The sequence below is a fragment of the Phyllostomus discolor genome, chromosome 12 (genome assembly GCF_004126475.2).
Source record: "Phyllostomus discolor isolate MPI-MPIP mPhyDis1 chromosome 12, mPhyDis1.pri.v3, whole genome shotgun sequence".
NCBI lineage: Eukaryota > Metazoa > Chordata > Mammalia > Chiroptera > Phyllostomidae > Phyllostomus > Phyllostomus discolor.
In genome coordinates, this window is record NC_040914.2 from 45651354 (window position 1) to 45790492 (window position 139139).

The 139139-nt window shown below is 56.4% G+C and overlaps 2 protein-coding genes across 4 annotated transcripts; both read right to left on the reverse strand.

The window, feature by feature from the left end:
• Positions 1-1393: 1393 nt before the first annotated feature.
• On the reverse strand, positions 1394-13945 carry CTSH (cathepsin H). The gene is made up of 12 exons (XM_028502313.2): positions 13765-13945; positions 9984-10015; positions 8858-8963; positions 7783-7853; positions 7173-7277; positions 5478-5564; positions 5269-5324; positions 4932-5013; positions 4359-4427; positions 3619-3725; positions 2350-2475; positions 1394-1806 (listed from the first exon to the last, which is right to left on the reverse strand). The coding sequence occupies exons 1-12, from the start codon at positions 13853-13855 to the stop codon at positions 1731-1733; spliced, it is 1008 nt and encodes a 335-aa protein (XP_028358114.1). The 5' UTR covers positions 13856-13945; the 3' UTR covers positions 1394-1730.
• Positions 13946-21925: 7980 nt separating this feature from the next.
• On the reverse strand, positions 21926-76025 carry RASGRF1 (Ras protein specific guanine nucleotide releasing factor 1). Of its 3 annotated transcripts, none has more exons than XM_028502413.2 (27): positions 75096-76021; positions 63080-63186; positions 61711-61858; positions 54608-54700; positions 52441-52694; positions 51774-51853; positions 50249-50442; positions 49954-50063; positions 45723-45841; positions 44280-44440; positions 42178-42241; positions 41700-41836; positions 41234-41316; positions 39904-40152; positions 39262-39635; positions 37821-37946; positions 36439-36609; positions 35926-36032; positions 35429-35541; positions 34385-34445; positions 32754-32857; positions 32543-32627; positions 30066-30263; positions 28987-29066; positions 24253-24370; positions 23648-23716; positions 21926-23216 (listed from the first exon to the last, which is right to left on the reverse strand). In XM_028502413.2, exons 1-27 carry the CDS (start codon positions 75369-75371, stop codon positions 23124-23126), a joined length of 3774 nt encoding a protein of 1257 aa, XP_028358214.1. In that variant the 5' UTR covers positions 75372-76021; the 3' UTR covers positions 21926-23123. The 3 variants fall into 3 exon arrangements, with proteins under 3 accessions (XP_028358214.1, XP_035869178.1, XP_028358215.2); XM_036013285.1 differs by having other exon boundaries at positions 35926-36035; XM_028502414.2 differs by lacking the exons at positions 21926-23216; positions 23648-23716 and adding an exon at positions 27794-28024 and having other exon boundaries at positions 24284-24370; positions 35926-36035; positions 75096-76025.
• Between the last annotated feature and the right edge of the window lie 63114 nt (positions 76026-139139).

Sequence of the window (139139 nt, forward strand, 5' to 3'; positions counted from 1 at the left end):
ACACGCAGGACGCTGCACGGCCTGGTGCCAGTGCCCTGGAAGTTCATGCATTGGGCCTGCTCGCCTCACCCGTCCGCAGGGCCCCTGGCTTCCCGGGACCGAGGGTGGCCCCTGCTCCCAGCCCCCTGCTTTCCTCTGCACGCAGGCTGCCGTTCCGCTCCCCATGGGGAGCGTTCCTCTGTCCCCAAATCTTGGCTCCGCCCTGCTCCCTGCCCCAGGGGCTCCAGACGGGCAAGCCCCAGCTCCAGCAGTCCTGGTGGGCAGCTGCTGCCAAGTGGCCCACTCCCTCGGGCCGTTCTGGGGAGGAAAGTTGTCTCTCCCCACCTTGCCAATGGCACACGGTGACTCGATTCGTTTAAGATGGCAAGAAGGTCCTGGCTTGCACTGGCTTTGGCCCTCTGAACACGCCTGTCGGGGCCCGGGCAGGGGCCAGGCGCCCCTTTCCCGCCTGTCTCCTGGCCCTGGGTCTGCAGGGGTGGCCCTCGGGGGTGGCCTTCTGGGTCCCCATGCAGTGGGCGCCCTTGGCCGTGAGGTCCTGCACTAAAGCAGACACCCTGTTTGCACTCCTGTGCCCGAGAACCCTAGTTAACGAAAGCTGTGTGTGCTGTGTGGGAAGAAAGTCAGCCTGGAGCACAAGGGTTCTTCCTCCTCGCACCCAGTCCAAGTCCAGCGCCGTTCTCGGCTCAGCACAGGTCCTCCCGACCCAGCCTTTGGGGGCCTGCAGGGCTGGGGGCCGCAGTGGCCGTGCTGGGGGTGGGTGGACAATCGAGGGCCCTGCTCTTACTGAGAAGCCCTGACTGTCAGGCAGGGGGGCTGCCAGGCTGCGCCGGGCCCCCTGCCCTTTGGGGAGAGTCTGGTTGGGGAAAGTAAAAGATGTCTTTGTGTTGCTTGCTTGAATTTTGATATCTAGCATATTCAGGCTAATCTTAGAAAAACAGGAATTGAAGATGAGGAAGAAGAAATGAGAGCTGAAGTGGAGGTTTCAGAAGCACAGCCTTGTGGGAGACGGGGCAGCTGAACCCGGGGTGTGGTTCCTGCTCCGGGGCAGGGGCTGGACAGCCGTGGGGACACACGATGTGGGGGTGCCTGGCAGTGACAGGGGTTGGACCTGCTGCTGAGGCTGCATGTGTAAGGAGCGGGGGGCGGTGTTGGGAGACTACACCCGGACCCGGTCCCCTGGCAGGTGCTCCATTATCCCATCAGAAAACCGTTTGTCCTCCTGCATCCCCCCCACCTGGCAGAGGTGACACCAGCACCCACGTCGTCCATCCTCCCGGCAGACCCCCGGGCAACCCCCTTGCCACCCCCCACCCCACCCCAGGAGGCCCAAGCCCTGAGGGCAGGCCCAACCTGGGTCACCTTTGGTCCCCAGCACACAGCACAGGCCTGGAAGTGCCCGGGGCAGTGCTCCTTGGAAGTTTATTGAGTCAAGGCCACACAGAAGACGGTCCCCAGAGCTCTCCGGAGGTGAGCAGCAGCCCCGCCCAGGGGATAAAGAAGGTTCTTGGTCAGTGCTAGTCTGTCAGGCACGTCTGGTCAGGAGATGGGTGGACTTGGGGCCTGCTGGGACCCTCGCTCAGGCGGTGAGGGTGCGAGGGGGGGCCCTGGGCAGCTCCCCCACTGCTCCCTCCACAGCAGGACGCCCCCCATCGGCCCGGGCGGCCTGGTGTTCCTCTCCCTCTGCCTGCCGGCGGGTCGCAGCTGGCGGGTCGCAGCCGCCGCATCCGAGCTCACACCTGCGGGATGGGGTAGGAGGCGCAGGCGGCCAGCCCGCACATGTTCTTCCCACGCTCGATGAGGAAGTACCTGGGCAGAGAGTGAGGGCTGAGGCCTGGCGGGCGGCTGCCCTTCCTGCAGCACTTGGCTGCCCACCGAGATCTGACTCCAGGGAGGAGCCGCCTGAACTTATTCATAAAGAGTTAGTGGCTCGGTCATCGCCAGGAAACCAGCGGCCTGACTTCGTGAATGGGATTCCATTTCTCACCCCTCAGAATTCCCGGAGGGCCCTCACATGGTTCAATAATCATCCCTGGGTCCCCGGGGAAAGGGGTGGCCTTGGGACAGACTGGCTGCCCCAATTTCCCGTTTCCCACAAACAGACCATCCCCGAGGCGGGCTGGGCCTGGGTTCCCAGCAGAGGTCTGCTATAGGGTGGAGCCGGACAGACTCCTGGTTCGACTGAGCTGGTAAGAGCCGAGGCCCAGGGCTGGAGAGGGGGCTGCGAGAGGGGTTTTGTGCTCACATGTGTCTCTCACCCCCCAGGGCTCAACCGACCAGCTCGTTTTGGGGAAGCTACACGTCTGTTTGCAGGGCCATCCTGCCCTCCCCGAGAACAGGGCCTGGGCTTACCCGTTCATCCCCCAGCTGGGGCCCCAGGAGTTCTTCACGATCCAGTAGGGCTTCCCGTTTTGTTCTCCGTACCCGACAGCAAGGACGGCGTGGTTGACTTTGTCTGGGGTTTTATGACAGGAAGTACTGGAAAACAAAAATAAACCGGCTTTGACAGTCTGGGGAGACCAACGTGAAGAGCAGCCAGCGTCTGTGAGTGCCTCTTGCAGGTGCCGGGAAGGGAGTGAGGCCCTTTGCTCTTAGCCGTGCGCACACAGTGGAGAGAAGGTGCCACCCAGCAGGGGGCGCACGTGCAGTGGCTCTGCTGCTCCGTCCTTATTTTTAAGACTACCTGTGTTTAGGGCAAGTAACAGGTGTTCCATTGGCAAAGGGTCCACGAGGAAATTCTGAGAGGTTGCAGAGAACAGACTGAGGGGCTGTGTGGTAACCCAGCGGACGTGCATCGTGTGCGGGGCTTGCGCCAAGGTGCCGGTCGTGAGCGGCGTTGGCGCTCTGGGGGCTGGGACGGTGGGAGACGGAGGGAGCCCCAGGGACACAGTCTGGCCCAACAAGGACCAGGTGGATGGGCGGGTCAGGAGGCCTCCCTGAGACGGGAACTGTAAACCCGTGGGGTGAGTCCAGGGCAAGGCACAGGGCAGGATGGGACGATGGGTGGTTCTGATGGAGGACAAGCTTGGAGGAAGAAGGGCCAGCCGAGCGCAGACACCAGACAGCGGGGCAGGGGGGGGGGGGGGGCGGGTGAGAGGCTGACTGGGCTCTCAGCGGAGGGTGGACCAGTGGGGTGGGGGGGCCCCGGGACAGACCCGGGGAGGAGGCGGTGAGGACTGGCCATGGTGGGCCAGGACAGCAGCACGGGGAGGGAAGGTTTCCACAGGCGGGAGATGGCAGGTGGGTCCACCACCTGGCGCATCTGAGCCACGCGGGTTCTCAGCAGAGGGCAGTGAGGGGCGGGGAGAGGGCGGAGCAGAGAGCTGGGGTCACCAGCATTTTGGGAGCAGTGGGAGGAGGAGGAGCCACTGCGGGACGCAGCGGGGTGGGCGGAGCCTCCAGCTGAAGGTTCTGCCTGAGAGCAGCCGTGCGTGCGTTTCTCCGTTTCACAGCTTCGGGCTTTTCGACCTGTGGGTCCTCTTAATGGGAGGCCGCTTTTCCCGCAGGAAGACACAGCTCAAGCTCTGCGCCTGACCTCCGGCCTGCGTGGACCGTGCAGGGCGTGGTGGTGGGGATGCAGCAGTGCCAGCACAGGTGAGGGGGTCCGGGGGCGGGTCTCACCTGGAGTAGATGCCCTTCCTGTACAGCATGAAGTCGCTCGTCACCTCGAAGGCGAAGCTCACGGGGTTGTACAGGGCTACCGCCTCCACCATGGCCGCCTCGTCGTTCTGTGGACGGACAGGAGGACTGAGAGACGGACACATGTGACCGCTGTCCCCTCCCCACCCACCTTCAAAATGTGGCCCTTTGCACCCCAGGCCGGGGACAGGCCCAGAGCACGGTGCACGGCCAGGGGGAAGGAAGAGAAGGCTGTTTGTTTTGGACAAAAACACAGCTCCAAGGGGCTCCCTCACAGCAGGTGTTGGTGACTGAGGTCCCTCACTGCCCTATGCCCAAATGGCCAGGACCCTCTGGGTTTTCTTTTTTTTTTTTTAAGAATGTATTTATTTATTTTAGAAAGAGGGGAAGGGAGGGAGAAAGAGAGGGTAAGAGAAACATCAGTGTGTGGTTGCCTCTCACGTGCCCCCTACTGGGGACCTGGCCCCCAACCCAAGCATGCGCCCTGACTGGGACTTGAACCAGCGACCCTTTGGTTCGAAGGCTGGTGCTGCATCCACTGAGCCACCCCAGCCAGGGCTGGGTTTTCTCCTTGGCTTACAAGTCCCTCCTCCCAGACCTGGCCCTGGCCCCCTGTGGCCTCCCTCCCTTGACTGTCCTTTCCTGCCTCTCCTCCCACGCTGTTCCTTGGGAACCCTACACCCAGGCGGGGCCTCTGTGTGTGGGGAGGGGTCGGTACTCACGAGGGTGATGTTGGCCACGTCCTTGACGAAAGCGATGGCCTTCCCGGGCTGGAACTTGCAGTTGCCGTCCTGTTAGGGTGGCAGAGGGCGGGGCATGCAAGTGAGGAGGCCCGGCTGAGCCTTCAGGCCTCAGGCCTGCCCCACGCAGTCTGATAACATTTGCGAGGCAGAAGCCCCGTGTCCAGGGCCTGGTGACAGGGTCACAGCAGGGAGCATGAGACACATCTCTTTCTCATAGCGGTAAGATGGTGCAGTGCTGGCAGATGACCGGGCTCCGGCCGTGGACCGGCCGGGGTAGGGTGATGGCGGGGGCCGCTGGCATGGTCAGCAGGCCTTGGGCGCCGTGGGCATGGGACTAGGGGCGCGTCCTGCACGTGAGTCTGTGTGGTCACAGTCCTGATGGGCCACAGGGTGGGAGGAGGGAGAGCAGCAGGGCCGGGTGAGGGGCAGTGGAGGCGTGGCCGAGGAGAGGCCGGGGACTCTGAAGGTTGCGAGGGGCGGTCCTGCGGCTGAGGGGGCCGGCAAGGGGCGTGGTCTGACGCGGGGCAGGCGCGGGAAGTTGGAGGGAGTTACCTTGCCCTCGTAGGGGTAGCTGTCCTCGCCCATGATGCCTTTGTTGTAGCGGATGTACTCGAAGGCCTGGCTGGGGAGGCCCCTGCGGGGAGCACAGAGGTGCTGCCAGGGCTGGGCCGTTTCCCAGGGGCAGAGGGCGCGGCTGGGGTTACAGCCCCGCCCTGCTCCACCTGAGGGCGCTCGGACTTGCCAGGTGACCTTCCCTCCAACACACAGGGACGCTTTTGCTCCCCCCGCCACCCCTGGGGTGGTGGGCAGGGCCGTGTCTGTGGCAGCGCCCGGCAGGCACCCTGGGTCCCAGGCTAGCGATCAGCAGGCCCTCAGAGCGCGGACGTACCCTTGGCAGCCATGGTTGTTGAAGTTCTGGGCGCAGTCCACCAGCTGCTGCTCCGACTGCAGGTGGGAACGAACACACACCCGTGAGCCCGCGCCTGGGCCGCAACTGTGCTTCCCTCTCCGCGGGGGCCTGGCCCGCTGCCCCGCCAGCCCTCAGGGCAAAGCCGTGGCCGGCAGGAAGTGTCCCCATCCTTGCGGCCAGCTGCTTACCAAAGAGAGCATCTTCCCCGTCTTGATGGCGATCGCAGACTCCAGGGCCCCCGTGGTGGAGAAGGTCCAGCAACTGCCACAGCCGCCCTGGAGGGTGGGTGGGGCCGTGACTGGGCGCCGTGGCTGGACCCGTGTCGGCCACTCAGTGCCGGCCCCTCCCGTGGCCTGCGGCTCCCCTGCTTCCAGATCCTCTGCTGACTCTTCTTCCCACTGTTTCCCAGCAGGATTCAACAAAGCCCTGCTTCTGGAACCTTCTCTCTCCCTTTCCACCTCCCATCTCGTCCCACCCACCACCCTAACTTCCGACTGTAACAAGCCCCCCACCCGTCCCCCTTAGGCTGACCCTCTCCCAGGCACCTGGCTCTGCCCGTCCAGCCCCATCGTCCATCCCAGCAGCTTCTGCCACTGCCCAGCCTCCATGCTCCGGCCTCCAGTGACCGGCCTGCCACCCCCCGCTGTGGGCCCCCCGGGCGGCATGTCCCCGGTCTCACCCTGTTTCATCACATGTGGGACGGAAGGACAGAGCTTGCCTCACGGGGCTGTTAGGAGGGCGATAAGGCCCTGCCTGCCCCACCATTGCCCCATGGCCACCCCTGTTTCTCTCTGCCCTCGGGGTTCAGCCCCTTCCTGTTGCGCATGGCATTGCCATGTTCTGGTCTCACGGCTCCTGTGCATGTGGGTCCCCCATCCCCTCTGCTCCCAGTCTCCCCTCAGCTAAGAGGGGTGCCTGTCACAGGGTCCCCGTGCCCTCCCCCAAAGGGGACAGGGCAGGGCCTCACCGCAAGCACTGGACCTGGAACTCAGACCCGACCAGAGAGAGTGGCCCGTGCCACCTGCTTACATCAGGCCCTGAGAGCAAGCTGCTGACCCGAATGGTGGGCGGGTCAGGCCCCCACACCGAGTCCTTGTTGCTCTAAACTGTGGTGGGTTCTCGGATGGGTCACGGCCAGTGGGGAGGGGGGCTCGTTTGCTCCTGGGGGCTGTTTACCTGTCCCGGTCTCTAGGCAGGCTCTGCACCCCGGGGGGCCGGGGAGGATGTTAAGCTGCGCCCAGGCTTCCAGGAAAGGGGAGAATGTATTTCACGGAGAGTTAACGTGGGAAGCCACGTGTGTCCAGGGAAGCCTGGATTTCCTGGGGTTGAGGGGTCAGCACGGTTCTGAAGCCACCGCAGTGTCACTTCTAGGGGACTGACTACGGTCGGACTGGGGACAGCAGGGGGTGGGGTCTCACTCTCCAGCCCATAGCAGGGCCCTGCTCTGCGTGCAGGAAGGCACGGCGCCCTGCAGGGGGCGCCTTTCCCCCACTGAGGGCAGCCCCCTGTGGAGCCAGAGGGTCCTGAGGTGCTGGGTGCCATTCTGCTGATGGCCCACTGGCAACCACCTGGAGGGAAGCTGCCAAGGAGAGGCTGGGCTCTGGGGCCCCGCAGGGTAGGAATGGAGCCCTCGCGTCCAATATCTGTGGTGTTTGGGGGGGTTTTAGGAGAGACCTGGGACCAGTAGGGGCCCTGCAGTGGGGTGGGGGTGGGGGGAACTTCTGCCCATTGTAATAGGACCTTCGGCCTCTCCAAAGAGAGACGAGGAAAAGTAAAGTTGGGGGTTTGCCTGCCGAGGTTTGGGGTCCTTGTGAGGTTTTCCTCCTGGTAAGCTGCAGGAGAGTGTGGGTGCTTTCAGGGAGAGGATGGGGTTGTCGGCGTACCTGGTTTTTCACTGGCGAGACAAAGCGCCCTTTCTTCCGCCAGTCCACGGAGGTGGGGTAGGGACCCGTACCCCGAAGGTAGTTGCTTTTGGTGGCCGAGCAGTTCTGGAACAACAGATAGAATTTTTTTCAGTGGCAAAGAAAACCATGTAAAACAACAACAACAACAACAACAACAAAACAGGTGTGTAATGGAAATGGAGTCACTAAGAGAGGATGAGAAAGGCGGCAGCTGTCAGAACCACCTGCCCCCAGGCGCTGGCTCCCCTGGGGGAGAGCCGGGCCAGCGGGTGCAGGCAGTGCGGGCTCCGCTCTGCAGTTCCGACCGAGGGGCAGGTGCGGGGCGAACGAGGCTGCGCTATAATGGAAGTCTGTCCCATGCAGTGTTTATGCTAAAATGTTGTTGTTGTTGGTCTGAAATTGGATTTTCACTGGGCATCTGTATGTTGCAGGGCAACCCCGAGTTCAGCATCCTCGGCGCTGAGGCTGCGAGGGCCGAGGGGGCCCTGACCTCCGGCCCCCCGGAGAGCCTGGGGCCCCAGCGGCGGCTGTGTCTGGTGTGAACCTGCCTGGGGGCGTGGGGTTGTCCCCAAGGTCCGGTGACACCTACCTGAGGCTCCGACCAAAGAAACCTGCGTTTAAACTCAGCAAACGTCATGTCTGAGAAGGGGTTTATTCCCACTGAAAAAAAAAGGAGGAAAAAGAAAAACCAAAGTGAAAAAAAGAAAGGAAAGAGCTCCTCTGTAAGTCGCTACGAAAGAGACAGAAAAGTGTGAAACCCCCACGTTTGTTTGTGTCCCCCCCCCAAGGCCGCCACAGCCCGGCCGCTGCATGTTTTTAAATGCCACGTGATCCCGTCCCCGAGCTCAGCCCTGGGCTGGGCCTCAGAGATCCCGGGGGAGCTTGTTGGCAGGGCATCTGGAGTCTGTCCAGAGAGTGTCCCGCCATGTACTATGAGAAAGAGACTTTTATGGAAAAAGATACTCCTTATTAATTGTTGGGCCTGGAGGGGCGGCAGCTTCCCAATCAGAAAACACGGTCAGCACGACCTTGATCTTGCCATAGCTTTGCTGCGCCTTCTTCATGAGTGGAGGACCTGGCTAGGTGTATTTTCTGGACAGACCTGGTACTTGCTGGCTGCTGCCCAGGGGCTGTGGGTCTGGGGTCCGGGCCTGGGCACTCACAGCTTCAGATGCCCCACTGGTGAGCCTTTTAGACACCCAGGCACAGTACCCGAGCCAGGTGTCTATGCACCTGCCACCTCATTCAGTGTCATCTCCACTTCCTAGCCAAGTCGCTTTCAGAGACTGTGACCCCAGCCGGGTCGCACAGCAAGTACTGGGCAGAAATGACATCCCACCCAGGCCTCCCTGCAGCTCGAGCCTGAGGGCCCTGTCCCCGGCGTAGCCGACAGTGCCATCATTTGGACACCCTGAGTGCCCCAGAGGGAAGGCGGATGTCCCTGGAGGCGGATGTCCCCCTCACCCAGCCAGGGCTCAGCCTCTGGGCAGCAGCCCCAGCGTGGTGGTCCTGAGTCTGCGGCCCCTTGGGTCTCAGGGAGGGTAAAAGCACAGTGGGTCTGAGCCGGCCCCTCCGCCCCTCGCCCCAGGAATTTCTCTGCAGCAATGAGCTGCGCCCTCCTCCCGAGGACTGAGAAGCCCTCAGCAAAGCCATCCCCAGGGTACTTTTAAACGTGTGGTTCCTGGCGTTGTGTTCTTTTATCTTCCTCTGGTTGCTGGCAAAGGTCTGCAGCCGGTGCCGGTACTCCTCTGTGCTGTATGTCTTCTGGTGCTAAAAGAAAACAAAGCAGCCTGAGGTCCTGGGACCTTCATGCAGTTTTCTTCTCTACCAGGATGGATGGAGCCTTTTTTTTTAAAAAAAAAAAAACAAAAAATTCTTATTTATTTTTAGACAGAGGGGAAGGGAAGGAGAAAGAGTGGGAGAGACACATCAATGTGTGGTTGCATCTTGTGCGCCCCCTACTGGGGAACCAGCCCACAACCCAGGCATGTGCCCTGACTGGGAATCGAACCAGTGACCCTTTGGTTCACGGGTGGGCACTCAATTCACTGATCCACACCAGCCAGGGCAGATGGAGCCTTTTTTGCTGCTAATGATTCTCAGGCCAAATCTATGGCAGTGAGTGTGACACTGTCCTGGGGCTCAGGAAATTATAAAGTCAACCCCCTGCGTCCAGGGACTTGTGGCTGGAATGGAGCCCCTGCATGTCCACCAATAGCCCCAGAGGCCCGGTGAGGAGACCTGCCAAGGTCAGGTCACCCCTGGACACCATAGCTGGTGTTGGGCCAAGTTTATGGCCAAATTCACCATTTTTCAAAAGCACATGCACTAGTGTTCTCTGACTGACTGACAGAGCAGCCAGCATGCAGTGTGATTTAAATACAAAGTAAGGACTGAACACTAGCCCGTGAACCAAAGGGTTGCCGGTTCAATTCCCAGTCAGGGCACATGCCTGGGTTGTGGGCCAGGTCCCCAGTAGGGGGCGTTTGAGAGGCAACCACACATTGATGTTTTTCTCCCTCTCCTTCTCCCTCCTTTTCCCTCTCTCTAAAAATAAATTAATCAACATCTTTAAATAAAGACAAAACAGGGACTGAACCCCAGGGCTGGGGATCCCCTCCAGTACTGGGCACCTCTGGAGGGTGCCTGCGAACCTTTCCATGGGCTGGGAAAAGCCCAGGAGGGTGCGGTTGGAAAGCCCCACCCCATTGTCTTGAATCTGGCACGGCGACCAGGAAACTGAGAGGGAGAGGAATGAAGAGCTTCAGAAAGAAGAAGTTGGGCACTGACCTGCTGCATCCATGACTTAAAGCGAAACGTCTCTGCAGAAAGAAAGAAAGAAAAAAAATCAGGCGTGGGCGCCTTGCCCAGGGAGGCACTTGAGAACTGATTTGCATTTCAGGAAACTGGGTTAAACATACAGCCCCAAGAATGGTGTTGACACCAGAATGGCCACCGCACCAGAAGGAAGCACAGTCTGATGGCTGTGGTATCCAAACTGGCTTTGCACAGCTCCTTGACCTGCGGGGTCAAAGCCCGGAGAGCACCTCCTAGGGGGCTTTGGGGGCACTGCTGATGCCACCACTAGATTGTGGAAATTCATTGAAATGTGTGTTTGACGATTCATGGGCTTTTCTGCATGATACTATGTATCAATAAGAAGTTAATGGAATGGTCCACACATAGTCAGCAGTTTTTTCATGAAAATAAAAGCACAGAGAGTAATTATCTTAGCTGTCCCAGTCCCCACGGTCTTGGTCACAGCCTCTCTGCCCTTGTACTGGGGCAGCAAATGGGTGTGACTCTCCCAATAAACCTGTATTTGCAGTGACCGCCTGGCCACTTGTCTGAGGACCCTGGCTTTGCTCCCCCGGGTCCATGTTTAAGTCACCTCAGAGCGCTGAGCACCATGGACAGCAGTTGGCCACCCAGTGCGAGTCGCTGGTCACCAGGGTGGCAGAACTGGGAAAATAACCACCCCTTCTCTCCTGGAGACGACACCCAGGCCTCGGTGGTGCTCCAGCTCCAGGCCCAGAAAAGCAGCAGAGCCAGGTGGCAACTCCAGAGCCAACTGCAGGGGACTAGGACCCCCTGCCCGGGCACGGACCCCTCAGAGGAGACCGGGACCCTGCCAGGGCGCCCCTGGAGAACCGATGAATACTCTGCTGAGCCCTCCCCCCCCATGAGATCCCTGCCCACCCACGGGAAAAGGAAAAAGATAAAAACTCAGGCATCCCCTCTCCCTTCTTCTTCTGCAGCTTCTTCCCCCACTGGCCCGTGTCTCCTAACTTTGAGGGCAATGGGCAGTGGCAGTGTGTCCCAGGCTAATGCCCCGACCTGTCCCCACGGCCCCCTCTTCTCTGACTTCCCAGTGAGCAAAGGCAACCCAGCCCGGGCTCTCCTGCTGCTTCTGTGCTAAACCCTTCCTGGTCTCACTGTCCGCAGCTTGAATAAACGTGCCCTCGTAGCCCCCTGCACCCCTGTTGGCCCCAGGCAGCCCCGCTCGGGGCCAGACCCCGTCCGGGAACGGAATCCACGTACCATGATTTAATGTGCACCGTCGTCAACACGAACCTCCTCTTCCAGAAGAGTCGGACATGTCACATAGTTTCTATTTCCCCTGAACCCACGTTTCCGCCCACACCCCACTTGTTCATACTTGATCGCCCAAACGCCGTTTTGTGAGACAAGATCAAAAAGTATTCATGCTTTTCACTCCCTGTGACCCACACCTCTCTGAATATTACACACACTTTTTTTTTTCTGGATCGAGGAATCATCATTGTTATTATTCATACCCGATGGGTTAAAACATTTTAGGTACGTTATCCAGTATGAAAAGCAATTTGTAAACAGAGAAAGTAAACTTATATTAAAAAAAATGCATCTCTTAATTTGATAAATAGGACTTTCCTAACCACCCCCGCACCTGGATTTTTATCTTCGTGGGTGAACATGGTCTGTTTTTTAATGGGTCAGCATAACTTCTGGTCTCTGCTCTTCTATAGGTCAAAGGGCTGAGAAATGCTACTCAAAAAAGCGTATTGCTTACTTAATAATAAGCAATACAAATATTTACTGGTTATTGCTTCTGGGACCATGAAGTCCATTTTTAATTTTTTTTAAATATTGATTTTAGAGAGGGAGCAGAATGGAGAGGGAGCAAGAGAAATGTTGGTCTCTCGTCTCACTTATTGCTTCTCGTGCGTGGTCCCTGACCCGAGACCAAACCCGCAGCCTTGGTGTCCTGGGGCCACGCTCTCACCAACTGAGCCACCCGGCTGGGGTGGGAAGGCCGTTCTTAAACCGATGCCACTCAGTTCCTTGCACTCCTCACCACGCCCGAGTCACATGCTGCCTGATCACTCCACGCTGTTTCTGAGACCCCATCAGCTGACAGACACCCGGCATGGCCCGTCAGACGCTCTTTCAAGCTCACTCTCCGTGGAGAATCCACGGCCTTGAAGCGTCTGCCACCACAAGCCTCTGCATTGGCTGCCTCCAGTCCCAGGGCTCAGATTTAGGATGAAGGAAAGGAAAGGCCCCCTGAAAACTGATTCCCGGTCTGTGCCGGAGTCCCCTGGGATTTCTTTGTGTTCCCTGCGGTCCCCCCCCCCACCCCGTCCCCACTCCCCCCCCCCAGTGTGAAGATCTCTGCTGTACGGAATTTGGATCTCTCCTTGTGGGTCACAGACCTGTTCCAGAAACCTGGGGGAAATGCACGTTCTCCAGGCATCTGCCCTGTGGGGCACTTGGGTTTGAAGCAGATGGAATTGGGGACAACTGACTGGGGTTTGCCCCCCAGGCAGGTAACAACAGCAACACGCAGCGGTGGAAATACTGGACTACTGGAGGTCCGTGGAAGAAGCAGCTGGGGGTGACTCCGGCAGGGCCCAACCTGGGCTAGATCCATGTCAGCCCACTGTGACTCCAGGAGGAAGTACCCTCTCATCCCGTGAGCCCCGCCTGTGAGGCTGTGTGGGGGGTGTCTACAACGGGGCTCCCCAATCGTGCTGCTGCCTGTTTTTGTCCTGCCCACAAACTAAAGATGGCCTTTCTAGCTTTGAACTGTTGGGAAAAAATGACCGAATACAGTACCTGAAAATCACTTGAATTCAAAGGTCACTTCTCATAAATTGGAGGGATTTATGGGAACAGCACCACACTGGTCCTTTTGCATCTGGTCTATGGCCACTCTCCCTGTACCCGGCAGAGTTAAGTGGTTGCCAGGGAGACCGTGTGGCCCACAAATCTTGGAATATTTACTGTCTGGCCTTTTAGAGAAAGTTTGCCCAGCCCTGCCCTGAAGTGAGGAGGGCCCTGCCACAGCGCCCGGTGCAGGTCTCAGCTCCCGGGTGAGTCAGAGCCCTCGCCTGGGGCAGCTGGGTCACCCTCAGGGTGGGACTGACCTGGGCCTAGGCGCCCTTCAGGTTTGCAAGACGGGGGTCTCTCTTGTACAAGTGGGGGTTGGAAGAAGACAAGATTCAGAGTAGACGAAATTGAGCCTCAGTCCCCCACCCGAGGCTGCTTTTTCTGTCCCCAGTGTGAGGGGCCAGGGGGACTGGCGAGCTCAGAGCCGGTGGGTGGCGGGCAGCGGCGGGGAAGGAGGGAGGGAGCGCCCTCTGTGTTCAGGGGCTGAAGGTGCTGCTGCTCTAGGCGGCTCCAGACCGCTGTCCCGCTCATTCTGCGAGGGGCACGAGCATGTCTGGGGATCCCCGCCTGCAGGTCAGGGAAAGCTGCCGAGAGAGGCTGGGAAGGCCCCGCGCTCGTCCCGCAGGCGCAGATCCAAGCGCTGCGTGTCCTAGGGTGGGGGGAGGCCACAGGGCCGCTGCGCGCTCCTTTGGGACCCTAGCCTCTGCATCCAACTGCGCAGCGGGCCCGGGACACTTGTCCACCGGTCCTCCGGCCGTGCATACCCCTTCTTTCAAGCCCCCTTTCGTAACGCAGCGCACCCCTCCGGGTCCCGACTCCAGAGTCCTGGGCCGCAGTTCCTCCCGACGCGGAGCGCCCCCGCCAAGTTCTCTGAGTCTGGAGCTCGGATCCCGGACCCCCAAAACTGCCGCCCACATACCTGGGGAGCCCAAAGACAGGCTTGCAGCGCCACGGGCCAGAGGTCCCAGCAGCCAGGCCCCTGCGCAGAGCAGCGGCAGCACGGCCCACATCGCGGCGAAGTCGGCGGCGGACTCTGCTCCCGGAGCGCAGAGGTGGCGCGTGCGGAGCTCTCCTGCTTAGTCCCGCTGGGCGGGGCTGGGGCTGTGGGCGGGGCTGGAGTGCGGAGGAAGGGTTGGAATTGGGGGCGGGACCTCGATGGGGCGGGGCTGTGGCTTGGAGGCGGGGCTGGAATGGGGCGGGGCTTCGTAGGACTTTCAGGGCCTACCCTCCAACCCTCCGACCCTCCAGGCCTCTGCCACCTCCTTCCTCGCCCCTCTCAAAGCCCACGGTCCCCCTGAGCCCCAGCCTTTCTCTGCAAGGAGGACGAGCTGGACCGCCCGTCTTCAGGTCCTACATCCGCTCGGGCTGGCTTGACCGCGGGGGTGGGGGATTGACAATTGGCCTCTCCCTCTCGCCCCAGAGCCCCCAACTCAGGTGCTCACTAACCACGTGGCAGGGTAGAAGGATGTCCCTAGGGTAGGGGTGACAGCTGTCTTTGTGAGTTTCGCCCCCCCCCCCCAAACCAAACAAGCAAGCAAACAAACATTTTAGTCTTAATGCTGAGAAAGTAGTTTTATTTTCCAATCTGAACAAAGGAGGAATATTGAGAGGGGGACTCAAGCATTAAAGATGCTGTATTATAGAGGCTGTAGTTATAGTCGATGGGCTTAAGCGATCAATGCCTGTGGAAAGCTAGTATTCCAGGAACTGGAGTTCATGACCTGCAGCGGTGGGTAAGCCATTCAATCTTTGTGCCTCAGGGAGGCTGCGAGCAACTGATGGGGGTGGTCGGAGAAGCAGATAAAGAAATAGTAGGAAGCCCTGGCTGGTGTGGCTCAGTGGGTGGAGTGTGAACTGGCCTGTGAACCAAAGGGTCACCACTTCGATTCCCAGTCAGGGCACATGCCCGGGTTGCAGGCCAGGTCCCCAGTGAGGGGTGCATGAGAGGCAACCACACATTGGTCTTTCTCTCCCTCTCTCCCTCCCTTCTCCTTTCTCTAAAAATAAATAAATAAAATCTTTTTTTAAAAAGGAAAATCTCCAGACTGCAACTGTGACCTGATTAACCTTTATTCCAAAGACAATTTTTAGGCTACAAAACCCGCTGTCTTCTCAGACCACCGCTGAACAAAGCACCCATGAAGATTCAGTCCTTGCCCCCACTTTTTGGTTCTGGTGGTGACAGGCAGCAGGACGGCCTGCTTTGCTGGTTTCGGTGTGCTCTGTAAGATGCCGGGTGTGAGACAACACACACACGACAGGGACCATTTCAAGTGAAGGAAGCATGCCCGGCCAGCCATGGCTTTGCAGGGAGGAGGGAGACTCAGGCCCACCGGCTTTGAGTCAGCTCCCGGCGGGGCCGGCCCTTCACTTACATCGCCCTGCAAGGCTGTGTGTGGTTGAGCTCAGGTGGGCAGCTTTCCCGGTCAGTGTGCAGGGGAGTCTGAGCCCTGGTTGACCTACTGCCAGTCGGTCATCTGCCCTTTTGCTGGTCAGAGCCCACGGGACTGGCCAGTCGAACCTGTGCTGGGTGTGCTTGGAGGCCAATGTCTCAGGAACGACCCTGCATGGTTGCTATTCGGGAAGTTAAGTCACCAGCCTTGGGATAAAGGTGCACCGCTGTGCAGGTGTCCTGTCCTTCAGGTGTGTGGCGGCCACCCCACCTGCTGCCAATTCTGGCGGCCTGGGGAGTGACAGATGGAAGAAGGCCCCACTGGGAAGGGATTTTGCAGACGAAATTAAAGCTTCGGATCTGCTCGCTTTAATGAATTATCTAGAGTGTCCGAGGGGCCCGATGCAGTCAGTCATCCCGGGGTGGGGGCCCCTTCAGAGCAGAAGAGGAAAGGTGAAGAGTGAGGTGAGGCAGAAGGGAGGTCAGAGAGCTTTGAACCCTGAGAAGAGCGCCACCCAGTGGTGCCGGCGTTGACAGGGCCATGAGCCAAGGCACGCAGGTGACCCCAGATTCTGAGAGTGACCTCGGTCAACAGCCGGCCAGGACACGGAGACCTCAGTCCCACGACTGTGTGGAGCTGAGTTCCACCAGCAACCTGTACAAGCTTGGAAGCAGATCGGTCCTACAGCCTTCAGAGTGGGATCTGGACCGAGGACCCAGCTGCACCCACGTGGACTTCTGACCTCCAGGACCGTGAGATAAGAGATTCATGTGGTTTTAAGTCTCTACATTTGTAATGATTGATTTGTTATGCAGCCATAGTTGTGGGTGCCTCTGGAGACCCAGGGCTGCCTGCGCTCTCAGGCTGCAGCGCATGGGGAGACTGGGACATTTCTGTGCCTCTGGAGTCGGTGCTTCTGGGGTCTGGGGGACTGAGGAGGGAGAGCAGTTCTTATCCTCACACTCAGGAGACCTCACCTCCTTTAGGGATGTCTTAGATTCAGCCCCCAGTGCATGGTGCCTTGCATGAACAGACTCTCTCTCTTTAAGATTTTTACTTATTTTTAGAGAGAGGGGAAGAGAGGGGTAAAGAGAGGGAGAGAAACATCAATGTGTGGTTGCTTCTCATGCCCCCCTACTGGGGACCTGGCCTGCAGCCCAGGCATGTGTCCTGACTGGGAATCGAACCAGCAGCCCTTTGGTTCGCAGGGTGGTGCTCAGTCCACTGAGCCACACCAGCCAGGGCACATATAGACTCTCTTAATTCTCACGGTTTATCCTCATTATATAGATGAAATGACTGAGGCACTTCAGTGATGAGGGCTGGGCTTTGAACCCCTGGCCAGTAGAGTCCCAAGTTATCTGCAGAAGCAGGCCCCAGCCCCAGAAGAGCAGGTGGATGAAGGTGAACTTGAGGCCTGCCCACCTTCCCGACCTCCAGGCCCTGGGCTCCCTGGTGTCTAGAGGGGTCAGGTGCCCAGCCAGCCACGGCTCCCAGGCTCTGCGGCGGCTGCTGTACCACTGCTGCCTGCCTCACCCCCACCGATCCTTTTCCTTTAGGCTACATGTGCCCGCCCCCCAAAAAAATTGTACCCCACCCCAGCTGACGCCTACAGGCTTAACTGGCTTTCCACATCACCTGTCAGAGTCCACATCTGAGCAGATAAGCTGGGGCCCTCAGAGCTCCATTTCTGGACTCCTCCCCTAGCATCCTGCAATAACAACAACAACAACAATAACAATAACAGCAACGTGATATAATAACTACCATTAATTGTCATTCAATGCCCACAGCAGCCCTGCGAAGGTCCTTCGAGTACCCACCAGCCGTTTTCTAGATGAAGAAGCTGAGACTTGGGAAGTTAGGTCAGCCCGCTGGTTAGTGATGGGGCTCGGTCCACACCTGGATGCTGGTTCTCCGTAGCAGGCGGTCAGAGGACGGGTTGAGTGTTTTGTTGATGACTGTCTGTAGGGGCACATGTGGGTGGATGGGCACGAGGAGCAGTCGGCGGGTATGTGGGCAAAGGCTTTGTGGCTGAACGAGTACATGGGAGACTGGATGGGTGGGTGGGGAGATCTATAGATCAATGGAAAAAAATATATCGGTGGTTGGATGGAAGGATGGATTGGATGGACAGGTGGATGGATGGACAGATGGACAGATGGATGAATAGGTGGATGGATGGGTGGATGGACAGTTGGATAGATGGGTAAATAAACAGGTGGATGATGGGCAGGTGGACAGAGAGATGATTGACCAGAGACTTTGGAGAGTCAGAAACATAGTGAATGCAGGAGGTGTTTCAGCCGGTCACTTAAGACCTTCTGTGACATGCCCCTGTCCTACATGCCATGCCCACCACCACCTCACCCCTCATCGGCCCACAGGTGCGCTCCCCATCCCGGGCGCAGCTCCACCTCCACACCTGTCCTGCTGCCGCGTCCTCGCTCTCCTTCCTGCCCCTCCGAGTTCACCCCCTGCACCGCCCCGTGTCATGCTTTGTCCCGGGCTGAGTAGGAGGGGCTGTGTGCTGCAGGGCTGCCTCTTTCCAGCCGGTGTGTGCCCCGTGGGCCCTCGGTCCGGGTGCTCAGCTGATGCAGACTCTGGCCTGCCGGGGTCCGTGTGTTGTGGATGCGGCACACAAACTCACACAGACTACCGAGTCCCGTGGGGAAACAGGGACGGCACGGCCACTCTCCCAAGGGGAGAGCGCCCCGACCCTTGCCTGGACAGGCTTTTACTGCTTTCTAGTTGCATTACATCACAGAAGGTTCTCATTATTTCTAGATTTAGTTAGGTGATTACTTCTTACAGATAACAAAAAAAGAAAAAGAAAAAAATGTTGCACATGCAAAGGAATGATAAAAATGATTGATTTGGTTGCATTTGGTCCTTGGGACGTCTTTGCACAGACCTTAGGGAGTTGCTTCAGAGACACATTGAACATCTGCAGCCTCAAGTTGGGGCGAGGGAGTTTTAGAAAAGCAAGTCTCGTAGCAGCCTGGGTACAACGCAGGCCTGACTCCCCACGGGAACGCCCATCTGCACGCCTGGCTCCTGTGTGCCGCCTCACATTGATCGGCTTTCTGGATCAATCCTGGGCTACATTTGCCGCTGCCTTGCTGATCGGTTCCCTATTCTCAGTGCCCAGGCCGTCCTGGTGGCCGGGTATTTTGAAGACCAGGTTTCCTAGCAGTCCTCGGAAGGTCTCTACCGCTGGTTACCCCGGGTCCGATGCGGACAGGCCTGCGGGATGGAAGGTGGTGGTGCTGGATGGGAACCGTGCGGAGGTGCTGTGTCTCCTCCTGAGGAGGCCTGTGGGTGCCAGGAGGGGACTCTGGAAGGGCACATGAGTGGGTGTACGTGGCTTGTGGGTGAGCGGGAGGCTTCCAGGCGATGCAGGCCGAGTGGGCGGCAGTGGGACCACAGGCGGGGGGGGGGGGGGGGGCCCAGAAGAGGCAGAGTCTGCGGAGGTCTGCAGGTGAGCCCACACCCTGCCCCAGGTGAGCAGAGTCCTGACCTCCCTTCCGCCCTCAGAAATGGGCCTGCTGTTTCTGGGTCATGAGTCACTTGGCCCGAGTGTGGGTCGTAATTGCCCGGTAAACAGATCAGGGCACGTGAGGCGATAAGGGCTGATAAGGGGCTGGCTGGCAGAAGGCGCCCTGGAGGTTTCGCCATCAGGCCGTGTCTTGGCACCGCTGAGTGGCTCCTGCGAAGCCACGGGGCCGTCCTGTCCCTGCTCCCAGTGGGGAGCCTGGGCTTTGCCTCCTCCTCATTCTGGACTCCCCTCCCCCTCCTCTCAGACCGCAGCCCTGGCTGCCGCCCACTTTGAGGCACTTCCTCTGGCCAGCCCCCCTTTTATGACTGTTTATTTAAAAACTGGAGTAAGTCTGCATAACACACAAGTAAGCACTTTGAAGTGTACGATTCAGAACTCCCCCATCCACGGCAGCACGTCTCAGTGAGCGCACACTTACCTTCGGTTCCTTCCGTTTTTTGTTTTTTGTTTTTAGGTGCATTTCACATGACGTGTGATGAACCATTTTAGAGTGTGTGGTTCTGGGGCACTGAGTACATTCCCAGTGTTGGGCAACCCCACCTCCGCTTACTGTCCAACATGAGTCACCCCCAAACAGCACCCCGCCCTCGTGAAGTTGGTCACCACTCCCCTACTAATTTGCTGTTCTTGGACTTCTCATTTAAAAGGATCATATTTATTTATTTTTTGAAAGATTTTATTTATTTATTTTTAGAGAGAAAGAAGGGAGGGAGAGAAGGGGAGAAACATCCATGTGTGGTTGCCTGTCATGCGCCCCCTACTGGGGACCTGGCTCAGCACACCAGGCATGTGCTCTGACTGGGGATCAAACTGGTGACTCTTCAGTTTGCAATGCACCGAGCTACGCCAGCCATGTGATTTGTAGTCCTTAATGACCACTAATGTTGCACATCTTCTCACGTGCTTATAGGCCATGTGTACCTATATCTTGGGAGAAATGTCTATTAAGTCCTTTGTCTGTAATTAAAATTGATTTGTTGTGTTTTTGTTATTGAGTTGTAAGAATTTACAAATATCTTTGGATATTAAACTCTCTTCAGATACATGATTTTTGAAGACTTCCCCCGCCATTCTGTACATTGTCTTTTAACCTCATATACCCCAAAGAGGGATCGCTGGTGTCACTGTGATTTTTCAATGAATTAGTAGTCATTTGAAAAGTTTCCCTCAGTTTTAATTTTGAACACACAAATCAGTAATACAATTGTATGGACCGATACAGCCCATGTACCTGGGTTTTTCTGTGAGTTTTTCTGTTGGGTTCTTAATCATTTTTAAGAGCACAGGTAGAGGGGTCCTGTCAGCCCAAAGGTTGGAGGCCTGTGGGTGCAGGGTGGGGGCAGAGCCAGTGAGGCATGGTCACTTGGTTGCAAAGGTAATCAGGACGATGACCCGATGGACCTGGTGACCCTCCGGCAGCAGAGTCAGGGTGACCTCTGGGTTCCGGACTTGAGCAGTGGGTCAGGACGCTGGCTGTGCGGGTGAGGCTGGGACCTGAGGAGGTCAGCGTGCTGCAGCCGAGGGCAGTGTGGGCTGCATCCCGGAGGGCACTGCTGGGTGGGAGTCTATCCCCCACCCCCTCCCCTCTGGGGCTCCAGCTCCCAGCAGCCGGGAGCTCGGGAACCGGGCTGGTGCGGGTTGCCCAGCTTTGCACACGCAGCCTCACACACACCTGGGTGGCACCTTCAAACTGCCGTGACAGCAACAGCCTGGCCCTCCTGCCCCTGCAGCCATCAAGTTCTCCTCGGGGCCACTGTTAGGAAAGAGGCCTCGGCCAGTAAACACAGGGTGTGAGCCAGAAGCCGGAGAGGGGGCGGTCAGATGCCAATAGGCGGCACCGCTTGCCACCGTGAACCCACTTACTCCGGAGGACGCTGCGGGCCTGGGGCCGTCTCCTCTTGCGGGCAAGAGACAGCCCCGACAGCCAGCCAGCCAGAGCAAACGAGCCTAGAGGCCAGCCTCGCCGACCCCCTCTGCCCACGAATCGGCTCTTTCCTCTCTCTGAGCCGCAGCCGCTGGTTCCCGCCGAAGAGGCAGGAGGCCGGTGCCGACACCGCAGGAAAAATCGGGAGCCCCGGGCCTGTCTTTAGTGAAAATTTTGACAATTTGTTCATGGTAGATTTTACATTAATTTTGAATTTATAAAAATCATTGCATTAGGCCCTGGACCGAGTGGCTCAGTTGGTTGGAGCGCCGTCTTGTACACCAAGGGTTTCGGGATTGGGGGGCGTGTACTGGAGGCAACCAATCAATGATGTTTCTCTCCCTCTCCCCCCCCCCCCCCACTTCCTCTCTCTTTAAAGTGAAAAAATGTGGCCCCGGGTGAGGATTTAAAAAGATTAACGCCCTAGAAGGTTATTGTCATTAATACCGTGGGAGTGATGTTCTGGGAATTCTGAGGACTTGCAGCTTCCGCCTGAGCCTCTGGTCGGGCCACCCCTGGGGGAGGCGCTAATGCCGAGGCGAGCACGCAACTGTTCTGGGTCCACAGGCCCAGCTCCGCCCACCCGACAGCAACTTCCGTCCACGTGGAGCTCCAGCTTGGGCACCCGGTCCAGTTGGGCTTCAGATGACCCCAGCTCCAGCCGCTGTGTGACCAAAACTCATGGGAGACCCCAACCAAGATCTGGCAGCTGGGGCCCGTCGACACAACAAACTGTGAGAGGTAATCGTCATCATTTTTCAAAAAAAAACAAAACCAAAACCCAACTTAATTATTTTTAGAGAGAGGGGAAGGTAGGGAGAAAGAAGAGAGAAACATCAGTGTGTGGTTGCCTCTTGTGCGCCCCCTACTGGGGACCTGGCCCGCAACCCAGGCACATGCTCTGACTGGGAATGGAAGTGGTGACCCTTTGGTTCACAGGCTGGCGCTCAATCCACTGAGCTACACCTGCCAGGGCTAGTAGTTAGTAGTCATCCTCTGAAGCTGTTAGGTTCTGGTGTGATTCTTCCCTGCTATGACAGATAAGCGCCACCCGCCAGCTCCCTCATGAGACTGTGCATCCCCACAAAGCAGGAATGGTGTGCTTATCACTCTGGATCTCCAGCCCCAACCCAGGCCCGGACAGGGACCAAGTGCTCATTCCGTGTCCCTCGAGCGAAGGAATGAAATCCATCAAAACCCACTGTTCACCCTGAGATAGAATAGATTTATTAGCAAGAGGTAATCAGGAAACATATATTGTTACAAAAATGGAAACTCCTTTTTTTTTTTTTCTCCAAACAAGCTGTAAGTGGAAATAGTCTGGGACTGGAAATAGAATTCTCATACCACTAGGTATTGCTGACGGCGGAAAGGTCCACGTGGGGGTGGAGCATGCCTGCCACCCCGGAGCTAACCTGCGTCGCCGGGGCTGTACAGTGTAAAAAATAGGCATGGTATTCACAGAGTAAGCACTACCGTACTACCTTCCCGCGGGGGGGCGTGTGGACAGGACTACAGTGAGTGCAGTACAAACACGCGGCGGTGGGTGTCCTAAGCTCTACAGTGTGGCGCTGTGTTCACGAGGCGTAGCATCTCAACGTAAGCTGGGAGGGGCCGTCAGGCGTCGGAAAGAGGGGACGTGACCTCCGTTTGTGTTCCCGACTTGCAGTGGACGCAGGGCGGCGGTCGGCAGGGGTCGACTTGGTGTGGCGATTCCGTTGTCCTTGGCGCCTTCCCGGAGCCTCGTCGGGTGCGGTGGACGGAGATGCTGCTGCTGGTGCAGCCGATGTGCTGTCGGTCACGCAGCGAGAAGGGCGTGGTGTCCCGACGCCCGCCCCCAGGCCGGGGCTGGGGGCGCAGCATTAGCGCGGTTGTCTGAGGAGAGGGATCCCTTCCGGCCCGGTGGGTGCCCGGGGGACGGGGGAGCTCTGAGACCTGCGACCTTGGCTGGCAAAGCTGCTTTGGGAACTGGCAGGACGTCAGGGTGTGTGGCTCCCCCTCCCGCCTCCCCCACCCCCCACCCAGTTTTAACGACTAATGGGACATGCTGGGAGGGAGGCCACTCAGCCCAGGGCCTGGGCTGGGGGAGGACAGAAGCAGGACTTTTCCTAAGAGTCATGGATGCACGGTTCTGCGTGCCCTTCAGGAAGAGCAAGGGGCGGGCGGAGAGACCAGGAGACAGTGTCAGGAAACAGGAGCAGAGGGAGATGGGGGAGTGTTTGCACGACGTCAGGACCGGCTCGGAGAGTCCTAGTCTGGCTCTATGGGAGTCTAAGAACAAGAGTGGGTTTGTGTTCTTGGAGAAGCAGGTACTAGAGATGGAAATCCAGAGAAACCAAACGACTATGTACAGAATCCTACAGCGGGTCTCTGGGGAGCATTGGGTTCTGGGCGGGGCGGCTTCAGGTGGGCAGCTTGGGTTCTAGCCGGAGAGAAGACTCGTAGAGGCTTTCCTCGTCCATCACAAAAGACTGGTCCAGTAAATACTGGGTCACCTGAGAGAGCAGGACAGAGAAGGGAAGGGCGGGGTCACAGGACCCCCTCCCCCCCGGCTCTGACTGCAGACACGGGGGTCTCCCCGGAACCTGGCATGCTTGGGGGGGTGTGTGTGGTAACAGTAGAGAAAGCAGTGTTTTGCCAACACAGCGATAGCTGTCCTGTGTGCATGACTCAAAATGATACCTATTTTTTGGGTCAGATTGGCCAAGAATGCAATATATTTTGTGGTGTGCTGCAGAATCCCAGTAATGAGTTTGTGGCAGTGAGACGGAAGAGGTTGGGAATCGCTGGGTTAGGCCACGGCATTTTCTTCTCTCCCGTGGCTCTCAGATGTGAACCAGGTTCCGGTCACAGCTCGGGGGTGGGGGGCGCCTCTGGTGGGGCGGTTGTGCAAAGGCACTGTGACCCTGCAGTCCCACCGGCTTACCTTTGCTTGGTGCTCTATTTTGTAGGCAGTTTGTTGAAACTGGCGAATCTCCCGGATAATGTGGGATATCTGTGGGGAGGAAGGGAGTTCTGGGTAAAGACAGGTTCCTCTCGGCGCCAGCAGCCCACTCTGCAGGACACAAGGGCGGCGGCCTGCTTCTCGGAGGCCCCCAGGCCCCCACAGAGGTGAAAGGCAGCCGTGCGCCCCAGGTGCCTGCTGGGGCCAGCAGGGGGCTCCCACCCTGTGTCTGCCGCAGAAGTGCCATCTGTTACAGAAGACAGGTGGGAAGTCGGGACAAGCAGAGGCTCCGCAGCTGAAGGGAGGAGGGCCGGGGCGGCGAGAAGCCAGGCTTGCAGTGGGCGTGAACAGAAGTCTGGGCTTCGGAGGCAGCCAGGTGGGGCTCTGAGGGGTGATGGGGTGGGGGTGGGGGTGGCCCTGGCCTTCCAGCCTGCCCCTCAGATAGATAGCGGGCATCACAGGAGAAGGAGCAGCAAGGCTGGCCCTGGGGGCCACCGTTCTCCCCTGAGAGGCTGGATTCCAACTCCCACATGGGCGCGCCCCTTCCGGTCTGCGGCCCCCACCCTGCCCTGCCGTGGGAAACGCACCATTCTCATCTTGGAGAAGTTGACCAGGCCATCCTCCGTGTAGTTGGGCGTCCCCTCCTCGATGAAGGCCAGGTCGGTGAGGTACATGCCCAGGTAAGGGACGCAGGGCGGGTCGCAGCTTGGGAGCAAACGGCAGTAACGACAGTTTCCGCTGAAAACCGGGAGCCTGTCCCAGCACACCACACCCGTCCCCTCTCCTCTCTGTCCTGCCATGGACGCTGTCCACCCAGACCTGCCCTGGACTCGTGTGCCCGAGGGCTCTGCAGTGCCCACTTGGTTCCTGCCGTCTCCTTCTGCCCTGTGGGCATCGCCTGCCAAGCCGGAGCCCCTGCCCTCTGAGATCACCTGCCTTGACGTGGCTGCTGGGTGGCAGCTCCTTTGACTGGCAACCCTGGGGGACCCCGTTTCTGGGAGATGGAACTGCGGAGCCAGACGGCCATGCCTCTCCCATTGGGGCTCCATCGAGACCTTTCTCTGGTGTGCCTCTGGCTGGGGAGCTGCTACGGGGCTGACTCTGGGGTGGGTGTGTACAGCCCCCTGGGGGACTCCTAACACAGTGCTCTGCAGCCTCCTCGCGGGCGTACAGTGTCGCCACGTTGCTAGCTCGTCTCACCTGGGTCTCCTGTGGCCGCCGGCCCTCACCTGCTCTCTGTGTGACCCCAGGCCTGTCCTTGCCCTCTCTGGTCCTCATTTCCCCTTTGTACGCTAGAACTGAGGCTCAGACAATATTTGGAGGTCTGACACTGGATTTTAGGGGGTACCCAGACACGGCATTAAATAACCTCGATTCCTACAGTGGAAACACTGGGTCTCAACCTGCCCTGTGCTAAGGACTCCGCAAGGCAGCCTGGCTTTGCCGCTTCCCAGACCTCGGCATTCTCGGCCCTGCACGTTCTCCTTTCTGAACAAATACCAACAGGTCTCAGGACCGGAATGTTGCCCACGGCAGGGTCCGGCCAGAACTGAACGTTCTGTTTCCACTGTATTTTTCTATGGTAATGCTGTATCTGCAGACCATAGGCTCGTTTCCCGTTGAAACAGGAAGCGTTCTTTCCTGTTGAAGTTTATTTTGGGGAAAGAGCGAGTCCGTGTAAAGGAAGCTGCTAAGTCAACCCCGGTGCTATCGGCTCTGTCCCGGTTGTGAGGGGCAGCCTCGCAGTTTGGGGAGCGGCGGCGGCAACCCTGGTGACTTTTCTGAACAGCACCATTTATGGGTGTCGAACTATGGTAGCGGGTGTTGACCAGGTTAAAAACACTTTTTTTTCTTAAAGAGGTAGAATCGAAGAGAAACTATCCGAGGTCATTGCGGCGTGGACAGGAGGCATGGGCTGCTTTGTGAGATTTCTGTTCCCGTCGCGCACCTGTGCATTTTTATACAGGGTCACGCTGTTGAATAGAATTATTTAACTGTGGATTTTGACAAAAAAATTAAAAAGCAAGGGTCACACAGGTCGTGGGCAGGCCTGGCTTTCACTTCCTGTCTTACTGTGCTGGGACCCACAGACGTGTGTGTCCGACAGAGACACAGCTCACGGACCGGGGAGGGAGCCGTGGGGGGAGGGCGGGCTACAGCAGGAGTGACTCTGCCCCCCACCCCGCTATGTCTGTGGGGGGCAGCCCTAACCAGCCCCCTGGAGGGCTCCCGGGACCCCTTACCCCCGGGGGACCGAGCGTGACTGAAGGCTCCAGGGTCCCTCACCGCCCAGACCAGGGGAAACCTCGGGGGTCGTCTGGTTTTCGTGACTGTTTCTTCCTGTCCAGCCGCTAACTCGGTCCCTGCTGGCCACCTTCAGAGCGAGGGGCCTCCTGAGGGGCCTAGGAAACAGCATACCTGGTGCGCGCACACACACCTGCCCAATCGAACCCAAAGCCACGCCGGTGCGTGGGGTTGCCATGGCAGCAGCCAGCCCTGGCACGGGGTGGTGTGGGGCAGAGAGGGCTGGCCGATGGCCCCTAAGGCTGCCACGGCAGGGGACTGACCGACCTACACTGAGCCCCTGCAGGGAAGGGTTGCAGAGGGAGGGCTCCTGTGGGCACAGCGCCCTCTGCTTGGCGCCTCCGTGTGGGTCTCAGGGGTGGGGTGGGGCGGGCAGGCAGCCCGGGGTGAGCCCTGATACGGGGTGGCTTCCTCCTCTGGCAGACCCCTCGCATGCCCGGACCCAACATTTCAGGGAGCAGAGAAGTGCCCACCCCATTCTAGAGGGTGCTCTGGTTTTGGGGGGCCTTGCCCATGCTGTTCGGAGCCCCTACATGTCAAGTTTCTCTCTGCTGAGAAGTTCCTGGTGAGGCATGAGCAGCGCCCACCCTTGCGAACCCCAGGAACCGGGACAGCAGGCAGGGCCTGTCCTCTCTCTCTCTCTCCATGCCTTCCCTTGGTTCTGCCCCAGCTGCCAGGTGGGCCACTGTCCTCCACCCCAAATCCCTGGAGCGGGTGGGGGTCTCCTCTCCCTCTCAGGGGGCACTGGGGCTGGGCAGTGGTGGCCGAAACCCCTGCTGCCAGGCCCCAAGGTTCTGGTGCTTGTGGCAGGAAAATTAGGTGCTCAGGTTTTGAGGAAAAAAAAAAAAAAGACTGCGAGTCCACAGTGGAGAGGGGCTCAGGGCCCTGTCTTGCTTTCACCACCCGGACACTAACTGACCAACCGGCTGTCTCATTGGCAGAGGACTGGCGGGGGTGTGGGGGGAGGGCCTGTGGCCCACAGAGTCTCCTCCCTGGCTGTTCCCCATTCTGAATTCGGGGGACAAAGGGGCGTGGCTTCCCTCGCCGCAGCCGCAGCCTGCCTCCCTGGCCTCTCAGCCAACCATTTCTTACTCATACTGAAAAAAGTGCAGATAAAAAAATTAAAAAAAAATTTTTAAAAGTGCAGATACGCAAATATGCGCTGGGTTGAACTGGAGATGCAGGCACACCTGGAACCAGCCCCAAAAGGGCCGGCGACCGACTTTTACGGCCAAATGTAGCTCTCAGCCAGACTTTGTGGCACGGGCTCGTGGGAAGGTTCTGATCACCCGCAGGCAGAGGGGAGGGGACAGCGTCATGGGGAGTGAGGAGGGAAGATGAGGTGCCTCTTGGGCTCCCGGGCGGGGGCTGCGGGAGATATTTAAAAGAGGGGGTAGGGGAGAGAGGGAGGGAAGACGTGGGGGTGCCGCCTTGGCTGGTAAAGGCAGTAGGACTGTTCTGCAGCCCGGGTGCAGCTGCAAGGCTGACGGTTGTAGGACGACCGACAAGGGGCTGGGACAGAGGAACGGGGCACGGGAGCCCCTGTCTGGGCGGGGCGCAGCCGTGCCACGCCCCCTGTGCCCGCGGTGCTCCGCCTGCTGAGCCACGCCAGTGCCCACAGCGCACGTTCTCCGCGATAATGCCTCGGGTGCCGGAGCGCTGGCCCCAAGTGCCCCCGCCTCTCTCTCCCTCCTCTGCTCGGCTGGGCCGAGGTCTCTGGGAGGCGGGGACCCTCGGCTCGCGGTCTCAGCCCCCAGGGCGAGCGCCCGCAGGCCTCGTCCGTCCCGCGCGGCAGGGACAGCGGCGTCAGGGAGAGGCACTTACACGGGCCCGCGGGTGCCCTGAGGGAGGGAGGACAGTCAGGATGGGGACTCAGACAGAATGGGGCCACGGAGGCCGTGGCGGCGGTGGTGGTGGCGGCGGCGCGGACGAGGAAGCAGATGGAGGCGCCCGGGGGCGGACGGACAGGTGGTGAATGCACAAGCACAGTCCGCGGGGCTGCGGCAGCCCGGGCAGGGGAGAGACGCCGACAGCACAGATGGGTGCAACATCTGTCTGAGGACACAAACAGAGTGGAGGTGGTCAAGGCCATGGACACGGAGCCGGCAGGGGGCAGACCAGGCGCGCGGGAGGGCGCGGGAGGGGCGCAGGAGGCTGGCAGGGGCGTGGTGCGTCAGCGCCGCCGTGCGGGCGAGCGGGAGGGCGGGCGGAGCGCGGACGGGTCCCTCTCCAGGCCCTGTATGGGCAGGGGTCCCTAGAGAGACAGGATCCAAGGTCCCCCGTGTCTGCGTGGCCAGAGGGGCAGGGACCGTGGGGCGCGTGTTGACGTGCCCCACACACTTGGAAATGTTTGGAGACTTTTCTGGTCCTCATCACGGAGGGCGGGGACACTCTTGTGGGTGGAGTCTGGGGATCGACTCCACATCCTACAGGGCACAGGATGGTTCCCCCCACAAGGAGCGGCCTGGTCTGAGCGCCTAGGGCCGGGGGTCGGAGGAGCAGCGGTGCAGGCAGGCTGCACGCTGGGGCTGGGCTCGGGGAGGGGACCTCTCTGTGGGCTGCGAGGGGCAGTGACGGGTAAAAAGCCTCCTTCCTTTGATTCTAAAAGGCCATTGTCTGTGAAGACACTTTTGTTTTGATGATTGATTCCCAAGGAAAAGTAAACACAACCCCATTAAATAGACACGTTGACCTTAAACAGCTATCCCCCCGTGTCAGAAATAGTAGAACGCCCACAAATGTGCGTTTTAGAATCAAGGAACCGGGTGCTCGCGGTCCATCAGCACAGCTGCTGGGCCTGCGGGGGCTCCCGAGTGGTTCCCGCGCCCATCCCGGGAGGGAGACGACTGAGCACAGAGCTGCCCCGCCCTGGGGGGGGGGGGTCCAGGCGTCTAGGGGGAGCCTTGGGGGGAGACAGACGGACACACACACAGACAGACCTCCTGCTCCAGCCAGATGGGGGTGTGGATGCGGTTCTTACAAGGTGAAAACGGACGGCGACAGAACGACACACTTACTTTTTCAGAGCCTCTCTCAGATTCTTAAATCTGCCCTCCGAGGACACAAGCTTTTGGAGCTTATCAATCAGAGCTTTGGTCTGGAAGGAATGAGAAGCGTTTACTAGCACACGGCCCTCGCACCACGGGGTCCTCTGGCTGGGCGGGTGGTTCAGGCCACTTCCTGGGTGTGGAGCCTTGACCCCAGACTCCCAAGGGTCGTGGCTTTGACCGACCACACTCACTCACTTGTGCTCCTTAGACACAGGAGGGAGGAGTGGGGGCCTGCGTTTGGGGGTTCCTGAGACCTGGTGACCTAGGAGGATGTGATGGGTCCGCCCCTGGGAGCCGTGCCCAGACCAGAGAGTGGTGGGGGATTCATGGTCACGGTCCTGCTCAGGAAATGCGCCCAGAGGGCGCCACGGTCTTCTTCCACCGGCACCGACCTATGTCAGGACTCCGCCCACATTTAGGAGTCCAGAGAAGAGATGCCGACAAAAGTCGTTGCTGCCTTTGGAGGCCACCTCGTCCAGCCCCCCGGCAGACATGCAGGCTGGGACACCCACCAAGTGATCCAAGTCTCCTACTGGGCCCTCCTTTCAGAGGAACTGCGCCCTAGGGCCCCCTGTGCAGGGAACTTCCTTCCCCAGGCAGAATGCTCCTGCCGGTTTTCAGAATCGCGTTGTCAATGAATGAAGATCGAGCTGCTGTTTGGGATCCCCAGCCACCCAATGGGGAGCGGGGACCGGCTGATGCTCTTGGTGGACAGAGGTCTGGGGAGATCAGAGTCCAGGGGAGGGACTGGCAGGGTCCCCTGACCACCGTCTCAGCCGCCTGCAGGTCCGGGAGGGGTGCCAAGGCCAAGAGCAGAGTGTTGGGACCAGCACCCTTCCCACTCCGGACTGTTAATCATCCAAGTGGGAATCACAGACCCATGGGTCCCAGGCGCTATAGGGAGAAGAGGAGTCCCACTGCGCCTGGGCAAGCCAGGCCTCACCCTGTCCTCTGCCTGACTGTGACTGCTCAGGGCCCCAGCGCGCCGGACTCCCTGCCCCGCTGCCCAGCCGCAGCAGAAGGCCCCGCCGGCGTCCTGCCCACACCTGCTTAGAGACTTTGAGCCACGTCTTTTTCAGCCGGAAGATGGCGCTGCGGTTCATGGAGGACGTGATCTCCAGCACCGCGTTGTAGTTGTGCAGGCAGCGGCAGATGTCGGCCACCGCCACCCACTTCTCGATGGCGCTCACCCTCGCGCCGATGTCCTCGCTGCGGATGATTTCCGAAGCGATCAGGTTACTGATCTTTGAGCCCAGGTGATGAGACAAGAGAAAGATAAGAGGAGTTAAGTATTGCAAAAGTGACTGGTCGCCTTTATTTGCAGGTGAGCAGATCCCGTGTTTGAAAATCCCCAAAGAGCCCCGGCTGGTGTGGCTCAGTGGACCGAACACTGGCCTGCGAACCAAAGGGGCGCCGGTGGGCCAGGTGCCCAGTAGGGGGCACGCGAGAGGCAACCACACACTGATGTTTCCTCTCCTTCCCTTTCCCTCTGCCTAAAAATAAATACAATCTTTTAAAAATCGTCTTAAAAAAAGAAAATTCTGGAAGAATGCTTAGGAAAAACTAACTGAGCTTGTCAGGGTGTCCAGTTAAGGACTCAGCGCACAAAAATAAAAAGCTTGTCTCTGTATTAGGCATACCATTTAGAAAATACCATGAGAAATATTATCTTCAAAATGCCAGCAGGAATCTGTAAATTACTGAGGATTTATGTAGGATGGTATATGAAAAAGAAAAAACCCCAAAAAATCAGTTACCCAAAGTTATCAAAAGCTTGAATAATGAGGAAAACGATCACACTCCCAAAGGGAAATGGAGAGATGCCATTTTTCCACAGCAGTGCATGACAAGCAGCACCCTAAACGGGGAAGCAGTGGACGCGTCCTCTCTAAACCGGGAACCAGATTCGCTGTCGCCCCTTCCCAGTGAACGCTGTCTCAGGGGCCCGGACTCTAGGGGCCCAGACTCAAGGGGCCCGCGGGCAGGAGCCGGCCCCGAGAGGGGCGGCTCCTTAGCCTCTGCGCGCTGGGCGCCTGCTTGCCTCGCCCCAGTTCTGACCCTGACACTGGAGGTCCCCGCCGACCCATTCGGGAAGACAAAGAGCTGAGAGCCGACGGGGTGGGGAAATGGGCAGAAGCACCGCGCGGGACGATGAGGGAGCGCGGTTCCCGGAGAGAAGCGGAGGGATTCTGCAGAGACAGCGCAGCGCCTGCGCGTGGAGGGCGCCCCCGCTGGGGATGAAGGCGAACCCCCTGCACCGCAGCTTCTTCACCCACAGGGGCGCGCACACTCCGGGAGCAAATGCCGGGCTGCCCGGTGGCGCGGCGTGAGCCTTCAACAAACGCTCACTCCCTGCTCTTGTCTTTACTGACTGGAGTCCTGCGCACACCGTGGGCCGTGGGACGGGCAGGGAGAACCGGCCTGCGGCTGCCTGGGACTGTTGCTGCGCCTATCGTCTGGACGTCGCGAGACTCGGGCCTCCTGCCTGTGTCCTGGGGACTTGCCCACCGTCGCTGGCTCCTGCTAGTCAGGGGTGCTGGGTCTTCCTTGTTCCCTCCCAGGACCGGTGCGTTTGGAAGCGGGAAGGGGCGTCCCGGGGTTCGGGGTCAGGACAGGTGGGTCCTGTGCTCCCATCGGAGGCTAAGAGGAATGGAGGGGCGGGCGCCCTCTAGCGGTCAGGGGGCCTGAGTGTGTTTTTATAGCCCGGGCTGTGCAGCCGTGGGGGTGCCCTCTGCTCCCGGACAGGGGCGAGGACCTGTGCCCCTTGGGACCCTGGTTTCCTACAACATGGTACCTGCCCCCTCTTTCGGGACTGGGAGGTTTGAACGAGCTACATGTACAGCCCGGTGCTGGGCCACAGGCGGACTAAGTGAAGGGGCCCTTCTTACTGGTGCCAGAGACCAAACAGGGAGTGGGTGTGATCACCCCTCAGAAGACTGGCTCCCTGTTCTCTGCTGTCCCTGTTTCCGGAGGCAGGTTCTGGGAGCAGGGTGTGGGGGACGCACCCAGTCCTACTGCCCCCTCACCAGTGAGTCCTGCCTTCCTGGTGGGGGTCCAGGAGGAGGCAGACCCTAGGCCATGTGGACCCCCTCGAGCCCTGGGCTCAAACCTAGCCTCATCTCCCTCCCCAACAGGCAAGGGCAGGAAAGGGGGGTCGGAACTTCACTTCCAGGCACAGGGGCCAAAACTTCAGGAACTTGAGGGGCTTCTGCGTTGTGCAGTGTTAAGAGGGAAGGGTGACATTTTGCAGCCTAGTGTGCTTGCCTCTGATAACACGATGAGGTTGAAAATGAGGAGCACAGTGTGGGGTACCCCTTCCTGTCTCCCCAGTTCCTTCCTTCGGACTCTCCAGGAGGCTGCTCTGAGGAGCACCCCCTCCCCCAAGAATCCCAGCACCCTCCTGGGGCCAGCCCCCTCGATAGGGGGAGAAACTGAGGCTGAGACGAAGCCGGACAAAGCCACAGCCCAAGACCCCCGGCGAGGGCCTCAGGGCTCTGCCGAAGAAACCGTGGCGGCCACTCACGTCGTTGAAGTGCTTGGTGGTTTTCATGATGTAAGGGGTCCGCTCGTTCTTCTCCAGCTTCATCCAGCCTTGCCCGAAGAACTCCCTGGAGGAAGGGGGGGGCACCCGGGCAGGCACCGTGAGGTGGCTTCGCCTCAGAGGGTGTCATTTCTGGGGGCGGGACTTCCTGCAGGGTGGGAGTGGGGAGGACCGGGCACCCACGCCCACTCACTCGTAAGGGATCTTCCGGAAGACCAGGTGGTCCAGCAGCGTCAGCTGCTCCGCGATCTCCAGCGCCGAGTGGTTTTCAAAGGGCTCGGCCTTCACGCCCGCGGCCTGGGGGCAGCAGAGTCTGCGTTAGGGCCACCTCCCAGAGTTCTGGCCACTTTGGGTGGGGGGGGCAGGTGGACAGGTATGACCAGGTGAGCCAGGGCCCCTCCTGGCAGACCCAGTGGGAGATGAGCACAGGGCACAGAGGCTGCTGGAGCCACTGTGGCCTGGCCCCTCTCGGGCTGCAGGCCTGTGCCTGGCGAGGACCCATCTGGTCATTGCTCGTCCTGCCAGGAAGCTGCCGTCACCCCCAGCACATGAGTGTGACAACAGGTGCCCGGAGGTGAGTGACGGCCACATGTTGGTAGGCCCTGTCTGTGCCCGAAGCAGGCTCTGCAAACTTCGACAGCCGATGTGGACTCACAGGTGTGACTGCCCCCAGGACAGCCGACTGGCCAGTGTCCCAGGGTCACCGTGTGCCTGGTCACTGGGCTGCCTGTGGGAGGACAGGACCTGAGTTCCGTGACAGGGGGAAATCTTCAGGAAACACTAGTCAGGGCCCCGAGGTCCCTGCACCAGGTGAGCACAGGGAGACCGGGGTCCCTGGCTCAGAGACCTTGGGAGGGGTCACAGGGAGCTGGAGAAAAGGGGGACAGGGACGACTGTGCCGGTCTGGGAGGGGTCCGCATCCACTGGGGACACGTCAGGAACAAGTATGGGTGTGGGGATTCGATGCTGCGGGGCGGGGGGTGCAGAGGCTAGTGGACAGCTTCCTCCGCCTTTTGTGAGGCTTTCTTTCCTTTTTTTTTAAAGCTTTTATTTATTTAGAGAGAGGGGGAGGGAGGGAGAAAGAGAGGGAGGGAAACATCAATGTGTGGTTGCCTTTTGCACACCCCCTACTGGGGACCTGGCCCACAACCCAGGCACGTGCCCTGACTGGGAATCGAACCTGTGACCTTTTGGTCCACAGGCTGGTGCTCAATCCACGGAGCCACACCAGCCAGGGCTTTTGAGGGGCTTTCGAAACTCCTGCCAGCAAGCACTGCTTTGAGGCCCCTGGGGCTTCCTCTGCACTGGATGTCCCCCACCCAGGCTCTTGGCCGGCAGCCCAGTGGCACTTTGTGGGGAAGAGTGTCTGGCTGTTGTGGAGCCAGAGGCCCAGGTGCTGGTGCCAGGTAAGCATGTCAGCCAGGCCCTGCTGGGGACCTGTGGGGCTGCGCCCCTGAGGGAGGCTGGTGGATAGACTTCTCCTGCCTGGGCTCTGCCCCAGAGGGTCAGCCTGCAGGAAGTGGTACCTGCACAACCTCCATCCTGTCCAGAGTGGAGGTGGGAGGGGACAAGGGTGGAAAGAAGGGGAAGGGACTAGACAAAGAACACATATGAGTGGCCCGTGGACATGGACAATGGTGTGGGGATTGACTGTGGGAGCTGATAGGGGGTGGGGTGGGTGCAGGTGGGCTCTGGGTGCCAGCCCTGCAGAGCTGCCCCTGGGGCAGGGCCTGGCAGGGGTGAGTGTGTTCTCTGAGGGTGTCTGGGGCAGGGGCAGGAGTCCTGGGAGCCAGCGGTGGGGAGGGGAGGACCGGCTTGGCTCACCATCTGCATGACCTCCTCCAGCGTGATCTGATTGTCCCCCGGGTCCTCCTGCGTCAGAGTCCTGGGGACAGGAAGCACAGTGAGACCATGCACCCTGTATCCCCCCTCCCCTCCTGACTGGCTAAGGTCCTCTCCTGAGCTCCCCATGCCTGCATCTGGCTCCCCCTGACAGCAGGGTGACAGGAACAGTGGAAGCTGGGAGTCAGGCAGAGTGGGGGGGACAGGCGGGAGAACCCCGTGGCCTGCTCCACCCTGCACCCCGGAGGGTGAGGAGGGACCCTGGGGGCCAGGCTGACTGTGTGTGGAAGTGCGTGCTGTGGGGTGAGTGCCGAAGAGGTCGGAAGCCTGGAAGAGGTTCCAGGACCCTGAACTTGGAGCACAGACAGGGCTGAGGCCTGTCTTCGGGGAGCTGGAGGAAGGCTGGCAAGTTTGGCCAAGGATCTGAGTCCGAGACGGCCACTCTGGGCCCAAGAGGGGCAGCTGGGGCCCGGCCAGACCCTGAGCCCCGGCCCCTGTACCTGAGCCAGCCCTGGGCAGATGGTGGGCTGGTGCCTGGCTCCCACTGAGCCCCACAAAGAGGTGGCAGCTGATCCCCGCCCCCCCCCCACCTCCCTGCAGCCCGGGAATTCGAACTGTTTGCTGTATGTGGAGGAAGGTCCACTCAGACGCAGCTGCCTGACCCCTGACCTGCGCCCAGGGGGGCTGTCAGGGAAGGAGGAGGAGTGCAGATTTGGGGACAGTTCCATTGAATTCAGCTCAATGGGCATCCCCCAAGCCCCCGCACACGGGCCAGCCAGTGCCACCTGGGAACCCGCCACCGTGACAGAGTTCTTCACCTGTGCGCCCCGTGTGGAGCCGCCAGCCACGTGGGGCTGTTGCGGCTGAGGACCTGAGAGCTGCACTTGACTGAGCTTTGGCGGGTTAAGACTTCATGGCCCTACTGTCTGTTCAAGCTCATGGAGGGGGCAGCTGGGGGCTGCCGTTAGGACAGCCGGACAGATGGGGGTTAGCCTCCCTGGGCGAGGACGGCAGGATCTGCCCCACCTGACGATGTTGCCGGCAGCCTTCCGCTCCTGCGACAGGAGCTCCGGGTCGCGCATGACCTCTTCCAGGAAACTAATCACCTTGCGCTTGAGCTTCTTGTTGCTCTCAAAGTCCTGCGGGAGGAGGGGATGGTGGCCGTGCACAGGACACCCTGTTCGAGCTGCCCCAAGGCGGCCCGACTCAGGCCAGGGGAGGGAGCTGCGGTTCCCAGATTTGCCCATGGAGACCGTCCCCTCATTTTCTTTCCTCCGGCTCCCGGCAGGGCCCCCGTGGGACCCTGAGGCCTCCCGGTGATAGGTACGCTGCTCTGCTGGCCGTGCCTGAGAGCCAGGGCCTCACCCGGGGCCCTGGGGGTTGCGAACCTACCTCGTACCCCGACAGACAGAAGCCCCCGTCCCCCGAATGTCCTTGGTCCCCTCCCAGGGGGTGTGAGGCTCTTCGCCGCCCCGCCCCTTCCTCCCGCCGCCCCTCCCCCACGCCTGCCTGCCGGCACCCACCTGCGAGTGCTTGGACACCCAGTGCCGGAGCACATTCAGGACTCGGTTGGTGGCCGCTCTGCGGATCACGAACTCCTTGTCTCCGTGCCTCTGGTCGGAGGGAAACCCTGCTGGCAGAGGAGACAGAGGGGGCAGAGGGTCATGAAGACAAGGAGCAGAGCTGGACCCACCTCCATTCAAACCCCAGACCCGGGGGTGGGGGGGGCTGGGCTGTCATCCTGGAGGACAGAGTCCACCCTCCCAGCCCCAGGCCCCTTGGGCACCCTGCTTGTCTCTGCTGACAGATCGGGGCTGCCCCCCAGACTGGCGGCCCCTGGGGTCCTCACTCCGGGACCTGTGTGTGCAGGTGGGAGGTGGGGGCGACCCGGGCTCCGTGGGCAGCGGATTCCATCCGGGCACAAGCAGGAAGGGGCCTCCGGGCAGCAGGGGGCAGCGTCCAAGGCCTCACGGGACCCCGGCGCCCTGGCGGCCGGGCCGACCTCCAGGAGGCCCTGAGCGAAGCCCCCCTCGCACCTGCGGTGGCCAAGGACATCCTCCGGTACTTTTCCTTGCTGGGGGTGCCCTCGTTGGCGCCCGCGGTCGCGATGGCGAAGGCGGAGGCTGCGGACAGGCTGCTGCGGCTGTTCTCCAGCTCGCGACAGGACGTCTTGACGACCCCGTTGTTGTAGGAGAAGAGCGGGAACTCTGCGGAGGAAGGGGAGCCCGCGTCCCAGGGCGCGCGAACGCGAACCGGCTGCGCTGCCGGAGGGGGCGTGTCCCCCGCGCGCCGGCGCGCCCCCCAGCGCCGCCTCCATCTGCCTTCTCCCGCGGCACGCACACAGTCCTGCCGCCCTCCTGCCTCGGGGGCGGGGGGGGGCTGTCTCCAGCCACCCCTGCGTCGCTCTGTTGTCCCAAACCCTGTCACCTCTCGGGCCCAGAGAGCAGGGAGCTTGTGACCCTTGCCCATTCGGGGAGAACCTGCAACGCGCCCAGCGTCTGACTATCTGCAAGGGAAGCCGACAGGCTCAGGGGCGGGGCGGGCACCGAGCCCTTCACGCGGGGTCCTCCGCCTACTCGCTGTGTGGCCTGGGGTGGTTACCTAACCTCTCTGAGCCTCCGTGGGCGAGCGACGAGGTGGATGTGAGCACCCGCCTCAAAGGGTGGAAGTATACAGGTGGAAGGAGCTTTGGTGTCCCGGGAAAGACCCCGTGTCTGCCGTGGGATATCAGCGCTATTCGTAATCGCGTTCAGTGGAGTCAGTGGCGGACGCTGACTCTGGAGACCTGCAGCTCCGTCTTGGAGGTGCGGGGAGCGGCCTGCACTCAGGGCAGCGGCCGGGCCGCGAGGAGCACCCGCTGAGCTGGGGTCTGGGGTTTCGCGTTGGGTGAGATCTGCCTCGTGCGTCTGAGCCGCTGCGTGTGCCTGCAGCTAGGGGGCCCCTGGGGGACTGGGGTTCGGGCTGCACTCTGTGTGCAGGGGAGCGGGGGTCCTCACCTTCAGGCCTCAGCCCCGTGTGCAGACCCGACCTCCCGACGGGTCCTCAGACCCGTAAGGACAGGACTCTGAGACCACCTCTCGGAGTCTCTCCCATTAACTGAAGAATGGGAGTAACCTGGCCCCTGGACAGGGCTGCGGGGTGATTAAGGGCCCTGAGGCAGAGCCGCAGCTCAGGAGGCGCCCCGGAACCTGGGTCTCCCGTGGGTGGGCCAGGGTGCTGGCCCCTCTGCCCGCCAGGGCCTGGAGTGTCGTGCACCCTGTCCAGGCTGGAACTGACTTTGCCAGGGTAAGAGCAGGGGGCCACCCCCAACTCCCGCAGCCGGAGTTTTGGCCCCACGGTTACCATGGGTTACCGAGCGGCCCCGCCCTGCGCGGATGCTCCGCCCCTCGGGGGGTCTGTCTGCAGCTTCTGGCTGTACCTGAGGAATTTTTGCTCTTCACCGATTTTGGCGTCGTGGGAGATTTGCTGGGTGAGGTCTCCGTGTCGGCGTCGTCGCTCTGGTTTGGGTCGGTGTCGGACTCTTCCCTCACGGAGACATCCGAGCCTGGGAGGCGAGAAGGGGGTGATTTGGTGTTTCTCAGAGGGTCTCCGGTTTTGACACGCGGGCCTGTAGTTCACTGGTGCAAACGGGGGAGGCTGGGATATACCCGTGGGAGAACGTTTAGTGGCTCGGTTCGGCCCCATCAGCCCTTCCACGAGCTGACGCGCGCTCTGGGTGGGCAGGAAGGCTCTGCTGGCTCTGCCTGGGCTTCTGGGACCTGCCCTCCTTTGCCCAGGGATGCCTGTGGTCCCGTGCACCTGAGTCTGGGCAATCGCTGAACGTCTCCCTCAACTGGGGAGACTCGTAGCTGATGCACTCGGGGGAAAGGTGAAGGACGATATGGCAAGATCAGCCCTGGCCGGGGGAGAGCTTGGTCGGCGGAAATGAGGTGCGCCTGATCCCTGGTTTCTCCGACTAACTTGGCTCTTTTGAGAGCTCAAAGGAGGATGGGTCTTCTCTTCAGGAAAGAGCATCCACATGTGTGTGCACACACTTGGGTGCACGGGCAGGCCAGCGCAGGGGCCCCGAGTGTGAGGACCTTGCAGGGTTGTGCGTGTCGCACTGATAACGGGACAGCCTGAGCTGCGACAGGTCCCCAAGGGTGGAACTCGGGGCCCTCATGGCCCCTCCTATTCTCTGCCCTGACAGCTGGCCTTTGGGGCTCCTCCCTGCAGGCTGTCACTTTGGCTGCTGACTTTCCGCCGTGTGCACCCCCATGTGCTGTGTGGGGCCTGCCGGTGTCTCCTAGCTGGACCATCTGCAGAGGGGGGATCCTGCCTCCCCTCTTCTCAGCTCCAAGGGAGGAATCCCCACCCTGCTCACGGTCTTTGCAGAGTCCCCCTCCCCGGTGGACTGTGCTGGGGCCCCCAGGTGTGGGCCAGCCTGACCAGAGTCACAGCCGGACTCGCAGCGCAGACACAGGCCCAGAACGCTCAGGGGGGGCTCCAGAGGGTGGGCGGTCTGAGGTGGGTCACCCCCTGCACCACCCTCACCTGCGTCCCGAACACACACGGCCTGACTCCCAGGGCCTCAGGCTCGCCCGCTCCACCCCTCTGTCTAGGACGTTGTCTCCTCTCTCTCCTCATGACAACCTACACTGCCCACCTCCTCCGGGAAGCCTGCCCTGACTCTCCATGGCCCTGGGCAACCCGCCAACACAACGTGTCCAGTCTCCACGTCAGGCCCTGCTCCTCAGCCAGACTGTGACTGTGGGGGGTGGGGCACCAGACCCGACGAGGACCATGGCCTGGCCTGGGTTGTGTCCACGGCAGCGATGGACATCCCCGGGGCCCTGGGGCCTCCCCTCCCGTTCACTCACTCTGCTTGCTGAGTGCCGAGGGCTCCTCCGGCTTCTCGGTGGCCGTATCTCCCTCGTCTGCAATCTTGTTGGCAAAGCCACTGGACACGTACAGCTTGCTGGTGTCCAGCGCGGCCTTGCTGAAGGGCGACATGGCCGAGTACACGCCGGTGTAGCCGTTGGAGCTGCAGCCGAGCGCGGCCAGGTCCAGGGCCTTGCCGCCCGTGATGATGGGGATGTTCAGGGACAGCTTGCGCTGGCGGCTGGGTGAGGACTTCTTGGTGAGGGACAGCGGTGGCGGCGAGGAGAACTTGCGGGTGGCGCGGGGGGATTTGGGGGGCTCCCCGTACAGGAGCTTGGTGTTCTGGCCACTGGCGAACAGGAGCTCCAGCGACCTGAGGGAGGGCAGGGTGGGGGAGGAAGGGTCAGCCTGGCCTGGCCTGGGGTCCTCTGGGTTTGGGGGGGGTCCCCGGAAGGGTCTGGATGGTCCATCCCGGATGGGGGTCTGTCCTGCTTTCTCACGGCTCCCGGGAAGCTGCTGCCTGCTGAAGACCTGACAGCAGAGGTATGGGGCTCGCACCCCCAGGCCCCCCGCCCCTCCTCACGCTCCCCGAGGCCCCGGGAGGGAGGGCGAGCTTCAGGGAGCAGGTGGCAGGCGCCCACCTGGCGGGGATGGCGCTGATGGGCTTCTTGTAGATGGTGATGAGCTTGTCCAGCACCACCAGGGCCGAGGTGAAGACGCGGTAGGAGTGCAGGAAGGTGTTGAGGAAGTCGATGCTCAGGAAGCGCAGGTCCGTCAGCCGCTCCAGCAGCCGCTCCACGCTGGCGTAGCGGATCTGCAGCACTTTGCAGGAGTTCATGGTCTTGCTGAAGCGGATGTCCACATCGTCGCAGTACAGGGAGGCGTCGGACCTGCGGGGCGGGGGCGGGGCGGCCCGAGGTCTGAGCCCGGGGCTGGCCAGCTGACCTGGCCTCGCCTCCCCATGGGCCGACAGCCAGGATGGACGGACGGATGCCGAGGGGCTGGCTGGCTCATGAGGGAACTCGGAAAGCATCGGGAGAGCGGGACTGGGGGAGAATGGGCTGCAGCTTCTTTTTTTTTTTGGCCAACCATCTCCTAAACACCAGCCATCATCAAACCCCTGGGACCACTGGATAAAACAGAACAAGCCTGACCAAATGACGTGTCCCGGAGCTCACAAAATAGAAGGGAAGCCTGTCCACGCACACGTGTGGTCACAGATGCTCCTGGCAGCGTCATTCGTAATTGCAAAGGCGTGGAAACCACGTTAAGAGACGGTGGCCTGTGCACACTTGGGAAAGTGCTCGGTGAGGGGACGGGGTGAGGTGCTGAACGGGGCGCCGAGAGAATGCCCCTCGGACACGCTGTGTGGTTCTGTCGACGTGAAATGTGCAGAATGGGAATCGGCAAAGCCACGGACAGGAAGGGGGCCGGTGGTCGCCAGAGGTGGGGAGAGGGCAAGGTTGGAACTGACTGGAAGGCCTGTGGGTTTTTTTTTTGGGGGGGGGTGATGGAAATATTCTGGATTTAGATGGTGGCACAGCACAGTGAATGTACTAAAATCCACCGGTGGATGCAGGTGGTGGGGCCCCTGGGCAGGGCGGGCAGAGGGTGAGGGGTGCGGGGGCTGGAGGAGGGGGCCAGGTGCAGATGTGCAGGCTCAGCTGTGTCAGGGACCGCCCCACCAAGCCTGTGATCCTCAACCACGCTCACTGTGTAACTTGGAAAAGGAAACCAGGCATCGAAAACAAGAAAGTGCCTAACACGTCATTCCTCAGGTCACATTTTAAACAGCTTAACGCAAAAACCCACCGAGCCAAAGCCACCGCCCAAGTGGACAGGAGCCCACAGCAGACAGCGACCGCCCAGTAGGCGTGAGCCCGCGGGTGTGAGCCCCAGCGCCTACCAGCGGTCACCCCCCCCCCCCCCACTGTGGCCCCCAGCGGCCGGGACGGCCTCCGAGGCACTCACTTGATCATCTGCGGCACCGTGACCTTGGAGTTCTCCTCAAAGGCGTTCATCATGAGGCCGTTGCACCGGATGTTGTCCACACACTGGAATCAGAGTGGGGGCGCCTGTGTCTCAGCTTCCGGCTCCGGCCGGGGTCCCAGGCCCCGCAGGGACTCTGCCCGGCGAGCGGGGACATCCCCGCACACCCCAAGTGCCTTTGCTGAGAGGCAGACTCGCAGGCGCACTTCCAGGAAGTCTGCAGGGGTGCGGGCGGCTCGGGAGTCGGGAACGTTAGGGGTCGCCGTAGCGTATGCTCCCGAGGAAGGGGTTCCCTGAGCCGACTCTGGGGCGGCCCAAGCACGGAGCAGCTGGGCTCGCTGGGCTCGCTGGGCTCGCCTGGCTCGGGGAGGAGCCCCGCGCACCCGAGCCAGCTCAGGCATGGGGGGCGCGTGGGGCCCGGGCTTTCAGACACAGGGACGGCGCTCACCTGGCTGATGTCGCTGGTCCACGCCGCCTTCTCCTGGCGGGATGAGGCCACGAGGATGACCGTGAAGGACGGGGAGTCCTTCGGCTCCACCCCGATCTTAAAGTCCAGGCGGTCCATGTCCTGGCCGGACCCTTTGGCTTCCAGTCACAAAACGTGGGGTTAGCGGAATGCGCGCGGGCCCATTTTGAGCTGAAACCGTTTTCAAGGCTCACACGCCGGCGAGGGCGGCGCGCTGGTGGGTCCCGGGCCCCAGGCGGCGGTCAGAGCCTTTCCTTTCTCACAGGGTGAGGCGCCCTCCCTTCAAAGGCGGGAGAACCAGGGCCCCAGCGCAGTGCCCCAGGCCCGGCCCCTCCTGATGGGGAGAAGGGGCCCCCTCGCTCAGCACCCTCCCCTCCTCCCTACGCAAACCTCGCGTGGGCCCGTCTTTCAGGGGGAGAGCGTGTGTGTGCGCGTCTGTGCGAGCAACTTGCACACCTACCTTCTTCCTCGGTGCTTTCCGGGTCTTCCAGCAGGGTGCAGTCGATGAGGGATATGACCCCGTTCTGGAAAACAGCAGCCGGGAGGGGGGCGTGTCAGGAGGGGGCTTGGGCGGGAGCTTCCACGCACACACAGCCATTCCCGAGTGGGGACTGGTTTTGTTGTTGTTTTTTGTTCTTGTTCAATAGTGCTGTGTCTTTTATGTGGAAGAGCTTTATCCTCACACAAGAAAACAAATAGGCCCTGGCTGGGAAGTTCAGTGGGTTAAAGAGCTCTCCCTTCAATACTCCAAGGTTGCAGGTTCGAGTCCTGATCAGGACGCATACAAGAATCAACTGATGAAGACATCCATCAGTGGATCAGCAAATCAATGTCTGTCTTTGTCTGTCTGTCTCTGTCTTGCTCTCCCTCCCTCTTTCTCTCTAAAATCAATTTAAAAAAGAAACCCAGTGAAGTGCATTGTACAGATTGTCTCAGAGAGGCCTTCCTGAATGAAGGTCAAGGTCGGCTGGGGGTGGGGTCATGGGGCCCGGGCGTGGCCTCTTCTGGCCCCAGCAGCGGCTCCGAGGTGCCCCCTAAATCCATGGAGGGTTGCAGTCCCCACGCCCCTCCTGCTCCCCGCAGAGAAGCAGGCCAGTGTCTCAGACTTTCCTCAGGTTTTGTCACTCGGGTTTTGCAGACCCAGTGATGACGTCACGGGGTTCTGTGTCCTCCCCGAGGTTGCCCAGGTGCTCTGCTCCGCGCCGGAGCCTGGAGAGCCCCAGCCAGCCTCTCTCTGCATGCCAGTTTTGAGGAAACTCTGGAAAGATGCCTGTCGTGCCCAGGTGTCTGTGCCTCTCTCGGTCCCTTGGTGCTGTGGTGAGAAGTGAGAGTGCCCACAGCCGCGGCCAGATGGCCGGCGACCTGCCTCTCGCTGGAGAATAAAGCGGAAGTGGGGGCCGGGGCTGTGCCTGCTGCTGCTCACGCCTGTCACCGTCGCTGGTGCCGGGGTGGGGGGTGGGGGGCGGCCGCTGCATCTCCTCTGGGGCCCTGGCCTCGTGCGTCCTCGTTTCCACAGAAGCTGAGGCAACAAATGTTTGCTTCTAGCCGCTACATTTGGGGCTGCTTTGCTGCACAGCGACAGGTAAGCAATACAGCAACTGATGACCGGGGACCCGGCCACCGGCTGGTCTGTGTTTGAAAACACGCACTGGGCAGGCTGCTCTCCGGGGGTCGGGGAGCCCCAGATCCTGCTTCTGCTTCTCGTTTGCCCCTTGGTGGCCTTGAGTGACCTCCAGGCCTTGCTGGGCTTTAACTGCCCAGTGATGTCTCTGGGTTTGATAACCTTGAAAGTCCTGTCTAGTTCAAAAAAATTCTTAAAAATCTTGAGGATTTGCAGCGTGCCTTCTCCAGGCCTCCTCGTGCCCAGATTTGAAGTCCACGGTGGCGAGCTGCTGGGGAGACTGCGGCTTATCAAGTGCTTCCTACCGACAGAACAGGTCTGCGCCCACCTGCCTGCACCCCCAGGCGCAGCCAGGGGCTTTCCTGGGGCCATCCACCTGTGAGAGATGGAGCTGGGAGGAGATGCACGGCTCAGAGCAGTGGACAGCTGAGGCCCTTCTCAGGGAGCAAGCCGTGAGGGACAAGGGAGGTCAGCCAGGGGGACAGAGGCCTAGCCACGGGGGGATGGTGGGAGCCAAAGCTCTGGGGTCAATGAGGAGCAGGAGGGGTGGGAGGTGCTCAGTCTCCCGCCTTTTGGGAGAGGCCAGGTAGCTGAGGGTGGCATCTCCTGTAGGGTGAGGGCCCGAGGGCCAGCCCCAAGTGTGAGCACCCCGCAGCCCATGGGCAGCACTGGGCCAGGCCAGTGCTCTCGAGACAGACAGGGTGCTGACAGGGCCCTTGGGTGGGAGATGAGAGGCTGTGGACCCCAGGCAGGTGCCACCCGACCCTGCTCCTTACACACACACACGTATGTACACACACATATGCATGCTCGCACACACACACACATACACACACACACAGTTCAGGGGCTTGCCTAGTCCCCAGGCTCCTCTGGGGGGCCATGACGCCCCCCTTCCCATTTCCTGGGAGCTCTCAGCGGAGAGCGGCCTGCCCACCTACCTTGGTGAGGTGCAGCTTCCCGCCCGAGCCCCGGGTGCAGATGATGAGGTGCTTGGAGAAGAGGAAGCACTGCCGCTCACCTTCCTTCTTCAGGGACAGCGAGCCCAGGCGCCCCCTGGTGATCTTGCCCTTCTCTGACATGGGCACCTGGATGAGGGACCCTGGGTGTGGGGGGGAGAGGGCCCCTCAGCGACCTGACCCTGTGAATCCCTGCCTTGGGGCACCTGCAGAGTCCAATGTGGGGCCGGACAGGGAGCCAGGTGGTCCCTGTCCGAGCAGCAAGCCTGGACCTGGGACCTGCTCTGCGGCCCCTCCTTGGGTCCATGGAGGGACAGGATGGGGGATGACCAGAGAGTCTCCTTGCAAGACTCCTCGACCTCCCGGCCAGGGCTGGGCAGGGACAATGCAGGCTGGGGGATCTTGGGGTGGCAGGAGGAGGGACGAGCTGGGGATGGGCTTTCAGTGGGAGCAGGGAGGGGGCGTGGGTAAACAAGAAACAAGGGCAGCTGCTGCCACACCAGGCCAGGACAACGGCTCTGGCCAAGGGGGCTTTGCTGCAGGGCCTCCGCCCTCCACACAGCAGCAGGGTGCCCCCGCTCAGGGCAGGGGCCTGTGGCAGGCCTGCTGCTGCTCCTACTCTGCTCTCACCTCTGAGGCCCCTACCTGGGAGCTCCTCCTACTCATCCTTCACAGCTTCACTCAGGCACCCCCTTCTCAGGGGGCTTCCCCCACCCCCAGTTCTGCTTGGGGCCACCCTGCTGCCTCCTGCCTGCACCTGTCACTACCCTGAGCCCAGTCCTGGATTTGTTTCCTTGTGAGTCTCCCTTGCACAGAGCACTTCTGGGCTGGGGGTCCACTCTCTGTGTCCCTGCACCCCTTGTTGGCCTGGCAGGGACCAGGCAGGCGTCAGGGTAGGCTGTGAGACTGAGAAGCAGGAAAGCACTGCCAGGCCCCCTGTCTGGTCTCCAGGTCCAGCCCCACCCCTCACAGGGCAGGCTCCTGGGCGCAGGGTCCCCACCCTGGAGGCGTCATTCTTTGGGACACTCCCCACATAGTCCAGAGTAGCTCGGGGAGATGGGAGACAGGCAAGTTAAGGGTCAGGTCATGGAAGGGCTCAGAAGAAACTCCAGGGAAGTGATCCCCTTGCAAAGGGCAGCTGCACGCAGGCTGGAGGGAGGTGCTTGTGACCTGTGGGGCCAGCTGGTATCTGCCCTCGCTGTTCCCTCCTACATCCTTCCAAAAGGGACAGGGGACTGTTTACTACAGTGAGCAGTGCACAGCCAGGGCCATCAGAAAGAAGTGTGTTTGCCTCTGGAGAGAAGGAACCTGAAAACCGGCACCATCTGCATCTCGATGAAGAGATGCTCCCGAGGCCCCAGGTTCCGCTGTCACATTGGGAGGGGCCGGAGTGACCCCACCACCCAGCGCCCAGCTGGCCTGTACCTTGTCTCACGAAGGTCTGGCTGGTGTCCAGCAGGATCTCACAGCCCTCGATAATCATGCGCTCGATGGCCAAGTTTTTCCGGATGTTCTCCGTCTCGCTGACCTCGTCATGCATTATCCTGTGGGAATGGGAAGTGGCGCCATCAGAGATCGGTGGCCACAACGCCGAGGGGGGCCGCCGAGGGCCAGCCAGGTCTGGGAGAAAGACTGGTGCCCAAGGAGGCAGGGGCGTCCCATGTCAGAGAAAACGAATCGGAGGTTAACCACTGAGAAGCAGGTCTCTGGGTTACAAGCACAGACCGTGGGGCAGAGGCCGTGGTGTAGGGAGGAAGACGAGGCTGCAGGGGGCATCCTTAGTGTGGGCTAACGCCTACCCTCACCGACCCCGGCCTCACCCGCCGGCCGAAAAAAACGAAGGCCTTTGTATTTCCCAATCAGTGCCCCGAACGCTCTATATACAGATGTTTTCTTATTTTAAAAACTTTTGTTTATTGATTCTAGAGCGAGAGAGACATCGATCTCCTGTTCTGTCCATCCGCGCTTTCATTGCTTGACTCCTTCCCCGCCCAGGGATCGAACCCTCAACCTTGGAGTATCAGCAAGATGGTCCAATCAACCAACTGACCTACCCAGCCAAGGTTTGGTTTCCCGATCATGGCCCTGAAACAGCTTGGTTTCAGAGGACAGGGCAATGCCGCTGGCTCAGGGAACACGGACTTCTGTTATTTCTGCGAATTCTGGCCCAGCTGGGAGGAAAGCAGGGTGCACGTAGCCCCCTCCCCACCTCCCATCTGAGAACACACAAACTGTCCTACTAGTTCCTGTTGGGCCGGCTGCAACTCCACTCATGTCCACGAGGTGGCACCACTTACCTGCTTAAAAAAAAAAAAAAATACTGTCCGTGGGAAAATGGACAAGAGTGTTGTTCCCTTTGCAAAGAGCCTTCCCAGGTTTCCAGGAATCTCGGATGGTAGTGGGTAATTTATGCGTGGGGGGGTGGTATGGAAAAGCATCCCACCTACTCCAGCTCAGGGCCTTTGCACCTGCTGGTTTTTCCCCCGGGACTGCTCACACACAGCTATTTACTTGCTATCCGCTGAAGAATGGTTTGTGTCCCAGGGACCTGAATGGAAAAATTCCTTGCCTGTTCCTCCTCAGGACTTTTGTACTTGTGTTTTTTAAGCCCCCTGAATTCTCTTATTTGTTAACTCTTGCTGCAGAATGTGCTGATTTTAGAGAGCGGAGAAGGGAGGGAGAAAAAAGGGACAGAAAGATCCATGTGAGAGACAAACATCGATCGGTTGCCTCCGGAATGCACCCCGACGGGACCCGCAACCTAGGCATGTGCCCTGACCAAGGAATAGAACCCGTGAGCTTTGGGTGTGCTGGATGCTGCTCCAAACAACCGAGTCACACCAGCCAGGGCCGCTTATTCGGCTATTCCAAAATCCTGGCTCTGGACTGGCTTAAGACCTGGCAATGCAGCTGGCTCGGGGGAGAACAGCTTCAGTTAGTTTCCTAAATTCTGGCAAGTCTGGGAGGATAGTTTGACACCATCTACCCCCAATCTAAAATGAAGAGACTTGTCCCTATTGTTTTTTTCTTGCCGCCTGCAATATCCCTCATGTCCACAGGGTGGCAGCATCGACTTACTTTTTAAAAACTACTCTTGCCAAGTGATGTGTCAACTCTGCTAAGAACCTTCACTGGTCTCAAGGACACGTCAGGGAATAGGCTATTTTGTTGTTTTGTTGTTTTAGTGATGTTCTGAAAATATTTCCTGCCTGTTTCCTCAGGGCTTGGTAGTTGTTTCACCCCCCCCCCCCCCGGAACCTTCTTTTACCTTGGTTTTATTTATTTTAGATTTTATTTACATTTATCTTTAGAGAGAGGGTAAGGGAGGGATAAAGCACTGACAAAAGGAGACGTGAGTGGTTCACTAGGAACAGTGAACGTTTCCAGGCGTCTGCCCAGGTAGTCCGTTATTTTTCAGGGGGTATCTGCGAAAATTGCCTACCTTCTTCTCAGGCCGTTTGTACTTTTACTACTGCTTTAAAAATGTAGGCTCTGGCCTTGGTTATTACTGGAGGACCTGGCAATGAGGCTGGTCCCTGACAGACCAATTTTTGTTAGTCTTGTAGATTTTAGCGAGTTTGGGAGGAAAACTTGACACAGCTACTTTTTAATCTGGGATACAGACAATTGCTCCTATTGATCTTTTCTGCCGCCTGCAATACCATTAATGTCCACACGGTGGCAGCATTTACCCGCTTTTGAAAAAAAAAAAAATACCCTAAGAGGAGGCAAAAGGACAGCGAGTGGTCTCTGTTGCTAGAAGCCTTGAGTGGTATCCAGGCGCCTGCCCAAGTCTTCTGTTATTTTTTAGTGGGTGTCTGGAAAAACAACGTACCTTTTCTTTCTCAGGGTCTTTGGACTTGCTGTTTCTTTTCCTTGAACGTTTGTGTACGACTGCTTTTTAAAATACCGGATCTAGACTTGCTTATTGTCGGAGGACTTGGCAATGAAGCTGGCCCCAGGGAGACCGAGTTCTTGATTTGTGTAGTTTTTGACAAGCAAGGGAGGAAAACTGGAGGCGATTTTTTCCTAATCTGGGATGCAAACGACTATTCCTATTATTTTTGTTCGGCCGACTGCAACTCCAATGATGCCACCAGATGGCACCATCTACCCGCTTTTAAAAACATCCTGAACGCAAAGATGGAAAATTGAGTGTGGACTTCGCTCAGAAACTGAACGGGTTTTGAGGAGTCTTAGCAGTAGGGGGTCACATGTGGGGCTGGGAAATCTCGAAAAACTACCCTCTTCCTTCTACTCAGGCCCTTTGCAGGTGCTGTTTTCTCCTGAATGCTCTTCATGTGGCTCTTTCCGTAATATTAATACTTTGGAACGGCCTGTTTTTGGAGGCCCTGGTAGTGGGCCAGCTCAGGGAAGACTGACTTCTGTTACTTCTGTGTGGGGACCAGCAAGGGTTAGACTTTGCTAAGAACACTGATGGCTTTTTAGGAGTCTCAGAAAAGTAGTGGGTCGTTTTTGGGGGGGAGGTGTCTTGAAATAGTACCTCACCTACTCAAATACCCTAGAGGGCCTCCTGTTTGTTTGCTGGGACCCGACATTCTGTGCAGTGTGCCAGCAGGGGCCGGTCAGCGTGTGTAGTTACGACGTTCTCCCTCAGGCCCTCTCCAAGTACACCCCACAGCCAGCTGCGGCCACACGGGGCCCTAGTGCTTGTGACAGATGGAATCAGCCGGCTACTGAGGAAACCACTGAGACCCCCTGGTCCTCAGGGCCTGGAGAATGGTGGGGTGAGGGTGGACGATCGTGTGTTTCATGTGCCGAGCTCGTGCCCAGCCCATGAGAGAAACTGGTTGTGACCACTCTTCATGCTGTCGTTGGGGAGGCGATAGAGTCTCTTCCCCTGTGCCTCAGTTTCCCCTGCCCTTCTAGCGATGCTCCAACAGAAGCCCCAGCCTCAGCCTTGTACTGGACAGAGGCTGCTGAGGCAGGCTCTTTTCAGGGGCTGTGTGGGAGAGCAGCTGGGTTTCCAGGGCCTGGGTTTGACAGTGAGCCCAGGGTGTGGGGGTTCAGGAGGAACGGTGGGTGAAGGCTGGAAGAAGGAGTGTGCCAGAAGGGGTGTTCTGAGCTCAGCTGGGAGGACCCGAGTTACCTGATGGCCTCCCATGGGTTTGGGGCTTTCTCAGCCCCAGAGGGAGCTGATGGGAGGACGGAAAGGTTGTCATGGAGAGAGGAGACCTCCTTTGTGTTGGGTACAGGGCCGGGTGCAGGTGATGGCGGTGAGAGGCAACAAGAGTGGGCTGAGCACCAGGACCCCTGGGGGGAAAGGGATTGGCAGCTTAGGCTGCCACCCAGGTGCTGCCTGCAGCTCTTCCCACCCTGGGGCAGGCGCCCCTCAGTGACAGGAAGCCTGGCTGCCTCCTGGGGTCCCTCGGGCCACCTGTAGCCCCCGACTCTAAAACAATGACGGCTGGGAGGGGAGGCAGTGAGCAGGTTCCTGTCCTGGGAGACAGACCCTGCCTGGGACCCTGTGGGCTCGGGCTGTGCACTGTGGCCCTGCTCGGGGGGAGGGGGGCACTGCTTCCCTGTCCCCAGGAATCCTACCCTGATCCTGCACATCACCACCTGGGGCCCAGCACACTTGGGGGGACACCCTCAGCCTCGGCCTGAGCCTGGCCGCCCCCCTCAGCCGGCTCACCTGGACAGTTCCTCCAGCTTGGACTTGGCGTAGTCCAGGCTGTTGCGCTCCACGTGCTCGTGTGGGGTGTGGGCCAGGAGCTCGTGCAGCGTCAGGATGTACCTGGGGATCTACAAGAGGAGGGACGGGGACAGAGACGAGCAGCATTGGAAAGGGCTCTCCCAGCCCCCAGGACACCTGCAGGGGCAGGGCCCCTGGAGGAGCTGCGCCCTCGCCTTCTCACTCTGCCTGCTCCACAGGGCGGACCAGCCTCACCCCGTTCTGCAGGCGGGCCTGAGGGGGCGGCCTGGCGCACCTGGAACATGGGGTAGGTGAGGAAGGTCTCCAGCGTCCTCTCCTCACAGTCGGGCTTCGCCTCGTAGTGCTTGAGCAGCTTGTCGAAGTCGCGGTTCTGCTTGCAGTGCGCCAGGATCTGCAGGCTGTACTGGTGGTTGCGCACAAACTCCTGGTAGATGTTGAGCATGGGCAGCAGGATGTCGAACAGGTCGGCTGCAAGGAGGGCGGGGTCAGCGGCCGGTGGGCGGGGTCAGCGGGCGGGTGCCCCGGGAGGTGGTGGAGCTGCCCCACCCCATCCTGGACAGATCCTGGCGTTTGGAGAGGACTCTGACCAGGTAGGTGGCCCCCGATATGGGGACCAAGCCAGAACTGCAGAGTTTGAGAGATGGAGTCAGAGCCCGGCGGTGTGGTGGGTGCTGCGTGTGTGCCCCCCACCCATTCTGCACCCCAACATTCGTTCCCTAGCTGCTGGGGTGCCGGTAGCCGATGACTCTCCGCTGGGTGCCCCCCACCCAGGAACCACTCGGCTGATGGAGGCGGCCTTGCACAAGGCACACCCCACCCAATGGCGTGTGCGGGTGGGGCGTAAAGGCCGCCCCATGCTTGACCTTGAGGGGCCATCCAGCTGCTGCGCTCCCGTGGGGTCAGCGGAGGGCCTGGCTGTCGCTGCATCGAGGCCTCGTGCCCCTCTGCCCGGCCCCCACGGGTTGGTGCTGAGGCCTCCCTTCCAGAGAGCCCCACCTGTGACAGCACCTCTCTGCGGTCACAGGTGAGTAGGTAGGCGGCCTGAAACTGGGTCTCCTGACGCTACACGGCCTTGCGAGTCTCTGCCCCGCACCCGTCCCTTCATCAGCGCGCCCCTGTCCTTCCAGACCTCCCCAGCTCCGCAGCCCTGGTGCAGCGAGATGGGTCCCCTGCTGGCGGTTCTGTCTCCACCTCCTCGGTGTACGATACCGCGTCCTCTCAGACCCGCTCTCAAACCTGCCCTGTGCTCTGACAGAGGGGCTGTGGGGGGCCCACACCGCGGCAACCTCTGCGACGCCCCCTGCAGGCGGGTGCTGGAGCATCACTGGGCAGTCCACAAGCCCAAGAAAACACACACGATGATGGACAGTTAAAAAAACCCGCGGCAAGATTCGAATTCTATATTCAGTAGCTTTGCAATGATGTAAAACGGGGGAAAAATCCCTTGAGCTCTGCCCATGAAGAAAAACTGGAAGAAAACACCCAAGTGTTTACAGTGGTATCTTTGGGAGGCAGAAGCATGCTGGATATTTTTAAATGCTTTCCACTCTTCTGGATTCTCTAATCCTCTCAAATCGGTATATATATATAACTTTTTAAAGGGAAAAGCAGATAAAGGACTAAAAATACATCGCTTCCTCCTAGAAACAGAGGTTTGGCCAACTTCTCTTTCTTCTTGGGCTTCTGTGGGTCCTGAAGGGGCCCCTTCGTTTCTCTCCGGAGGGGACCGAGTGGCCCGGAGGAGAGGGAGGGCCAGAGCAGGGGGGGCGGGGCGGGGCGGGGCGGGGGCGGGGACTCACCCAGGACCAGAGTGGGCCAGCTGGAGATGCGGGCCTTCAGGCCCTGGTAGAAGATCTGGTGCAGGAACATGATGGTCTCGCTGGAAGAGAAAGCCAGGCTGAGGGGGCCTGGGGATCCCCCCATCCGGTGCCCTTCCCCCGGGGCACCCAGCCCACAGCCGCGGGGGGCCTCTGGCAGCAAATGGCTCCTCACAGGTGAGTCCGCTTCTGTAGCCTGTGGGGCCTGGCGGGAACGAACGTGCGGGGGGGGGGGGGGGGGGGGGGGGGAAGGACCAGGGATTTCCAGAGGTGGCAGCAGAGCGCCGGGGCCGCTTGCTCAGGAGGAGAGGCGCCCAGAGGCGCCTGTTGTGCTTGCAGCAGAGCAGCGGGCTGGGGGCGCCGCCAGCTGGAACTCGAGAAAGTTCTCCGACGAAGACCCCACGTTTCGGGCGGACACTGTGAGGATGTCGCCGGTCACCCCGCTGCTCGGAAACTGCCATTGTTTCCCGTCCAGCAAGGGCACACTGGCGTCATCTGAACTGGGTTTACTGGAAGGAGAATCACGGCTGGTGAGCTGGGTGGGCCTTTTCCCCTACGGATGTGGACTTCTGCCTCTGGGAACTGGCCACTCGCGTGCACTTGCTACTTCCTTCTGTCACCCGTTTTCAAGAACGGAGGGGGTGCTCACCTGTTGAGGAAGATGCTGCTGACGTCGTCGTGCGTGATGGGGGGCTTCTTGGAGCTGGCGGCCATGCGCAGCGGGCGCAGGAAGTTGTTGACCAGGATGTGCAGCTGCTGCACGTACTCGGCCTCGGCCTCCAGCATGCTGAACACCACCTGGTTGCGCTTGCGCATGCTGTCGGCGTGCGGCGAGCGGATGTAGTCCTGGATGATGGTCTTCCACTTGCGCCGGCACAGCCAGCCGCGCAGGAAGCTCTGCACCTGGGCGCCCACGCGGTGTGGGATGGGGAGGCTGTCAGTGTGCAGCCCACAAGGTCCCTGCCCGGGTCCCTCGGAGCCCGTTTGCCAGCTGGACAAGGGGCCAACATGAGGCCAAGCTGCGGGAGTGCCCCACGCCCTGGGAGCCTGCGCTGGTTAGAAATGCAACCTCCTGACTCCCCCAGCCTCTGAGATTTGGCAAGACCCCCTGGCTGCTTCAGAAATGCTCCCTGAAGGAGGCGGGGAGGTGGGGGTGCATAGCTGGGCACAGCTCACATGTCTCCTCGTCCAATCGCACTGGACCGAGAGCCTAGAAGTTTCTGCCACAGCTCGTCTGGGGAGAGGACGATGGTCAAATGGAACAGAAGGCGGCCAAGGCGTCGCTCTCGCGCCTCTGAGAACCGGCGCTTGCCCAGAGCCCCCTCTCTCGCCTCCGCCTCTGCGGGGAAGTGACACCCCCCCTCCCCTCCCCCCCTCTTCTCGCCAGTCTCGGATTCTGGACGGTTTTGGCAGGAACTCAGGAGAGGCCTCCATTCACACGTGCAGAATTGTTCTAAGGGGTCACGCTTCCAATTAGGTGCTACCAAGCTCCCTGCCGTCCCTGCACGGGGGAGACCCAGCACACCCAGAGCAAGGGTGATGGGTGGTGCCTGGACGGCACCTGGAGTGGAGAGCCCGGGCTGGGCCCTGCCAGTGCCCGGGGGACAGGAAGCTGTCCTGCTCTGAGGCCCCAGGGGGGTGACAATAGAGGGAAGGGGGTGGGTTTCAGCTGGTGCTGAACAAAATGTCCCAGCCACACTGGCCTCTCAAGATGGGCTGGGACGCCCAGTGGGGCCGCAGTGGAGAAGGACAGCCAGGGCGTCACCACGGGGTGGGGCTTGGTTCAGACCTGGGGGGCAAATCCCAGTGCCCGCCAGGCCTGGCAGGTCCTGGCTGCGGGTGAGGCTGGCCTCGCCTGTCCTGTAGGTGGGATGTGGGCCCTGGGGCTGTGGGACCTGCCTTTCAGGACGTGGTGGGTCCCAGGGACCAAGGATGTGGGCTTTGGAGCTTGGTGGCCACTGTGCGACCCCGGCAAGTCACCGTGCCTGGCTGGGCCTCATTTCCCATGTGAGTTGCAGATGATTAAAACCGCAGGGGGTTGGCTGCTGGGAAAGAACTCACCGGCAGCAAAACTGCTGGAAAGTACTTAACGAACAGCAGCTATTTCTGCTTGTGGGCGGCCAGAAGCCCCGATGCTCAGGTGGGATGTCTGGCTTTGAAAACGCTGGCTGCCAGTCGAAAAGGACGAGGAAATGGCATGTGGGCTCAGAACCCCGCCAGGACCCTGCGCTGCAGGTGGGCTCTCTGGTGTCACTGGACTGTCTCAGGGTGAGTCAGGCTCCCCGCCTGGGCTCTGGCAGGCCGCAAACACAAACCGTAAGCTTTTGCTCCGCAGCCCCCCAGGTGGCCCAGGGTGTGGCTATGACTGGGTGGACCCTGGTACCTTCTGCGATGTCTGTGCTTCTGGACCCCAACTGGGCAACAGCAGTGGGAGGGACTGTGGGGTCTTACTGAGGCCAATGGCTGTGCGGAGGTCTGCTGGGGCCTGAAGGCAGCTGTGTGCATGTGTTTGCTGGCAGTGAGGGGTGTGGGGAGGGGTCAGGGTGCTGGTCGAGGCCGTCTAGTTCTGCCAGGAAAGCTCCCGGCCAGGCCAAGAGTGCCACGGCCATGAGTTCTGGGCCTTTCTTTCATGGAGCCTCAGTTTTGTCACCTGTAGCATGGGCTGAGCCACCATCCTCCCAGGGACGACCAGAGGTCATAGCCCAGCTGGACCGGGGTGCTGGTTCTGTCTTGGGAGCTGAGGTGAGGGGGCCATGCCCTGGGGGAGGGGGACAGGAGGCTGGGGTGGGGGTGTCGCCTGGAGGGATGGGACAAACCTTCTTGATTTTCTTGATGTCACTGTCCTCGTCGATTGGGGTGATGGTCTGCGTGGCCTGGATCCGATCTTTGTTCTTGAGCAGGGACGCGATCTGTAACAGAAACACAGCTCAGCTGCCCTGAGGGTCCTCGGCCAGCAGGCCCTGTGTGGCGAGTGGGTGCCCCGCCGCTCCATCCCCGAGGGGCCGTGGCTCCTTGCTCTGTGGGACATGGCTGAGCCAGACATCAGGGTCCTGTCCAGCTGGGCTACAACTCCGAGCGACCTTGGGCCCTGTGGCCTGAACCTGTGATTCTGTCCCCAAACATCACTGCGTTTATTCTCGGGTTTTCGTGGAGGTGAGGCATGTGGAACACGCTCCTGCCATGCTGCCCAGGCTGAAGTGCCCGCTCACATCTTCGTGCAGCCATCCCCGCCCCGGCTCCGGAGCAGCCTCATCTTCCCGGAGTGAAGCTGTGAACGGCTCAAGCCCTGCCTCCCCCCTCCCTGCCCCAGCCCGGGCAGCTCCTTCCATTCTCTGTCTCTGTGAACTGGATCGTTTAAGTTCCTCAACTAAGTGGGATCACATGGTATTTGTCCTTTTGTGACAGGCCTGCTTCACTCAGCATCATGTCCCCAAGGCTCATCCACACTGCAGCAGGAGTTCCTTCCTTTTAAAGGTTGAGCCTCGGCTGGTGTGGCTCAGTGGATTGAGCGCCGGCCTGCGAATCAGAGGGTTGCCAGTTCGATTCCCGGTCAGGGCATATGCCTGGGTTTCAGGCCAGGTCCTCAGTAAAGGGGCGCATGAGGGGCAACCACACATTGCTGTGTCTCCCCCTCTCTTTCTCTCTGCCTGCCCTCCTTCTACAAATAAACAACTAAAATCTTAAAAAAAAGTAAGGCCGAGTGATGTTCGATTGTCTGCAGAGAACACATGCTGCTCTCCATTCATCTACTGATGGGCCCTTGGGAGTCTCCTTCTTTTTCTTTTTTCTTTTTAAATCGTAAAAAAAATGTTGACACTGGAATCTCTTTCTTTTTCAGACCAACCCCACAGGCAGCCCAGGCGGTGGCAGAGTCCCATGGGCTCGGCCGTCCCTGCCCTGGGCGGGCCCAAAACCCCTCCCTGACCTGGAGCCGTCCTGAGGGCACCACCTGGAAACTGCTGGCCTAGGAGATGGGACGGCCTGGGAACGAACATCAGAGGCGCTGTAAACATCTCTATCGGATTTGGGGATCAGAGAGGTGGGCGTAGTGGGGGCCTGGGGACTCCTCTTCCTCCCTCCAGTGGGGGGGGTGAGGGCCCCCTTCCCACCACCCCACACTCTGCAGGCCTTTACTGGGGGCCGTCACCAGGGCCACCTTGTGCTGCAGACACTCCAGTGCCAGCGTCGCCCGTCTCCTGCTGCGCACAGGGCTGGGCACTCAGCACACTGCAGGCCATGTTAATGAGTGAAGTAAAAACAAACAAACAAACAAACCCCAGAGCCATGCAAACCTCAGGCGGAGGAAAACACCGCCGTGCCGTCACGGGCCCCACAGACTGACTGCAGGTGGAGGAGACTCCAGCCCTGGCCGAGTAGCTCAGCTGGCTACAGCCTCGTTCCCATGCACCAAGGTTGCGGTGGGTCTCACCTCTGGGTAGGGTCAGCCAGTGAGTGCAAAAATGAGCGGAGCAACAGATCAATGTCTCTCTTTCTCTCAAAAAAAAAAAAATCAGTCGATTAAAAAAAATTAAAGGCAGCAGCTCAGGGGAGCCTGCAGTCGCCACCAGGCCACTTCCTCTGCAAGACGCCCGCTGAACCACGGAATGAATGGGTTTCACAAAAGAGCACTTTGAAAGCAGAATGGAGCCGTTACCCTCTCTCCACTGCCGCGTTGCTAAAATTACCTGGCGATGCTTGGCAGAGTCGCTGAAAATATCTGGCTGAGAAATATTCAGCGCCGGCAGGGGAGCTGCTGCTTTTCTTTCCCCAGCGCACCCCCCCACTTCCGGTTTTTTTATTCTCTGAGAACATTTGCACGTTGAAATGAAGGCTGATCCTTTGATCTGCCCTCTTTGGGGCTGAGGAACACACACACACACACACACACACACGTGTGCTCGCTGGCACAAGCTCCTGGAGAGCTCAGAGGCTTGGGCACACCCAGTGCACACTCGCAGGGTTGGCCTGGTGTCACCACCCCCATGCCAGTCTGCTTCCTCTGCAGGTTTTGGGGTTTGCACTCGGTGCCCCTTCTCCCTTTGGTGGGATGACAGGTGCGCGCGCATGTGCGTGTGTGTGAGTCTGTATTTAAAAATGATGGCGCTGCTCTCGGAGAGAGAGGCATTCCGGGACATCCACCCAGCAGGGACCAGAGCAAAAATAGATGCAATTAGGCCAGGCGCTCTGCTCCCTGCACAGGCAACTCCGGCCGCCAGGGGGCCTTACTGAAGCACCAGGCCGCTGAGCCAAGCGGCCCAGCCTTGTGAGCCCTGGGAGCCTGCAGCACTCTGGGCCACAGCCCGCACCCTGGAGGAGGGTGGCGGGACCCCGCGTGAGCTCACAGAGGGCAGGTCCCTTCTGGGATGGATTGGCCACGGACCCCGGTTGGCTTGTCCAGGAGCTGCTCAGCTGACCCGTGTCAACGTGGCCGTGGAGAGTTGGGACTTTGGCTCACAGCCCAAATCGCCAGCGAGCGCCTGCTCTGGCTGCTGAGCCCGGCGTCTGGGCCGCCCACTCGCCACCTGCAGACAGGCCTTCTACGCCCTCACTGGCCACGCCCCCTCGGGCCCCTGCCCCGCCCCCGCCGCCCCCTCGGTGCAGTCATCAACTGTGGCATTAATCCAGGTTTTCTCTTTGTGTTCGCAGGCAAGCTTTTGCCAAAGATCTCCGCGTTTCTTGCTTTTCAACCAGCTGCTGCATAACTCGGTTCTGTCTCCTCCCCTTCTGCTCCCGTTTCGTTTACCCTCCCGTCATCGGCAGGTCCTGGTGCGGTCGCTGTGCCGAGCGCTGTCTCGGGCACGGGTGGGCACAGAGCTGCAGGTGGAGAAGGTGGAAGGGCCCCTGGAAAGGTTTCCGGTCTCAGCGGGGGCGGGGCGGGCGTCCCCAGAGGCCACGTGCAATCCAACAAGGCAAGGCCGGGACAGGGGTGTGTGCCTGCTGCAGCAGACATCTCAACACAGAAACGGACGGGGCTTTCCAGAGAGGTTTTGAAGGGCGAAGAGGAGCCCACAGGTGGCTCTGGCATGGTAGGGATTGCAGCAGAAGGAAGGGTGGTGTGATTGAAGGTACAGCGTATGACAGGGTCTTCTGTGCCAGGGTCTTCTGTGCCACAGGGGCGCTGAGCAGTAGGGAGAGCCGCGTGGAGTGGGGTCAAGGTGCCTTCTTCTCTTTCCCTTATAGCTGGCCCCTCGTTGACCTGTTTTATATATTGGGTTCCAGGTCGAAGTTCATTTGCCAAACCGATTCCACGGCTACAGTTTTATCTCAAACCAGTCTCAGCCTTGCAGGTGCTGAGTGCTTCCGAGCCAGTGAAATATTATGACTGACTCTAAATTCCTGCCCTTCGGGGCCTGCCTGCGTTCTCCGAGTTTACGTTCAGTCATAAATGGGAGCAAAGTAGCTGTGGAAAGAAGGATGTGGCCACCCCGAGCGCTCCGGTGGGGGGGTGCCTCCTGCAGGGAGGCAGGTGTCCCCTGGTGTTAGAGGGTCCTCGGGGCTTTTGGTTGTGAAAGATGAGGCCTGAGGGTGTTGTTTAGATGGGAGAACACAGATGCCATGCATCTGGGGAGAGGTGGCCAGGTGGGGGCTGGGCAGAGCCCGGGCTGAGAAGGGCCCACTGTGTGGTTCAGGGCTCTGCTGCTGCCTTGAAATTCCCAAAAGACCCCCCATTTTCATTTGGCACTGGGCCCTGCCAATTACAGAACCGGCTCCGAAAACGGTGGGTATGCACAGCCTCACAACCAGGTCTCTCTGAAAGAGAAACTCTGATTGGCTGGTTCTGTGTGTGAACCTTCCTCCCTCGCCCACTGTGAGGCTACCAAAGGCTGAATAAGGAGCCTGCAAGTTCTTGAAAACGCCAGCTCTTTGCAGCTGGTACGTGCGGCGCTAGCCTGTCATTGGCTGGAAGGAGAGGGGTGTTGTAGAGAAGAGGTGACGAGCCAGACCACCGGCAGAATGGCCTGTGGGGGTGTGCGGAGAGATGTCACTGAGGGGTCCCTGTCTCGGGACAGGCTGAGCGGTGTGAGGTAGGGGCGTCTTTTCCTCACTCCTGCTCTGTCTCCCTTACAGCGCTGCCATGCCTGAACCTTCCGGCCAGTCTGTGACACTGTGACATACACCAGCCTGTGTCTCAGGGATGGAAGCAGGGGCCGCTGCTCCCCTGGGATGAGGCCGTGGTCCCGTGTCACTCCTCAGCTGCAAAGGCTGTGCCATCTGAGGAGTTCCCATCCGCGGATGGCACAGTGACGTCCCAGCGGCCCCAAAGCCTGGCTCTGAGTGAGAGCGCCGTGTGACTGAGAACACAGCCTTTGCTGCGTGCGCTGTGAGGACGCTGGGGTCGCTTGTGACGGCGGCGGAACCCAGCTGATCCTGACGGGCACACGTAGTGACCCCTGGGTGAAGCATGATGACCGCGGGGGGCGATGTGGCCAGTCAGGGCAGCAGGGTCTCAGAACAGCTGGTGGCAGGAGAAGGGAGCTGCTGGAGTCCTCAGGAGGAGCAGGAAGAGCGGGGTGGGGCCTGAGGAAAGCTTGTTTGGCATCGGTGAGGAAAGGCGAACCCCGGGAGCTGGGGCAGCCTTTCATCAGCCTGTCCCCTTTGTGGGGGGCGGTAGCTTGCATAGGAGCTAGAGCTCCAGTGCTGGGGTGACCTCGGGTAAGCTCCTTTCCCTACTATGGACCCCTACTATGGACCTGTGTCCTCGGGTCCCCCCTAGCTCTGACCTTCTAAGACCTTGACTTTGTCACGGGGCTACTCCTCACTTCCTAGCTTCTCAGTGCCCCTGCCACCTGGTCACTGACTTCCTGGGCAACGGGCTCTGTTTCCCCCTGCCTGGAGCCCACCCAGCGCCGGCAGGTGCCCTGGGCCCCGTGGGATCTGCGTGTGCGAGAGACACAGACAGGCTGTGGCCTGAAAGCGTTGGCACTGAGCGCCCTTTCAGAGTGTCCTTGGAAACAGTCTTTGCCCTGGAGCGGATGCGCTCAACTGGAAGCATTGCCCCGAATCCCAGAAAAGGGCTCCTGCCGCTGTGCTGCACCCACAGGGGCTCTTACAACCGCCCCGCGCCATGCCTGCTGCATGTCCCCACGGAGCCCTGCTTTCGTGCCTGCGGCTCTGCAACCCACAGACAGGCCGCAGGGGTGACACCTTCGTCTCTCTGGTGCCCCCCACGGAGCCTGACGTCCATCCACCCAGGGAACCCTCACCGAGTGCCTCCTCTGCCAGGCAGAGGTGATGAAGGGCACAGGCCTGCCCTCAGGGGGTTCCCGCCAGGCTGGGGGGCCACGCCGAGGGTGGGAGGCCACGGGAGCAGGGCAGGGAGTCCCCAGAAGGGTTTCCCAGACAGGGACGTGTGGGGGTGACAAGGGCATTCCTCATGGTACCAGCACATCCAGAGGCTCAGAGGCGCCTGGGTCACAGCCAAGGGCATCGCAGGAGCCTGGGGGACAGGTGAGGAGCTGGGGGAGAGGGTGAGGCCGTGCTCAGGTGGGCTGAGGCCTGTTGTGAGTGAGCAACACCTGGACACCCCGACCATGAGCTGATGACCTGGTCCTGCAGTCTGACTACAGGACCCTCACGGGAGCTCCGCTTGGGTGCAGCGGTGTGTGCTGGGCCAGGGCAGACCACAAGTTTGCCCACAGAGGGGACTAGTCTGAGAGCCAGCTGGTCCAGAGACAGGACAGGTGCCCGCACCGGAGCCGTGTGAGGAGGGTCGGGCAGAGCGGACAGGCTGGGGAGTGGAGGGCGGGCCTGGGAGCCTGTCCCAGCCCCGGGGAGGGGAGGCGGCCTCTCCAAGGGTGCCTGGTGGGGACAGGAGGGGGTGGGTGGACCGGAAGCTGGGCTGGAGCTAGAGCCCCAGGCTGAGGTTCCTGTTGGTTCTGCACCACCAGGTGGGCTGGGTAACTTCCACCTGGGGCAGCACCTGGGGTATTAGGTGGCTGACTCAGCCAGGCCTCTTGCCCACCCCTCATCTGGGCACAGGGTGCATCACGGTGCGTAGTCAGGGGAGCTGGGGGGTGAAGGTCGGGAGTCACCTGTCTGCCCCGGGTTGGGACGGGGGGCCACGGGAGGGGAGAGTGACTTCCCTGGCTGCAGCCAGGGCCTCGCGGTTTCTGCCTTCCACCACTCCCTGACCGCTGGGATCTGCATTTCCTCCTTTCCTGCCTCAGCTCGTGGTCCACCGCCCTTGTGTGATGTAGCCAGGTGGCTCTGAGCCCAGCGGTGGGGTGAGGGGGTGCAGGGCCATGACGCCCTTCTGCTGGGGGTGGACAGTGGGCCGGGGCACTGCAGGGGCTAAGAGCTAGCCTCCCCAGCTTTCTTGGCTCCTGGGATGCTGTCGAAGGGTAGGTTCTGGCCCAGGAGGTCTGGGGGGCAGTGTGGGATTCTGCATTTCTAATGAGCTGCTGCTCTGTGGACCACAGTTGTGGCGGTGAAACCCCAAAAGACTCCCTCTGATACCTGCTCCCTGGCGAGCTCCCATCAGGGCACTCGGAGGGGAGGGGCTGCTTGGTCTGGAGCCAGGAGCCACACTGTGTGATTTACCAGGGACCCTGTGCCCCCCAGGGCCTTGGGCTGGTGATGCCACAGGCTTAGTCAATGTGCTTGTTGGCATAGAAGCTAGGGATCTGCCCGTGATACGAAAATTATCTCACTCCGTTCTTGCAGCTCTGAGGGCTAGGGAAGAAAAGCCCGTAGGAAGGGGAAGCGGAGAGCGGTCGGGAGACTTGCCCCAGGTGGGGTTTTAGGTGGCAGAGGCAGGATCGGAACCCCGCTCTGAACAGAGGACCTTTCCACTCTGCCAGCGTCACTGATTTCAGGTCTGGAGGCTGGCATGGCAGTGGCTGGGAGCCGTCCCCCATCCTGTCCTGTGCCCCCGATCCTGAGGAGCCTGGGGTTTGGGGCAGGGGGCGGGGACGGTCACCTCTGCCTTCAGCCGCTCGATCTCGATCTCCCCATCCTCGATCTGCTGCCGCAGCTGCTTGGCCACCGTCTTCTCCGTCTCCACGATCTGCAGGAGGTGCAGGTACTTCTGCATCAGAGCCTCGTGCTCAGTGGCCAGGGTCCGGTAGCTGTGGATAGGTGGGGGTGGCAGGTGAGACACGGCCAATTTGGGGCCACCCTTGGGATCCCTAGGGACCAAACCAGAGTGGGGCTCACTACCCACTGCCCTCGGGAGAGGACCCGACTCCCAGACGCAGCGTGTGTCTGATAATCTGGTCTCTGTAGCTGGTGTGGACAGACAGCCCTTGAGGACAGGGATGGAGACAGCCGACCTCAGGGCCACAGTCAGTGCTGTGGCTGCCATAAAGGGCTTCTGGCGAGCTGGCTTGATCCAAAGGTCAAGGAAGGGCCATAGATCCATCTGTCCATCAATCCTTCCTTCCATCCATCCATCCTTTCAACACCTGCTCATCAATCATTTATCCACCCTCCCTTCATCTTCTCTATAGCATGGGCCCTTGCGTCCATCCTCAATCCATGCCTCTATCCTTTAATTCTTCTGCCTGCCCCCCTTTGCTGAGCATCAGGCCCTGGGAATGCCCAAAATTGCATTGGTCCCCACCCCACACTCTGTGGGGAGACAGGCACAGAAACAGCGATATCCACTGAGCCAGGAAGATCTACCACTCAGTGGGGTGTGCCTGGGTGTCCCAGCCCCCAGGCAGCCCTCAGCTCTGCAGAGGGATTATTTGGGGTGCTAGCCCAGGACCCCTAAGGCTCAGTCCAGCCTAGAGCCTCCATCCTTCGCAGGACACATTCCTGCCCTGCTTTTCTGCCAGGGACTGGCAAGTCTCCCTCAGGAAGGGGCCCACACTGCAGGCCCCCCCCCACCCCCCGCCCCATGTCAGAGTGCAGAGTGACATAAGGATTCCAGTCTGCAGGGCAGAGAACCGAGGCCCGGAGGGAACACGGGACTGGTTTTGTGGCCGAGCAGCCGGCTGCATACAGCTCATACAGCTTGGAGCAACCCTACGCTGTGTCTATACACTGCATCCATAAAACCCATCACCCAACCAAATGGCGCTCAGTTTCCCTGGCTCCTGCGTTGGGAGCGGCTCCTGGTTCACCCAGGAGCGAGCCTGGGTGAAGCAATGCCGCTCCTCACGGCCTCTCCTTCCCTGCGGCACCCAGGGAAGTGACCCCGAGCTCCTGGGCTCTGAGGGAGACCCCGCCAAGCTTCCATCCCCGCTCCTCTCCTCCACCACACCCCCTCTTCCAGAGGTGTGGGCTCACTGCATCGGGCCCCGGGTTCCGTTTCTGCGGCCTGGACCATGGGGCAGGGGATGTACCTTGCATGAGCAATTGCCGCCACCCACTCGTCACAGTCCTTCGCATCCTCTGTCCTCAGCTCCAAGGCCTTCTGGTTCTCGTGGCTGAAGTTAACCGTGAAGTAATGCTGCATGGACAGGAAATCTCTGGTTACCCGGGGTGTCCGAGGAAGCTGCAGTACCTGTCAGTGGGGCTGTGTGCAAGGCGCGGGCCGCCATGTCCACTGGGCACGGATGCCTTTGCTGTGGTGGTCGGAGCGCTGAGCTACTTGGCGCTCTTGGAGTCTTGATTAAGGCGGGCTTTGTGTGGTGAGGCAGAACCTATGCCTAGGGTATAGCGAGAGTCCACAACGCCCTGATCGCCAACAAACTGCAAAGCAAGCCAGTTTTCTGCCATCAGGTGCGCTGCAGGGAAAACACAAGGAGAGCCTCCCGAGGTGCCCAGTTGGTGCAGCAGGCGTTTAGGTCACCCCCCGAATTCACCCAGCACTCTTCCAGATCCTGGGGGCAGAGCGGGGGAGAGGCAGACTCCGTCCCCAGGAGCGACCCCGGAGGCCACCTGTGTTGCCTGCAAGTGACAGGTAGAGCGGGTCGCCTGCTGGCCTGTTCCCCAGGCTCCCAGGGAGCAGACACACACCTGTCATGGTGTTGGGTGCGTTAATGCATGTAAAGTGCTTAGGACAACGCCCCAGGCCTGGTATGTGCACGGCTGCCATCATTCCTGGGGTGCAGCAGCCTTTCAGTGCAGTGGAAGTGAGGGGCTTCCCAGAGGACGGGCCTTGGTCCAGGGGGCCAGAACCAGGCTGGGCAGGGGGACAGGGCAGGGTGGTGAGCTGAGCAGAAGCAGGCTTGAGCCAAAAGGATGGTTCCCAGGTTTCTGGCTGGAGCACCTAGTTCAGGGGTGAGGGGGTGAGGACATCGGCAGGACGAAAGGCAGATTTACAGGGTCAGGCAGGAGTGAGGTGGGGGATGGGCTTGCCATCCTGTGTGCTTCTGGGCCTTGTCTCTCCAGGCTGCAGAATGGGCTGAGGGGGCAGCCTCAAGTCGAGAGGGAGCTGGAGAGGCATCAGGGAGACAGAGGGTGGACAGGCATCACGCAGGGGGCAGCCTGTGGAGGCCCCCTGGGTCTGGTCCTGGAGAAACCAGAGGAGCTGGGCAGGCGGGACCCTCGAGCCTGACCACCCAGAAGAGGTCCCGGCGCAGCCCCACCTCCCTCTGTCCCTGGGTATTGGGGCGGCAGGGCGCAGCGGTACAAGGTGGGGTGTGTAAACTATTTTTAGCTTCTGCTGACATTTACTGTATTTCTGTTAATTGTCAGTCTGGGTGGCAGCCAGGGTGTGTGTGTGCGTGTGTGTGTGGGTTGTTGCAGTCAATGTCTCTCACTTGTTTCCTAGGAAACAGATAAGTGGGGCCGAGGAAGGAAATGTCAGCCGAAGCCTCAAATAACTGGATTCAGGAGGCTCCGGTGGGCACCCCTGTGCCTCGAGACAGAAGCAGGTGGAGAGGGCACCACAGGTGGGTGCCTAGTGCTTCCCCCTCTCAAGAGAGGATGGACTCATGTGTGTGTGTCTCCCAGGATCTGTTTATTTCCACGTTCCCCAGCATGAACAGGTATTAGCACCCGTTTGCAGTAGATGAACCTGAGGCTCAGAGAAGCTGAGCCACCTGCTGAAGGCCACACAGCTGGAAGGCAGAGCCGGGATAACAAAGCTTCACTGAGCACCAACTGTGGGGTCTGGCCCTGGATTTGGCACTGGGGTGTGAAGGTGAAGCAGCCTGTGGCAGGTGAGACACAAGGACATGGGCGGGCCTCCCAGGGCAAGTGTGAGCTCCAGGTAATGACAGTGGGGCAGGGGTGGGCGAGGCTGAGGGGAGGGACAGGTTTCACCTGGGCCTGGGAGACTCAGGTGGGCGTTTTCTCCCTGGGTTCCATTCATAACCACCACAGCGGTCCCAACGGAGTCCCCTCTTTCTCGGAAGCCACTCTGAACGGTCTCCTGCTCCTTCCCATGAGTGATCCCCCTCAGGACATGCTGCCATGTCACAGGAGCTGGGCTTATTAATTGACTAATAGCAAAAGCCACAAGCAGGTGACACTGCATCGGCCTTCCAGGGCATGGGTGGTGACAGGGACCCGGGGGGGTGGGGCACTGGTTGCCCCCGAACCACATCTACGACCCTTCTGGGACAGCGGGAGGTGCGTTCCCGCCATGGAGGCCAGGAGCTGCCCTGTGGTGCAGGACCCTGTTTCTAAGTGGGTTGACCACAAAGCCCTTCATTCCTTGGAAGATCTGGCAACATCCCATCAGACCAGTGTTACGGGGAGTCCCCTCTGGGATTTGGATTTAAATTTATTATTTATTATTTAGACCTGGGGCCTCCGCCCTCTCTCTTTACTTCTGTATTTCCTTTTCCACACAAGGCGGAAGACACGCCCACCTCACAGGGTTGTGTGAAACGAACGGTGTCGCAGCAGCCCCTGGGTTGCAGAGTGCTCGGGGATGGTCTGTGAACCCGTGGGGTTGTCTGCACGGTCCAGGTGCTGGGTGGACTCAGCCTGCCTGCATGTGCACTCACACGCATGTGCAGAGTCCCCTAAAATCCACATGCACCTGGCACCTGCGAATGTTTGAAAACTGGGTCTTTGCAGACGGAAGCAAGTCAAGATGAGGTCACAGTGGGAGATGCGACACACAAGCAGGGAGGCAGGTGTGGGATGGCTGCGCCTGCGGGTCACGTGATGCCTAGGGTGGCCCGAGACCATCGGCACGGGGAGAAGCAGGAAAAACTGTCTTCCAGAGCCCTTGGGCCTCTAGAACTGTGAGTGAATTTCTGTTGTTTTAAGTGAAAGGAATCAAAAACTCTACCACAGATGTGGCTGCATACACACATGATGCAGCTGCCACTGTGAGGGTGAGGCCTAGAGAGACTGATAACCGAATGAGGCTTGTGCTCAGGTCAAAGGGTTCTTGCCCACCAGCAGTTTCTGGCCATCTTTACATTAGCCTCAGCTCTGGTTTCTTTCTCATTCCTGATGTCCACTGGCTGCCAAGTCCTATGCTGTTTAACATCTCTGGACTCTGCCTCCCCTGTCCTCACTGCCACTCCCTGCCCCAGAGCTTCTGCATCTCCCGCCTGGACCATGAAACAGCCCCCTTCTGGTCTCCCTGCCCCTGGGTTTGTTAATCCAGCGTGGCTAGAATCTGGACCCACTAAGCCCCTGCTCACGGTGCCCTCCAAAGGGGGAGGCTTGGGTGCTGGCCCTCGTGATCACCCTCACCCCTTACTGGGTCCCACTCTGGTGCCCTGGTCAGCTAGGGCCAGCTTCTCTGGGCTGGGCCCTGCCTGCTCCCTGCTGGCCATCCTTGGGGGTGCGGTCCCAGCTGTCATCCTCAACCAGCCCTCTCTACTTCATGCTGCCTGATATCCTAGTGGACAGGAGCCATACTAGAGAGAACCTGACAGGGTGCCAGCTATGTGTGCACACTCATGTTTGCACACTCACATGCACTGCCCTGGGCTGGAGTCCATCTCTCCCCCTCCTCCCTCAGTAAGGGGCTGTCCACCCAGCCTCCTCCTCACGCCTGCACACCCCAGGTCCCCTCTCTACCTATCACCCTGAGGATCCCAGGGAAGCCACTCTGTTCTCCAGCCCTTGCGGGGAGAGGTCCCATCCGGACCCAGGCCAGGCCACCCCTGGTGTGTCTTCTAACCTCTGTCACCGCTTCTACAGCAGAGTGTATGCTCCTCAGCCATGGGCTCCTCCCGACCTGGATGCACCACCCTCGTCCCCGGCACACAGTGGGGCCTCCCTGGGTACAATATTTTTCAAGCGGTCCTGCTCCATGGACGTGCTGGTCTCTGCTGGCCCCACTGGTGCTTCTGTACCAATCCAGAGAGGCATGGCCTGCCTGCACCCTCACAATAGCCCTCACCTGATGTGGCTACACAGGGGGCTGCACCCCACTTAACAACCCTCTCCCCCCCGGCTACGAGTGGCCTCATTCCACCCAGTCTGTGTCTCTGAGTGCTCATGTCGGCAACTCCCCAGGACTCTCTCCGAAAGCTGAGTGCCTGCCTCGGGCCCCTGTCCCGCTCTCAGTCTCCCCTGGGGTCTGAGCCACGTGCAGCTCCATCCAGTCACCCTGCCCAGGGCTGAGTCCTGCGGCTGGGAATGACCCACTGCACACCTTACACTCACGCGTGCAGCCAAAGGAGGTGCGAGGAGTGATGTAAGTTCAGAATGGAGAAGCGTGGGAAGGGGCCCTGCCCTCAGAGTCAGGTGAGGTCACACTGGGAAGAGACATGACACCTAAGCAGGGAGGCAGGTGTGGGACGGCTGCATCTGCGGGTCACGTGATGCCTAGGGTGGCTCTCAACCATCAGGGCTCGGCCCACAGCCCAGGGCCTGTGTCAGCACCGCACTCCGAGCTGCTGACCCATCCTGGCCTTCGTGGGAGCTCCTCCAGACCACAGACATCACACGGGGCTGGTCCTGCACACACCTCGTTCCATCTGTCCTCCCCACGCACCAGCCTGCCCCTGACCTTCCCACCAGCCACCTCTCTGATGTTTGCTGGCTGAACTTGTCTGATACATCTGCCCTGTAGCTTCTCTTTGTAAAAACAAAAGATGTCATTTATTAGCTCTTCTACAATTAATTATAAAAGGCTTTTATTTTAAGGCCTGAGTTAGATTTCCCAGTCTGGAAAACCTAAGAACTCAACTGGGAAGTATCTTTTTGAAAACAATTATCTCGCTTTTCAGGGGAAACAGGTTGTATTCACTTTGTCGGATTACTAAGATCTAGTCTTTAATGTATTAACTTTCCGAATGTAATAGTCAGCCTGGATGTCCACTGACTTTAACGACCCAGAACTGGAGGCCTGGCTCAAGTTCTGACCCTGGCATTGACTCACAGTGAGAACTCGGGGCCCGGAAGAGACCGTCACTGAGCTGTCTGTTCAGAGATGAGCTCCATCCAGCTGAGCATCGTGTGCCAGATGAGGAGCCTCGTTCCCCAGGTCCCACAGCTGCTGGGGTGTTACTGCAGTATCGATCCAATGTGCTCCGGGTAGGAAGGACTCTGTAGGCTGCAGTTTGAGAAAGTGCTTATCTGGGCAGTGGCTGGACAGGAAGGTACAGACACAGCACTCAGAGCTTTCTCGAGATGAGAACTGGACGCCCCCTGCCACTGCCCATTAAGCTCAGGGTGCGGCTTGCTCATCACTGAAGCATAACCATAACCTGGCCCATCCTGACTAGTACACCAGTTAGGAGGCCACCACCTAAGTTCAGGGGAGAGACGACAGCAGTCTGGACTCTAGTAGTGGAGGGTGAGAGAGACGTAGGTGGGGGGGGTAGAGGTCCGAGAGGGACTTAAGAGGTCAGACTAACAGGGCTGGTGATGGGGTGGCCACCAGGGATGAAGTGGACTTCCACAGCAACCCTTTTTTCCTTTGTAGGGCCACCTTGCTCAGACTTTTCCAGAAATCCACAAGATTTTTTCTGTTAAAATGCACCATCCTAACTTCACATCCAGGGTCAGGGCTTGATGTTGACTTGCTTCGAACCTGGCAGAGGCTCGGGTGACCCCATTGTTTCCCTGAGGAAGACCTGGTCCTAAAGGTGAAAGCTGACTCTGTGACAGCTGCACTTCATCGGTAATACCTACTGTGTTATGCTAGGATGTCCCAAACAGCCACCAGTTTGCTCCTTAGGACAGGGCTGCCAGGCAGGCTCTGTTACGGTCTGCAGCTCACACATGGGGAAACTGAGGCTCAGAGAGCTTGCGGACCTTCCCAAGCTAGGAGGTGGCACAACCAATATGCAAAGCTAGCCTGTGTGGCCAGAAACCTGTGGCTTTTCCCTAACACCACCTGGTTGTCAGAGGCAAGGTGACAACGTGCTCAGTGAATGAGCTGGGAGTAGAGGCTGCGCATTTGAGGGGCTGTACGGCCCTCCCTGAGTGGGGGACCAGCAGTGGGGGTGTCCAAGGCTCCCAGCTGCTCCCTGCACGACAGTTGTCCTCGCAGAGGCGTCTGGGCGTTGGCAGTGTTCTGGGGCCCTGCCAAGTCCACGCGTCACCAGCGCTCCTGCATAAACATCGGGGGCTGAGCCTGTTCTTGGCTGCTGGCACACGGGCACCAGTGCCAGGCTCCCACGGAGTCCAGGGAATGGGATGGTAGGGTGTGGATGCCTGCCTTGGTGAGCTGTCCCCAGCGCTCATGGGGCCCAAGCAGAAACGAGCGCCCCTTCACAAGTCACGTGGCCGACAGTGACATAGTTTCACTGCTGTTAATTTTTTTCTCCATTTAGCTTGGCAGAGGACGGTGAGCTCCAACAGCACCCCCCGTCCCCCGGCCCACGTCTTTATGCGGCTGGAGGTTGAAAAGCTCAGGTTTTGGCGTCAGGCAGATCCGGGCTCACGTGCAGGCTCCGCCGTGGACACTCTGTAACCCTGAGCAAGTGCTGAGATGTCTCTGGGCCTCGGTTTTGCCATCTCAAAAATGGGTCAACAGTGACCCCCTCACGGGGCTGCTGGGGTGATTAAGGGAGGTGCTGGGCACACAGTAGGTGCTCAGTAAATTGCGTTCACTGTGACCGACTATTTTTGTCTGAATTTCAAAGCGCTCTGCCAGAAGATACGCATCTAAACCTGCATTCCTGCCCTGTCACCGCTGGAGGGCCCGTGGCAGGAGGTTTGGGTGGAGGTCAACGTTTTTAAAGCGCAAATTAAAAAGAAATTTTATTTGGACTCAACTGTTCAAGAGCAAAGAGTGGGTCTGCGGATTGGTGCGGGGCGTGGCCCTCAGCGCGTGCCCTGCGTGCGTCTGTGGCAACTGTGCTCACGTGACCCCAGAGAGCGGGAGAGACGCCCGCCTCTCGCAGGCCTCCAACTTCGTTCTCGCGAGACTATGCGGCCTGGGCTTCGAGCAGGCAAGGGGGCGCACGTGGCCCTGCTCGCATGCCGCGTCTCTGAGGGAATCGCTCCCACGAGTGTGCGGGGCCCCGCCCTACGCGTTACCGCACGTCCTGCTAGTCGTCCGCCCGAGGGTCTGCGCGGAGTCCCCTCACCCTGAGCGGCCCTCGGCCCCTCCGGGACCCCGAGTTAACTCAGTGGAACCCCGCCCTCACGCCGCCCGTTCTCCCGGCGCTGGGTTCGCGTGCTCGGACCTCCGGCACCTGCCCGAGCTGAGGAGCCCGGACTGGTGAGTGAGCGCGGGGAGGAGGCTGTAAAGGCGAAGGTCCGCGGAGAGGGGACACGGGAGAGGGGACTCGGTGGCCGCGGGGAGGCCGTGAGGGAGGCGCTGCCGGGGCCTGGGGGCCCGTGTCGGGGAGGGGCTGGGCGGCTCAGGCCTCTGCTTCCGGGGTGCCTCCTTGCTAAGGGCGCTGGAGCCCCCGGCCATCCCCGTGAGAAGCTCCGTGCCCTGGTCTGGCTTGTGCTTCAGAGGGTCCCCCTGGCGGCGGGATGCGCGGACGGGGACCGGGCCGGTCAGGGGACGGCCCCAGCACGTGGTCATTGCTGAGTGCCCCGAAGGCTCCCCTCCGCTGGGGGCGCTTGGAACCCAAGGCTCAAGCCTTCCTTCACGCGGGGCCCGCGGGGCCCGGCACGGGTGTGGCCCCGGTAGCCGCTAAGTCACCTGTGTACGAGTCTAGGCGTCGGGCACGGTATCTGGTATTTCCTGCTCCCAGTTATCGAGCTGTAAAACCCCTTTTCAGCTCTAGAAACGTCTGGGGACGGGGTGGCGGAGACGGGCACCCCGCACAGTGAATCCTGGCCTTTCTGGGTACCAGCGTCCTCCCTCTGAGTTGCTGGCACCACGTGTATGCGTTTGAGGGGTGTCACTTTCGGCTCAACCTAGAGTCTGTCGCACTTTCGTTCACATTTGCCTTTTTCTCTTTGGCCCAGGGTGTGAAAGCGCTAAAGCAACAGGACGGTGAGCTGGGGGGAACATGGAGCTGTAGGGTCAGAAAGCCACAGAAGGTGTCCTTTCCGCCACCGCCTGGCGGGGCAGTGCTGGCCCTCCTCTGTGGACCGGGCACACTCAGAGCCTTAGATCCGAATCCACTGGGTACCAGCTGCATGTCCCGTGATCAGGGCCAGGAGTGGGCCTCCTCTTGCCTCCGGGGAAAGGCACCCAGTGGGCAGATAGTGGGCACTGTGGGCCCCCCAGCTTCTGCAGTCCCCACCCACACCAGTGCCAGCGCTCAGAGGAGCTGGATGCGTCCCTTCTGTTCTCCGTGATTCAGGAAGAGCCTGGGGTCCACACTGTACCTGCTCCTGGTTGGGGGGTGAGGGGATTGCTGGGGTTGGTTTGGGCAGGTCCCTCAGTGAGAAGCTGTGGCTGGATGTTTTTTCCAGGGGGTTTGGAGTGAGGGTGAGAAAAGTGGGTTTGCAGTAACTCCATGCCACAGCTAGGCAAGGGACACCAAGGGTCACTCTCTGGGGAAGCTGAACCCAAACTCGAAGTTCAGGGACTTGTGCCCCTGAGTGTGGCTGTTGAGTCAGGAGGAGAGGAGGTCAGCACTGAGAAGGCAGGGCCCAGGCCAGGGAAGGGCCAGTGGGCACGTGAGCGGGCCGTGCTAGTCTGACTTCAGGAGACCTGGGAGTCTCTCACCTCAGCTCCAAGACCCTGGGGCTGCACCAGACACAGCCAGACTGTGTAGAAGCAGCCAGAAGAGAACATGTCATGTTAGGGTGGGCATGATGCCCTGTGCATTTGTATCCCAGCACCTTGTCCATCTCACTCTTAGAGCAACTCTGCACCATGAGGTACCCTTATTTAGGGGCCTGGGGACTATGAGAAGCCAGCTTCTTAGGCCTGTGGCACAGCATAGGGCCTGGATTGGAGCCTGGTTAGCCCTTAGGATGTAAAATGGGGAATTAACATGCTACACCAGCAAGTTCAGCTCAGTAAGCATTTCCTGTGCACCTACTATGTGCTGTATCCCCGACCCATTCATTCCTGTCACTGGGGGACAACCAGCCAAGATTTGCTTTTTGTTCTTTCAGAAACCATCCCTGGCCCTTCTGGGTAGAAGCTGCCTGCTTAGACCTGGGTATAAATGATATCTGGCTAAAACTACTTCTTCCCCAGATACTAGGTAGCCCAGTCAAACAAACGTTCAGTTTCATGGAGGCCACCTGGTGTGGGTGCTCTGCTGCGTGCAGGCAGGTTTTGAGTCAAGGCTTCCTGTGGGCCCAAGTGCAAGGCAAATGCACTCAGAGTGGCTGGGAGTCCGGCATCTGGCCAGGGCTCTGTGGGGGCCTTTAGGCGCCTGGGTCAAGGAGAAACATGGAGCAGCTAGCTGCTAGGGTCATCCATTTTACTCAAAGATTTAGAAGGTAGCCCTGGCTGGTATGGTTCAGTAGGTTGAGCGTGGGCCTGCAAACCAAAGGGTCGCTGGTTCAATTCCCGGTCAGGGCATGTGCCTGGGTTGCGGGCCAGGTCCCCAGTAGGGGACACGTGAGAGGCAACCACACATTGATATTTCTCCCCCTCTTTCTCCTTCCCTTCCCCTCTCTCTAAAAATAAACGTCTTAAAAAAAGATTTAGAAGGGAAAAAATGATAGCTTTGTAGACCCACACTGGTGAAAGGAGGACTCCTTTTCCACGTGTGGCAAATGCTCACTCTGGAGTCAAATGGAACATCCACACGAGTGTAGGGCACAGTGCGTCTTTGGTGGAAATTTGTACCTGAGCTGGGCCATGCCAGACCGTCAGCCACTGCTCTCAACCCTGTTACGTTCTCTTGTGACGAGAGGGCAACGCACTGAATGCGCTGAGGCTCTCTGGCGGGTGGAACTCTGGGGAAGGGCTCTGAACACGTGTGCCCTGTCACGTGGGGGCCATCAGTTGGCTTTGCCCTACTGTTCCTCCCGTAACCCACTGCTAGCACGAGTCAGTGCCTGAGCCCCAAGCTGGATGACTTGGAATTACCATGGGATCTCAGTTTCAGGAATTAGACACAGGATGAAAGCTAGGTCTGCCTTTGCCACAGATGTACTGTGTGCTGCTGGGTAAGTCCCTCCCGCTTTCTTGGCCTTCAGCCCTCCATCTGTGAAAAAGGAGGCAGAGGCTGTATGGTCTCCCTGAGGCTCCTTTCAGCTTTAACACTTTGGTTAGGACTTTATTCCCCGTCCAGGTGGATATAATTCAGATTCAGCTAAGGTTTACTTAGATTTAACTAAAATGTGTTGTGAGCCTATGTTCCTATACATCATTTAATTGTGTTCACAAAATCCCAGAATGGTAGGGGTTCTGATCACCATTCTGGAGATTAAAGACAGAGGCTCAGAGAAGTTGTGTGAGCTGAGGTCCCACCAATGGGAAGTTGCAGAGCAGTGAGTCTCAGGTGTGCTTCTGGCTTCCAAGGGGCTGGGGACAGACACTGTGAGCCCACTAGCCAGTCAGCTCCCTCCACGCCTCTCTCCCTGCCTGCCTGGGAGCTCAGCTCTGGGCTCTGGCGTAGGGGCTCCTGCTGGGGCTGCAGGCTGCTGGTTGTGCATACAGGTGGACTTTGGCTGGCAAGCGGGGGCAGTGTTCTAGAAGGCTGGGAGGGGCATATTACCAAAAGCTGAGAGCAGTGTCTCTTGACTGGTCTGGGTCTGGCTTTCCCACGTGGGTCCTCTAGACTCCTCTGTGCTTTTTCAGCCTGAGGAGCTGCCTGCTCTCTGCTCTGCTCTGCTCTGCCATCTGGGAGTCCCTGCCATGCGGCTTGTCATCCCCAGAAACCCATCTTCAAATATTTCTGTCCACACGCCCGGCCCCACAGGCTGAGGGCAGGGACGGGGGAGGTGTGCTGCAGAGATGCTCAGAGCTGCCTTGACAATTAGGGGACAACTTCAGGCAATGCTTTCATTTCAGCCAGTTCATCCCCCATGCCCCACCCCCAGTCAGAAGCAATGGCTTCTGATATCACACTTCTTTCTCAGAGCCCTGAGGTAGCTTCATTTCCTGGCATGACACTGGACAAGTAACTTCCTCTCTCTGGGCTTTGGAGTCCTCATCTGGGTGATAACCACCTGGCTGGGCCCCCCTGGAACTTTCAGGTCCCTCCCAGCGTTGACACTTTAGGATCTACTGCTTTTCACTTTACCTTCCCATTGGCAGGGGGGTGGACTAGATGCCTCTGGTGAGGGCATCGAGCTTAAAAATTGCTCTCTCTCTCTCCTTGTTCCCACTCAGCGGCGGCAGGTGCTCATCCCTCCTTCCACGCTGAAGGTGCACTCCCACTGGGCCCAAGCCCTGTCACATCCAGGCCTGGCCCTTTAGCCCGGCAGCTCAAGAAATGCGAGTGCAGCAGCCCTGTAGCCGGGACTGCGGTGGTGGTGGAGGCGCGGGGGGTGGGGGTAAGGGGGAGGAGACAGGCACCCCTTGTCCTGCCCGCGGCCTCCGCAGCACCCTAGCCCAGCACCTTCGTGGGGTGCTTGGAACCCCTGGGTTTGTTGCTGGGGCCTGGGGCCAGCTGGGACACCATCACTGGTCAGTGGCACCTAGCCGACCCTGCAAACCGCATTCCCCGAACTTGGCACAGCCAGCAAAGGCTCCTCTTTGCTCCCGGCTGCAGTGAGGCAGGGCTGGGGCTGCGGCACAGGGATGCCTCCATCTCGCCCTTCCCCTGCCTCACACTGGAAATCACACTTCCCAGGTCTGGACGGACAACAGGGGCTCTCTTGGGCTGAGGAGTGGGAGTGGCGATTGGGGAGCACCATTTGGGGCTGGACATAAGTTCACATTCATCATCTCTGTTTGGACCCTGGACCCCATCTCCCTTCGCATCTCCGCCTCCCGGCCCCTCTGGTCCTGCTCCCAGGAAGCTTCCCCATGAAGGGCAGTCGAAACCCCCACGTACTCCCTGCCCCACAGTCCCTGCACCCTCTACCCACCCATGGGGTCACCCCCCGGCTTGGGTCAACCATCCTCTGAGCCAGGGGTGCTAAGAGTGCAGGAGCCAAAGTTTGGGTCCTACCGGCCAGCCGGAGGCCCTGAGCCCCAGGGTGGTGAGAGGTCAGGTGCAGCGCTGGCCTCACCTGTTTCTCCAGAGGTTCCTTGGCTGAGAGCGCAGGCTTGGGGGAGGGCGCGCGATCGCAGACGCAGCCCTCCAGCAGGTAGAGCCCTGAGGGCCGCGAGCTGGAGTCGCTTTCGAAGTAGAAGAGCAGGTTCTGCAGCAGCGCGAACCACTTGGTTTGCCATTTTGTATTGTCCGAACTCCGTTTGCTCAGGTAGCCTTTGCGCGTGCCGTCCTTGCGCGCCAGCAGCCCCAGGGACGCAACGTGGCCATCGTTCAGCCGGATCCCCTTCTGCATGGTGCTCCGAGGCCAGCTAGACCCCCGCGCTTACATCTTCTCCGTGGCCCCGGCAGCCCCCAGTCAGTGCGCTGCGTGCTGCCTCTCTCTGGCACTGGCTCGCTCCTTTTCGCTGTCCCCTCCCCCCCAAATGTCTACACTCCGGGACTTGGCGCCTAGCCACGACTTCTGCAATCCAGATGTACCATTCCCTGCCGAGACCTCTTCTCCGCTTCACAGAGCCCTGGGGCCCAGGAGATGCCACAGGACTCTGCCCCTCGGCACCTGGGAAACTGAGGGAGTGGGGAGCTGCTTCACTGGTGAGGGGCAGGCGGAGTCATGTGACGCCGATCCCTCGAAGAGCCCGTTTCAGCAGCGCGGACAGGGACACACGCAGCCTGCCAGGCGCTGAGCCACGCAGGCTGTACCTTAGCACCTCCTCCCTCTCCCGGACACACACGCACAAACACAGTCCCTGTCTGCCCGCCCCTGGTCTCCCCTCTCCCCTTCGGGTGTTAAAAAGCAAAACGGATCAATTTCTGTTAACCCTGTGGAACCCTGGGGTCTCGTACTTCCAGAGTTTGCGTCTTTCACCGCTTTGCCGATGCAGGAGACCTGGGGGAAAGTCCCGGTTGTCCTTCTCTCCAAAGGCTCCCTCCTGGTACTTTATTTTTCTGATCCAAGTTGGGTGGAGGAAGGTGGATGTAAGGTGGATCTAACAGAGCCTTTTGATCCTAATCTTTGCATAATCAGCTGGGTCACATTCATTTCCGCATCCAGCCCCACTCCCGGTGGCTTCCCCAGCGACAGAAGGGCAATCCAGGGGGTGAGGTGGGGAGGGGGAGGGGAGTATTGCTTTATTTTCATTGTTGCCATAATTACCGGCGCCACCCAAGCGCCCTGAGGTCTGGCGGGCTAGCCCATGCCGGGAGTTTTCTGCAAATACCCCCCAAAGCCTGAGGGCGGGCTCCAAACGCAGGCGCTGGGGACTATGGGAGCCTTCAAATAGCTGCGCTGGCGCAATGATACCTTAATGATAGATTTTCCGTTCTTATTTTTAGCTTTCATTCGCCTACACAGTTACAGGGCATTTATCCGAGAACGTCACAGCGCCCGCATGCTGCTGCACCGGGAGGGTGCGGGCCGCCGGCTAGCAGGCGCTGGAGCCGGGAGCGTGCGCCATCTGCAGCAGAGGCAGCGGCTGAGCTCGGACGGGAGGGCGCCCGGCCCGCCGCCCTGTCTGCAGCGGAGGTGGCTGTGCACAGCCGGCGGGAGAAAGGAAGGAGGGAGGGGGGGGGACACCATTTTTCAGCGCCCAGGGGGGGACACCTAGAGACCCCGCTGTGAAGGACTTCCAGCTGCCTGGGCACAATGGCGTAGGCTCGCGTTCCCGGGATGGGGGCGGGACGTTCTGGGAGGGCTGCTGACAGTGTGAACCTCAGCCTTTCCTCTGGGTGCTGGGGGCTCTCTTTAAAGCCCTGGTGAGGCTGATCTTTCTAAAGGAATAATGAAAATAAAGACGGCAGATGGCCAAACCTCTTCATTTAGTCTTGATTTTCCCAGGAGGAACCCTACACTACAACCACTTTTCTTCTCTTTTGCCTTCTTTATGGAAGTAGGAGCAAGGTTCTTAACCCAGGCTCTTCTAGGTGCTTTGGAGCAATTAGATCATTTAACCCTCACACACGCTGTGGAGTAGGTTCTTCGCTCCCACCCTCATGCCCCTATTGCTAGCTCCATTGCAGAGGGGAGGAGGAAAACAGGCATGGAGGGGGCAAGTGGCTTGCTCAGAGTCACTCAGCTAGGAAGTGACACATGGGATTTGAACTGGGTCTGCCCAGAGGGTCTGTGTAGAGCCGAGTGGGTGGTCCCTGGGTTGCAGAGCGGTTGGCTTGTGTCCTAAATGGGGGCAGGATCTGTCAGATGGGCCAGATCCAAGGGGGGGGGGCCCACATGGAGAACACTGTGACAGACCCATGATGCATGAGTCCTGAACCTGGGCTACATGTAGTTGCCTGGGACATTTCGTGAGCACCCACAAAAGTCCATGGCAGGTTTTACACTTTTGTGGGTGATTTTAAAATGCAGCACAGTTGAAGACACACTAATATGATGGGAACCACCTGAGACCTTGTTGAAATGAAGGTTCTCATTCTGGGGCAGGGTCTGAGGGTGCATTTCTAACAAGCACCTGGTGGGGACACTGCTGGTCTGCAGCCTACACTTGGTAGGATATAAGGCACTCTGGAGGGAGGGAAGGAGGGCTCCAGATGCGGGAGGGTGGGACTTCTTCCCTCCCTCCCTTCCTCCCTATACCCCTTGTGCCACCAGTTTTCACAGAGCTCCTCACCTGTGCCAGGCTTTGGGCTGGGACATTGAGGACACAGTGACAAACAAAACATAGTCCCTGCTTCGTGGAGTTTAGGCCAGCCTAGGCTCTTTCTCTGTGGGGCCCTAGGGGTAGCAGGAACAAAACCACCCTCCCTGGACCTAGGGGGAGGCTCTGACGGAGATGTAAATCAGGAAAATAACCAGATCGCTCCAGTGGGCCTCAGCCCTGGGGACTTCAGAACCACTTGGAAAGATTTTAAAAATCTGTGTGGTCAGACTCACACAGGCTCGTTAAATTGGAACCTCTGAGGGTGGGACCTGGGCACCAGTACTTTAGGGAGCTCCCTAGGTGATTCTAGAGCAGAGCCAGGGCTGAGAACCACTGGTCTAAAGCTTGGACCGAGAACATTTCTTCCCCACACCTCCCACACCCCTACTCCTGGCACCAAGAGGCCAACTGCCCCCCTCATGCAAGTCTGGGAGTTCCTGGTGGGGAACCCGGGAATCATTCTATGTGATTTTACATGTAATGCAGGCTCTTCAGAAAAAGTTAAGGCAATATACACAGTAAAGCGATAATAGCTCTTATGTATTATCTAATTTTGACTTTCTTCTAAGCTATTATATTTACCAAAATGCGATTCTACAATATAAAATGGGCTTCTCATTTTCTTTCCAAAGCCTCTCAGTCTGGGAAGCACAGGGCCTGACACATAGTAGGTGTCGTGTAACGATTGATTGAGTGAAGGAAAGAAGGAAAGTCACAAACAAGGTCTCTCCAGGGTTCTCTGTCTCTATTGGTTTCTTTGCATCAATGGTTTGGGTACTGTGGACCCAAGCACACGTGGTCTGAGGGGCGAGGATGCAGAGAACTTGCAGGGGCCCCAGGCCTTGTATGTTATTTATAGCTGTTCTATGGTCCTGATGAGGAGAACCCCAGGGCTCTGGGCCCATAACAGTGGGTCACTTGGGACCCCAGGGCCCAGAGAGTAGCTGCATATCTAACCTCTCCCTGTGGGAACCTGGGCTGGCTGAGACTCTCTTGTCTCAAATCTGAAATGGTGCATTGCCTGGGGTGGCTTGGCTGAATCCGCAGTTGGATGGTGGCTGGGGTTTGTAGACTGACATGTGGCTTCTCATGTGTGCAGTGGGGAAGCAGATTCTTACTGACTCCAAGAAGAATGAGGAGGTGGATCAGAGTTATGCAAGGTATAGCTTGGAGCAAGTGACACAGTTTTGTCCAACCTCTCTCTTGGCACAGGACCTTTGCACATGATGTCCCCACTGCCTGGCCTCCCTTCCCTCTCCTTTCATGATTAGCTCCTTTTTGTCCCATTGGCCTGAGCTTATTGTTTGCTCCTCATGGGGACCTTCCCTGACTGCCTTTATTTGTGTGTATGTACATGTGTAAGTAGAACTTCCCCATATCCCTTATTCTCTTTCTCAGTTCCTTATTTGTTAATTTTGTTCCATGTTTTAGAATTTGTAAACATTTTACTGATTTGTCTGCTTACTTGCATTTTAAAAAATCTGCTTTCCCCACTGCAAAGTAAAGTGCATGAGGACAAGAGTCGAACCTGTCTTGTCACCATTCACCCCCGGCCTGCGCCGAGCACAGTGCCCGGCGAGGAGCAGAGCACCGTCAGTCCTGGCAGGTTGTTGGTTGGTTGAACGAAGAATTGTGTAACTGACCAAGGTTCCCCTTGAACTTTGGCTTTCGGGAAATTCAGAGCAAAATTTGTAATGTGGCTTTAGTGACTGCTGATTTTTTATCTGAGTTCTTGCTCAGTGGGACATTTTTGTATTGTCCCATGTAACTGATGCTTATGATTCATGGAAAGACTCACTTTCCCTCATGATATAAAGCAAACACAGCATCTGTGTGGAGTTGACAGAAGACAGAACAGTCCACACAGTGCTATGGCAAGTGACACTTTCTCTTGCTCAGGATTGTCCTTCAGCAGGGACTTTCAAGTTGGGCCCTGGTTCCCTTGGGTCCCAGAGCTGCCAGGGGAGCCCTGTGACAGGTGCGAGTTCTGTCACGAGTGGATATGGGCTGTGGCTGGTGTGCCCAGAGCTATGGTACCTACTGGTTAGTTCAAGGTGCCCCTGTGGGTGGATGCAGCACTGTGCAAAGTATCGGCAAGTGGGGAGCTGGTTGGGTTCCTTCCTACGGCAAGGAACTCCCTCCCAGAATCCTTGAGTAGACCTCTCCTTTCATCTCCTCGTCAGAACTGGCTAACGTACTAATTTCTCTACTCATCTCTTAAGGGAGTTCTTGCAGGGCAAGAGATGGGGAGCATCATGATTGGCTTAGACTAATCAGGATCCTCTTTGGAGAAGTATTACTTTGCCCTGCAGTGGGTGGTGTGGGAGGAGCCACAGAGCAATGTGTGCAAGGACTAGCAGCGACCCCTACAGGGGCACTGGGGAATGGCATCCCCAGGAGTGCTCAGGAGTGCTCAGAAGGAGGCAGATGGTTGCCCCCCCGTGCTAACCCTCTCCATGGGGGCATAGTGGGGAGGCTGGGGGATGCAGAGGTTGAGATGGTGTAAGCCTGGAGGCCAGCATGGAGGAGAGGCTGATACATGAGGATAGTCCCAAAGGGTGCCCGAGGAAGGGCTCCCTGGCAGGCCTCAAGCGTGACATTAGATCTGGCAGAGTGAGGCCCTGGCTGCTAGGCTTGGTGACTTAGCAGTCTGGGCACCGAGGGGGCAGGTGTGGCCTGGACTGTGGGAGGAAGGCTGTTATGGCACAGGAACTGCACAGCCTCTTTCACACACTCATCACACACCACACCACACACCACACATGTGCTTCTGAGACACACGCACAGCCTGGCCATTTGTAGTTGTACACACTACTCCAATGTCACAGGCAGCTCTTTGCCCAGGTGGCAGAGGGGAGGCCTGGTTCTATTCGGAGGAACACGGAAAACTTGCCTGCATTGACTTTTCTCTTGATGCCTCCACCTGGACATCTCTAAAGCCCCCTGTCAGTTAGGATAGCTGGTCTCTCCCGCACAGTGACTGGGCCTTGGTCCTGGTGGTTGGCTTCTGGAGGGCCAAGGAGTGGAAGCTACATGCTTTTAGGTCTGGGTGCAGAAGCCCTAGATGATCACTCCAGGGGGTGCCACTCTTTGTGTCTCCTGGATTTTTGCACATCACCCTGTGGGACAGAAATTGCTGACACTCTGCTCTTGCTGTCACTGTGGCCACAAAGTCTTTTGGCTCTGACTCAGGCGGCTTGCATCTTCTGCCAGCACCCATGAAGCCATGATGGGCTAACTGGTAGCTTGTTAGTAGGAGCAAGCCTTGGACCTGTCACAGTTCTTGCGATGTGCTGTTCCAGCCTTCACTGAGACCCTAAATCCACCCGGTTCAACTCCCACTGCCTGTTCCCTCAGCCTTGCGTTGCTGTAAGAATTCATTGAACACCTGTTCATCAGCTTTCTGTTGAGGACCTTCTGTGTGCCCAGCACTGTTGTAAGGCCCAGAGACCCAGCAGTAAATGAAACAGACAGAATGCTCACCCCCTTGTGACCCATATTCTGGTGAAACACTCATCTGTGCCAGCAATTTTCAACCTTTTTCATCTAATGGCACGCGTCAACTAATTACTAACATTCTGTAGCCCACCAAAAAATATATTTCTGGATGATCCGACGAGAAAATACAGATAAAATTTTGATGCAGTCATACCCTGTGGCTATTGCTGTGTTGCCTGTTATCATTTTTTTAATTTGACAGTCTAAGGGAAAAGAGATCAGAGGTCAGTGCCCTGAGTAAACAGTCAGGTATTGCATGTTTTAAAAATTCTTGCAGCACACTGGCTGAAAATTGCTGATTTACGCCATTGGCTTTTGCTCTTTGTTTTGCCTCTGTCTGTCTACCTAACCTGAAACTAAATTTGCCACTGCTGGTGATCCTGGTCCCTCCTTTAACCTCGAGTCCTTCCTCTGTGAAAACAGATTTGTTTTATGAATTTCCTCTCACATCAGTACTGCCAACTCTTCTCACTTTGAGATCAAGAGCCTAGATTCTGTCCCGGGCTCTGCCACAACTCTGTGACCTTGGATGTGTCACCCGTACTTTCTTAAGCCTTCTCCCCCTCATCTGTGGAACGGGTGTAGTGGTGTGTGTCCTGCTGAGTTACTGGAGGGGAGGAGGAGACCACATGTGGATGATCACTGAGTCTCTGTGCAGGGCACAGCGACCATGGGCTGCAGCCCTCAGTCAGGACTGCTGGGAAAGGAGGAAGCCGGGCACTTCTGCTTTTCAGCGTTTCTCTGCTTTCTAACTCGAGGCTGCTCAGACCTCATGTTGTGCCTGCCTGACTTTTACACCCCGATTTTCACACAGTCTTCTCAGCCTATTCCTGCCTGGAATATGGTGCAAAAACTAAGTACTCCACACTAGGAACATGGCTTCCTGCCCTCAGCAGCAGCTGCACACAGATCACCACCAAGTACATGAGAATAGCACCAACTTTTGCTGCCATAGCAACTTCCGTTGGTTGTGCATTCACTGGTTTTTGAGGCTCCTTAAAAATATGCAAACCACTTTGCATAAAGTGGCTGTTTACATCATTAAGAATTATGGCTTTCATTTCTCTCAAGGTTCTTCTTTAAGGAATTTTACTCCCCCCCCATAGAAGCATTTTGTGATTTATTTTTTAAAAGAACTATTTTAAAACAAAGTTTTGCCAATAGCTTCTTCATACCTATGTAAGGGCAAATACAAATTAAAAATAAGAGGCTTAGTTCTGCTTAAAGTAAGAGCAGATTTCCCCCCTTTCCTTTTCATAGAGCATTTACTTAGAACACTTGTAATTCCAAGTTGTTTGTTTGTCTCTTTGCAATGTATGCAAATCTTTCTTGTTATTTAAAAAAAATTATTTATTTTTAGACAGAGGGTAAGGGAGGGAGAAAGTGAGGAAGAGAAACATCAATGTGTGATTGCCTCTCATGCGTCCCCTACTGGGGACCTGGCCCACAACCCAGGCATGTGCCCTGACTGGGAATCAAAATGGTAATGCTTTGGTTTGCAGGCTGGCACTCAACCAACTGAGCCACACCAGCTAGGGCCAAATTTTTCTTTAAAGCTAGGTAAGCCTCTTGTGGTCTTGCAGACCCAGGAATGCCTTTCTCAAGGACTTTGGTCTTTGGGGGGAAAATCTGATTTAATAGCCTTATGTTTCAGGTTTCCCAAATTTCCCCCTTTTCGGATGTCAGAGTATCCTGGTCAGAGTATCTTTTCTCAGTCTTTGGAACACATGATAACATGTGGATGGAACCAGGAACTTGAGTCAGCAAAGCCTTGACCCAAGGGACTGTTGCGACCTAAGTTGACTCAGGATGTCAGCATTCAGACAAAAGGCAGAGAAGGTGATTCCAGAAGCAGAGAACCTAATCCATTCTGCTGGAATTTAAATGTGACTGAAGGATCAAATTGAATGTAAAAAACCACCTCCATCCAGAACCACAGACCTCTAAGATCTCCTCATGGCATAGGGTTTGTCAGCAGAAACAAGCACCTGGCCAGTGTCAGACCTGGGCCAAGACCCCAAGTTACAGGCCTGTATCCAGCCAGTTGGGGTGGGGTGGGGTGGTGGCAAGATGTTCTGAGGATAAAGGTTCACATTCCAAATTCATCCACACAGGGGATGCCAGTGATTGGACACTCCTATTAGTAAGCAAAAGAACTTCAAAGAGCTATGGTACTGTACTGTGGAGGAATTTTAAACATTCACATTTCCCAAACTAGTCTTTCTTCCAAGAAATGACTTGTCTTTCAAAATCGTATGGCAGGAGCACACTTGACGTATAATAAAATCCCTGCTTTTGGTGATCACGATGAAGCCGTTACAGTGTAAATGGTGCCACCCGAGGGGCCATGAGCATACGGTGCGCCGTCAGCAGTAGCTAGGGGTTTATCATTGTTAACGGTCTCTGAAGGCCGCAGGAAGTATGAAGCAAATGCCAGCCGGCGCTCTTGGCTGGCTTACAGCTTGGAGAAGAGAGAAGATGAAATGAGGGTGGGGGCAAAGAGGAAGAGGATGGGGAGGGGAAAGAGGAGGAAGAGAAGAGGAAGAAAGAGGAGGAGGTGTTACAGAACACAGGGGGCCAGGGGTGATATACAACTACCAAAAGGACCCCCTGTTGGGCTCCATTGTCCGTTGCCAATAGGAAAGACATCTCTTAATGCCAGAGATTTGTGAAAAGGAAAGGAAATGTTTATTTAATGCTATACAGACTCAAAGTAGTGACCTAATATCTTCATTAAAATATCAAAGTCCTTTAGGCTACCCACAGACTCCCACAATGCTTCCTTCTCCCCCTGCACTAATTCAGGGTACTGTAGCCCAGCAAAAGAAGCAAACGTCCATGTTTTCAGGCTGCTGGCACCATCAGTTGTGTCATTGTCCAGGCAGGATCTCCAATTAATCCAAAGCCATGTAGCACCTTCTCATGGCCTACTGGCAAGAGTTCTTTGTACCCGTTTTCCAGGCAAAGTGTGTCCTGCTTCCCAAGCCACATGGTCTAAAGGAGCACCCCAAAGCCACATGGTCCCCTTCTACCAAAGCTGCAGGGGTCTGTACTCTGGCAAAGCCATGTGGTAGTTCCCCCTACTAAAGCTGTGGGGGTCCCCACTCTTGCAAAACCTCATGGTTCTGTCCCTCACATGGCTGCAGGGGTCCCCATTCTTCTAGAAGCCTCGTGGCTCTCTCTCTCTCATGGCTGCCATGTCTGGGTTTAAATCCCTGCGCCAATCTTCCTCTGTACCCCCATTTCCGACTCCTCCTACAATCAGTTACGCCTGTCAGCATTCCTGTATTATTCCAAGTTTACTGGGCTGCCATCGTGAGTCTGGGTGGGGGTGGCCCCATGTCATGGAGCCAATCTTCTCCAAGCTCCCACGCAGGTGCTGTAACAGGGGGACCTGCCCCCTAGTCACATCTTGGTTGGGGTGGGGGGAGTCCCTGTCCATCCCCCTGACCCAGTGCATGGCCACAGCTATTTAGCATGTCTAAACGACCAGCCAAAGGCTATAGATATGTTAAATGACCATAGCATGGATTAGCTGCAAAGCTATTGCTGTATAAAACAGCCCTGCATATTCCTGCTCCATGAGTCCCTTCTCCCAACTCACACCTGTGGGGGAAGGGGTGAGGACATCTTACATGTCTTTCTAATATTTCCTAGACACCTTGAGTTCTGGACCCCATTCCAAATCCCTATTTGGGCCTCCCCCTCTTGGCTGCACCCTGTAACAGAGGGGCAGTAGAGTAAAGGGAAGAAACTAATACAGAGAGGGAGGAGAATAGAATCTCTTTTCTTTTGATAAAAGTCATTATTCTGTCAACAGGAGCTACTTAATGAGTAGAGACTGGGGTTTCATGGAGCAGAGAAGATCTTGAAGAGATGGTCATCTATGAGAGCACCCTGCCTGGTGGCGTCTCCTTTTGGAGCTGAGGTGCAAACACCAAGCTCATGGGGAGCAGAGGAGGGGCGGGGGCCATGGTGAGGGACTGGGTTTCAGTGGGTGAACACCTCTGTGTCTAGGAATTGACCCTCCAGTTCCCAGCCCCCTGCACTGCACACACACATCCAGGGCTGTCCTGTGGGGGAAACGGGAATGCACTCGAGAGCTCTCTCTAAAGAAACTGAGTGGCCCCGGTTTTTTTAAAAGGGGCAGACCCTACATCACATGACCAATCACACTGAGAATAACTGACTTCTGGTGAACCAGATGTAAGCAGGAAGCCTGACTGACTCCCCGGGAGAGTCTCCCACTCTGCCTAGAAGAGAATTCTCATTATCATCTTGGAGAGAGCAGAGAATCCTTCTGAACTGAACGTGTTCACCGTGGAGTTCATTCAACAGTGGTTTATATAGACCCAACTTAGTAAGGTTTTGGGGAAGAAGCTAGAGAGAGATTTCCTGGTCCTGGTTTCATTAATCCACGAGATAGTCTCTAGCTGCCCGGAAGCGGTATCTGTAGCTCCTAAAGGTGCAGGATTTTGGCAGTTATCCTACTTAAATTTCCAGGAATGGGTTGACGAAAAAGGCAGTCCAAGCTTTGGGGCCACATTCCTTACTCCCTTTAGAGAACTTGCAGCGTTACAGGTGCCATCTTCTTCCCTAAAGGAGCACCTTGAAAACTCACTTCCCCCGCTTGCTTGGTGTCCAGGACACATGGCCTCATCTCTACAAATCAGACTTCCCTACCCAAAGCTTCACTTTGAGAGGCCACATAGCAAGGAAGAGACTCTGGGTGGCATCTCTTTTGCTGGTGTGGGTGCTGCTGAGGTGGCTGACTTCCAGGGATGGGGGTCCACACTGGGACAGTGAAGTGGGCAGCAGCAAAAGAGGGCTCATCAACAGGGCAGTTCAGTGATGTGGTTTGGTCATGGATGTAGGAACCTTGGATGCAAGGCTCAGCTTTCCAAAAGTGCAGAGGGCAAGGCACTGCCCTTTTGTTGGGGTCTGCCCTGCCTGGTCTCAGGAAGCTGTAACCCCCCGTGGCTAGGGCTGAGTAAGACCTCTGAACCAGGAGACGCTAAGGAGACAAAACTTATTTTCCTCGCATGAATGCTGCTTGTTCTAATGCCTGGCTCCCATTGCATGGTCGGCAGTCAATGACGGGTAACAATTCTTTAAAAAGAAGATGAACCTAAGCCAGACACGTGGAAATGCCCTCAAGGAAGAGACTCGAGGCTGTGGAAATGAAGAGGTGATCGACATCGACCCCTGCCCCCTCGGCTTTGACAAAGCCTGAGTCCTTGTTCTTAGATGTGAGAAATCCAAGTCTCCTCTGGCTGCCTTTGTCTCCTCTGCTCGACTCAGGCCTGTGGAAATAACAGGGGCGGTGCAGTGCAGACCAGAGTCCGCAGACCCCTGGGGTGATTAGACCTGAGGCATAGGATATGCAAGATCCTATGAGACCTCATTGCTGAGGATGCTCTTGAATATGAAGGCATGGGCAGGAAACAAAACTAGCCCTGTAGCTTTTTAAGTGATAAAACCCCAAACTCAGCCTGAGTTCTGTCAACTCTTTGAAAGTTATCTACTCCTTTTGGTCTTCCCTGCCAGACTGTAATCAACAAACTGTATCTGTATTCTTAAGCCTGCTCAGGCGGGAAGATGGGGCGCTCTCCCCTAGAGAGAGTCGCCATTCTGTCCCTATTTCTCCACAGGACTTGGTCATCCATATGTATATTTTCTTGTGTCTCGGGCATCTGCAGCAGTGATGGATACCACTGGCTGGTACCAGTCTCACCATTTCATGAGCCGTTTTGTTGCTTAATTGTCTCCCAGGGGTGTCCAAACTTTTGGTGTCTCTGGGCCATGCTGCAAGAAGAAGAGTTGTCTTGGGCCAATGGTATACACAGACACTAATGAAAATTGATGAGCAAAAAAAAAAAAAAGAAGATTTTAAGTAAATTTATGATCTTGTGTTGGGCCGCATCCATAGCCACCCTGGGCCGCATGGGGCCCATGGGCCGAGAGTTGGGCACCCCTGCTAGACTCAGCCTCTGTTGCTTGTAGCTAGGAACCCCACTCAATACAGTGGTCTATAGTGATGAGAAGGACCTGATAACCTCCACACTGTGCCCTCAAATGAGAGTATGTCCACCCAATAGAAGTGTGGCTCATTTATGTTTGTAAATGTGTTTGTCTGTTCCATATAGGCCTCATGTAGGATTAAGGGTGGGTGGGGAAACTGGTCTCTTTTGGAATGAAGTTTCAGCTTCAGTTTTAGAGATAGTGTCCCCAACGGTGGTACACTGACATTGTATCGGGTTTCCCCCACAGTGCTGTCTCTCTTGGGTTCTGAATGCTGAATGGCAGAAATGGCTGACAATATGATCGTGCTTCTCAGCCACCTCACATTGTACAAAAAGTAGATGTTTGTTCCCTGTTGAACTTCTGCAGCGTTTCTGCTTGCATGTGAGGATGAAGGAACTGAGGTTTGGATAGCTTAGAAAAAATGTTTTCATTGTGTTATTTCCAAGTGTACTTAAGGCATTCTTTAAAAATTTCAGCAGAAACTCAGATTCTATAAGAGAACACACCAAAAGTCTGTTCACCAAATTAAGTCCAGTCCAGCTTTTCTCTAAAGGGTCATTTTTAAGTGGCAGAAATGACAAAAGAGGGTTTTAGATTCAAAGATTGTGACTGGGCAGGATTTACACTGTGGGTGTTCTAGCTCCAAGGAGGTATCAGAAAAGGACTCTTCCGGCAGAAGACCATCATTTTGAAGGAGTGGGTGTGATATAATGCCCCAAACTGGCAAAGGTGAGTCTGAGATGGTTCAATTCACAGGGAATCCCCAGGACCCCCTCCTTATTCCAAGAGGAACAGGCTTTTAGGACAGTGCATGCTTCAGAAGGGACTCCGGCTCCACACCCCTCTAACCCATGGCTGGAGAACAGTGGACAAGGGAGGCTTTCTCAGCAGGCTCAATTTGGGGCACCCAGAGTGACAGGCCGAGGAATTCACCCACGACCAGGTAATGGAGCCCATGGGGTCCTTGTGGAGCAGCATGTGGCTCACTATGGATCGGGGACTGTGCTCGCTGGTTTCCCTCATCCATTTCCTCAGCGGGCTGAGTGTGCGAACTGTCATCCCTCCGCCATTGCAGTTCAGTGTGTCTGGGTGGTTGCATGCATCACTGTCACAGGTTGCATGACTCTTTAGAGCCAGGTCCAGGTCTGGGTGAGAGACATGCACGTATTTATACATATTCGATGTGTGTAGGGTCCTTACATTGTGTTAGGTGGGCATTTAAAGAATTATATGCCTGGTTGGTGAGGCTCAGTGGATTGAGCGCCGGCCTGCAAACCAAAGCATTGCCAGTTTAATTCCCAGTCAGGGCACACGTCTGGGTTGTGGTCCAGGTCCGTAGTAGGGTGTGTGTGAGAGGGAGCCACACATTGATGTTTCTCTCCCTGTCTTTCTCCTTCCTTTCCCCTCTCTTAAAAAAAATCTTTAAAAAAATTACATGCATGGGGGAAGTGTGTGTGCGCACACATATGTGCACATGTTGGGTGTTCAAGGGGTGGAATGCAGTAGATTCTGTCCACCTCAGTTTTTGCCTAGGCGGCACTTTCTCTGACAGACTGCCTCACACTCTGTTGTTCTTGTGGCATTGTCGATCGCAGTCAGTAATGTTTAGGCCACAGAGGTGGGGCATGTGCCCAGGCCTGGGCAGTCCCAGGGAACCATGCTTTGGAGCATGGGGATTGTTTTAAAGATGAGCATGTGACCCAAATTGGGTTAATCCAAGACCTAGGTGAGATTGTTTCCAGCTAATGGAGAAGAGCTTGTTAGAAACACAGCATGTTGGAGCTCATCCCAGACCCGCCTTTCAGTCAGACTCTGCATTTGAACAGAACCCCCAGGGGCCACTCAGCACGGTTTGCAGCAGGGCTCTGGGGTCATCCCCGGTGCAGGGAACTTGCTGATACATGCCTGGGACTGTGTAGGAGAGAGGGTAAGTGCCTGTGGTCCAAATTGGGCGATAACTTTATACTAATTTTTATTTTGCCTCTTCTCTCAGGAGTTAACAACAAAATAGCTTTGCTGTGCTGTTGCTATGGCAATGGGTCTAATAGCGCTTTTACTTTTTCTCCCCATGCAGTCGTCTCTGACTAGTCTCCCTGCATCCAGCCAAGCCTGTCTTCTGTTAATCACACTCTAAAGCAAGCCTGTGGCAGTGGGGAAAGTCAGAGTCCCTGTGTGACACAGCAGGTGCACCAGCAGCCTAACTTCGCGCATGTTTGGGGTGGGTTAGGGTTATGCCCCGCTGACTGCTGAATTCGGAACATAGTCACCCCTTCCCATTGAGAGAAAAATAGCTTCTTTGACAACCATGCATTTTTTAAAAATTTCTGGAGTTATTTTTTGTTGTATATGGTAAAAAAGTTACAAAGTGCAAATGATAAAAAACTCTGCAGTTTCTTTAAGTTCGTGCATATTACCTCAATGCTAGCAGTCTGGCCTTGCTGAAGGGCTTGCACAGGCACTTCTGGTGTGGGCTAGAGCCCACACCTGTCCTTGTCCACAGGCCAGTGCCTGGAATCCCACAGGGAGAGCCCCTGTTCTTTATCGCATTGTGCCTGATTCAGCCGCCTCTTTTTTGTTTGTTTTGAAACAAAGATCTAGAGAATTGGGCGATGAGGGGGTCATGAAGACCAGTTCCCTGACACCTGGCAGGGCCTCCCCATTTCACAGATGCAGTAACGGCAGTCCAAAGACGTTCCATGAGGTGGTGCGCTCGGATGGCAGAGGGGCACCAGGCAGTGTTTCGGCTTTCCCAGCACATTGAAAGGATCGGTGTTTTGTCAGACCATCTCGTGTTGCAGTGATCCGTGTACGTCTTGTGAGTGCAGCTCAATGAAGCTTCCCATCAGTGCATCGCCATGTGGCCCCCAACTGCGTTGAGGCAGACTGGGGCCCGGGGCCCGCCAGGCTTCTCCTGCTCCCTCCTGCCCAGCAGGTCACCAGAGAGAACCTCTGTCACCTGAGGTCAGTTCGTGGTTACCCCGTGGAGCCATCTGTGGCCCTTGTTCGGTGACAGCAATACCGTGTGATGGGCACCGAGTGCTTCCTCTGGGCCAGGCCCTGTGCATGTGCCTGCCTCGTTTAGTGCTCACAGTTCTGTTACCACCTGCTGTCTGTCAATATCCATCCATCTGTCTGTCCACCCGCCCACCTGTCACCCAGGCACCCATTTATCCACCCATGCAACCATTCAGCCTCCTATGTACCATGCATCTGTCATCTTATTTGCTTATCCATCTGTCTACTCATTCACCTATCCCTTTTACCCACTGTCTACCCATTTAATCATTTAATCTTCCATTGTCCATTCATTCATCATTCGTCTGCTTATCTATCCACATCCATCAGCTCTCCATCCATCATCTGTCCACTGGCCTGTTGCAGAGTTTGACCTTGACAGTGTAGGGGTCGGTTAATCAGTCTTTGCAAAGCTGTTCCTTTGCGTCTGTGCTGGGCTGCGAATCCCACAGAGTAGGAAGTTGAGAAGGGAGCTGAACAGACAGCAGGGGAGAACAAGGCGGACCTGTGCGGCCGGACCTGTGAGCACGAACTGGAACAAGGTGACCAACTGTCCTGTTTTCCCAGGACTGAGGGGTTCCTGAGATGGGAGACTTTCACTCTTCCGATTGGGCAGAGTCCAGGCAAGCCAGGAGCAGGTTTCACCCCAGCTGGAGACAAGGGCACGTTGGAAGCCGTGCTCATCTTGCTGCCTCCAGCTGTTCCTGTCTTGGAGGAAGGGCTTTCAGGCCTTGATGGTTTGGGTGTCCTAGAGGAGAAGCCGGCACCTCTGCTGGAGCTGGACACACAGGCCTGGCCTGGACATCGGAGTTGCGGCAGGGGAGGTGCTGGGGAAGGTGGAGTGCTATAGCCCATACCAGAGAGCTGCGTCCTCAGAGAAGAGACAGCCTGTGTGGGCTGCACAGTGCCGCCAGCTTCACGTCCACCCAGGGGCTGCACTGGAAGTGCCGTGTGGCCCACTGTAACCAAAAATACAGAGAAGAGAATCCTAGAGAATGTGGCCTACCCAAGATGACGTATCACAAAGCCACCCCTTTTTATAGATGGGGAAACAGCCCCACAGCAGCTTGTTGACATGCCCAAGAGCCCCCCGTGCACCCAGGCTCTGTCACATAGGCTGTGGGCGGTCAGCAGCAGTAGCCTCTGGGCAGAGTGCCAGCCCCAGATGCGGTGGTGGGGGCTGGGGGTCCTTGAGCACAGGTACAGGGCACAGAGTGGAGCCACTAAGGTCGGGGGCTGGCAGTGTGCTGACCCAGCTGTAGAATGGTGGGCCGGTTCATTAGCCTCTTCGAGCCTCAGTTTCCCAATACCCAGATGGGTTCATCATAGGGCCTCCTCACAGGGGTGTGTACTTTTGAGGGAGAGGATGTGGGGAGTCAGGGAGGCTGTTACAGCCTGTGACCCAAGAGCTGTGCAGAGGCCAGCACCCTCCCTTGGAGGAAGGGCTCTCAGGGGTGGATGGTGGGCAAAGAGTTATCACTGCCCAGCCCAGGACCTCCCCTTAGCCCAGAGCACCAAGCTGGAGTGGGGTGGAGCCCAGTGTTCCCCACACAAGGCCAGTCTGGGTGACATGCAGTTCAAGCCCTGCAGTGGGTGCACTGGAGGGCTGCAGAGTCAGGATGCTGGGCCAGTGAGGCCCACTGGAAACTGGGTTTTCTGTGACAGGTCCTACCTGCCCTATCTCCCTCCCTGGTGGAACAGCAGCTTTTCAGAGCAGGGTCTTCAGGCACTGTTCCTGCCGGCCTGGCAACCTTCAGTGAGTCAGCAGTGGACTCCTGGGCACTGGGACAGCCTAGGTGTGTCGTGGGGGAAACGGAGCAGCAACCTCACCTGTGCTGCGGGTGGTGGGGGCTGGCGCAGCAGTTTCCCAGAGTTTGGTGCTAAATTTAGAGCCCAGTGTCTCTGTGAGCTCAGTCTTCATTCAGTCAGAGGTGTAATCCAGGGCTGATGGAATCCACCTGCCTGTCACAGCCTGGCTGGCAAGTGCCACCACCCATTGGGGCAGTACCGGATGGTAACGGTGGCCATGTCTGTGCTTGTCCCTGGCCGCTCCCTGTCTGTCCCTTGGCTGGGCTGTGTGACCACTACACCAGGTCCCTGACCATGGCCTTGGGGCCAGAGACCTTGCATAGGGACCTTGGTGCACGCCCAGGGTCTGGCACTGTGCTCAGCACTCAGTGAAAGGTGTTAGAAATGATGAGGGAGGGGGCTGGGGGCTGGGTCAGAAACGGAGGGATCGAGACATTCAGACTGGCAGCTGTAGCACAGTCACCGGGATGCAGACCACAGCATAGGAGACACAGTCAGCAATGTGGTAATAACCGTGTGTGGGGCCAGGTGGGGACTGGAACTGTCAGGGGGATCACTCTGTAAAGTGTATGACCGTCTAACCGCTGTGCTGTGCACCTGGAACTAACATAGAGCAGTGCTGAGTGTAAACTGTAATTGAATAAAAAGTTTGCAAAAGTGATGAGAGACACCTGGCCAGGAATGATGCCTGTGATAAGCTCGTTCCCTTTGTCGGGGCCAACGTGGGCTCAGGTGGCGTGTTCGGACGCCCACCCTTTCACCCTGTGGTGCTCCTGCTGCCTTGTGCAGGTGCAGGGGCCCTAAACGGTGGCATCTACTAGCCCCTCCAACCCTGGAGGGGTCCCCTGCCTCCCGACTTCTCTGTTCAGTCTCGTTCTCTTATCGGTTTGGCCCTTGGCTGTCCAGCAGGTATAATTGTTCTGCTCTGCACACACACGAGTGCTGGGTTGCTCGTGGGAGGGGCGAGGCTGCGTCCCTGGGTGAAGGGGGCCACTGCCATCCTGAGACATTTTGAGGCTGTGAGGGGAGATGAGCCCCCTGCAGCTGACGAAGGCAGAGGGATAATGGGAAGGAAGTGGGGTCCATGAGAATGTTGACCTGCTGAACTCACCACATCAGGAGTCACCCCACCCCTGGGCATCTCCCGTGAGATGGTGAGTGAGGGATGTGTGGGCTGAGCTTCTGTTACTCGCAGCTATAAGCTGTCTCTGGTGAAAATACAACCACAGAGTCTCCCGAGGAGACGGGCCCTGGCTGGGCAGAGCTGCCACGTGCATGCGCTCGGCACTGGGACGCCTCGTTGGGCCTGTGTGGGGTGTTGGTGTGCAGCTTGTTGCTGTGGCCCAGAGGGAGGGAGCTGGGTTCACGCAGAGGTGGTGGGACAAAGGCTTGTGGAGACTGGGGCAAGCCACAGCAGCTCTCCTCAGTCTGCCCTCCAGGATCAGGTGTGAGCTTGTGGCAGGCGGGGGTGGTGGTGGTGGTGGGGGGGGGCAGGTGTGGGGCTGGGGCTGGGAGGGACACCAAGTTGCTTTAGGGCCCAGCAGGCAGGGAAGGGTGGCTTCAGGGCATGGCTTAGGCAGTGGCTGCCATGGTCAAATGGAGAGGAGAGTGGTCTGGCCCAGGACAGTGGCCATGGGGTGAGGGGCCAGTAGCTCTCCCTGCAGGGATGGAGGAGGAGAGGAGAGCCCACTAAGGGCCTGGGTGGCAGCGAGAGTGACTGCAGAGGCTGGAGTCTGCACTGGCCATCTGGGGGTGGCACATGCTGGGATGGTGGCCTTTGGCTCCTTGGAGATGCCACAGTGCTAGAGCTGAGCAGGTCATGGGGGTGTCCTGTGGGCCAGCAGACAGGAGCAGAACAGAACCCCGACTCCCGCCCTTGGGTTGTGGGTAGATGTGGGAACACACGTGGGCCTCAGGTCTCAGGCAGGACCTGAGTTTCTGGTGCAGGTGAGGGGCTGGTGTTGCAGTGAGTGTCTTGCTCGAAGTCTGAACGTGCCACTGCTACCCAGTGGGGGGTCTTGGTGCCGCTTGCCCTTACAGCTGCCGCCAGTGCACACCGGGGTCCTGGGCATCCACATGGAAGTCAGCAGACCTGCGGCCTGACTTCCTAACCGTCGCCTGGGATTTCCCGAGGCGACAGGCCTCTTCACGTTTGCTTCTTTCCTCCCCACGTTGATGGGTGTGTTCAGATGCAGTGAGAGTCTGGCCCTGGTGTAGGTGACAGGTGGACACCTGCTGCTGGATCCTGGTGCCATGGCAACCAGGCAGGGAGGCCCGCCTGGCTCAGGCTGGTTAGAGTAGGCAGACTGCCTTCCTCTGCCATGGTGTCTCCCGGGCTCTGATGGCGTGAGTGTGCAGGCAGTGATGGGAACTTAAGGGGGTGGGTTATTAGAGGTCTGACCAGAGAATAGTGTGCCCTTGCCTTCCTCCTATGAGTCTGCCACCACCAGCCCCAAGGATGCCATTTCCTATATGCTTTTTGACTAGCGGCAGCCACCAGAAAGGCAGCCCTACTTCCTGTTGACACATGAGTATGGAGAATAAAATATGTTTATTCTGGGGCACTATTTGGAATGGTCTGAAAAATTTTAGATTCTCCATTGTGGGACCCAGCATTGGACTTGGGATGTCGTAGCTTTGGCGGCCATAACTGGGCAGCTTAATCAAGAAACATTTATCCCTCCCAGTTTGGAGGCTGGGCATCCAGGATCAGGTGCTGGCTGACTTGGTGTCCAGTGAGGAGACTTCCCGGCTTGCAGACTTGGCCTTCTGGCTGTGAGCTCTCGTGGCCTTGCCTCTGAACTGGGTGGATAGCGAGCGAGGTCTCTGGTCACCTCTCGCAAGGGCACTGTTCCCATCCTGGGGCCTCAGCCTCATGACCTCCCATAACCCTATGTACCTCTGATGCTGCACCTCCAGATGTGTAGTGTAGGAATTTGGGGGGGCACAAACATTCAGTCCCAAACATGGGGACTACTGACACTGAAAGTGGCCCTTCAGTCCCTGTCAGGAAGTATTTATCCTCCCTCTCACTGTCTACCTTCCCTTCTGCCTTTCGCTCATCTGTGAATTTATTCAACAAGTTTTTTGCGCTCCAGATACTGTTCCACATCCTGGGGATACAGCAGTGAGCACAGCAGACAAAAATTTTTGTACCGTGAAGCTTACCTTTTAGTGGCAAGAGGTGGGAAAATTTATGAGTGAGCAAGCAATTGTATAATCGGTGGTGACAAAAGCAATCTGAAAAGTGTGAATCGGGAGAATGGGCAGGATGCAGGAGGGGGAGCCATAAGGGAAGGCCTGCTCGGGAGTCGTCTGACCCAGCGGCGTCATGGCAGCTGTGAGAGTGCGTCCTGCAGATCTCCCGGTGCAGAGAGAACAAAACAGACCCAGGGCCTCCTTGCTGTGCGTTGAAACCCATGGCTGCCTCTGTGTGAAGGTGGAGTCTCCCTCTGACCTCTCCTGGGAGACCGGGACCTCGTGGTCAGCAGTCTGGCCCAGGGACCCTGCCCAGACATCCATAGACCCCATTCACCTCCTCTCTTCAGTCCTTCCCGGGGGGCCAGACCTGTCTCACCACCGGACTGTGGCCTTTCCCCCTCAGTCCTCATCTCCTTTCATGAAGACGTTTCCCCATGCAGACTCTGGGCTGGTGTTGTAGTGGGTGTCCCGCCTCTCATCTGTTTCTCGGAGGACCAGGAGTGCCATGTGTGCAAGGGTGAGAGAGTGAGCTGCGTGGATCGCTGGGGGTCAGAGACTGAGTGGGCCTTTGGCAGGAATGGCCGGCGGTGGAGCTGGGGTCTGACTTTGCCCTGCTGACACGTGACAGGTCATCCTGCTGCACTTCCACCAGTGCTGGCAGGACACAGACGCGCAGTCAGAGACGGGGGACTTGAGTACCCATGGCCTGGCCACACGTGCATTGGCCAACACCAGCCTGAGGGGCAGTCCAGACTTGGGGCGGGTGGGGGGTGGACAGCGCCTCCTGTTGATGGGAGGAGGCCTGGGTACAGGGCAGGGAACCACTGCAGCCAGTTCTGCCGTCAGCTGCCACAGTCAGGACAGGACCCAGGTGACTGAGGAGCCTGAGGACACAGAGGAGGTCCCCATGTGGTCAACCATGGCCTCAGGAGGAGCTTACATCTTCACCCTTTCCCAGTTTTTCTGAGACCTGAGTGTCCATCCTGCAGGGCCAGCAGCCGCCCCCAGAGCATTAGACAGAATGCAGCCAGGCCCACCCTGCTGGCTGGGAACAGGACTGAAATAGACCGTATGACCCTTCCATTTCCACTCCCTGTTTGGGGGAGGGAGGGAGTGGTAGGGGTGGGCCCACCAGGAACATGCCACGCCCACTGTCGGCTCCATGGCCTCGCTCTCCCTCGCACCACCAACACCTGCCCTGCCGCCAGCTTTTGAGGGCAGTTTGTTCTCGTGGGGCGGGCCTCTGTGGAAAGGGTCTCTCACACCAGTAACTGATTTGCCATGCTTTGCTGTGGCCCTGGGTATCTATAACCGTGGTGACCATGCAAAAACAGTGGGCTTATGCTGGACTCTAGGAGCCAGGTGTGGTGCATTGCTGTCTCTGGGCTTCAGAGAGGCTGTGTGGGTCTGCAGTTGGGGGACCCGGCCTCGGTCCTTCACCTGTCATGGTGCGACTTCTAGCATGGGACTCTCCTTGGCGGCCTCAGTTTCCCTAACTGAGGTGTGGGGGTTGGGGCCAGTGGTCTCTGAGGACAATTCCAGCTGTGTGTTTCTGTGAGTGGAAGTGTTGTGTGTATCTAGGATACAGAGGGAGAGTCCCAGGCCCACTCAAGGCTGGGAGCTGGCTGCGCCGTGGGGAGGCAGGCAGTGGTGTGTGGCTGCTGCAGCTGACAGGCCCACTTCCTGCTAATCTGGTGTCCTCACTATATAATTATCCTGTGAAACTCCCTGACTGAAGGCTCGTTTTAAAAATTTCCTTCCCCGACTCCCACCACTCATCGCCCAGACTCGTGAATGGGGAAAGTGGGTGTTTGCAGCCCGGGGCGGGGAGCGAGGGATGTTAGGCAGCCTGCCCTTCTCTGGATTCGCCAGCACCACCCCCACCTGGGATTCAGGAGGGAGCGGTTGGGCGGGTGCTCCAGAACAGGAGGCGGTGCCTTTAGACTTGCATGGGCCCCAGTTTCCTCATGTGTCAAGTGGGGAGGGAAGTGTTTGCTGGTGGGGTGGTGGGAAAAGATGACGCACCGCACCTTCTGACCCCAGGGAGGCGGTGAGAATGAGGCTTCTCTCTGCTCAGTGGTCTTGCTGACTCGACCCTCCTCTGAGCCTCGGCTTCCCAGGCACAGATGTGTTACAGGGCCGTTGTGGTGGTTCAGTGGGGGCTGCCCAGAATTGCTCGCTTTGAGCTGGTCCTCAAAATATTGGTGTTTACTGTGACTGTCAGTCAAGGCAGGATGTCCGTCACCCTCTGCCGGGTCCTGTGTGGGTCTGGGTGTGTCGTCCAGCTGGCTGTGGGCTGGTCGCCAGTCCAGTGAGATGTGGCTTAGCTGGTGACTAGTGGGCCTGTCTGCTGGACGATGGGTGCTCCTGGGAGCTCTCCAGGGGCAGGTGCTAGTGCCACTTCTACGACCCATTCCCTGTTGTGTTCCTGACACTTCCTGCTTCCTTCCCCAGGGTGGGGTCAGGGGTCAGAGTAAGTCCATCCAGGGACAGGGTGCTCTGTGTCTGCATCCATATTTAAAGCTTTTTGATTTGTTTCTTACGTAACGTGCTCATTGCCCCTCTAGCGAAGACACTTCGTGCACTGTGAGCATGACTGGTGTCTGCCCAGTGCACAGGTGCCTGTCTGAACGCAGGTGCAGGTTGGGGGGTGCCCCCCCGGGGCAGCAGTGGGGGCAGCCGAGGCCTTTACGTGTTTCCAGGCCTGATGCAGTTCTGGGATCAGCAAAGATGTTTGATTTTGGTTGAGTGAGCATTCTTCTGTATGGCTTGGGTTTAAAAATTAAACACAAGACGTGCTGCTTTGGAGCTGGAAGTAGATGCTCAGCAGGAATAAAGATGGACGTTGGGAACACAGTGCAGCAGGAGGCACAGCCCCCCATGCTTCCTGGCTGTCCCCCGAGAGAGCCAGGCTGAGAGGCAGTATGCTGCTGTGGACTGGTGCTGCGTGTGTTCTAGAACTCCCATGGACTGAAGGCTGGCACATGGGGCTGTGGGGGTGCCCCTCTGAGGGTGGTGGCTCAGACTCCTTCTGACCGGCTCCTGAGGCAGGTGTCCTGTGACTGAGCATAGGACCAACTAGACCCAGCTGCTCTGGTGTGGAGGGGACTGATGAAGCCAGCAGGTAACCGGCTCACAGTGCATCACCGGAACCCCGGTGGGCTCTGTCCCTCAGCTGTAAAGTAGGGATGGAGGGACTTCCTGGCTGCCTCGCAGGGATGGAGGTCTGCATCAACACCAGCCAAGGTGGTGAGCCCTGACCTACCTGCCCAGACACCTCGGTGCAGCTCGGGCAGCCAGCAACCTCTCCCTCCTTCTGGCTGCGCCAGTGCTCTCGGAACAGCGCTGCCCCTGGGGGCGGGGGCGCTGGCAGCACCTAAACACAGAGAGGTGGAGTCACTCAATGTGGTGTTGGACTCAGGACACACTAAAGTTCTGCTGTCACAGTCCCCCGGCTTGGGCATTTGAGCAGAACTTAAAAAAAAAGTCCTTAGTTACAAAGAAAAGAAAAGAAAAATGGGGGCAAAATCTCAGGAGTGGAAGGGAAGTGTCCATAACATGGGGCCACTGCGCTGGCCACTGGCCCAGCTGCAGTCTCACCTTCTCAGGAGGGAACACGGGCCGTGTGTCCGGTCTCTCCCACCAGTCTCGCCTCGCCCTGAACCGGCCGCCTTGTCTGGTCTCATTCGTGCCTCTGCCTTCGCCCGGGACTCTGCTCCTCTCTGACGCACCCCTCTGCATCTTCAGAGGTGGATTTACGGGACTCTGAAAGGTCTTCAGCCATCGGGCCCGTCGACTATTTTGACTGCACTTGGCTGAAATCATTGGTTCTTCCCACTCTGCTGCCCTGCTGGTGGTGTCCTTGGCATTGGAGCGGCCACCTGGCGCGCATCTGCTGTGATGCTGCCTTGGCCCTGCAGCTGAGGCGTGCCATTGAGTGCCTGGCACAGGGCTGGTGGGAGTGTTCCCGGAAGCCGCTCCTGCACCGAGTCAGCTCATGGGGAATGAGCCCCACATGACAGGGACAGTGGACCTCATTAGCACACACTAAGTGTACCCCTAACCAAGTTCTCCTTAGTTAGAACCCCCAAACGCATGGCCCAAGCCTTGTAATGTGGGCTCATGGTGTTTGCAGGCATTGAAACCTATTTTTTAAGACCAAGCTATTGTTTCATGTACTCTAGTCTAAATACCTTTTAGGATTAGATTGGGGAGACTGGAGATTATAGGAGGAAGATAATCGCTCAGGATAACTCAAGGAGTCCTTTGCTTTCACTTGGCCTCAGTTTTCCCATCTGCAATCAGGAGGAGGAGGTAGTTGGATCAGCATTGGGGTGTTTGGTCTGTAACCCCAGTCTAGCACGTGCCACGAGTGCCACCTAGTGGTGAGGGAGGGCTGTGGCCGCTGGAGAGAAACCTAGCGATTTCCTTAGGTGTCTGCAAGGGTGAGGCTGTGGGCAGGAGACCCTGCCTTCTGGCCAGGTGAGCCTCCCTGAGGATAGGTATAAAGAGGTGCAGTGAGGAATACCCCCCTGGTTCTGCCACTGGTCCTGTGTGATCTTGGCCAAGCCTCTTCCCTCTCTGGGTCTCCGCTTCCCCACTGGCAGCCTGAGGGGTCTGTGGACTGGTGGGCGTCTTGTTCCTGAAATGGTGAGAGACTTGTGTGTGTACAAGCAGTTTTGTTGGATGAGGGCCTAGAGCTTTAATTGCTTTCTGAAAGAGTGCTCCCAGGAGCCGTGGTCTAGAGGAACCCAGGGCATCCAGCATTCCAGGGGCTCCCCCCTTGGAATGTGTGCATGTCTGGGGGGAATTGCCGAGGGGGCCAAAGCCCCCAGCTAAGTGCCAGTGACCAAGGAAATGCAAGCAGTCCCTGGTGGCCCAGGCTGGTAGCGGAGCTCTGAGCTCTGCAGACCTGCCAGCTGAGGATGTGGCCTGGGCTTTCCAGCCCTTGAAGGGACTGTAGCATCCCTGGGCAAGCTCAAGATGGGGGTTGACAGCTCGCATTACTGGAAGACTTAGGTCCCCATGGTTAAGCCCTTCTGGACCTCGGTGATGGGCTGTAGTCCAGGCTTCACCCTACCCACCTCACTCCTAGAAACCTAGTTTCTTTCAAAACTACTTCCCCAAAGCGCCCCACTCTGGCTGCAGCAGAGTGTCGAGCAAGGGGCAGAGAAGGAGGACAAAGGCATTGGCTCTTGAGTCTGCTCTGTGAAGGCACCATGCTAAGTGCTTGACCAGAGTGGGTTCATCTGACCCTCACAACGGCCTGGGAAGCAGGGGGTTCCTTGGCAGAGCTGCAGACACTGAGGTTCAGAAACACTGAGTGACTGGTGCCAGATAACTGCACTCATTGGTGGCTGGGCTGGGTCTCCAGTGTCTGGAAACCCACACATGCTGGGTGTTTAGGACTGAGGGGAAGGGGTCTCTGAAGGCAGCCTGTGCCTGGCTTTACCTGGCTGGTGGTGTGTCAGCTCCTGTGTGAGTTGCCTAAAATTGCCTACCGCCTCTGCCGTCTGGCTTTCTCATGTCCTGGGTGGTGATGGTGACCGAGGATTTGACCCAGGCACTTCCTGGACCGCACCCTGCTCTGTTCCTAGCTGGGGTTGGGAGTCCACTCATGCAGAAGTCCACACCTCTTCTCTGCTCCCTCAGGGCCTTCAGACTGCCCTTCCTGGCCCGATGCAGCAGGCCACCCTGCCTGAGAGCAGGCCTGGGCTGGTGCGGGATGCCTGACCTGTCTGTGCTCCCAGCCCATGGCAGTGATGGCTGCCACCACTCAGCTGGCTCACTCTCCAGCCAGCCTTCTGCACCTGGGGGTTTCCTGGATGTTTGGGAAGCTATCAGACTTGGGGATGTTGTGCTTCTCTCTGTAGATGAGGTCCAGATTCACGTGGACACCCTGCTTTCCTGTCTGGAACAGTGTCTTCTTACTTGCTTCCCATCACTTCAACAGACACTGACCAGGCCTGGCACCACCTGTCCCTGTCCCCTGCTTTCCCCTCCTGCGTGTGGATTTGGTGAGGGAGATGCTCCTCTGGGTGGTGGCTGGAGCACAAATGATTTTCCAAAGATGAGTAGCCAGTCAGTGGTGGAGCTGGGATTCGATCCCACGTGGACCCGGTTCTGAGCCTGCTGTTCACCAAGCTGTGCTACGCAGAGAGGGCTCTAGTGGCTCCCGGCTGTATCATCCAACGTACTCAACTTCACGGCATTTGCAGCTTGGATAAGCCCGCCTTCCACATCTTCGTTGTCATGCTAAGTCTAGTCAGGGGCTCTGACCCTGCAGGTGACAGTGGCCTTTTACTACTAGTCTTTGTTAGCGCTGTTGCACTGATTTCCAGCCTGCCTGGAAGTGAAATTACACACCATTCAGCATGTTCTCGGGGTTGCCCCCCATGCCTCTGAATCTGGATGGAGAGCATCTCTAGCAAATTCCAAACTCATCTTTAAAGTCTATTAGTTTTGGAAAGGTACTTGGTCTGTAATGATGTCTTCTCAGTAAGATCCCTTTCTTTCTTCCTTTTGTTTCTTGGAATTTTCTCTTGGTTTCCATCCAGTTCACTTTCTTCACTGATATCCCTCAGTTCATGACTCTTTAGCTGTCCGAGTTTTGAATCTTGGTCTCCACTTACTCTAACCGTATGACTTTGGGGAGGTTTGGTGAGGCAGATGCAGACTAGAGACTGCAAAGTGGTTCACAGTTGTATCTGCTCAGGGCTCCCTGGGGAGAACACCCAGGGAGGCACAGGTCAGTCTCAAGGCCAGGGAGGGGGTGCCAAGGGCAGTGCCTCTGTTGTGGTTTCCTTGGGGAGGGGCAGGCCAGGCTAGAGAATGAGCTTAGGGCTGGCTTGCTATGTTTGAAGGCAGTGCCCTTCGAAACTCACATGTGCTATGGCTGCTAGAGCACATGGCTTGGGGTGATGTTTTGGGGTGACCCAGGGTGGACTTGGGAACAGCTAGTGGTTACTTTGTAGATGTTAATGATCAATTTATAGAAATTAAAAGTATGGTTAATTCAACTCTTCCACCCCAGAAACCTGCTGAGATGAAGCCCAATTTTGTGGTCTTCACTTTGAGTTTGAGATGTAGCCCGCCTGTCCCCACATGGTGATCATCCAGGGGATAGGGATTCAAGCGGGTGTTGTGGGTCTTCTTCTCTAGGCTCACGTAGGGCTGGGAGTGGCGGTCCCTTCTGTCAAGTGTGATGTCCCCAGCTCCCATGACCACAGCCAAGGAGAAGTCTGGAGATGCGGCTGCTTTTTGCACAACTGTCATGAGCGCCAGACCCTCCCTGGGCCCAACCTGCATAGGTGACTGCTTCTAGAATGGACCTGTCTTTGCCATGCAGACACACGAACTGTGACAGGGCTCTGCCCTTTCTCTCCTGAGCTTTTCCAGGTTCATGGGAGAGAGCTGGAATGTTAGAATTTGTTTGCTTGTTTTTCTTTGTCTGTGAACTTAGCCAGTGACTCAGGAGGCACTTGCCACGTGATTAAATCTTTTCATGGCCACATGGCACAGAGGGTCCAGCCCTGAACTTGAGAGTCAAGAGTAGACTCTTAGTTCCACCCTGTCATTTCCTGGAGGGTGATGCTGAGCATTTGCTTCTCCTCTGACGTCTCAGACGCCAACTTAAGGAGCATGCACCTGAACTTGGCTAACCCCTGGAGACAATAGAGTGTGTGAGCCCCTCACTGTGTAGTCAGCTAGGGCCCAACCCTGGGGCAGACCTTGGGGGAACTTCTCAGAGTGACTCTCTGATTGCAAGATAGCTGGGATACCTCCCTCCACGGGGTTCACTCCCTCATGCAGGCCAAGAAAACCCCTCCGATGGGGCCCTGCAGATGCTGGTGGTAGAGGGCCTGTCCAGCGAAGTGAAGAGGACAGGGTGGGGTCGCTGCCAGTGTTGGCTGCAAAGAATGGAGTGTTTTTCTCTGTTCGTTCATTGTTTCATTGTTTTTTTTCAGGCATAATAAATATACCTGGAAGAGATTCTGTATGTGGTTACACAAGTTTTGCAGTACTTTGATATTCTACTTTGTTTGGCAGACAGAGATTGTATTGAATTGGAAGGAAATATCTCATTTGGGGCCATTGAAGTGGTACCTGCCTTTGGGTCTGACTGTGCTGCGATCTCGTGATGGTGGGTGGACTGTGGTTATGGGGTGTGGGTGGGGACAATGATGACTGAGGCCCTGTGGGAGTGGACTCCAGTGTGGAAACCCTGCCAGCACGGACCAGCGGTGTCCAAGAGCATGCTGACATGAGGACCAAGTGGCGCTGTCCTCTGAAGGACATGGCAAGTACCCAGAAGTTCACACTCACCTTCCTCCTCCTGCCCACTTGCACCGCAGTGGTGGGGAAGGGGACCTGTGGGCTCCCTGGTAGAGGAGCCAATGCCGTCCACTCAGATTAGTGCCAGTGAGCACCCAGCCTGTCAAGCAGAGCACTCGCTCTTCAGGGCGTTCACGGCGGGACAGCCCTGTGCCTCCAGGACAGACTGAAAGATGACTGCAGGGAGGTTGGGGAGTAAGGACCCAGTGGAGGCACCCATGCATAACGCAGCAGAGAGAGGTGGCCAGGGCCCAGACCGGCTCTATCGAACTCTGAGCCAGGCTTTGCATCTGGACAGAGCAGGCAGCCTGAACACAGAGAGCCACATGGACAAAGCTGTGGAAAAGGGAAAGTGGAGAGCGTTCTGCGTTTCACTGGCTGGTCTGCTGTGGGTGGTTCGTATGCTTCCTGCAGGAATGTCATGGACAAGATGGTGGGGGGAGGAGAGACCAGGATGCCGGGCAGAGGGAGAAGTGGGTGCAGTGGCCTTGGTGGCCACCGAGGTTCCAGAGCAGGCGTGGTGTGCGGGGGTCTCACCTGTGACCCAGAAGCACGCAGTTGGGAAAGGTGTGCAGAGCCCGATGAGGGGTCTGGTTGGTGGCAGTGATGACAGGGTCCCTTGTGCATGGAGGTTCTGGAAGAGCAGCCTCCACCTCTGGTTTTTTCCATCTCCCGAGAGCAAGGCACAGATGTGGGACTTGGTCCCTGGCCACTGTACCCCCAGTGGCCACCCCCTCTGTGGAATTGGAGCTGTTTTCCCTGTGGGAGTGGCTGCCCTTCTTGGTTGGTGGTGTCCAGCTTCCCCTGAGGTCCCAGCTCTGTGGGGTGTGTGGGTGAAGGCTGCTCCCAGGGCTGGGGCCTGAGACCCGAGGCCCAGGGTGGCCATGTGGGTTTGCTTTGGTCTCACTGAGCTGCCACAGGCTTCGGTGTGGGGAGACTGAGAAAATATGAGGGAAGAGAAGGATGAGAAGCTTGATTTTGAGTTTTTTAAAAGGGTACTGGCTCCAGAACCAGTGTGAACAGAAACTTAGATTTCTAAACAGCCCTTCTCCCAAGACGTGATTTCCTGCTCATCCACCCATCCATCCGTCCACCCACCAAATACGTAACAAGTGTCCACAGCCCTCTGCTGCAGGCAGGCCGAAGCAGCAGTGCACAGTAGAAGCAACTTGCCTGTCCACCTGGAGCCCACGTTCGAGTGGGGACACGGAGCACAGGCCAGTGTGTGAGATGCCATTCCCCTCTGCCCTATGCTCTGCACACCTGCGGGGGAGGGGCCCAGCCACTCCCCTGTGCTTGGCTGTGGAGACCCTCCCCAGCCCACTTCTACTTTCTTTGTCTTGTCTTTTCTTAAGTCCTGAGTTCGTACAGAGGCATGACTGGATCCCAGATGTGGTTTGGGAGTTATGGCCCTGCTTCCGTGCCCATGCACCTCTCCTGGCTCATTCAGCAGTGGCTGCTGAGTGTGTCCATGCCCCCCACATCCTGGGCTCAGACTGGGCTTCCCAGATGTGCATGCAGACAGGCCTGTGGCTCTGGGGTAGCGCGTGCTGGTCACAGCCCTCAGAGCCACGCCGCACTCATGGGCAGGCTGACAGCCTGGCAGAAGCAGCCGCAGAGACAGGTGCCCCCCTGGCTTCTGCGTGGGGCCTGCAGCATCTCTGCACAGCAGGCCCGGTGCATGTTTGTTGTGCTTCAGAATACAGTGAACGCAGCGCCGAGCCCTGCTGGGTGTAGCTTGCCCACTCTGCTGGATGTTCCAGCAGTCCTGCTGGAGGAGGAGAAGAGCCCCAGGCACCTTGCCACTCAGAGGGTCCAAAGCAAACACTGGGCATCTCAACCAAGCCTGCATTCCTGAGCTCATTAAACTGGATGAAGTGAGCCCAACCGGATGGAGACAGGGAGGGGACAGAGGTCGTGGCCCTGTGCACAGCTGGGCAGGGCAGCCTGCTCGGAAGACGGGCTCTGTACTTGGCCGCTCTCCTTCCCTCTGCTGTCTGGGTTCAGCCCCTTCAATGGCCCACTCCACTCCCAACCCCCGGGCTGCTCACAGGGACTCACTGATGGGCAGGCAGATGGGCTGTGGCAGAACCAGTCAGTCGGCAGGAGCGGATTATGTGAGATGCAGAACTGATGTGACAGACCGCCAGGCCAGGGAACCAGAGGGGCGGAGATTTTGTAACCCAATGGGGTCAGCCAAGGCCAAAGCAGTTCTGAGGCACGGGGTGGGAACTGCAGGTGGCTGTGTTGGGCGTGGTGTCCACGAAAGGTGGGCAGGGCGTGCTGGTGTCTCAGCCCTCATTCTGCCTCCTGACTGGGACAACCTTTGGCTTCTGGGCTGACGAGCAGCACGTTGTTGTCAAGCCCATAGGTGACTCGGAATCGCTGTGGGAGGCGCTGCAGGCTGTGAAGCCTTGGACAAGTTGCTCACCCTCCCTGGATTCGTTTTGCTGTAAGGGAAGATGATGTTACTTTTGGGTAGAACGGGTCCCGAAGAAAATGTACTGGAAATGGGAAAACTTAGGTCAAGTACTAGGCACATGGAAGTGTATTTTAGGTGGTACTTTCAGAGCCTCAGTGACGTGCATATTTGTGGTTTGCATATTTGTTGGTAACAAGTCCTGAGAGACAACCAGAAGGAGAGCCGGAGGCCAGAGAGTGGTGTAGCTCAGGGGCCACAGAGTGGGTGGGCCCGGGGGCCCTGTAGGTGAGCGCGTGGGGCTAGGATGGTTTGTGCAGGCAGCCTCTGCGGCCAGCCCGGTGGGGGCCCTCTGCTGGTGTTGGTGGCATCTTAGTCACAAAGGCCCTGTGCCAGTGTAGGGGCTCTAACTGGGGTGGAACATTGTCTATGAGCTGGCAGAGGAAGAGGGTTTGGGGCGAGTTTTTGCGTGTAGGGGACAAGATCAGTGCAGAAGGCTCAGGTGGGAAACCAGAGGGCCTGTGGGTGTACCGGGCCAAGCACACGTATGCTGTGACCCCCACAGAGCTATGACCAGTGTAGTGAACTGGGTTGCCATGTGACTGTCGCCCTCTGTCTCCTGGCAGCCTTGTCACCCAGAAAGGACCTTGGCAGGAAGGATGGTGGAGCTCTTGCTTCCTGGGAACTGTATGGTTGGCACTCTGTGGCTTTGATTGCTTTCCGGGCCCTTCCCTGCCCCCAGGAAAGGTAGGTCTGGACATACCCCCCACCCCCATCTCTGTCTCTCGGGGTTGTTGAGAGGATTAAGTGAAATTGTGTATGGATGAGCTGAGCCCAGCCGCTGGCCTGTAGCTGTTCCCCAGATATAAATATCATGACTTGCATTATTCACTTAAAGAATCTGTAAAGTTTAAAATTCAAGGGGCTGGCACTGTCCCCACCAGGTCCCTCCCACCTTCATACCTTTGCCTCTGCCTTTCAGCTCCTTCCCTCTTCTCTGCTCCTGGGTGGGGGTCAAAAGTCAGCTTCTCTCAGTCTCCCCCAGAGGGAGCACATGCCCCCTTCAGCACGTGGGTCAGTATCAGCCACAGCTTCTCACTCGGAGACTGAATTCAGTCCCTGCCCCACATCCCTAGAGCAGTCCCAGCAATGAGCTGTCTGCTTAGCGCCTGTTGGATGAACCAAATCGTGATGGAAACACACCGTGCAGATGGAGTCAATGGAAAGGCCATTAGAAACACACATTCGAAGCCATCTGTCTTGTTTAAACACCCCGAGGTGGCCGCCATTGGACTAGGGAGGCAGGAGGAGAGGCAAGGGCTTGGAAACGCAGCTCTTTACCTACCCGCATGGGTGTGCACTCAGACGGGGCATGAGCAGCGGGAGGGGTTGTGTTCTTAGATTCTCTCCGGTGCAAACACCTCTCTGCTTTCCAGACTCCAGTCAGTGTTTACAGAAACCGAGGCCCACAGGGTGAAGGTGGGGTTGTAGCAGCTGTGAAATGGGGCAGTTGCTTCCATGGCACTGAAACGACCCATGGCATTTTCTCCCTGTCATGGGTGCTGACTGGGCTCTGCCGGTCCAGCGCTTGGTCAGTTTCCCCCCCTCTCAGGCTCAGGCCTCCCATCTTCTCTGAAAGCACCTGTGTCCTATTCCGCATCACAAGTTTGCTGTGACCTGAGTCAGGGACCAGGGAGCTGCACCCTTGGGATTCTGGCTGAGTCTCAGCCTGGGCCCTGGTCTCCGACACGAGAAATGGGGGGATGGACCAAACAGGGACAAAGGTTGCGCCAGGGTGCAGTCCTGTGTGTCCCTGAGAGGCTGAGTGGAGGGATGGGAGTGGGCCCTGACCTCTCAGTCAGGCCGGCCTCCCTCCCACACACCTGACTCCTCGAGTGTCCAAGTGCTCCCCTCTTCAGATTAGGGGACCTGCTTGATTGTTTCCTTGGCCACCGGCCCCAACACCTTTTGCTTTTCTGAGCCCTGAGACCTTGGTCCTCCACCCTCAAGCGTCAGAGGGCCCTTGGTCCTGAGTAAGGAGCTGGTTTCCAAACCTGTGGGGTATTGGTGCCTTCTCAGCAGGATGCAGATGGAGTCGAGGTTCCTCTGTAGGGCTGAGCGGCCTGACCCTGGGAAGCCATGCAGGTGGCCGAGCAGTGCACCTGACAGAGCGTTAGCTGAGCTGGCTGCCACCTGCCGGGCATCTCCCGGGTATCACTGTTGTGCTTATATTATCTCATTAATGATACCAGCTCCACATGGCTTCATTCCCTGTGCTTAGGGATTTTGGCAGCTCACCACATTTAACGTTTGTCTCCGCCCTGTGAGGCAGGCAGTCAGGGGGCCACAGCCGGTCTGCAAATGTCGAGAGTGAGGCTGAGTGACACACAGAGCCAGTAAATGACCACGTCAGGACTAAAGTCCAGTCCTGTTACCCACACAGGCCCTTCTCTTAACCACATACCATGTATCTCTTTCAGTTCTCAGACCAACCCTGTGAGGTGGCTGTTACGACCCCCCTTTGGCAGAAGCTGCAGCCAAGATTTAGAGTGATTAAGAGACATGCTGAAAGTGGCCAGTGAGCAACTGAGCCAGGTCTGAGCACAAGTGCCTTCTGTCCCTGTTTCTGTTTGGTTCTGACAGCAGCCCTGGGAGTCAGGTACTGCGGCCTCTTGTCATAGACCAGGGACCTGGGCTCAGGGAGATGCGGTAACATCCACAGGGTCACACAACCAGGGAGTGTGGCAGGCAGATGGCACCCAAAGTTGACGCACTCCCCAGTGGCAATCCATTCCTGAATTCTGGGTGATTATTCTTTGATTTTATCCTAATACAGAGGGCTGTGTTAAGGTTTCCACCACCAGGGCCACAGACTCTGTGCAGATCAGTGTGGAAGGTCAGCGGTCGGGAGGGAAGAACCCATTGTAATGGGCTCCTGGGCTTCAGTGCACGGAGGTTGCTTACCGTAGACCCCAGCTGCACCCTGGCCTACTCCGTCAAGGCCGCCCAGCACAGTGGACACATCCAGCTCCAGCAGATTTGCAGCTGGTGGGTCCTGGCCTGGGGCCAGAGCCACTGAAGGACCAATCCCAGCTAGGGGAGGAGTCTCAAGGTGGGGACTTTATGAATGGCATGTGGGAGGGTGTGGGCTCAGAGCACAGCCAGGAGCAGAGTGTGCCAGGTCCCGGCCTCAGACCTGGAGGAGCTGTTGGGTAAAGCTTGCTGACTCTGGTTTATTTATGAATTTTAAAATTTAAATTATTTTAAACTTTTTTAAATAAAGATTTTATTTATTTTTAGAGAAAGGGAGAGGGAGGGAGAAAGAGAGGGATAGAAATATCAGTGTGTTGTTGCCTCTTGCTTGCTCTACACCGGGGACCTGGCCTGCAACCCAGGCAGGTGCCCTGACAGAGAACTGAACCGGTGACCCTTTGGTTTGCAGGCTGGCACTCAATCCACTGAGCCACACCAGCCAAGGCTAAACTTTAATTGGTTTAAAAAATTGCAAAGAATCTGCTACTTTCCATAGCTATTCAGGGCTCATTGTCTTAGTTTCTTGGTGCAGAAATATAAATGTGAAAAGGAGAGACTCAGGGAGAGGCCAGAGCAAAGCAGAGGGGCACAGGGAGGCTTTGGGGTAAGGAGAGGAGTTACAGAGAAGGCCCAGTGGACATTTTTGTGGGGAAATCGAATGTCGCTTTCATCTCGTCTTGTAAAGGCTCATCAGAACTTCCTCGCTGGCCAGTCACATCCCCTTATCACTTTTCCAGCCAGCTTTGAGAATCCGAGTGTTGGACGGAGAACTGATAAGGGTATGTGATTGACACTTACAACCCCCGGAGCCCCGAGGGTCACCTGTGTGCTGGGGACACCTGGTGCTCCTGCTCTGGATGCCCAAGGACAGCGGGGGCTTGAGGGGGAGGGCCCCCAGGCATTGAGGGCCCAGTCCTTGCTCTCTGCCAGAGAATATTGGAGCTGCCTTTGGGTTTTGTGCTCAGGGAAGTCTCTGCTTTGTTTATTCACAGTTCTCTCTGAGACTGGTGCAGGGTCTCCCCAACAAGGGCAGAGTTCGGGCGGTTGGGGCACTTATTCTTGAGGCTTCCTTGTAATCTTCGGGAGGTGGTTAAAGAGGCTAAAGGGCTTTTGAGTTTTTGACAACCTTACTTAAAAAAAAAAGCAGGAATTTCCAACTGATTTGAGTGAAAGTCCATTCCAGGCCTTTCCATCGCAAGTGATGGATACTCTCTAAACCCAGTTTATAGGGACCATGTGTTAGGACAGAACACTTCAGGGCACTAACTGAACTTACAGTCTTTCTGTCGCATTAGAGACAGTTACTTATTATGCTGCTGATTCAGGATATTTTAAACTCATAAATGACCATAGCAAACTCAGTACATGCCTGCTGAGTTGGCCAATGGCAGAGGTTGAGTGGCAGGGAAGCAGGTGTAGCTACATCTGTGCATGAGGTGAGGGTCAGTTATGATGCTCCCGTGCCTGCAGGTGCTCCTGCTTCCTGGGCTGTGAACACGGGTCAGCACACAGTGGACTGCTCCCAGCCGAACAGTCACTTCTTTTCTTAGTTAAGTGTTGAATTCCTTAAAGAATTAAGTAGAGTTTTAAAGGTAGTTTAAAATGCTGCATTCAGTCCATGGTTCCCCACCTTGGCTACGTGCTGGCTTCACCTAGGCATTTCAGGTGACCTGGACGTGAAGCCCAGGATGTCCGATTCTGCGGGAAGAGCGGGCTGGGAGTGGAGTGAGAATGTGAGCCGTGTCCTGGAGTGCTCACGTGGGCCCTCCCTGCTCTGGTGTGGCCGTGTGCCGCCCAGGCTGCCTAACACAGTGCCCGTGTGCTGCCCCCAGAGGTTCTGCCTTCGCTGGTCTGGGTGGGGTGTTGTTGCTGGGCCCAGATGACTGACTGACCCCGGTGCGAAGTTGTGATGCCCCCTGATGGATCTGGGGGGCTGAATGCCCAGTTTCTTGTCCTCACCCCTGGTATGACTCCAGGTAAATCTGCAGCCTTTCCTATGTCTCAGTTTCCTTTTATGTTAAACGGAACTTGGGTGCAGTGGGTGAGTGATATCTGCTCAGTGCCCTTTCTTCCCAAAAGGTGGCTGAGGTCACTCATTCTTTCACGAGGTTGCAGTTACTCAACATGACCAGACCCAGAGTCTCCACTCCCAGCCCAGGAGAGTGGAGAAGGCTCAGAAGGACACATGGTGGGCAGGCAGGGACTGCCAGGGGGGCAGAGACCCAGCCCAGAGACTCAGCCAGCTGCTTGGGACAGAAGGAGGCTGGGGGTGGGGGTGCTGGCTGGCTGCATGGGGGACGGGCCATGTGAAATGGGACAGGGAGCCCCCATTCTCCCATGTGACCTGCGGTGCTGGAGCTGCCTGGTGGTCACCTGGAGAGATGTCACTGTTGGGCCTAAGGGACAGAAACAGCATTTATCTTTGTAGTCAGTTCTACAAGGTTAGAGTTTGTTTTCATGGTTCTCATAACTCTGTGCAGCATGTGTTTCTAATTTTTTTGGATGCGTCTGAAGCTGTACATGTGGAAAGACAGAGAGACACCTCGCAGTATGCTTTGGGCTGCAAGAGTGTCAATGATTAGGAGTACAGCTCACGTTTATTTAGGACTTACTGGGAGCATCTCTGTGCAAACCCCTTTAAAACATTACTAACTCTTTAATTCACTTTTGAATTATGTCACTTAATGGTCATACCCACAGTCTGAACTTGGCACTACTCTTACCATGTTCATTTGTAGTTGGGGACACTGGAGTCCGAAAAGGCTAATTAGCCTGCCCGGTCACATAGCAGGGGTCAGAATCAGAGTCAGGACCCAGGACCGTCAGGCCCTGCGGGTGATGTGCTCCCTCCTTGCACTGCCCTGGGCACCTGGGGGCACTTGGCACAGTCGTACCCTGGTGTTCAGATGCGGGACAGGCCTGAGGTGGGCCGGACCTTTTGACCTGCAAACATCAGCTGATCCCTAGTCCTGAGGGGCAGGTTTTAGGGTAATACAAATTTTTCAGATGAGGACACTTAATCCCGAGGATACACAGCTGCGATGTGGAGGGACTGAGTCCAGCTTTTCCAGGTCCAAGGTCCACCCTCTTCTCCCGCTCAGCCCATGGGAACTGGCAGGGCACTCAGTGTAGGGGGGATGGGGTGGCTCTCAAGGCCCGTATGTGAGTGACAGACCCACGCACCCGTGGGTACAGATGCAGGGTCGACCCCCACAGCCCACCCTCCACGAAACACAGCCTTGAAAGAGTCGGGTTTGTGAATTATGTCTCCAGGACGAGAAGATGTGTGACCATGTCCCAGTCGTCAGGACGTGTTCACTGCCACATACAGACTCGATATCCTTGGCAGCACTGACGAACCTCCCACGGTGTCAGAGCCTGTAGTGTACACCCACATATGGGCCCAGGGGGATCCAGTGCTGGGCTCAGCCTCAGCTTCCCCATTCCTGTCACTGCACAGCTGGCCTGGGGTCAGGGGAGAGGAGGCCTCTGTGAGGCACTGTCTGCAGGGGCCCACTGGGGCATGCAGGCACCTCCACCCCCTTCTCCCGGCTGCTGCCTGATTGCCCATGAAAAGGTGGCTTACTTCTGGCGGGAAACCCCTGAGGCAGCGGGATTTCGGAGTGAGTAAGCAATTCCAGGGCATTAAGGGGAATGCAGGCTCATCTGGAGCACACAAAGCTGCCCGGCTTAGAGTGAAGAGGAGGAGGGAGCCCGGGCTCACTCGGGGGCCAGGCATGCAGCCTCAAATTAAACCCCTGGGGGAGAACGTCCTCATCTTTATGGATGCAGGAAGAGTCTGGCCTTTCATTAAGGAACCAGGGACGGCAAAGCCAGCTGCAGGAAATGCCCTTCATCCTGGATGGAGATCTAAGCAGTGCAGAACCGAGGCCCCTCCTGCCCCCGCCTCTCACCCCATGCAGCCTCTGGGTGAACTGGGTGAAGGGCCCATGTCCGTAGTCACTGACATCGTCCGGGCTAGGAGACAGTAGCAGTTACTTGACAGTTCACAGACTGCTCGCACATTTTGTTTTATTCAGTTTTACTGATGAGGAAAACAAAGCCCACAGAGGCCTCTGTCCCTGCCCAAATCACAGGGCCAGTAGGCCTCTAGTTCAGCAAGCCCGCAACTCACCCCCTCTCCACTGAGTCTCCTGAAACACCGACTGGTGACACCCAGGGCATGTCAGTGTTTGTTTGTCTGCACAGATGGGAGAAAGTGAGCTTCAGCAGGGCGGGGCTCCAGCTGGACCCCAAACACTTAGCGCTTAGCCCAGTATGGGTCACAGGTCAGGCTGACAAGTAATATCAGTGAATGGGCCCTGTGCTCTCTCCTCGGCTCCCCAGGTCAGGGAGGCAGACGACCAGAAAAAGAATCACCGTGACAGTGGCTGGCCAGCACCTGCGTCTTGCTCCTCGGCACTTTGGCGCCATGGGCACGCTGGAGGCCTGCACAGCCTGAAGACCCCGCCCTCCCTCTCCCCTGCACTGTGGAGGCAAGCCTCAGAGAAGGGAGCTTGCTGAGGCTCCCTGCACATCTAGCATGTTGCACCCTGCAAGGGCCCCGGCACATCGGTGGGAAAGCACTGCCTCCATCCAGGGAGCAAGTTCCCTGGCAATGTGCACGCAGCACACACTTGCTGGAAACTTCTTGGGCCCGGACAAAATCCTGCTGGGGACATAGGATGTATAAAGTTGAGGCATTTCCCTCCAGGGGCGGAGGGTAGAATGGCCCCAGATCTAACCTCGTGCCCCTAATTCAGACTTCCCTGCCCAGTCCGTTGCAGGAAACAGCTGAGCCTGCAAAAGGGAAAAACAGACTCAAGCAGCCAGAGGTGCAGCGCAGCACTGGGCACAGGGGTGGGCACTGGCGGCTTTGTTCTGTAGTGGCTCTGGTGACGCACATTGCTGTGAACTTCTAGTGACTGCGCCAAGTCACTCTGCAGGTACCCGGCCCGCCTCTCCTGTTCCCAGCAACTCACACCCAGGCCTCAGCCTATTGTTCCTGCCCTGTCTGGTGTGGCCCCTGCTGGCCTCAGCATCAGGATGGCAGGCTCTGCCCTGAGGCTCATCTCTGGTCACACCTGTGGTCATGTGTGTACCTCACTGTCCTGTGTTCAGGTGTTAGCAAGCTTTGGAGCCAGCTGGTTGTCATCAGCACGACTGGTTTGTAGGGCGGTCATTAATACGTATGTTAGGGTGGGAACATGGAAAGTGTTTCTCCACTCTCCTGGTAACTGCCCTATATGGGGGAAGCCTCTCCGTTTGGGTAGCAGCTCCCCTCCTGGTGACTGACCATACTCCCGACAGTTCAGAGTCTGGCAATGTGAACATCTTGGCTCTGCTCATTTCACAGTGTTGGCCTCACATCTGTGTACAGCTCTTCCCTGTCCCCTCGGGGCAGGCGAGACTGCAGTGCGGAGGGCTTGGGATGGAGGCTGGAGGCCAGGTGGGGCGAGCTGCAGGGCAGCTGTTCTCACAGCAGCTTCTCTGGGCTGTGTCCCTCTCGTGACTGCACCCAGTGGGGCATATTGGTGCTGAGGAGGTTGGCCTTGAACACCAGCCTGCCTACTCTTTTCCCTCAAGTGATTGGGGTGTCACCCACACTGTAGTGATCCCCCCTTATTAGTCACCAGCTGGCTGCTGAAGCAGAGGTGAGATGAAGCAGGCATCCCACCCTCAAGAGGTCCGGGTGGGGAGGAGCAAAGTCACATACTTGGTGGCCGGCACAGGAGGCCAAATACTTTAAGAAGCTGCCAGAGACGGCACAGGTGCCACTGGGCCTCTACCCTGCTCAGAATATTGCAGCTACCCCCACCGATCACAGGACACAGTCTAGACTCCTTAGCTGGCTGGCCACAGCTCCTCAAGCCTTGGGCTGCTCTTCCCCTCTCCTGTGCGTTTTTCTGAAGTATCACATTTGTGCACACACTCAAACACTGAAGTGTACAGCTTAGTGAACCTGCATGCTCACACAGGTGTGTGCCCACGCAGGTGCCACCAGGCCGGGGAACATTGTGAGGACAGAGTGAATGGATTTGCTTGTTGCCTCTCATCCCAGCCCCGGCGACCCTGTTCTACCACTTTTTAATTAGGTTAAAGTGACGTGGCTGCAAACAGAGATGCTCACAGCCAATACGGGGTTAGTTTCATTGCTGTACTTTGGTTATTTTTCTAAATTTTGGGAAAAAACATACAACATGAGACCTACACTCAACTGGTTTTCCAGTGCAGGGTCCAGTATTGCTCATCACACGCACATCGCCTCTTAGAACAGCCAGAACTGTTCCCGGTGTGTGAGTTGAGCTCTGTGCGCACTGGGCAGCCTCGCCCTGCTGTCTGCTCCTGTGTATGGGATTGCTTTAGTCCCTCACATGGGTGCAGGGCTTGTCCTTCTGTTAAGTCCTGCTTACCTCACCCAGCACAATGCCCTCCGCGTTCTTCCACTCGGTAGTGTACTGCAGGACTCCTTCTTTTTGAAGGCCACATAGTGTTGCATTGTCTGTGTGTACACAACACTTCATCTGTCCATCTGCCAATGGACATGTGGGCTGTTTTTGCCTCGGGCCCTCTGAGTTCCTGTGGGCGGTGCTGCAGTGAACCCGGGAGCCCAGGAATCCCTTAAATCCTGTTTTCCATTCTCTGGGATAAATACCCAGAAATGGGATTACTGGATCATATCATAGTTCTATTTTAAGTTTTTGAGGAAACCCATATTCTTTACTAGAGTAGCTGCATCATTTACAATCCCACCAACAGTGCACAAGGGTTCCAATTTCTGCACATCCTCACCAACACGTATTTTCTGCCTTTTTTTGTAATGGCCACTCTAATGCAGGTGAGGCAGCAGCACCGTGGTTCTGATTTGCGTCTCTCTGATGACTAGTGGCAGTGAGCATCTTTTTGTATGCCTGTTGGCCACCTGTGTGTCCTCTTTGGAGAGTCATCTATTCAGGTCCTCTTGCCCACTTTTTACCTGGGTTATTCGTGTTTTTGCTACTGAGTTGTAGGAGTTCCTAATGTTCATTTTCACACTGTACTGCCATCTTCTTGAAACACCCTCTCAGCCCTCGAGGGAACTAACAGGAGGTGATGAGAGGTCACATGACCAGCAGCGGGGCTCCCCACTGAAGTACAGGGCAGCACAAGCAGACCTGTCCTTCATGGGTCAGAGGCCGCTCTGGTCCTGGGGCTCTGGTCGGCATGGCCGTGCCCGCCCATGCTCATGGGCTGTGGGGTCGGGCAGTGGGGGTCGGGTTCTGGAGCAGCATGTTCTCCCTGCTGCTGATGTGCTGGTTCGAGGCAGGAGGGTGGCAGGTTGGAGGAGGGATGACACAGAAACTGTGATGACACCTTCGATCCCTTGAAAATAAATGCTGTTTGAGAGGGATGTGTGAAGTTCTCAGAGGAGCACACAGCTGGAGGCTGGGCAGTGGGTTGGGGGCGTGGGCTGGAGGTGGGTCCACAGCCGTAGATGCCGTGTGTTTCCATGGGTGCCAGGCTGGCTCCCTTCTCCACCCAGCCTGGTGAGCTGACCCCTGAGACGACCGTCGAGTAAGCTTTCTAGTGTGAGGCCAAGCTCTCAGGATGGGTGAGCCCTGACACCAGTGAGGCTGGTCTTCTGTGTCATGACTTGAGGAGCAGGTTTCTGAGGGTGTTTGGGGAAGGAGCAAGCTCCCTTGCTCCTGAGACAGCATCTGAGGGCTGGTGGAGGAGGACAGCCTCGTCACGGGGAGGTGTGGGTTATGCAGGTGTTGTTTTCCTGTGAGGACTTACCTTTTCTGATTGTAAAGCGAAACACAAGTTCATTGTAGAAATACTGAAAAAGACAGAAAATATAAAGGAGAACATAAAAATGTCCTACACGTTACATCCTGGGGTTAACTACTGTGGATGTTTTGACGTCTGTCTTCCTATGTTTTGATTAAGAGCATGGCCTCTGGAATCAGATAAACTTCTAGCTCCAATGACACATTTCCCTGTCCTCCCAAAGCTTTCCCTGGGGCCCTGGGAGCTCCATGTCCACCGTGAAGCAATCATTAGTGATGGTTCCCAGAGGCTTCTGGGGCACCCATGTGGGGGACTGTACCTCCTGGCTCTCTTGCAGCTTGGTGGGACCACGGCTGAAGAGAAGTGACAGTGTCATGTTCAGGGTGGGGCTGTGGGTTGCCAACACAGGACCCTCAAGCGGGGTGGCTTTGGGAAAACTGCTTAGCCTTCTGTGCCAATTTTTCTTTCTGTGTAAAGTGGGGATAATGATGATGTCTACTTTGCAGTGTTTTTGGAAGGGTTAAATGAATGTAAGTCCATGGGCAGCGTCCTGACCCCTACACAGGCCCAGTTAGTATGACTGATCATCAATTCTGTTGTGGCCATTGGTCATGGACAGTGGTTCAGGGACCTCACTCAGCGGTCACTGGGCTTGTTCTCTGTGTCACTGGGCGATGAGAGTCAGGAGCACACAAATGTGCAGGAGGAGCTTCCTGTCCCATGCAGCCACCATCCAGGGAGGGCTGCCTCATAGGGAAATACCTCGGGTCCCAGGCCGATGGTGGTAACCCGTCTGCTCCACAACAGGAGAATGAGCTGGGACCAAGGGTGAGTGGGGAGTCCTTGGCCCCACTCTAGGCTGGGTTGATACAGAAAGCCCACCTGCCTGTCCTCTCAGGGTAACCATATTTCTGTGTCTCTGCTGCTGTAGCTGACACAGTGCTGGGCCAGCTGGGTTATTTTTGGAGTGGTTCTGTTACCGTTTCACCTCTCCAAGTGCAGGGGAAGCTTAACAAGTGTCTCTCCTGACTTGCAGTATACCTGACTAGCAGCATGCCTCCTGGTGCACCAGGGCCACTAATTAGACGCCAAGTGCCTGCTTTCCTGCTGAAGGAAATGCCAGGCTCTAAGAATGCTGCACTGTTAGGCACACACACTTTCCTGCCCAGACAGTGCTAGCGGCCTTGTCACCAGCCTTCCTGCATCAGATCCTTCCCTGTGTAGTCTTCCTCCACGTTGCTCCTTTGAAACCGCCATTCCTCTGTTCAGAAGACTTCAGTAGTTCCCTGTTATGTGGTCTGGGAGCTGAGGGGTGGTAGAAGGGACGCCCTGCTCACGTTACTTCAGCGACTGTCTCGTTCTGTTACCACAGCTTCGTCTCCTTGGATTCGGGGCCCTTGACTGCTGGCCTGAAGGTGTGATCCTACCAGGCTGTGACGGGGGCTTTGACATTTCACAGTGTGGCTGCTGCCTGGTCTCTCAGGGGTCTGCATGCTGACAGGGAAAGACAAAGACCTTGTGATTTCACTTACACGTGGAAGTGAAAGAATGAAATAAATGAGCAGTCAAAATAAATGGACTCATAGACACAGAGAACAGGCTGATGGTTGCCAGATGGGAGTGGGGCTGGGGGCTGGGTGGAAAAGGGGAGGGACTGAGGGCACAGACCGGAGGTTAGAGGACAGTCTCAGGAGGGGAAGTGCAGCGTGGGTAACAGGCAGTAATACTGTGAAAACTGTGTGTGGTGCCGGGGGGCAGGTACTGGAATTACTGGGGGAACCACTCTGTAAAGTGTATGATTATCTCACTGCGGTGCTGTGCACCTGGCCCTAATACAAAATAACATCAAGTGTCACCTGCATTAGAAAAAGCGTGGGGCGATCCCAGACAGCAGAGGAAGGGCACGATGAGTTGCAGGCGTGGCTTGAGGGCGGTTTGCACTGTGGGACTGTGACACAGTTCCAGCTCAGAGTTTCCTTCTTCCCAGTCCTGCCTCCTTCACTCACCTGCAGTTGTGAACCTCAGGTGCACAGCCCTGCAGCCTCTGTCTCCAGGTCTGCCTCTTGGGCCACTTGCCCTGCTGTAATCCTTCAGGCTGCCGCCTGGGGCTTGGACAGGAGGGGTGGGACTCCACAGTGTGCTCGAGGAATGGAAATCTGGAAAAGCCTGGGTCCACAAGACCATGGAGCCACTGTACCAGCCACCAATGGTTCCTCTCTGAGCATCTGTATTTTTACAGTCACTGCTATTTTTGGTTTTTGCTGCACGCAGCTGAACATTGATTCTGGTACAGATACTGAAATCAGGATAGGGAATGGGTGCTTGAATACACACGTCTGGGTCTGGGAGGTGGGAGTCTGAAGCTACTGGTGTTCATTTGAGAGATAGTCCTGAAAGCCACAGGGGAGTATACACACGGAGAAGAGGGACAGGCTGAGGACAGGCACCTGGGGCATGCTGACACTCAGAGGGTGGAAGAGACCATGGTCTCCCGATGGGGAGACCACGTCGGATCTGCTGCCGAGGAGGGAAACCCTAGTGCTCAGAGCTGGAAGCCAGGGGCTGAAAGTAGTTCAGCAGAGACAGTTTGAGCTCCATGGGTTCCTCGCACTGGCTTGATGAAACACCAAGACTTGGAAGAGGGCCCCCTAGGCCCTTCACGGCCACTACCTGCCCTAGACATGGTGCCCCCATAATGCCAAACTCAGTGCCTCCTTAGCACCTCCACGCTGCCCGTGCCCAGTGTGCAGGGCTTTGTTTGCCAGGAGTGCCTCTGCCCTGCCACCAGGCTGACTTCTCATCCAGCCCTACTCAGCTCTGCTGTCATTCCTCCAGGAAGCCTTCCTTAACTCCTCTCCCCTCCCTGCCCCTCATACAGGGTCAGGGCCCTCTTTGTGGACAGCCATCAGGCCTCTGTCACAGGGCTGACAACACTGCTTTACAGTTGGCACTGTCTTCCACAGTGCATTGTGACCGAGAGTGGGACAGTCATCTCGATGCCATGGGCAATGCATGGAACCCAATAGGAGCTCCACCAGAGAAGAACAAGTTTACTGCAATTTATGTAGCTCATTTCAGTTTCTTCATCTCCTCTTATTCGTGGCACCTCAGAGGTGATCAGCTGCTTCAGGATGAAGGCAAATATCTCTGTCCCATCCACTGGCTGCCAGAAACTCATTGAAGTGGGTGATGAGCCAAACTTGGTACAGTTTATGAGACACATGTGGCCACAGAAGTTGCTGCCGATGCTCTGGGTGAGGAATGGAAGGAGCATGTGGTTTGAATCAGCTGCGGGAACCACAGACAAGGTTTCTCCATGCAGCAGGGGTCTGGACCCATGGCCATGTCTGCCTGCTGCTGAGCAAGGCACTGCTGCCATGGGCCAAGGAGGACTGGGCAGAGAGGGCACCCGTCTGTGTTCTCCACCTGCTCCCTGCGAACAAGGAGGAGGAAGGTATCTTGGTCTCACTGGTACCACTGTGTCTCGTCCCCTGGGGCCCAAAGAAGTGGCAGAATCAGCAAACTTTTCAGTCTCTAAAGAAGATGACGTGTGCCAGCATATGGTGAGAGACTCTAAAGATGGTGAGAAGCTTGTGACCAGAGCCGCCAAGAGTCAGTGTCTTGTTGCTCCTCATGTCCTGCAGACAAATGTTGGTGTGTTGCTCTTGAGAAACAACATACCAAGAAAAGTAAAAATAAGAGGTCACAGACTATGTTAAACTTTTGGCTGAGAGAATCAAGGAATCCAAAGGAAATGCCAGGAATGGTTTGCCAGGAAATGTAGGCTGTCCTCTCTGAGAGCTTCTGTCTCTCAGTTCGAGTTCAATCAAAAATGAGATTTTCTAAGATTAGCAAATAAATAAGTTCAGACATCAAATAACTTTCCTCTTCTGCTTAGGAACTCCATAGTAAGTACCTTTACAAGGCTATCATATCCATCTACCCATTTCATTTAAAATGTTTGTTACACAAAAGCTCTTTGGAAGCCGCAGCTGGCAGGTGCATTGCAGGGGTGTTGGCAGGGTCAGGGTTAGGGAGTGGCTGCTGCAGCCACCTTAGAGCTTCCTGGTGAGGCTCCTTCCTAGTCGTGCCCCTGGCTGTTGGGAGACATTCAGGCTCGCTTCTCATTTCCTGTTGCAAGAGCACTTACATGCAGTTTTCTCTCTCACCCACCTACACCCTCAGAACCTCTTCTTTGGAGCAGCAGGCTGTGCCTCCCACTGCAGGCAGGTTTCGGTGCTGATCTTAATTTGGAAACAATCACTACAAATTGGATTTCTATTTGACACCTCCCACACCTCTCTATTAACTCCAGTACGTTAACAAATACCAAAATACTCATGTGAAAATATTTCTTCCATAGAGAACACTGTTCCTTGTTCCAGGTTCCTCTGTTTGGTGCCGTCTGATAGGAGTAGACTATAAATTTGGTTGTCATGCTTCCGAAACCTGACATCTCTCTGTCAGATGTGTCGAGAAAGCACCCAGTGCAGGGACCGAGAGGAGACAGCTGTGGGGTGAGGGTGGCATCTATAGGAACATCCCGCCTCCTCCTCCATAAACTAGATACAGGGCAGCAACAAATACACTGGTCGTGTTCAAATAAATGAAGGATTGTAGCTTTCGACTGTAAGTTTGAAAGGTGTCGTCAGAGATGGAAGTTTCTAGAGTTCAAAGCAGGGTTTTCTCTACTGCTGAGAAGCAGCGTGTCTGCCATGTGTCTCAGCCTGAAACCTCTGTTTGGAGGGAACCGGTGGGGGGAGGTGGGAGGAAGTCCAGGAGAAAGGTGCAGGATGTCTGTCTAGATCAGGGGTCCTCAGCGGGGAGCTTTTGTCCTTCTGGGGATGTTTGGCACTGTCTGGCTGGGCAGGGAGGCTGGTGGCCATGGCGATGCCCTGTTGTCCCTGGGGTTCCCTTATTCAGAGGCCGAGGGCTCCAGGCGATGTAGCTGCGACTGCCCTGCCCTGCGGGGACGTTGCAGGTGGGCCGACCACCCTGCTTGGAGCTCCTGCCACCCCTGTGTCTCTGTTGGGTCTCTTCCTCCTGTTTGTTGCTGGAGCTGTTGCTAAGCCCTTCATTGCCCCCACAGGAGCAATTGCTGTCTTTCCCAGAGTGTGGGGTGTGCTCACCCAGAAGGGTGAGCTCAGTGTCCTCCTGCCCTGTCCCATCTTGGACATCTCCCCAGTTCCTTCCTGGAAGTCCAATGGGGAGCAGTTAGAATCGCCTCGCTGTGTCTGATCCCTGACCTGTGCCACCCGATGGGACTGGGGGGAAGGTCGAGTAGCTGCTGCTCTGTCCCAGCGTTCCTCTCCCTGTCCGGTCTGGGGCAGGGGGTCTGCTGTGACTGATGGGACCTGATCGTGACTCTCAGCCTCTCCTGGGCCTCTTGCCCTGGCCCCTCCTGCATGTGGGCCTGTGCTCCCCGCTTCTTCCCTCCCTGCTGGCCCCACAGGCTCTGCCCTCTCAGGGAGGCAGAGGAGGGACAGAGTGTTTTTCTACACTGGCTGTTTCTCAAGTAAGTTTGATTCAGAAGCATCGATGTGCCACTTTGGCATATTTTGGTGTGGCCACCTGAGCCTTCCTAGTTGACTTGCCACTTCCTGGGGGTTGCTGGTGGTCAGACTGGCTGACCAGGGTGGTGGCTATCGCTCACGGCTTCCGCGGGCATGAGCAGAGTGCAGCTCTGGGACCCTTCTGTGTGTGTGGCCCCGTTCTGGGTGCGATGACACTGACAATACCCATCACCGCTTGGGACTGTGACGGGCCGGGTGCCAATGGGTGTGCTGGGCTGCTGACGCACTCGGCCCGTGGCACTGTTACAGAACAAACAAGGGGGGCTTGGGACGATATACTATTACTGAAAGAAGCCCCCGGGTCCGTTATGTCTGCCGCCCGAGGAAAGACGTCTCTCAATGCCAGAGATTCATGAAAAGGAAAAGAAATGTTTATTTAATGCTATACAAACTTAAAGTAGTGACCTAATGTCTTCATCAAAAAAATCCTAAAGTCCCTTAAAACACCCACAAACTGACACAGTCCTTCCTTCCTTTCCCCTTTGCCCAGTCCAGAGTACCGTATCTCAGGAAAGGAAATAGAAGTCCGTGGCTCAGGCAGTCCTCTGGTTATTCCCAGTTAGTATTCGATCTCGACCGGGAGACTTCCCTGGGTTCCCGGCACCCTCAGCTGAGTCGCCAGGATCTCTGCTAAAACCAGGTGGTGGTTCCCCCTTCTAAAGCTGTGGGGGTCCCCACTCTGGCAAAGGCACGTGGTCCTCTCTCCCAGGGCCACGGGAGTCTCCACTCAGCCAAAACCGCATGCTTCTCCCCCTGAGCAATGGCTGCAAGGTGTGTGTGTGTGTGTGTGTGTGTGTGTGTGTGTGTGTGTGGTGGGGGGGTCGCCACTCTGCCAAAGCCGAGTGGCGGTTCTCTGCTAAAGCTGCATGGTGATTCTCTCTCTCAGGGCTGCGGGAGTCTCCACTCTGTCAAGGCCGCATGGTTCTCCCCTCAGTGGCTGCCGTGTCTGGGTTTAAATCCCCGCGCCAATCTTCCTCTGCAGCCCCATTTCTGACTCCTCCTACACTCGGGCACACTTGCCCTCAATCTGCTGTCTTCTCCAGCTTTTCTGGTCGCCATCGTGGGTCTGGGCAGGTGTGACCCCATGTCATGGAGCCAATCTTCTCTGAGTTCCCACGCAGGCACTGTAACTTGGGGGACCTGCCCCCCAGTCCCATCTTGGGGGGGAGGTCCCTTTCCATCCCCCTGGCCTTGAGCCTGGCCATAGATATTTAGCGTATCTAAGCGACCAGCCAAAGGCTATAGGTATGTTAAATGACCACACCATGGATTAGCTGCAAAGCTGCCCTGCATGTTCTTGCTCTGTGTGCCCCTTCCCCCAACTCACACCTGTGGGGGAAGGGATGAAGACATCTTAAAATCTCCTGGACACCTTGAGTTCTGGACCCCATTTCAAATGCCCGTTTGGGGTCCCCCCTCTTGGCTGCACCCTGTAACAGTGCTGCAGCATGGATCAGGGATGCTGATCAGCCACTCCCCTCCACCAGGACTCTGGAACTGTCTGTAGCTGTCAGCATAGCCCTTGTCTCCCTCCAGGTACCCGAAAGCCTGTTCGTGAGCATCTCTTGAAAACAGTCATTTCAACTCGACAAAGCTCAATTGAAGTCGATCCCTATCTCTAGATGAGAAAAGCTAGCAAAGCAAACACGCTGGCCGGAGGACTCAGCTCAGGAGATGGAGGTGTGCGGCTCAGGACAAGACTCCTTCTGAATTCCCATAAAAGGTGGGTGCGGAGCTCCCTGAGACATCAAGACCCAGCCTGGTGGTGCTGGGCACATGAGTCTAGTGGACACAGGCAAATCAGGGATTGCTAGTGCCGTGTGTCAGAAATATTAAAGGATGCTTCAAAACAGGAGTTCATCATGATCCTTTTCAAGATTGATGCGCTCATTTAGTCCCTACAGAGGAGACATCTACTAAAAGTCAAGCTGCAGGCAGCAATGGAGGTCAACAGGGTCCCTCTGCAGAGTCTAGTGGGAGGTGCATGTGGTAGCTGCAGGGTGAGGGGCACCTGGAGGGGCAGGGAGGCCAAGAGGGGCTGCCCCGACAGTCCAGCTCTGTCTGCCAGCTTACAGCTAGCTTTCCTGCACAATCTCCCCACCTCTCCCAGCACAGGAAAATCTGCCAACTCCCTAGGGTGGATGCACCCCCTTTGTAAGGGGCACCCATCCTGGGAGGGAGTGTATCCTGTGGCTCATTCTTCCTGGCCACAGGAGCTCTCCCAGTGTCTGCTGAGCTCCTCAGCTTGTGCCTACACTATTTTTAACTGGCTGTCACCATGGCAGCATGACAACCACTGGGAAAGATGTGGCCTTTCTCACAGCATTCAAGATGCTGGCTGCCCTCTCCTCTCCCTTAGTGCCCCGTGTGTCAGGGCCCAGGCAGTCTGTACTGCATCCCTGCCTGCCCCTGGAGAGCCAGAGCTGGGACCCCACTCCATGCTCCCTGGTCAGCAAGGAGGGATTTTAACAAGATGCAAACAAAAAGACCACCTCCCTTCATGAATCTGCTGTGGGGCCGCACGCGATTACTGGTGCATGGAAGCACCCTGCCTGCCACACATCCTCTCTGTGTCTCCTGCTGCCCCTTGCCTCCCGCTTGTGGGCTGGACCTGCCAGCACTCTTTGGTGTCCACAGTCTGGAAGCATGGACGGCACTGTGCACTTAGTGACAGACTGACCATGTCCTTGAGGACTTTCCAGACTTTCTGGAGCCCCAGCAGCACCAGGCCCAGGGCCTGCCCCCAGGTGGAGGCAGTGCTGATGCCGGATGCAGGGAGCTCCCTCTGCCTCTTACTGCATTGTGGCTACATCCCTGCATTGCCACCTGATCTTACATCCTCCAGGGTGGAGACTGCATATCGTTTGTACCACAGCACACTGCACCAGGCCCCATGGATGCATGGCCACTTGGCCAGTGGTTGCTGAGGGAGGGAAGGAAGGAAGGAAGGAAGGAAGGAAGGAAGGAAGGAAGGAATGCATGTAGGGCCAGTGCAGCATGCAAGTAAGGTATTACAATTTATGACAGGAAATCTGTATTTGGTCTTCATCTCTGCTGCCTGCACTGAGCTCCTAGAAGCCTTGGAATTTCCTCAGTGCTGAGGCTGATAAAGGTGTGTGTTGTTAAGAAGTGACTTTTGGGTTCAGTCACCAGTGACAGATGACATACTCGATCTGTGTAATGAAGCCTCTGTAAAAACCCAAAGGGCTGGGTTCTGAGAGCTTCCGGGTTGGAGGACACGTGAAGACGTGAGGAGAGTGCCAGCCCTGGGCATCCCTCTTCTAGCTGCTTCTGATTGTGCCCTTTTGTAGTGAACCATCGTCTAGTGAGGAGGGCGTTTCTCTGAGCTGTGTGAGCTGCTCTAGCACATGAATGGGACCTGAGGAGGGGCCAGCACAGCCTCCAGCCTATAGCCAGCTGGGCAGAGGCGCAGCTGACAACCTGGACTGGGATTTGGCATCTGTAATGTGTGTGTGTGTGGGGGGGGCGGCGGCTGGGGACAGTGTTGTGGGACTGAGCCCTTCACCTGGCAGGTCTGGACAGGCTGGACACTTGCCCACCATGAATCACCTTTGGGAGATGAGAAGGGTTTTTAGACAAAATTATTTTGAAGCTGTGAGCTTCTCACTGGGCCCAGACTCATGGGCACAGGCTCATGGTGTTTCAGTGGGCTAGCTGAGCAAGGGCATTTCTTGGAGGGACCTGCTGGTACTGGCTCTGTTTCGGCATTTCAGAGGGACATGGGTGATCATGAGTGACACGGGGCAGAACGGCTGTTCAGGGACATATATTTTGGCTGAAATGTTGGCCGGGTATTTTTTATAAAGTACTTGTTTTCTGACAAGTTAAAAACAGCTCCTGAAGGAGCCTGTGGAAGCAGGTGGGAAGGGGGACAGTGATGATGACGCTGTGCCATTTCTGTTGTGGTGACGCCTTCAACACAGTGTCTGCAGAGGGAGGCAGTAGAGGCCCAGAGCAGGGCAGGCAGCAGGAACTTGGCCTGCAGCCCACATTGGGAGCTTGCTGCCCCTGCTGGTTTTTCCTGCAGTCTTCATTTTCCCCAAAGGACAGAGTCATACTCAAGATAAACCCTGATGAAGTCTTACTAAGAAAATAGAGAAAAGAGGCCCTGAATAGCCAACGTGAGGAATAAATAGCAAATGAGATATGACCACAAAGAAGAAAGCAAACACATTTGCCTCTCATTGGCAGATGTTCTTAAAAATAGTATTGCTGTAGTATTCATGAGGGTGTGTCATGGATTGATGCGTTGGTGCCATATATCAGAGGGCAATCTGGCAATGTCTATTCGAAGCCTAAATGTTGTTGACTGAGAAATATAACTTTTGGGTATTTATTCAAAGGAAATAATCACCATATTGGGTGTGATGGGAAATGAGAGAGAGAGAGGGAGAGGACACCCATATAAATAATAGTTGAATAATAGTGGTTATCTCTGTTTTTTAAAAGCTTTATTTAAAAGACCTTTGGTGCAATATTAAAAGCAGTACAGCCAGCTGGAGCAAGAACCAGCGAATGGGAAGGAGGAGGTAAGATGCACGAACCTGCCCCAGCTGGTCCCACAGCATGGAGCCTGGGGGCAGATTAAGGAGGGGCTTAGTTGGAGGGGGAGGGAAGAAAGGCCACACACCAAAATGAGTAGGCAGAACAAGTCATTTATATGGGAAACATCTGGCTGAACTGAAGATCCAGGGGAGATGAGAAGTCCCCTCTTTTTTAAAAAATGTCCTGGGCTGGGGATGGGGGAGGTTGGCCTCCTGGGGAGAAATGAGCAGGCCCTGCCCCACCCACACTCCTCCTCCAACTTATTTCACTCAGTATAATGCCTTTTAGGTTTATCCATGTTGGCACAAATGGCAAGATTTATTTTTTTATGGCCGGGTCATATTCTACTGTGTGTGTATGGACCACATCTTCTTTATCCAACTGTCTGTTGACAGGCACTAGGGTTGCTTCTATATCTTGTCTGTTATAAATAATGCTGCAATGAACAGTAATATTTTGAAAGGAATTTCTGAGCAGTAGTTCCAAATAGTGGTCTTAAAATATTCAGTAAACCATGTTGCATACAGATGAGCTGTCATCCAGGCGTTGTTGTTCCATTTATAGAGAACAGGCAGAGTAGATTTAGCATAATTCTTAAGGGCCATAGGATTTTCAGAATAATAAATGAGCATTGGCTTCAACCTAAAGCCGGTGGCTGCATTAGCCCCTAACAAGAGAGTCAGCCTGTCCTTTGAAGCTCGGAAGCCAGGTAATGCCTCCCCATCTCCAGCTATGAAAGTCCTAGATGGCATCTCCCTCCAGTGAAAAGCTGGGTCATCCATGTGGGAAGTGTGTTTTTAGTGTAGCTGCCTTTGTTAGTCACCTTAGTTAGGTCACCTGGGTAATTTGCTGAAGCTTCTACACTGGCTGCTTAGCTTGCACTTTCATGTTATGGAGATGTTATATGTCTCCATAACAGATGTAGGCGCATTTTGTAAGTGATACTGTAGACACACTAAGTGATAAAGCAAATTACAGACAGTATTTATGCTTTTAAGAGATCAAGAAATTTGATAACCCTTTGGCATACTTGTTTAAAAAAATTGGAGATGAGGAGGGAGGAAACAAATACTAGGAATAAAGGGTACAAGGACAGTTTTGGAGAAGATGAGAATTTATAAAGCAATAGTATATCTGTATAATAAGGTGATCCTTTGAGCTTGTGAGTTTGAAGTTATAAATGAGATGGACAACTTTCTAGGAAAACATAAGTGACTAAAATTGACTCAAGATGAAGCAGGACATTCTTTTTTAGGGGTAGGAAACATGAAATCCATGCATGCCTGTATATTTAGATTTTATAGGTTTCTGGTTTGCAAATGCAGGTTACCTCTGGGGAGCTGACTGTTAGGGAAAGGATGCCTGGAGCTAGGGCAGAGGGGGTTACTCACTTTCCATATAGTGTAGCACCAGATGCTTTGGATTGTATGAATTACTCTTGTGGAAGGGAAACAAAGATTGTTGGCGAGGGACTCTGGGGAAGTCCTGGGAGTAAGTAGGAGGTGTGCTAATGGGTGTCTTGAAACCAGCACTGGTAACCACATTTTTGGTCTTTCTGTTACACTCACCCACTCTTCTCTTCTTCTCCTTCCCCCGCTGGGGACAGACATTGAGATTTCAGGGTGCAGAAGGAAAGGAGTCCCGAGTTCAAACCCCTGCCCCAGTCTGGGACCTGCAGCACAGACTTTGGGAGCACCCTCTACTGGTCCTGACCCAAGGGGCACTGCCGGTGTCTGCACCCACTCTCTGGGGCTCTATGAGGCTTGAGCTGAGTTGTGAAGCCAGTCTGTTCTCAGGAGCAGGGCCTGAGGGGCTGGTACAGAGCAGGCACCTTTCCCACAGCTGCAGGTAGGCACAGCCCACCCCTGAGGCCCCTCTCCTTCTCTTTCCTCCCAGCACACACCTCACACAACCCTGTCTCATCTGGGCTGGAGAGATGCTCTCAAGCATCAGAGTGCAGTAGTGTCTTGTCAGCAGAGCCAAAGAAGGGGTTGAAGGACTGGGACTTTGCAGGATCTGCAAACCAGAACTGAGGTGGCTTCTGATCTTCCTTCCTCTTAAAACAAAAACAAAACCAAAACAACTCCTTGTTCCCACTGCAACTTGGAGGAGCAAGAAGTGATTCAAACCACTGACGCAGAGGTTTTATTATAAAACTTGAAGTTCTGGGCAAGTCACTGCACAGGACCCACAACACCTGGGGTAGCCCCAGTTCCTAGCACCAGTTCAGCCTGGCAGTGCCCTTTAGTAGCCAGCCAGCAGCTGTGGGTGGGGCTGCCACATGACCTCTGGCTGCCTTTGGACTAATGACAGTACCCCTGGTCAAAACCCAGGTGGCCTTGCTTTGTGAACGTCCCCAAGGTAAGCACACCCCAGAGGTCTCTAATGATCACCTGGGTGGGGCCTCAAGCTCCCAAGAAGTCAGTCCATGCTGTTTAGCCACAGGCAGCAGTGGGGGACCGGCAAGAGAGCCTGTTTCTATTACAGGAGGTTGTGGGAGAAGGGGTGGGAGGTGGCATTAATTTTTCTTTGCATTGACATGTGGGGTTAAGGTGCATGGGGTCCTGAATTTTTGCAGGAAATGGTTTGCAGAGAAGGGCTGGGTGATAGGCGTCTGGATTTCTGTGGGAACTGAAAGGGGAGCAAAGTCTAAATTTTTGCAAGAAACCTGTGAAGAACTAGCAGTAAGAGATTATGATCCTGAAAATGTACAGGAAATTGTAACGAGTATGAATGGACCTGGGCATTTCCGAGAAGTGACGGGAGAAGCACTTATGGCTCTGGTGTCACCTGCCCCTGCCCCGGGGCTCAGCCTTCTCAAAGATGCCCAGGGACGCGCAACAGTGGCTGCGTCCGGAGCCCGCAGCGCTCAGAGCCTTGGACAGCGCCCCGAGCCTCGGACAGCGCCCCAGAGCCGGGGACTTCGGCACCTCGGACAGCGCTCTGGGCCCTGTGAGGCGGCCAGCAAGCGCAGGCGTCTGGGCTCCATTACCAGGGAGTCCGGAGAAAGGTCTGGAATCGCCAAAGCACAGATGGAGCCCAGCTTTGGATCCTCTCCCAACTGCTTCCGGTGACTGCAGCAGGAAGAGGCGGAGTACAGAAATAACCCCCGAGCTTCCGTGAATACTACAGCTGAACAGTGTGGTCTGCTGGATTTTGAAATCTTTTGGTTTTGGGTCTGCAATGGGGTCTAGGGCCTGTATCTGATCCTGAGTCTGTCTGTGGCATTTGGTATCTGTGAAGTGATGGTCATTGGCCCCAATTCAATGCCAGCAGGAGTTCCAGAGTTGGGGTGTGGGGAAGAAGGAAACTGTATTCAGTGCAAATAGTTCCACTTTGGCTGTGAGTGCAGCATGTCTGTTAGGAAGCTCAGTCTTGTTACAGGTGAATCATGAAGCAGCACCTCTGTGGGTCAGCCCAATGTTGCTGCTGCTGCTGCTGCTGCTTAGTTGTGAAGGGTCTTGGCTGTGAGGGGGCCCTGGAGTGAGGCAGCCCTGGGGCAAGTCCTCCCTCAGGCTATGCTGCTCAGTGTTTCTCTGCCCATTCTGGTCTGGTCCCATCGTTTCCTCTCTGCTTGGTGGCTTTTGCACACAAAGAAGCGCAGTTTGGAAAAGGGGCCCCTCTGAGCGAGGAGATCAGGTTGGGGGAGCAGAGAAGAGGCCTCTGGTGTTGTCACCATAGCAGTCTGGGTTATTATTGTTCTTAAATTATGCCATGTTTTCCTCTTGTACTGTTTTTTTTTTTTTTACCCAAGCTGAGACTGCCTTTTTTTGTGGCAACTTACTTAAATTATACAGAAGAATAAAAATTAATTGAGAATCCCATCCAAACAGATAATAGCTGCTATCATTTTAAGTACATACCCTTCCAGACATCTCTCCTTGCCTATTTCCATTCTTCTACTTTCTCTGGATTTAATTTATTTTTCTGGGCTTGTAATATGGATACAAAACATGTGAATTTTCAACTGTTTCCCCCTAATGTGCAGATTTATCACTATGTTTTCCCATAGGTTTTTAGTGTATTATTTTAAATGTTATTCAGTTGAAATTATTTTTAACTCCAATTGTGATTCATTTGAGGGATATTTAGAAGTGTACTTCATAACTTCTAAATGTAAGAATCTCCTGGTGACCTGTACAACTGATTTCTAGATTATCTACAAAGAGAGCAAGAAACTTCATGTAATTTCAATCCTTTGAATTTTTTTGAAACTTCATTACAATATGGTCAATGTAAGCAATGTCTAGGCATGCATCTCTGCTGCCATCTCGTGGTTATTTTGGGAATAACACCTTAGGGCAGGTCAGCAGGAAAAGCTGTGTATAGGCGGTTATCTGTGAATGTTGAATCCACTTTACTGCTCATGGTGTTTCTTACATCCTTACTGAATTTCTTGAAGTTGTGTCTTGTTTCTAAAAGAGGTATACTCTATCTCTTATGAGAGAAGTTTGTTAAATCTATTATTATAAACTTTTGGTTGTGTCTCTGTTCTATAAAATTTAAGTTTATGACAATGCAGCACATGGTGAATTTGGATCTTCTGTGTAAATTAAACTTTATGATGTGAAGTACTCATCATCTATAGTCATGCTTTTTACCCTGAATTCTCCTGCATGTTATTATGTAATTTTCATGTGATTTATGTTTTCATAATACAGAGTGGGGCAAAAATAGGTTTAGAGTTGTGAATACAAGAAACAAAGTTTATTATTGTTTTATTATTTAATAACTATGACATTGTGATAGGGGACTCAAGACTTGGAAAATTTTAGCTTAAGGTAAAAATTTATAAGTCTAGCAAGTCATGTGTATGTTAAAGATTTTGTTTCAGAAACTGTGGATAAGGCCTATACTGGCTCCTGGGAAAACAGCCGACCTCCTGGGGGAAGTGCTGAAGATTACTGCCTGGGGACAACTGGAGGCATCCTGGCCTTTGTGTTCTAGGGAGAGACAGATGACCACTGCCCCTGGGAAGAGCTAACTGCCCAGGACAGGAATGTTGCAGCTTCTATCACCTAATCCTCCCTGAATCTCAAAGCCCTCACTGCACCTTGTTTATTCACTGTTATAAAAAGTGTGGCCTGGAAAGAAAAGGGAAGATGGTTCTTTTTGGTGCGAACCTGCTGGCCTCTCAGATCGCCCGCCATCTGAATAGAGCTCTCTCTGAATAGAGCTCCTGAGACTTCTCGTCGTTTATCACTTTTGATTGAATCGTTGAGCTTTCTGGTTCAGCTTAAAATCCTGGGTCACGACTTAGGTCGTCTGGTAAAGGTACCTTTCTGGGTTACAGAGTCTGTCTGTTTTGGGCACCCTCTGTAGCTCTGTCTGATTGAATGGGGGGAAAACCTCCGTTCCGCGAAATGGCCCTTTGGGGCCAGTTCTAATTCGTTGACTTATAAACACATATCTAGAGTGTAAGTTGTTTTGATGTAGTACTATTTTGTTTGTGTCCTGTGTAGTTTAGACTTAGGAGAGTGCTGGTCACTGAATGGGTCTTTAAATTACTGTATTATACTGTAACTAGAGTTGTTTTGTCAAAAAATCAGGCAAGTGGGCCCTGGCTGGCGTAGCTCAGTGGATTGAGCGCGGGCTGGGAACCGAAGTGTCCCAGGTTCGATTCCCAGCCAGGGTACATTCATGGGTTGCAGGCCATAACCCCCAGCAACCGCACATTGATGTTTCTTTCTCTCCCCCCCCCCCATTACTTCCCTCTCTAAAAAATAAATAAAATCTTTAAAAAAAAATCAGGCAAGTGGGACAAAATGCCTTTTCTAGTAGTTTTTTTGAGTTTACATGATAAAGATGCATGCAGAGTTAACAAAAAAAGAAGAAAATAAGTTAATGGCTCAAAAGGGAATTTGCATGTGAAAGATAGAAGACCTTGCTCCTTCCCACAGCCATTTAGTTCCATCTCTCTGAATTTTTCTTTATGGAGAGAAATTTCCATTCCCTGGAAGACTGCAGAAGACACTGGAAGAATTCTCTGCTTTGAAAGAGAATAATGGTGTGGGATGATGGAATGGTGAAATTGCATAAAGGTGGCAGAGGAAGAAAACGGCGATGACTTTGTGCAGTTCTGTTGTGTGTGTGCAGTGAAAAGTGTGCCTATCATTGCATCTCAGAGTAAAAAGCCAAGGAACCCTTCAGCCAGGCCTGTAGTAGTAGATGCATTGCATCTGTCGGTGTCTGCTGCCATCTCGTGGCCATTATGGGGAGTGACACCTTAGTGCACGGCCGGAGGAAAAGTGGTCAATTACACTGATCAGTGAGTTTTCATGACTGGTATTTACATGTGCATTTGAAAACGTCCAGATGTCATCACTGTCCAGTTACCTTGTGAATGGTTTCCAGATTTACAGCCAGGGACCAATAAGCTGGTTTTACGTGACATTTCTCGGATCTCGCTGTGTAGTGTAATAGATTCGGATTTCTGGAAGGGCCAAGTGTGCTTGAAAATCATTTCTGCTTTGCTTTGTGTGTTGCAGGTTCCTTAAATAATGTGTAGGTAACAGTTACTTAAAATTCTCCAAGGGGTAAAAAATAAAAAGGTACCAGTGCTTTTATGTTATATACATGCCCTTCCAGACATGTCTACAGGCTCATTTCCTCCAGTTTGCCTGGACTTTGTTTACTATTTCAGGTTCCTCGTAAGGATCCACAACATGTAGATTTACAGCTTCTGTTTCTAATGTGAGCATTCACAGGTACAGACTTCTTTCTCAAGTTTTGATACAGAGTATCTTCACTATCATTGCAAGTTGTTTTGTAATTGCAATCGTGGTTCACTTCAGAAGTTTTGTGGGAGTCCATTTCAGAAGTCCTGAATGATAGAACTTTCTAGTCATCCATGCTCAGTGAATGCCAGCCTAAGTGCTATGAGATCAAAAAGTATACAGGATTTCAATGCTGTGATGCTGGTTGAATATTGCTTTAAATCAGTTTGCCACAAATTTTTTTGCTCCCACTCATGCCTGTCATGTGACTCTAGTCCTGTGTACTTGTCGTTAAAATTCTTTGAAACCATTATTTTAGACTCTATCATGAAATATGTCATATCTGCTTGTGTTAAAAAAACTCATCAAAAGTGGTGGATATTTGTGTGGCCATTTTCACACTGAAGGTGGATGAGCATAAGTAATGTTTTTCGCATGTTAGGCTTTGTCATTTCCAGAAAGGTAGAAGTGCAACTGTAAGGAAAAAAACATTTGTCGTGTGTATGGAGAAGGTGCTGAGAAAACGTGTCAGAAGTGGATTGCCAAGTGTCACGCCAGAGATTTCCCCTGTGCCATTGTCCCATGGGTCCTGCATACCAGTTGCAGTGGAAACCCATGAAGGGCAAATGTTAAGTGAGGACAGATCATATTATAACACGAGGGAGACAGGCAACATACTCACAGTATCCTAATCGGACTTTGAAAATTGTTTGTACCGGCTCTGTTATCACTTTGACATTTGGGTGTCACAGAAGTTAAGCTGGGTGGTGGGGGTGCTTATTGACTGAATATCCACATGCATTTGTCCAGTGAAATGTAAAGGATATGTTCTGTTTTCAGGTGAAATTGTGAGTAGGGGATGGGTCATTGCTGTGGTAGGATAATGTGGAACAGAACAGATTTCGGGCAAACAAAGGGACCACCCCTCGCCCCAGCAAAGGGTGGTCTTCATCCAAAGGAGATGAGGTTGTTTATGTGGTGGATTCAGGAGGGAGTCCTGCAGAAGAAGTTCCTTGTAGAAAGCCAACAGATTACTCGCAACAGGTACGGCTCCCGGTCGGACCAACTGAAAGCTCCACTGTAAGGGAAAGAGTCTGGAATTTTTCAGCAAAGTCACGTACGCTTCAGGATAAGGTGAGAGTGCATGTTTGTCTTTGGTGATCAGGGAAAAATGGTTCCAGCCTGGCTGCGCAGTCCTGATTCCCCAGTGTTCACCAACCCTTGCACCCTCACACGGCCATTTAGTTTATCTCTCTGAATTTTACTTTGTGGAGAGGTTTCCATTCCCTGGAAGACTGCAGAAGGCACCGGGAAGAGTTCTGTCCTCCAAAAGAGAACAATGTTGTGTGATGATGGAATGGTGAAGTTGCTTGTAAGGTGGCAGAGGGCAGTGGAACAAAACAGTGAGGACTCTGTGCTGTCATGTTGTTGGGGGAAAATGAAAAGTGTGCCTGTGATTGTATCTCACCCTAAAAAGCCAATGAACCTTTCAGGGAAGCCATTAATGGGATATGCCTTCCATCTGTTGGTCTGTGCTGGCATCTTGTGCTCATTTTGGGGATGACAATTTAGTGCATGTCAGCAGGAAAAAAGTAGGATCTCACATGACAATTCACTGAAGTGACGAATGAATGTGCCCTGCCTGAATGGTGCGGCTCAGTAGGTTGGGTGTTGTACCAAAACTAAAAGGTTACAAGTTCGATTCCCAGTCAGGGCACATGCTAGGGTTGTGGGCCAGTTGGGGGTGTGCCAAAGAGAAATGATTAATGTTTCACTTGTACATTGATTTTTTCTCCCTCCTTTCTACTCTCTGTAAAAATAAATCAAATATTTTTTTAAAAGGGGGAAGGGAGGGAGGTTGAGGGAGAGAAACATCATCTGTGGTTGCCTGTCACCTGCCCCCTACTGGGGACCTGGCCCAAAACCCAGGCATGTGCCACAACTGGGAATCAAACTGGTGACCCTTTGGTTCATAGGCCGGCACTCAGTCCACTGAGCCACACCAGCCAGGGCAAAATCTTTAAAAAATAATGAATGCCTATAAGAAATGTTTTATCTAGAAGTATAGAGGAAAGTTAAGAAGAAACAGCTATTAAAGTGTCAGAAAAACTGCCTTGGTGAGAGAGCTGGTTAGTGCTTGAAAACTTCTTTTTTGCCTTTTAGCCTTTCAACACTTATGTGATTCTATATTTTGTGTATGACATATTTAAAATAAAAAAATATAAAAAGTTTGCCTAAGGCCCAAAGGCATATGAATGAATTGTGAATTTCTGAAGCATCACAGCTGAAACTTTACTGACTTTAGAGTGGATTTCACTCTACTTAAGAGTTGGATCATAAATATTTCTATGGAGATTTCTCTCTTTTCTTTCTGTTTTGAAGAACAGTGGTGTCCACCTCTCCCAGACTCGATCTCTCTCTTCCACTTGCTGCCCCACTTGCTGCCCAGCTCCTTGCCATACTCGTCCCTGAACCAGACGAGCAGCTCACAGCCCGGCCTGATGACCCGGCAGGTTCAGTAGAAAATCTGCCTGTAGTATTGGAAGGCCACCAGGTTCTGTTCTTCATCATCCCGGGCACAGTTCACATACCTGGGATTGAGGCAGAGGAAGGGAAAGAAAACCACAGTGATGAGTTCCCAGTGCCTGTTACATTCATGTCCAGCTCCTCACTGATTCTTAAGGCCCCCAGGCTCTGATGTTGGCCACTGCCCCTCATGCTCTCAGGGAACCTTCTGTTCAGTGTCTGAGCCTCTGTCAGCATATCATGTGAATTCCTACCTCCAAGTCCTGTTTGCAGTGCTAATCCTGCCTAAGATCATTTTCTGAAACCCAGTTCTAGACTTAACCTCCACCCTGACTGGCCATAATATCCAGTGATCTCTGGGTTCTCCAAACTCTACATCAAGTTTTCTCATACCATAGAACCTGGAGCTTGATCTGGGGCTCTGCTTCTAAATTAGTTTACTAATTATTCAGTACTCAGGCCATGTCTATTTTCTCTTGACAGGCCTTTCTCTAACTCCCCTACACTTTATTTAGGTTACCATTCACTTTCCTGTCCAAGGGTACCATAGAAAATTGGAGATCTTTTTGTCCTAGTTAAAATAGAACAATAGTAGTTGATTCACATTCTGTTAACCCCGAAAAAAGAGAGCCCCTCTCAGGAAAGGGGCCCATGACCATTCCTCTGCAGGCCTCAGAGTCCTGGATCTAGTCAGAAGTGAGGCCGGGGTGGTTTGCTGCCCTCACAGGTTTAGGCCATCCTTGGTTTGTGCTATCTTGACACTGTGCAGTTCTTGGAAATTGTAGTTAAATGTTTCTAAAAGCAATTGTTTTATGTCTGCAAGAAGTCCTCCATAAGGCCATGGGTTGTGTGATCTGTTTAAGTAATCCTTCATCTAAATTGGAATATAGTAAGTGCTTAATGTTCACTTGATAAATTAAAGTGTAATCCAGTGTCCCCAATGAATCTAGGCTCTTCAAGTCCTTTCCAGTGCCCATATTGTGTTTAGCAGAGAGGTTTATATTTTGAGGACATATGCTAAACTTTTTTCTTAAATGCCCCCTGAAATGAAAGAACACTACATAGAGAAAAAAGGAAAAAAGGATTAAGGGAGACCACTGAACAAGGCATGGGAGGGAAAGATATATGGGCTTGTGGGGGATGAGAGTCCCTCTGGCACCCAGAGACCTGTTGACCTCTCACCTCATCCAGTTGGCCCAGGATTTGTCTCCTCTCTCCCACCAGTCCTCTGCACGCGCACAGCAAGGGTCACCCCGAGGGCCAGGCGTCTGCGGAACTCTGTCCCCAGCGCTGTCCCCACGCTCCCCGCAGGCCCCTCAGCTCACCTGAGGTGTCCGCGCCCCCCCCCCCCCCCCCAGTTGGGGTTCCTGGTGTCCCAGCCCTAAGTCCGAGGCGTCTGTGGAAGTAGAAAGCGCTGAGAGGGCCGAACTCCCTTCTCCCGGTTGGCAGCGCAGAAGGGGATGCGGGGCCCGGCTGGAGGAGGGGCTGGATGCCCTGAGTTGCAGAGCAACCCGCCCGGGGGCGCCCTGTTCCCGCCCTTTCCTCTGCAAGCGGAGAAGCCCCGCACGAGGCGCAGGCGCAGTGTCCGGCAGACCACAGTCTCTTAGGCTGAGAGGCTTCAGGGGCGCTCAGGACACGATCTGCGTCTTCCGGGCGGAGGACACTCAGCATCCCCGGGGGAGAGGGTCAGGCCTCCGCGGCTGAGGGGAGTTGGGGCGTGTCACGAGGGGCTTCCGGGTCCCCACCACTGAGTTAGTTTCCAGGACGACGGCATTCGGGGTCGCTGAGTTTGGGGAGATTTGGTCTTTCCGGGCGGGCTGCAGGAAGGGCGCCCCGAGCCGAGGGGAACTGGGGTTCCCAGGCTGTTTGGGGGTCTAAGCGTTGGGGGTCAGGAGACGTGGGGTTCTCCGAGTTAGCGGACGCGGCCCCTCGGTGCTGCAGGGGTTTGGGGCCCCTCAGGATGAGGGCATCTGGGGTCACTCTGGCTGGACTTGGAAGGTCTCGGGCTAAGAGTTCGACATGGCAGGGCTTCCCACTTACCGGTCAGTCTCCCAGGTCCTCTGCCACGCTGCCCACCTCGGCCGAGTGTCCTCCCCAGGCTCCTGGGCTTCCCGCCCTCGGGAGGAGTGAGGGTGCAGGGGGCAAGGTTCCTGCCAGGATAGCCACGTGGGAGCAATCCGCCAATCAGTGCGACCCCGGGGTCCCGCTCGCCAATGGGCGGTCAGAAGAAGCTGAAAGGGCGGGACAGAGGGCGGAGCCAGTCTGCTATTCCTGGGCTGGGGAGCGTCGAGAGGAAGGCCCGCCCCACCCTGCAGGGATTGGCTGCTCTGGCCTTGGTTAGTGCTAGCCTCGAAGCCTGCAGCGGGGACTGTGGCTTGGCTTTCCGTGACTTGTTTTCCAGAGGCTGGTGAGGGACCTGCCCCACAGGAGCTGGGATCCCTCAGCCTCTGCCGGTCTTCAGGGTGAACGTGGCCCTCCTGCCGCCTGACAAATTTTCTTTGTTCCACCAGACTGTAGTTGGGATCCCCAACTGTCGTCTAGGCCCGCCTGTGCCCTCCCTTGTCAAAACCACTTTCAGGAAGAGCTGCATAGGCAGTGATAACGTGGTCAAGACTGCATTGCATTCCGGGGAAACTGTTGTCAGTAAATTCTGACCACACAATTCGCAGATACAAAATAAGTTCCAGAGGGCTCATTTAAACACAACAAATAATGAGTATACTGGAAAAACACTGGGAGAATTCTCAAAGAAGTGGCGTTATGAGTAGTAATAGGTATGTTTAAGCAACTCAGGTGTAAAATGATTTCAGAAATAGGAAGACAAAATAAAATAAAGAGTAAATTTAAAAAATACTGAGAAAACCTACAAGTATTTTGCATAAAAATAACACCTCGAATTTGAGGACAGGGTTTCACAGAGCAAGG

What these genes read in the sequence shown, in the direction of transcription:
- CTSH (XM_028502313.2), bottom strand. Translation starts at nt 13,855, where the DNA reads ATGTGGGCCGTGCTGCCGCTGCTCTGCGCAGGGGCCTGGCTGCTGGGA. An exon ending in AACAACCATGGCTGCCAAGG is followed by an intron (nt 5,014 to 5,268) that starts GTACGTCCGCGC and finishes TGCTCCCCGCAG; the next exon opens with GGGCCTCCCCAGCCAGGCCT. An exon ending in CCCAGCTGGGGGATGAACGG is followed by an intron (nt 1,807 to 2,349) that starts GTAAGCCCAGGC and finishes CTCTCTGCCCAG; the next exon opens with GTACTTCCTCATCGAGCGTG.
- RASGRF1 (XM_036013285.1), bottom strand. Translation starts at nt 75,371, where the DNA reads ATGCAGAAGGGGATCCGGCTGAACGATGGCCACGTTGCGTCCCTGGGG. An exon ending in GGAAGCTGCACCTCACCAAG is followed by an intron (nt 42,242 to 44,279) that starts GTAGGTGGGCAG and finishes GCTGTTTTCCAG; the next exon opens with AACGGGGTCATATCCCTCAT. An exon ending in TTCCGGAAGATCCCTTACGA is followed by an intron (nt 32,628 to 32,753) that starts GTGAGTGGGCGT and finishes CCCTTCCTCCAG; the next exon opens with GGAGTTCTTCGGGCAAGGCT.